Source organism: Girardinichthys multiradiatus, chromosome 13, assembly GCF_021462225.1.
Source record: "Girardinichthys multiradiatus isolate DD_20200921_A chromosome 13, DD_fGirMul_XY1, whole genome shotgun sequence".
Classification (NCBI taxonomy): Eukaryota; Metazoa; Chordata; class Actinopteri; order Cyprinodontiformes; family Goodeidae; genus Girardinichthys; species Girardinichthys multiradiatus.
Window position 1 is genome coordinate 35261966 of NC_061806.1, and position 129038 is coordinate 35391003.

The window sequence follows — 129038 nt, forward strand, 5'->3', positions numbered from 1 at the left end:
CTTTTCACTCTGTACACCTCAGACTTCCAGTACAAGACAGACTCCTGTCATCTGCAGAAATACTCGGATGATTCTGTAGTCGTGGGGTGGATCAGAGATGGACAAGAAGCTGAGTACAGGGAGCTGGTGGAGCGCTTTGTAGAATAGTGTAGAATGAAATCACCTCATCTTGAACGTGAATAAAACAAAGGAGATGATTGTAGATTTTAAGAGAAACAGGAATAAGTCAAACACCATTTCCATCATGGGAGAAGAAGTGGAGGTGGTAGAGGAGTATAAATACCTCGGTGTTCACCTGGACAACAGACTAGAGTGGAGATGCAACTGTGAAGCCGTCTACAAGAAGGGACAGAGCAAACTGTACTTGTTGAGGAGGCCTAGGACCTTCAGTGTTTGCAGCAAGATGCTGCAGATCTATAAGTCTGTTGTGGAGAGTGTGATCTCTTCTGCCATCATCTGCTGGGGTAGCAGCATCAGAGCCAGGGACTTAAAGAAGCTCAACAAGCTGATAAAGAAAGCTGGCTCTTCTCTGGAACCTCTGGAGGTCATTGTGCAAAGACGGATTCTTTGTAAAATGAAGAACATTATGGAGAACGCTGAGCATCCTCTTCATGAGACTGTTGTACAACAACAGAGTGAATTCAGTCAGAGGCTTCTTCAGATCTGCTGTAAGACAGACCTACAGGAGATCCTTCCTGCCCACAGCCATCAGCATCTACAACGATATTAACAGATCCAGTGTGATGACTGATAGATGGCTCCATGTCCAGTGCCTCAACACAAACAGCACAAAAAATGACAATGCAAAGAAAGGATGGAAATGTCCATCATGCAAGTAAGGTGCAAAGTGTGAAGTTTGTCCAATATTAGAAAGAAATTATATAAATTATATGTTGGAAATAAAACTGGTGATCTGTTAGATTGCTTTAAGACTCATCTGTCATGTTTAGTAGAACGATTTAACATTAGTTTTGTGAAAGGCATGTTACCTCAAAGCTATTGACAAAAAATAGAAAATGCAATTAAATCAGATTTAAAAAAATGTGTCTCATTTATTCAGTCTAATAGAATTATTAGAATTATTTAACAGTAGTTCTGTACCACCGGGTCACGTGACCTAAAAGCTATTGGGGAAAAAAAACATGATTTGTGATGAAATAAATTTATAAAAAATAGAAAATGCATTAAAATCAGATAAAAAAGAGTGTGCCTCATCTATGCAGTGTAGTAGAACAATTTCAGACAGATTTTGTGTCAGTGGGTCAAATGACCTGGAAGCTACTGAAGAAAAATGCTAATTTTGGACAAAAACAATATATATAAAAATGCTTAAAATGGAATAAACATGATTGTGCCTCATCTATCTAGTGTTGTAGAACAATTTCAGACATATTTTGTGTCAGTGGGTCACATGACCTGGAAGCTATTGAAGAAAAATGCTACATTTTGATCAAACAAAATTCCCAAAAAATATAAAAAGGCTTAAAATGGAATAAAAATGAGTGTCACTCATTGATGTAATCTAGTAGCATGATTTACCATTATTTTTGTTTCAATTGGTCACAAGACAAGGAATTTATTTATTTTTATTTCCCAAGAGTGTTTGGTTCGGAAACTTATTGAGTGAACCACCGCGTGTCAGAAGAGGGAGCAACAGAGAGCAGCTAGCCAAAATCTGAGTGCCTGAATCGGATAAACCGTGAGCTAGATGCCGCTAACTCCGCGGAGCTTGAATATCAAAATATCCAACTTCAAACCAACTTCACAGCGGTCCATAACCGTGTGGTTTTTTCAGCATATTGATTCCATCTTTCAAAGATGGCAATCTATTGAAATCTCTAAAATAGAGTGACACTTAAGCGTAATAACTTGAAACGAAACTAAATATGCCCTGTACTCCAAGCCCCTCCCGGATGGCCGAGCTCCTCACCCTATCTCTAAAGGAGTGCCCGGCCACCCTACGGAGGAAGCTCATTTCAGCCGTTTGTATCCGGGATCTCGTTCTTTCAGTCATGACCCAAAGTTCATGGCCATAGGTGAGGGTAGGAACGTAGACCGACCGGTAAATCGAGAGCTTCGCTTTTCGGCTCAGCTCTCTCTTCACCACAACGGACCGGCACAGCGCCCCCATTACTGTGGCAGCCGCACCGATCCGTCTGTCGATCTCCCGCTCCATTCTTCCCTCACTCGTGAACAAGACCCCGAGATACTTAAACTCCCCCACTTGAGGCAGGAACTCCTCTCCAATCTGAAGAGGACAAGCCACCCTTTTCCGGTCGAGAACCATGGCCTCGGACTTGGAGGAGCTGATCTTCATCCCAGCCGCTTCACACTCGGCTGCGAACCGCCCCAGTGCATGCTGTAGGTCTTGGCTAGAGGGGGCCAGCAGGACCATGTCATCTGCAAAAAGAAGAGACGAAATCCTCTGGTCCCCAAACCAGACCCCCTGCGCCCCTTGGCTGCGCCTAGAAATCCTGTCCATAAAAGTTATGAACAGGACCGGTGACAAAGGACAGCCCTGCCGGAGTCCAACATGCACCGGGAACAGGTCCGACTTAGTGCCGGCAATGCGAACCAAACTCCTGCTCCGCTTGTACAGAGACCGGATGGCCCCTAGTTAAGAGCCACCGATTCCATACTCCTGGAGCACCCCCCACAGGGCATCATGAGGGACACAGTCGAATGCTTTCTCCAGGTCCACAAAACACATGTGGAGCGGTTGGGCAAACTCCCATGAACCCTCGAGTACCCTGTAGACGGTATAGAGCTGGTCCAGTGTTCCACGGCTGGGAAGAAAACCACACTGCTCCCCCTGAAGCCTGGGTTCAACTATCGGCCGGACTCTCCTCTCCAATACCCTGGCGTAGGCCTTACCAGGGAGGCTGAGGAGTGTGATCCCCCTGTAGTTGGAACACACCCTCCGGTCACCCTTCTTATGTATGGGGACCACTACCCCAGTCTGCCAATCCAAAGGCACTGTCCCCGTCCGCCACGCAATGTTGAAGAGGCGTGTCAACCATGACAGCCCCACAACATCCAAAGACTTGAAGTACTCAGGGCGAATCTCATCCAACCCCGAAGCCTTGCCTTCACGGAGCTTTTTAAACACCTCGGTGACTTCAGCCTGGGTGATGAAAGAGTCCAACCCCGAGTCCCCAGCCTCTGTTTCCACCAGGGAATGCGTGATGGCAGGATTGAGGAGATCCTCGAAGTACTCCTTCCACCGGCCGATAATGTCCCCAGTCGAGGTCAGCAGCTCCCCACCCCCACTGTCAACAGTGTTGGCGAAGCAATGCTTCCCCCTCCTGAGGCGCCGGACGGTTTGCCAGAATCGCTTCGGGGCCAACCGGTAGTCCTTTTCCATGGCCTCACCGAACTCCTCCCAGGCCCGAGTTTTTGACTCTGCCACTGCCCGGGCCGCGGCACGCTTGGCCCCACGGTACCCGTCAGCCGCCTCAGGAGTCCCACAAGCCAACCACAGTCGATAGGACTCCTTCTTCAGCTTGACAGCGTCCCTTACTGCTGGTGTCCACCACTGGGTTCGGGGATTGCCGCCGCGACAGACCTTACGGCCGAAGCTACGGGCAGGAGGATCGACAATAGATGTGGAGTACATGGTCCATTCGGACTCTATGTCTCCAACATCCCCCAGAATCTGGTCAAAGCTCTCCCGGAGGTGAGAGTTGAATACATCTCTGGCCAAGGGGTCCGCCAGACACTCCCAGCAAACCCTCACTATGCGCCTGGGCCTGCCAAGTCTGACTGGCTTTCTCCTCCTCCAGCGGATCCAACTCACCACCAGGTGGTGATCAGTGGACAGCTCAGCCCCTCTCTTCACCCGAGTGTCCAAAACATGCGGCCGAAGGTCTGATGATACGACAACAAAGTCGATCATCGACCTCCTGCCTAGGTTGTCCTGGTGCCAAGTGCACTGATGGACACCCTTATGTTTGAACATGGTGTTCATTATGGACAATCCGTGACTAGCACAGAAGTCCAATAACAAAATACCGCTTGGATTCAGATCGGGGAGGCCATTCCTCCCAATCACGCCTCTCCAGGTGTCACTGTCGTTTCCCACGTGGGCGTTGAAGTCCCCAGGAGGGGCACTATCCAGCCCCCCCGACAGGGACGCCAAGATGGCCGGGTACTCCGCACTACCACTCGGCCCGTAGGCCGAAATGATAGTCAGAGACCACTCCCCAACCCGAAGGCGCAGGGATCCGACCCTCTCATCCACTGGGGTAAACCCCAACACGAGACGGCTGAGCTGGGGGGCAACAAGCAAACCCACCCCAGCCCGCCGCCTCTCCCCGCGGGCCACTCCAGAGTAGAAGAGAGTCCAGCCCCTCTCGACGAGATGGGTTCCAGAGCCCACACTGTGCGTGGAGGCGAGCCCGACTATTTCTAGTCAATATCTCTCGACCTCCCTCACAAGCTCAGGCTCCTTCCCCCCCAGCGAGGTGACATTCCACGTCCCTAGAGCCAGCCTAAGCATCCGGGGATCAGGCCGCCGAGGTCTCCACCTTCGTCTGCCACCCAATCCTCTTTGCACCGGTCCCTCACGGTTCCCCCTGCAGGTGGTGGGCCCACTGGGGGATAATTTTATTAATTCATGAAACTGAAACTTTAATTTTGAAGTTAAGACATTACCAGCTCTGAAGTTGTTACAGTTGTTCTGACATAGCAGCTGTTTTTGGTTGTGTTTCCATTTTGGACCGAGACACAGTTTTTATGTACATCGGTTTATAAGGGAAAACTTTAAAACAGTTGAGAACCTTATTTTCACAAAATAAACAAAATGTCAGTTTGTATTTAATAATAACATCAGAATAGAGTAGATAAACATATGTATTTATGATAGAAAGAAGGAGAATATAGAGGGAATAAAGTAAACACCACAAAATAAATGAATGTCACGTCTTTTATTCCATCAACGTAGGAAAATAGATTCACATTAATGTTCTGGCTTCTCTACTCCGTCACTCTTTGTCATTTCAAAACAGAAACAGGGCAAAGTAAAGGTGCTTTTCACTTAAAAGTATCCAAAACCGTCCCGCCTTCATAAAGGAACATTAAAAGTGCAAAAAAAAAAAAAAAACATAAAGCCAGCAGGTTAACAGGTAAACAAAAACCCAACATTTACAGGTGATGATAAAGAGAACCCAACAAACAGCCAAAGGGAAACCTGCACATCAACGAGCTGTACAACTGTATGAAACAGCAAAGACACACAGCAATAACCAGAACGAAAGACTGACAACAAAATAAAATATGGGATTCTTTTAAATACATTTGAAGAGCGATCACAAAAGAAGCTGCTCCATGTGTCAAATTCCCACTCAAGGACTACATTACCCAGAGCTCCAAAGGATGAGCAGTGACAGAACCAGTAACCCTCTTCTCAGGGTCAAGTGGTAAAAATGCTGAACTTTTTTTCCTAGAAATAAACGTTTTTTAACAAATGTTTACCTTGAGTGGGTTTTCAACAGGTGACAGCTTCCTTCACATCCGACAGAGTTCGCCATCATTACATTAACGGCAGGGTTGACCCCCAGGTCAGCTGACTCTAACCAACATCTCGTCATCTTGTCACCTTCAGCCTCAAACTGGCGTTTGGCTCCAATTTATTATCACTATAACATTTAACCTGTTGACATTTTCTTTCCAACAGATACTAGGTAATTTGTAACAACATTTTAATAAAGACAGTTATTGTCATATAATGTTTTTTAAATAAAAAAAAGCTAATTTTATAATTTTTCTTTTTTGGAGGTTCTTCAAATTTAGCCACAAATCACAGCCAATCCAGATGGCTGAACCCATTAGGCTCATACAACTGGGTTTTATAAATAAACACATTTTCATAAACATTTTGATTAGACGCTATTTTACAAGTATTACTTTCAGCAGATTGAGAATAATACTTTAAATAAATGAAGTTTATTTCACTTACTTTAATAGCTACGGTTTACATATTTTTGTTTTAGTTAAAATAGCAACAATACTTTGGAGTTAAAACCGACACCAGGTTGTGAACACAAAGTGCCATCAGAGACCCGGTCTGATCCTCCAGCACCAACGCACCAATACCCGAATCCCGATTTATTATCTTCGCTTAACTGACCCGTTTCTGGTTAGTTTGAGCAACGTGGCTCCACAGTGAAAGTTTCCTTCTACCACCTCATTGTACTTTCAAAGTTTGCTTCCTGCTACAGACCCCTAGCAAGGTCATGCTGGACCAAAAACAGCCAAACTGAAGCCCTCTACACATTAGAGACTATTTCTATCCTCCACGTCTTCGGTCAGTCCAGCAACTTTACCTTACTGATACCTATTTCACCTCTAAACTCCAAGTTCTGCATCAAACCAAAGTCCTTCTCTGCTCTTCTTTTAAGCTTCTTAAGCTTCAAACATTCAAGTTCCAAAAAATCTACCTCCAGCTCACAGAAAAGATCATGTCGGCTTCTGAATCGCCTGAAACCGAACTAGGAATTCACCATTTTTGATCACCTTACAGCAAGTCAGCTGACTAAACTCTGACTTTTCAGTCAACATGTTATCTGATAACTCTTTGTTACTAATTTCCCCTGAAGTAAAATCCCAGATCAGAATCCAAATGAACATAAGAAGCTCTTTTTGACCCCAAATCTTTGTTTTACTGCACATCTCTTCTTCCAAACATTCACACAGAGAGTACGTAAAAATAAATCTGTTCAGAAAAGTCAGTGAGAGCTCCAAAAACAAGCTACATTGGAGTTATAACTCCTATTATAAACATATTGTCTACAAGAAATGAAGACAACTCATTCATAGTGATTTTCTTTCCAATTATCTTCCAGTTTGACCTGTTTGGCCCAGCATGGTTCTGCAGGGGGGGGCGGGGGGTGTCAGGTTTTAACCTGACCCTTTTAAAACAACATCTCAGTCCCTGAAGCAACATTTCACTTCCAGATCAGATCTGAGATCAGCATCATCTCCCCATGGGCTTTGGTAACAATCTCACACATAACAGCATTCTTTCAGTAGAAACATCTAAACTTGTAGGGCTAACCAGAACAATGGGCAGCTCAGTTAGGAGACCAAGAGGATAACTCTTTTTTTTTTTTTTGCTGTTGCAGATCCAGACCTCTAAGTAAGTTCCTGAGCTAAAACAAGTCTCAATGCTTCGAGAAGATGCCGCTGATTTTGTCTGTTCGCCATTTTATACCAGAGTCTTTCTGAGGACAAAATTGAGCCATCCGTCCTGGACTGTTTTGTATTCACTTTGACAACAAGTCAATCACCTCAGTCTCCTCTAAAGAATGTGGTTATATGACTCTAATAGATAACATTTACCAGCAGGAGGTCCCTCAGTTTTTGTGGTTTAATCAGGAGTCATAACCTCCTATGTTTTATAAGAGACGACTGGCTCAACAGAAATCAGAACCACAATCAATGGAGCAAGGAGGTAATACAAAAATCTTCTGAAAATATAATGCAATTAAATTAAACATTATGCAAGATTTATGGTGGTTTATCTTCATAATTAAATCAAAATGCTAATTTTTGTCTGTACAAAAGACAAAAAATAATAAGCAACAGCTACAATGGACTGGCGATCTGTCCAGGTTGTACCCTGCCTCTCGCCCATAGACTGCTGGAGATAGGCACCAGCTCCCCCGTGACCCACTATGGAATAAGCGGTAGAAAATGACTGACTGACTGACTACGTACCAAAGGTTTGTTTGCAGGAAAGAAATTTAAGTGAGTTGGGAATGGTGGTATGAATTAGTCAGGGACCGAAGACACCATTATTTACCATCGATCAAGAAAATCAGAGTACAAATCAAGTCTAAGGTCCGAACTAATGCAGATCAACATCAAATTTGTCTCTGAAGAGAACAATCATGTTGTCAAGTACCAGAAGAGAACCTCTGGATGGTCATATGAAGGCATCTCCTAAACCTTGAGTTTTTATCTCTAAACATTCTGAGTCACCGACCGGCAACCATAACAGGCTGCATACTGAGACCTTTAAAGTGATACCTTTTTACTTTACTATTGTTCCAACCAAAGCCCACCAGTGAAATGTTGCTTTGAACCATCCAATACCCTCAAGTTACTTAAACCATTATATGAAAACAATTTATTTTTTGCATTATTGAACTCTTAACTGAGTAAAAGTTTAAATAAGGATTATTACTCTAGTGAAATAAAAGTCTGAGCCGGCAGATGTCGGCCTCTAGCAGAGTGCAAGCATTAAGCAGAATATTACATCACTCATAAATACTTGACAAAGGATTTTCTCAGTACACAAAACTCATAATATACATACAGAGTCCCTCTTTAAACCTTCAACAGTGCAATGTTTGTTTCAGTTCTGTTGGAGAAGCGGTGAACCGAGCAGTTTTCCCACCATGTGGAAGGATGCATTATATGGCACTTCACCAAACGCAGGTGATGGACTAATATTATCATTAGTGCTTCTTTTAAATCAGAAATTTAGGGCAGTGAGCATACAACCAAGCTTTCTCTTGCTTTACAACAGTGCTAAACGTCCTTCTGCCATAATGCAACGAGGTTGTATTTTATAACAGTCTTGACATTTTCAGGGTCCTTTGAACAAAACAAAAACCCATGTGAGGATAGAGGGAAACATGGGGACACACACCCGGGACACCACAAGTCTTTAGTCACACAAGTCCACAAATTGGATTTTTTTTTTTTACAAATCTGTACCCACAGGATGGGGAAACAGGAAGGGCCGACAAAGTTGTGGAGCCCTATGATGGTGTAGCACCAATGATGAAGAAGACGCCCTTTAGTGGAGCGACAGAATGTTTGGCAGAGGTGAAGAGCAGAGCGTCAGCAATGTGACATTTCCATGAAAACCACCAAAAATTAAAAGGTGAAAGAAGAAATAATTCTTTCCTGTTGTGTTGCATATGAACTGTGAGGAAAACTATCTAGATCTAGACCTTCTGAGAAATTTGACACGTTTCCATTGAAATTGTTCATCTGAAATAAGAGTAAGGTGTGGTACACAAAACTTCCAACATCCTGAGTTATTTGGTTTATTTCTAGAGATATTTGAAAGCAGTGAAACACTGTTCTTCAGCAGCCATGTTGAAGAAAGGACATAAGAAACATGGTGTTGTCACATTGCTGACTGAGATGTGGCTGCAAGCTGCAGGAGGTGGTTGAACTTGGTTCAAAGGGCACGATGGCAACACACAACAGCTAAGCAACTACCAGGTTAAACGTGAAATCTAAAACCTCACGGCTACAGAAAACCAACAACTGCACAAATATCACCCAGTAATTAATACATCTTACTGCATCTATACGGGTTAGTGCTACGTGGCAGGTTTCCTTGTGCTTTGCACTACTAGCGCCTGAGCTGGAGCTAATCTATTAGCATTTAAGGACAAACTTCACCGTATTCCTGCTGTTTCTGAGATCTAGTTTTTAGCTCACAGCCTGCATCACGTGATTTATTCTCCCAATTTAATCCTTTATTTGTGTCAATAGCCCCTTTCAGTTCATAAATTTCTATCTGTTGTTTGTTGTTATTGATGCCCTGCATATTAGTTTCATCCAGGGTGGGTGAAGTTGACCCAACACGGTTGATCCACCTCAGGAGGTAATCACTGAATCAAATGATAAGAAAGACATCAAGCTGAATCTGTTGCAGATTTCACGCTGAGCATGAACAACAGCTTTGGCTCCATCCGAAGCTTTCGGAGCATTTGAACAACCTGGATGATGATCATCTGTTATCTCTTGAAAATGCAGATTGCTAAAGTAAACGCAGCTGAGTTGTATGAGCTCACACCCTAGCTGGTATCCAAGTACGCCAAAGTTTTAGAGATACAGCTTCAAAACTGCTCACATTTTCCACCATACCTCCACTAGGTTTTAAAGTCCCTTTAATAAAAAAACAAACGTTAAACAGTTTTCTTAGGTGGTATAAAATATAAAATTGTGCAATGCCACCCCGCACCCTTCTGTTGCTGTGCACTGGTGTTTAGCTGGCTGATAGAAGACTTCTAGACTTTTTTTCTCTTCCTCATAGCAAAGACAAATTCAGTAGTTTGGAAAGACATGGAGTGGAAAGTAATGAAGCAGTTAGAAAGCGAGAAAGCTACAGGCATCATCGTTAGGCAACCCACTGCAGGCTGTACACCAGCAGATAACCTGACTAATTCACAAGCTGATATTTACTTGTCATACGCCCGGGGTTACTATATAAAGAGCAGAAAAAAAACAACAATAAGCACTTCTACTTGAAAGCTACATTACGCAAATTTTATAGATATCGTCACAGCAGCAATTAGAAGTTTATTATTCCACCAAGAGTTGGAAGTAATTGTTCTTTTCTCTTAAAAACAAAAGCAACAGGGTGATCTTTATGAATCTTTGTTGTACGGCTATATCATGGTTATCAAACCATGAAAACCTGGATCAAGTTGTGTGATGCCAAAAACAAATTGAGCTACAGAGTATGGCTTGTGTTTGCATGTTTATAATGGGATATGATCTGAAAGGGGCTAACGAAAACTGTTAAGGAAACTCTAATATTTGTTTTTATTCTGCATATAGGATTTTGATCCATATACCATCTCGATCCGGTTCTAAGCTAAGCAAACAGCTGAAGCATTTTTGGTTCTCGACTGAATTTATACGTCTAAAAGCAAAAAAAACCCTGTCAGTATCTGCAACTTTCCTCACTGTTCATGTTTTCATGTGTTTTAGATCATAGAAGATGGATTTCAGACCCAACCTAATATGTTTCAGAGTTTCACCAACAAACCTTCTGAAATCTACAGGAACGATTCTGAATCTGCGGCAGGTCAAGCTATGTTTTCTGGAATAATTCTGACATATTGAGGTTTATGTATAAAATTGTTGTTTTTAGATATAAAATGACTCATTTTACTTGATATATTATTCTGGGTAATGAACAACTTTATGCTTTCAAGCTTTCAAACTCAAACACACAATCAGAGACTTGTGCAAAGCCCACACAGATAAAATGACAAATCTGCTTAAAACAAAGTAACTCTTTAGAAGAGAAGAGCTGAACCCAGCTTTAACTCACATTCATCGAATTCTTAATATTACTATTATTATCAGAACTTCAACAATTTCCTCAGGAACACATTTTATGGCCTGAAGGTGAAACAAAGCTTGGTTCTGGTCCATTTACCACAGAGAACCTTTAGAAGGATAACCCGTATGTACCACCTGTATTATCAATATCTGAGGCATGTTTAAAAAACATGGCACCTTATCTTCTTCCTCTTAATTTTAACTTTGCACAGTTTTTCATTATTTAAAGTTAAGCAAAGAAGACAAACAGCGCAGGATTTTTTTTTTTTGGGGGGGGGGGGGGGTTAAAGATACAGCAAATAAGGCGAGGAAGGGAAGAGGGAAAAAGGTAAAGAGAGTGGTTCAGAGTTTAACCACAAGTCGCCCACGGACAGACATGCAGGTAAAGAAGCGCAGTTTACGAATGCACTGGAACAGAATGGTGGCATGTGGACTTTTTGGCTTCATTTATCCTGCTGGATTGGCTTCCTGCTCTAGCCAATCTGGGATTTTCCACCAATCAGGACAAGGATAGATGAAGGGGAGGAGACATTTAGCAGTTAAGGTCAAATCTGAGGGATGGAGTCAATGAGAGGAACATAATAAACAAGAAGGTGGCTGGTGCCAGTTAATGTCCTTCTCTCTGGGATGGGGAGCTGTTTTCTACTTCCTCCTCCTCAATCTTTACCACCATGGTGGAGGAGATTGAGAGGGAGGAGGCAGGAGCAGCAGAGGAGGTGGAGATGGAAGTGGGCGGCGGGTTGACGTGCACTTCCACTGGCGTCAGCGTTATCTCCACCTCGCTTTGCTCCTCGTGCAGCGTGGGCAGAGGGAGAGGAGGTGAATGGAGGTGTGCGGTCGGAGGGGGAGCCGTGCTGCAGCTGTTATTGCCTGGTCTTGGAGCTTTCTGGATGACTTCCACCATCGGGGTCCGCCCGGACGGGGACAACTCCCAGCTGGGGTTTCCAGGACTTTGAAAGAGCAGCACGGGCCTAACATGGCTGTCCAGGTCGGCTGCCCCACTCGGTTGGCACTGTACCACCATCCCGCGGGGATCCACCAATCGATGAGCCGGATCAGACATGGCCGGCAGCTGACCCAGAACCAGTCCAGGCGGTTCTTGGATCACCAGCTCCACCACCGTCTGTGTGGAGGATGACAAGGAGGAAGTAGCCTTCTGGATGACGCCGCCAGTTAATGGTGTGATGATTGGAGGCGCAGGAGGAGGAACAGCCACAGAAGGAGAAGGAACCAGGTCTTCTGGACGGGTTTTTCTTGGTCGTCCGCGTTTCCGTTTAACCGGAGAACTGCTGAGAGAAGAAACAGCCGAAACACCAACAGCACCAACACATGATGCTTCCCCTTCCAGGGGACGCTTGGTGGTGGTCCCTCGAGCTTTCTGGACCACAGAGGTTGGGGCTGCCCCGGTGTGCTGCTGGGCAGAAAGAGAAGGAGGCGGCGCTACCTTGTCCGTCTCAAAGGACAAACAGCCCTGAGGAAGAATCATCACCGGGAGAGGCCTGCCCTGCTGCTGGGACAGTGTTGTCATAGTAATAACCTTCACCCCACCGCTGTTGGCAGGAGCAGCAGCAGCAGGGCATCCGTGTGCAGACTGCACTCCAACAGCAGAGGCATCTGCCGGGGTCTGGGGGGGCACAGAGGAGCAGACGGAGAAGGTCTTATCCGGGATGGGGCTACGAGGCAGGATTCTGGGTAACTGCTTTATGAACGCCTCCACCTGCAGCACATCCAGAGATGGGGACTCATGTTACCAGTTGATCGGTCATTATAAAACTGCATTTTGTTTAATTAAATGCTTAGTTTGAGTGAACTCTTCATAAAAACCTCAGAAATAAAATATTTAATTCTGCCTACAAGCAAATTGTTATACGTAGCTTTGGAAAAGTATTCGTACCCTTTGAACTTTTTCCCACCTTGTCATGCTACAACCACAAATTATAATGTAATAATTGGGATTTAACGCAGCCAACACCATATAATGTCTAATTTTGAAATGGAAGAAAAATGACAGATGGTTTTCAAATTATTTGTAACAAATACAATTGAAATGTGGCACCTATTTGCACCCCTCCTCCCACACACCTACTTTGACACCCCTAAACAAATACAGTGCAAAACAAAATCACCTTGAAAAGTAACATATCTAACATGTGTTTAATTTTATCTCAGTATAATTTACAGCTGTCCATCAAAACTACCAGACCAGGAAAGGAGAGGATCATTTAGAGGAACTGCCAAGAAAGCAATAGTAACTCTGGGGGAGCTGCAGACATCCAAAGCTCAGGTGGGAGAAGCTGTTAACAGGAGACTTTTTAGTTGTCCGCCCTACAAAGCAAACCCATTGTTTAAAGAAAGTCCTGTTTAAAGTTTACCTCAAGCCATGTAGGAGACACAGCAAACGTGGTCAGATGAGACCAAAATTAAGCCTTCTGGCCAACCTCCAAAATGCTATGAGCAGCAGACGACACTGCATATCACCCTGAATACACTATCCCTATAGTAAACGTGGTAGTGGCTGCATCATGATGTGGCCATGCTTTTCCTCAGCAAGGGCGGAAAAACCTTTCAGCGCTGATAGGATGCCGCACAGAGGGCAATCTTGGAAGAAAGCTGCAGAGACCTAAGGGTGGCGCGGAGGTTCACCTTCCAGCCCCAAACATACAGCCAGAGCTACAATGGAGTGGTTTAAATTATAGCATATTTACTTGTTGGATTGGCCTACTCAAAGTTCAGACCTAAATCTAAACTAATGCCACACTTTATTGATTTCTGATTATTATCATGAATTATTTAGTATATTTACACTTCACAGTTATATGCAACTGTGCATTGGTCTGTTCCATAAAATCCAAATCAAATTCACTAAAGTTTGCAGTTTCAACCTGGCGAAATGGAAAAAAAGCTCAAAGGACATAAATGGTTTTTCACTTTGCCACCAGTTTTGCTGTGCATGTCCCTACATTTCTCTCATTAGCTGCATCTCAACTACATGAAGAAAATGAACTTATGTAGAATTGTTCACTTACTGCTGGTTGCAAAGAGGAAGAAGAGGGAGGAGGAGGAGGAGCAGGAGGGGGAACATCTGCTGAGGAAGGCTTGGGTACTGCTGATGTCGATTTGTCTCCAGAAGAAAGCTTCGGTGAGGATGAGGACACATCTCCCTGTTCCTTCTGTAAACGGACAAACCGGCAGCAGTGAGCAGCAGAAGGCACAGGTCAATAAGGCAAGGGATCAGCTGGCCACAAACCTTCTGGTCTGCAGCTCCATCTCCTTCAGCTTGAGAGATCACAGGAGTCTTCTTAATGACTTTGTGGGTTTTAGCTGGACCACCTGGAGAAAAAAAGAAAGCAAAAGCTGCGGATCATCTGATGACAAATAACACAAGAACAAGTGTCTTTATTATCGTTACAGTTCTTCTTTACACAGAAGGTAAAATTAATCATAAAATATCAACCAATAAAATGTCCAAATTCAAGGACCTCATAATGAATCAAATAAACTCGCCTCTATGTTAAAACACCTTACAGAGGTCATGGTAAATCATAGCAAACCCTTTGCTCCGCGGTCAGTCTGTGTTTTAATTTATTAATGCATAGCTCACAATAATACCTACAGCTAATATGAGCAATAGTTTCCGAGTGTTTGCACATTGGTTTTTTAGGTCTGATGAGAGAGTCTCCAGCAAATGTGGAAAAAATATGTTTAACTTTATATTTTTGGAGATGAAGACTTGTGAGGAGCAGCTAATCTATCATGGGTTGAACACAAGGTTAAGCAGCTGGAAAGTTTTTCAATTGAAAGCCACTTTAGATGCTGAAATATAAGCTCCAAAGTGTTATTTTCCCCCCAGTATAACATAATATGTAGTGCCATGATTCCTTCTACTTAAATGTTTCAAATCATCAGACTAGTTTTATTATCAGACAGAGACAACCGGAGTAAATACAAATGATAATTTTATTTATTAAGGGAAAAAAAGATATCCTAACCAACCGGTCATTATGTGAAAAAGTAATTGCCCCCTAAACCTAATTACAGCACCTTTGATGGAGGAATTTTGTCCCACTCTTTTTTGCAGAATTGTTTCAATTCGGCCGCACTGAAGGGACTGCAAGCATAAATGGCCAGTTTAAGGTCATGCCACAGAATTTCCATTGGATTTAATTTCAAACTTTAATTAGGCCACTCCTAAGTCTTCATGTGTTTTTTTTTTTATTTGTTTTTTTTTTTTATTTGTTTGTTGCTTTGAGCCATCTAGAGTTGGAGCTCCTTGTGTGCTATGGATCACATTCCTGCTGCATAACCCAATCTAGTTTTATCTTGAGGTCAAGAACTGATGTGCTGCTTTTTCTCCTTCAGGATTTTATACTACAGAGCTAAATTCAAGGTCCCATAAATAACAGCAAGTTCCCCGGGTCCTGAAGCAACAAAGCAGCCCCAGACCATTACGCTACCACCACCATGTATGGTTTCCTTTTGACCTCCATGGTCTACTTGGGTTCTTGACTTGGAACTCTCCAATGGATACCATTTTGCCCAGTTTGGATAACTTGTCCCTTTAAAATAATAATAATCATGATAATATCTTTGTCTGAAATCTTAATTTGTTTGATGATCTGAAACATTTAAGCTTAACTTGGTGTGGTAATGATTCTGCATCATTGGCAAAAAAAGCTGACCTAACGTTTCTCCATTTCACCAGAGAGGTTTCTAATGATGTAACGGGTCAAACCTGCGAGTGCTGCAGACGTGACAAGCTTAGCCTGGCTGCAGCGAGGGTTTACAATGTGCTCCTGGATCAGGTAGCGAGCTATCTCCACCACCGTGTCGAAGGAACGCTTCAAGATCTTCTGAGCCCAATCACAGATCAGCTCGCAGGCCGCCTCCGTCACTTCCTGTTTGTAGGTCTGGACCAGTTCAGTCAGTTCCGACTGGAGACCAGGAGCAACAAACATGAGCAGAAGCTCAGTTAAACAAAAGACTGGGATTCTTTATATATTTTCCCTTACTAAAAACCAGTATTTTTATAATGTTCCTGAACCTAAAACCTGAAAACATGAGATCTGAAGATTTTAAAATTTGACTTTTTAACATTTTACCAATCATTTTCTGAAGCCACTTGTGCCCATTGCCTCTCCAGGGATCAGAGACCTTTACAATCCAAAGAGACAATTTTGTGCTCGTAACACCTAAATAAAGTTTCTGAAGAGCCACAAAAATCTGCATGACCCCCAGAAGATAAAAAAAACTATCTGAAACATCATTAAATAAATAAATATTAGTTGCAGCCAAATGACTTGAACCAAAAAACTTAAAAACAGAAAGAAGCAAACTTTTCTTGTTATCTTTCTATACAAAAACATGGTCTTTTATATGTCGTCTATGACCATAGCTGTTGAGATTCTTGTACCAGCTCTAGTTTAAATAGTAAAGTAATGCATGTTAAGACAGGAATATGTGTTCCAGCAGGATGGGTAGTAGTGGGGGACAGATGTACTGCCTTAGCGTTAGTATGTGTGTACCGGGTCATTCTTTAGGTCCAGGTTGGGCAGCAGAGGCATGTTGAGAACCGTCTTTCTCCTGATGCCACTATAACAGTACGTATATCAGCCAAGCAGGTTAAGGAATTCAACCAGCAACCTCAGCTACCTGATTTACTCTAACAAGCTACACATTAGAAAAATACCATTTAGCTCTAAGCAACTAGTAAACTGGTCAACCTTAGTAAATAGACTGAATTTATTAGAACTTTCCTAATCATACTGACTACTCAAAGCACTCACATTAATCAGTTAAAGGTTCTAGGTTTCTTTGAACCCCTGTGCTATTCATTACAAGCGTCCCAGGTTTAAATTGTAGCAGCTGAAAACAATGAGAATAATCTGAACGGCCAGTTTTTAATATATCATAAACAGTATATAGTTCGGTCAACACATATTTCAATGTATTTAATGAAGGGATCTCAAACTCTGGTCCTCGAGGGTCCGTGCCCTGCAGCTTTCAGGCATGCCTCTACTTAAACACACCTGCATCAAATATTTAGGTTGTTGAATAGACTCCGCAGAACATGCCTGCATGCTGAGGAGGCAACTTAGCCACTTCATTCAGGTGTGTTGGACCAGGAACACGTCTAAAATATGCGGGACGCTCCTACTCGTGGGCCTAGGTTTGAGATTTAATGTTTTTTTGTGGAACCTTTTTTAAATATAATTAAACACAAACACATACTGAATAGTTTGAATAGTAAGAAGAGACATATATGTCAGATGAAGAATCCGTGCTCCTCAAACTTAAGTGAAAGATCTTCAGAAGAAACCAGAAAAATGCCAGATTAAAACGTAAGAGTCAGTAGGCGCACTTTCTATGCTGGTGATTCATGCAGCGGTTCAAAGGATATTTGGACTGTCCTCTGCCTCCGAGTCGTCTCGCCTTGATGTTGGGGAAAATGTCTCTGATGATCTTCCCAAAGTTGGCAGCGCTCAGAGGACGGTGCTGCAGGTTCTCACAGTACCTCCTGTAGCTCACAGATTACATCATCATAATCTCACTGTGTGGGTGTGTTTGTTTGTTGTTGTAATGTGTCTCAGGGTGTCTGTCTGGGTTTTCCCACCTGTACGTCTCGTAGACGTCCTGTTTGGGCAGACAGGTGTCTGAATGCTCCTCCAGGTGACTGCGGATCCAGTTACAGGTGTGAAGCTGGTCGGCTGTGTTGAATGAACTGGGGTCGCCACCGCTGTGTACAAACATAACAGTTATAAATCGACCCCGTTGTCAGGAAATACTAATATGCGTCATATATGTTATACTTAAGAAACGCTGAATCATAAGAAAACTGGACTTCTTAGCAAAACCTAAGGACAGCCTAAACCAGGGGTGACCAAAGTTCTCCCTGTGGCGACCCAGTTGCTTGAATGGCTAACATTGTTCACCAAATCCTGCATATTTTCCATCCCAAACTTTCAGACCTTTTCAGACTCAAATTCTCAAATATTTCAGTCAATTGTTAAAGCACAAGTAGAAACGTTTAATGCAATCATTCAGAATTACAAGAATTGCTTTGCTATTTTTATTTTGCTCCAAACTGTTTAACACAACATTTACACAATTAGCCTAAATTTTCCATAAACGTAACATGTTCTTGTTCACAGTAAGCAACTCTCACCCTTTGTCTCCGGAGCTGGGTCCAGAGGGCAGCTGGAGGTACAAATACAGCTTGTCATTGTCGGAGAAGCGCTGAACGTCTTGCTGTTAAACGAAACAAATCCTGCATGAGCAGACCTGAGCAAACAGCATTACATTCTGCAGATCTAACAGGTTTCTATTCACCGCACTTTAAACTTCCGTATAAAAGGTTCCTACCAAGATTTGATCCACTTTGGTCTGAACGTTCTTACTGCAAGACAGAAAACGCATCACGATAAAACTGTTATATTCTTTCGACCGCAGGTGCAATCATTCCCAGATATGTTCACAGTATTTAATATAACGTTGTCATCAAAACTTCACAGCAATAGTAGAACTTGTTTAAAAAAAACAGTACTGTTTGAGCACAGGAAGTTTATTAAAATGACCGCTAAACGTTGGATTTTCTTCAGTACATTGAAATAAGAAGTACAAATATAATATTTTTTACTAATATCAAATGTTTACAACTAATCTGACTTTTTTTTCAAATATGTCTGTATTTGTTTTATTTCCTGAGCTGAAATTACAGAATTTGTTTGTTTAGGACAATAGCTCCTCATGATTACTTACTCACTTCCAAGCTGACCAGTGGCAGATTAAACATACTTTAATTGGTGCAATCTAATCTGGTTTTCTTTATACTTTTATATACATTTTCTGCTAAACAGACATTATATCCACATTCAATTGGAAATGTCCTTTACTTTCTGTTGCATGTAAACTCAAAAACATGACAAAAACATGAAAGTGACATAAATACCCTTCAAAAAGTGTCAGATCATTTGTCGCGGTTTTTAGGTTGACTTACGAGATGTTGCTGTTTAGTTTCTGCAGCAACATGCTGGGCTCCGTGTCGCCCTCCCCAGTCTCCAGACCTCCCTTCGCCGTCTGGGAGGCATCGGCCCGCTGGTGCCGCTGGTCCTCCGACATCTGGACCAACTAACCTGTGCTGAGAACCACCATCTGAAAACACAAAGGCATGAACCTGAGATATAAAGCATTAACAGCTGGTTATTGACCAATAAAATGTAACTGATGGTCTCATACCATATCACCGATACCTAATTGGTTGTCTGAGTTAACCTTTACAGTTCCTGACTATATCTTGCATAGGAAGAAACCACATACCACGGTATATGGGAACACAGGATTCTAGTTGATTTGAAGGAATGAGAGAGAATATATAGCATTAAGTGGTTACTGAATTAACAACAAACTGATATACAGTTATATCCAATAAACTGGAATATGTGTTCTGAGGAGGCTCGTTTGTCAGGTTAAAAGCACCTTTGGAAAAAAAACAATCTTTAAGCAGGTGTTAAACATACTTTTTTTAAGCCCACATTTCTGTATTAAAAAGGTTTTTTATTATTCTGACGTAATATTCTAATCTGAAATGTTTTCATTAGCTGTAAGTGGAAAATTGTCATAATTAATAGAAACAAAGGCTTTAAAACATTAGTCTGTGTGTAATTAATTTATAGTGTGATTCACTCAGTGAATTAAGTTACTGAAATAAATGAACTTTTCATTCATCTAATTTATTAAATATAACTTTGTGTCATTATGTGTCGGGAACAGCATGGCACATTAAACAGACTTGTTTAAATATTTATATACACAGCCTGTCAAAATTTTAGAAGGCCTTTCTCATTTAATGGTTTTCTTTATGTCTATGACTATTTACATTGTATGTAGATTTTAAATGAAGACATCAAAACAGTGGATGAACACATATGCACTTATGTAGCAAACCAAAAATTGTAAAATAACTTTAAATACATTATATTTTAGAATCCTTAAGGTAGCCGCCCTTTGCTGTAATGACTGAAATATTAACCTCTGGCCGTCTCTCAATGAACGTCTGGGAAGGTCTTTCAAGACTCTTTGGAAACCATTTCAGGTGACCTCCTCATGAAGCTCATGGAGAAAATGTCAAGAGATCAAAGCAGTCATCAAACTAAAGTAGGGCTATTTTGAAGAATCTAAAATATAAAAAAGTTGAGTTATTTCATACTTTTTGTTTACTACATAATTCTATGTGTGTTCATTCACAGGTTTGTTGTCTCTGGTGAGAATCTACAATATAAATAGTCGTGAAAATAAAGAAACCCATTAGGTGAGAAAGGCGTTCTTCCGTCATTGTTCGGCACGTCTCACAACAATAAATACGAATGCAATAAGAATTAAGAAGGAAATAAAACAACATTCTTCAATATTCCAGAACCCTCTGTTAATTTATAGCAGGAATAAATGCTATTTACAGAGCAAGACCAAAGAAAAGGAAAACTGGCTTATTTTCTGGTTAAAAATGTGAAGTGATGTGGATTCATTTGAGAGACGATCTTTAGGTCTTTAGGACAAACTGCAGCATCCTCTTAAATCTGTAACTGCCGCTTTAACATGCATTCAAAGCCACAAATTGTCCTACATGATGGTGTTATTTTTATCTCCAATGCACGATTATAGCAGTTCATTTAAAATATGTATTTATATTGTTTTTGAATCTGATGACAAATCATTTTCTCACCAGGACTGAATCTGATTACTTTTTTGACCCAAAGAAGCTGTTTATTCATGATCAACAAATTTGTCTGTGTAAAAAAAACCAGCTTCCATTGTAGTTGAAGCACCGGACTGAATGACTTGTCAAAACCCCAGATCTGCGAAGAACTATTTTATGATCAATTAACTCTGTTATGGACTCTGTAAGATTGCTTGTATCTTTATTTTTAAAAGATCTGTTAACTTTGCTTTTTTCTTTCTGCTCTCGGTGGAGGAGGACGCTTTTTCTCTGTCTCCCCCACCCTACCTTATCTGCCCTGCTTCAGCTCTGTGTCGTCTTTCTTTTTGGAGCCTCTTCTTGCATATCTTCCAAATTCTTAGTTATGGACTTGGTCAGCTGGTCTCTCGATGCAATTGATCATATTTTCTCGACGAGAAGACAGGGTGAAGGAGAGCCCTCTTGTCCAGACGGGGCATTTTTCTCCGGATACACGATGGACTCCTGGCAGAAGTGGAGGATTGTGCGTCTGTCGATATTGTCAGTCGAGGATGTTGAAAATGTGTACACAATTGGATGTTTGATATCAGGATTTCTGCTTTTTGGAGTTGGCGGTTACCTGGCATATCGAGAAATTCGAAAAACGTCGCCAGCTGTTCTGGCCATTGTAAGGCTGCTTGGCATGTATGATGGGATCTGCAGAGCAATCAGCACTCCGACTGAGATGTTACGTGAGCTGAATCACAGACTGGATGTGATCCTTACACAGGATCGCAGGCAGGTTGCGGTTCCTGGACTCAGGGGTGAAATGGGATAAATCTTGGAGTAAGTTGTTCGCTCGGATCTGGCTGAAAAGACCTGTATTTTGGCTGTTTGGATTCGCCACTGAGAAGCACCAGCGAGACTCTCAAAGCTGACGGAAAATTAAGAGTCAGCCTAACCTAAATAATTATTGTTTTTCTGAATCTGGCTCTCCTGCACGGCCTTGATAGCTGGCTATCTTCAACTTCTCCCGGAAGTTATGTAAACTGTGGACCGGCTCAGAACTGTGTGGTCGGTTGATGAACCTTCCATCGTACCATCAAGGACAATGGCCTCTGTGACACTGCTTCACGGACTTACTTTGCACACAGTCACATGCTCAAAATAAACATATGCACCCCTTCACCAGATCCCCGGCATGATGTTGTTTCATCTATATGTTGTTTCTTTGTGCTGAGGTTTTTTTGGCAATCTCAAACTGTATCTTGCTAAGGATAAAGTGTGAAATATGATTTTTTTCCCTCTTCTTACCTAATGTTGTCTCTTTTCTGATCTACCTAAATGTGTGATTTCATTACTTTTCATAGATTTTTAGATTTCTCAGAAGGATTACCAGCGAAAGCCAAATATTATTAGTATTTGAAAATTTGGACTAAAGCTGTTGTTACACCAATGACCAGAGAATTTTAGATTTCTTAAAAGGATTGTATTACAACTATATCATACCAGTGACAGCCAAACATTATTAGTATTTTAAAAAGTTTGGACTAAAACTGTTTTATACCAGTGACCCAGCTTATTTGAATGATGGGACCACAACTGCCTCATACCAGCGACCTCAAGGATTAATATTATAATTTTTCTTCTAGCACCGGATGAATTCCTTACCACAGAAGACTTAATGAGCTAATTACCTCTATTAGAAAGATTGGATTAGAACCAGCTCTTACCAGTAAACTCCCAAGGATTATTAATGTCATTTGATTTGTTTTTCTGTATCATTGTAATGTTTTTCCTCATGAACAGCGCTTTGAGTGCCTTGTTGCTGAAAAGCGCTTTATAAATAAACTTGACTTGACTTGCTTTTGCACATTTCCTGGAACTGACTTTTTCTTTTCTTTTTTATTTAGTCAAATATATTATTTGTATTCATTTTAGAAATATTTACAATATCATTTTGGATTTTTATTGCCTTTGTTTTTGTTTGTTTTTTTTCCCCCATAAATGAATTTACTTTTCATCCTTTTTTTATTGTTTTATTTGTTGGTTGGTTTTGGGTGGAGGTCCGTTTCTAATTCTCAATTTATTGATTCATTGATTGATAGATAAGTAAAGAGAACTGAAAGTAGGAGACTGCAAGTAGGGGGAAAAATACAGTTTTGTCAAAAGACCACTGAGACTTCCCTGTGAAAGTAAGGGGATTTCTGTGGACTTCAAGAATAAAATTAACTTTGCAGCAACAAGGAACATTTCCATATTGGTAAATAATATCTTGGTCTTCATGTAAATTAAAACGGATTATCTAAATTTTCGATTGATATATAAATTTAAGTTGAAGGAAAGCTAAACGCTGTGCACAATTTCAAGTGTGAGACTTCTTAAAAGATATATGAATCTTGTGATTACCGAGTTTACAGGAACTTCCAACTTAAAACTCAAAAATAAAAATAACACAACTCAGGAGGTGACAACATAATACCCATGACTATTACTCCATAGATTGTGTGTGTCAGAGGTAAATCTGGGCCGAACTTTTTTTTTATGACAAACAAAGATTACAGAATAAATCTGCCGGATCCAGGAACAGAAGAGAATCGGTTCTGAGACAATACAGTTGTCATCCTGCTCGTATATAATACCAAAATCCAAACCGGTTCCGCTCTGACCGGCCCGCTGGTTGCCGGGTAAACGCACTTGCTGGCTGACAGGGTGTTAGTGAACTAAACTACTACAACAATAGCGGGAGGAATATTCACTAGAAGTGAAAAGCAGCCCGTCCTCGGCCACGGTTCCCCCTTCCTCCCGCTGCCTTTTACTGGAAATGCTGGCGCACCGGCAGAGCTCTCATGTCAGCTCTGACTGCCGTGTTTACAACGGGCGCAGCGCCGGTAGTCATGTGCCTGCCATTTACTACAGAACACACACAGACGCAAGTGTACATGCTACTGCGGAGCTAACTGGCTCGCAAGCAACACTCAGATCCATCGCAGTTGCTGGCAAAAGCAAAGACATTTAAAAGCCGAGTTTATCAAGAACACATTTAACAAACATCCGAAAGCTACAGATAGTGTAAACATGCGTTTGAAGCAAAGGATACAAATATTATGGCGACTAACGAGGTTAGTTATTCAGCTAGCTGTGAGAAGCTACATAGTGTCATTAGCATTAGCTAGCAAGCAATAAAAGCCCTACCAAACACATTTTTGAGCGTTATTTATGACTTAAAAATAATTCAAGGTAAAAGGTAATTAATTATGCTATAAGTGTATGGTAGACTGGGTGACTCACATTGTAGAATTTATTTTAAAAAAGAAAAAGAAAGTACCTGAGCCAAGATACAGCAAAAATCCCCTTTCAGATTTTTTTGTGATTGGACGACTTCGCTATGTCTGCCTGACTACAAAGGCAACGTCTATTGCGATTGGTCCGGTGTCAAAAATTCCCTTGGATACCAAAAGTAGACACAATTTCATTGGCTGAGCAGAAACATTTTTTCGTCAGAGATTATTCTGATTGGACAACGTGTCCTGGTCTGCCCAGTTACAAAAAAGATAAATTTATCTTATGAAATCTACCTAGTTACAGCCCCCTGATCAGGGATATTGAAAGTACATAAAAAAATAAGTGAGTATTGCGGTCATCATACCAATTGCTTAACGTTCCTTTATTATCTTGGAAATTATTCATTCTAAAATACTTAAATAGTTTAGGGAAAAAAATCCCAATTTAAGCAATAAACACTGAATAAAGTTACACAAACATTAAACAGATGCACTGATAGGGCTTTTCCAGGCCGACAGCGATTTTTAGTTCTTTTGGGTGTGACATTCCAATTTCAATTATGACCAATAAAGATTTTTTTAACGAACTAGAAGTAGAAAAAAACATTCTACCGTTTTTGTGGGTTTAATCTTTTCCGATAGACGCACTAGTTTTGAATCAAACAAAAATAAAAGATCAGAATCAGAAACACATTATGGCCTGGTATTGGGCAACTGTTCAGCAGACTAACTGCAGCAGGGAAAAAAGTGTTCCGGTGGTGTAAAATCCTGGTCCTGATGGACTGGCGTCTTTTGCCAGAGGGGAGGGACTGAAACAGACTGTGCCCAGGGTGAGAGGGGTCAGCTGGAATCCTGGTCCTGGAGACCTGCAGTCCCTAGAGAGATGGAAGGTTGCAGCCAATCACCCTCCCTGCTGAGCGGTTGATCAGCCTGGCTTGTCAATGGCTAAGGCTGCGGAAAAAACATATTGTCACAAATTATGTAAGGATGGGTGATGGTGGAGCCCAGGAAGCGGAAGGACTCAACAGAGTTCCCAGGGTGTCACAGACTACAGGGCGAAAGGGGTCTAGGTCTTTCCTGAAATCCACTATCATCTCCAGCATCTTGAGAGCGTTAAGGTCCAGGTTGTTGCTGCCGTCCTGGTGAGATAGGTTGCTGAGGGTGGTATCGTTGAGGTGCAAACACACCCTCCATTTCTGCTACCTGTATGAACCCTTCTCTTTTCCAATGGTTATAATAAGTCTGACAGAGAGAGGTATCCCAATCCTTGTGTTTTTTAGTATAACAATGACCATCAGCGGGACCCTTTGTGGGGTGCCTTGAGACGACATTGTTGTAAATAAGCGCCGTTTAACTAAATAATCTGAACTGAAACTGTGTAGTTATGCTGCTATAGGCTTAGGCTGCTGGAGGACATAACGACCACTTTCACCCTCTGCGCTACATTCTCACACTACTCTCCAATTTTGCATTATTTGCTGTTATTTCAGTTTTTAACTTTATGTTCTCTCTTTTCTCTTCCTTGAAGCTACACCTGGCCTGACTCTGTGTCTACCTGTGACACCTTTCTGGAGAGGGGCATCGTCCGAGCTTTTGCTGGCAACAACTTAATGCTCACCCTCTACCGATGATCCACATGGCCCTGTCTTTCAGTGTTTAACCCTTTCTCTCTCCTAGACATGGCGATTGACTGAGCTTTTGCTGTAACAAACTCTATGTGCTCTCTTTCAGACACTAACCTTGAAAACTGGCTCAGTTTATCTGTTCTTTCTTTCTAGGTGAAACGACTGAAGGAGCTACATCCATTAACATTTACTTTTCCTTCCCATAGAAAGTACTCCTGGATCAGTGCTTCTTTGTTCTCTTTGGGTCTCTGCTCTGTTCTTTCTCTCAAAAGGACACAGCGGGAGGTCCAGTTTTGATGATCCAAAGGTCAGAAACATGCTTCCCCGGCCTCACTAACTGCCGTCTATCCGTCAGGAAGTCTGTAATCCACCTGCACAAAGATTACACATTCAACTGGGAGAACTTGTCTCCAAGCAAAGCAGGGATGATGGTATTGAAGGCAGAGCTGAAGTCCACAAACAGTACCCTTACATAGGATCCTGGGGAGTCCACATGCTGGAGGATGAATTGCAGAGCTATAAGCTGTTGGGGATCCAAGAAAGAGTTGGTGATGGTTTTCAGTTGAGTCTAGACAAAGTGTTCAAAATACTTCATGACCCCAGATGTCAGGGCAACAGCTCTGTAATCATTAAGACCTGCCATCCTTGTCTTTTTGAGGACTGGGACAAATGTGGAGGTCTTGAAGCAGGCTGGCACATGACAGATCTCCAATGAGGTGTTAGAAAATGTCAGGAAACACTGGAAACAACTAATTGGCACAGTGCATCAGGGTGGTGGTGGTGGTGGGGGGGGGTACGAAGTCCAGGTCTGCAGCCTTGCGGGGGATCAATCTTTTAAATAATCTAATCTATTTACAACTTTCTCTCGTGGTAGTTTAGCTCATCTCTTTGCTAAATTTATATTTGGCCTCCTTGTATCCGTCACTATTCCCACATCTAAATGCATCTCACTCACCTCATTTTTATTAAATAAAAATGTGTATCTAACCGTTGCTGGTTGATGCATTTATCAAGTGAAAATGGTGGGAGTTCTTAGTTTATACATCTGAAATTTTTCCAAGTCTTTTTTTTCCATATTTGACCTGCTGATTACCCCTCAGCACAAATAAAGAAAAACTTTGCACTCATTGCTGCATCTCTAATGTAAAGCAATTAGTTTTTTGATTAGCTTGTATTAAACTCTAGCAATAATACAGTAGACACTGACATCTTTAAATGAAGGAAGCATTCATGTTCACATAAAGGAAATAGCTACATTAAAGGTAGAGCCGAAAGCAGTGTAAAACAAGTACAGTTTTATGAGCAAAATGCATTTATTTTACACATAGAAAAGAGCTAAAAACATCACATCCATGTTTTTTAGGGAACAGGCAATAAACAAAATGAGACACAAACTGTTTTTTTTATTTATTTATTGTATTTATTTTCCATTATACAAAAGTGACCATAAACAGAAAAAACTAAACTGGGATAGATAGAGGTTTAATGGTGGGATGTTATCCTTGATGTAGCAAGGAAATGGTTCCAGCTCATCTTCATTCAAACCCGCTGTAGGAAAACCAGACAAGCACAAATCAATGCAGACATAATGTTTCTCCCCCTGAAATTCAGTTATGTGATCCTAACAAGGTTTAATAACAGGAATGTATTTCAAGAAGAAACTCTGGACCCTACCTGACCAAATGAGCGATGTCCCAGTTGGTTTCCGACGACAGCGGACCAATGATTTCCACACCCTCCTCGGTCACGATAGCAATCTCATGCTGAAATAAAAGGACCACATTAAATCACCACCTTCATTAAAAGCAAGATCCATACATTTTGTAAAGTTTGCAAAGACCATTTGTTTTCCTTGTTGTTTGGTCGATTTACTCTGAAAGCAAAATACTACTCTGCTCATCAGGAAAGCCAGTCTACGTATTTTTATTGGCTTAGCTCTGGGACTGGGAAATGGGAGCTTAACTAGGGATGGGTACCGAATTCGGTACTTTTACAGGTAAAGTTTCTCTAAAGTTTATATATCGAGATATAAAAGTAAACTTGAAAAAATTTGAGATTTTATTATTAAACGAATTAACATTTATTACCACATAAACAAACAAAGTACTGTAAACTGGTACTGTTGAGTATCGATACCGATTCCCAGGTACCAGGCATCGGTATCATATCGGTTCAAATGTGAAAGGTACCCATCCCTAAGCTCGACTCACCCTGTTGTAGGAGCGAGCGTCTCTGTAGTACAGCACTTTGAGGCAGCGTTCCACCAGATCCCGAGCCTCCTGTTTGGTGATCTCCGCCTTGTTCTCCACCACCTCTCTCATCAGAGGCTGTAAGCACAAGCACACAAACCATAAGCTTCACTTTGAATCTAAAGCTTCCCTTTAAATTTACATCAGTTTCAGAGCCACCTTATTTACATGCAACACTTTAAGGACCAGAAATTAATGACTGGACATATTTCACTTCTCGATGCGGATCCACATAAAACCGTTATCTTCTTAGCAACGTAGCAGAGGATTCTTCTGACTCAACGTAATCCGCTGGACTTCCTTAGATAACGTTTTACCAACTGGATTTATTTCATCAACTGAATTTGACTGTATTGCATTACGATTATGATCAAAATGGAGTGCATGTAATTAAAACTAAATCTTTCTATATGACTGAATTGTATTTGTATGAACTGAATTGATTGAATTTGATCATATATTTTCATATTATTGGAAATGAACTGGACTTGTTTGCTCATAAAGTACTTAAGGTAACAATTGTTGAGACCTGGAGCTTTAAAAATGAACTAAATTAAACTGAACTGAATTCTGCCAGACCATTATAATCAGATGAAGCTGTGATAATGACATAAACCCAAAATATTATCTTCAATAGATTATTTAAATTAAAAAAAGGTCCAAAGTTGTTTCACTTTTAAAACAGGGACTCACCTGAGCCAGGTACGCCCCAAAACCAGTGGCCACTGTGGGAGCCTCATAAGCAACGCCCAGCTTGTCCACATAACCCAGGAAACTAGAGGATGAAACATTTAGGGGGTTAATTATGTTTTACAAAACAGCGGTAGGAAGAAAGAGCAGCAGCTCGTTCAATTACTGGGTTTATATTTACTCACTCTGACGCAAGGTAAACACTTGGCTAAATTATATCAATAAGTTTTATTATGCCTGCTGTGTATGAAAACACAAATGCTTACAAAGTAGAAATAAAGCATATTCATTTCTATTCAAAGAACAAAAAAATGACACTGACCCTTCTGTAAAGCACACAACCATTTCTTCTCCTAAAACCAGGAACTCTCACCTCTCCCCATTGTAGAAACCTCCGATGACCACAGTGTTCCACAGAGGATTCATCTTGCTGCGACGGTTGTACATCACTCTGGTCAGCCAGGAGTGGATGGCCTTTGGACTATAGCTGTGGCCATCTCCGAGCAGCTCCTCATCGATACTAATAGCAAAACAACATTTATAAACACACATTTACACAGAGTCAATGGGCTGTGCTTTTAAGCACTAATCAGGAACTTACACCATCTGTTCGATGACCTGTTTCAGGTACTGATAATCAGCATAGTCCCCTGATGCTCCCAGAATGGTGTTGTTGTTCACCTATGAAAAAACAGATGAAATACAGCTTTCAGTTATCAAAATGTCTGTGATATTTTTCTTGTTATTGACAGTGTTCGTCACCTTCATGAGACGGGAAATGTTCCTGAACCGAGCCAGGGAGCCATAAGAGCCCAACATGTCAGCAGCAATGATAACCCCACCTGTGAACTTCACACCAAGCACCGATGTACCAGTTACCATCGGGTTACTGGGGAGAGAAGAAACAGTTATTGTTGTCACCAATTATTAACAAATATTTAGAAACATTAAACTTGAATATTAAAGCCTGTATAATCCACATATAAGTCGAAGAATATAAACTTCACAGGGCGATTTTCTTTGGTAAAAATATCTCTAATGTGTGATGTAGCTAGAAGACGCAAAGATCACAGTTTCTCTACAGCAGAATCAAAAAGAGACAGATGTAATAGTTTTTTTATCATTCTGTTCAAAGTAAGCCAGAGTGAAGGTGCTTAAAGTAACTTGTTCATAAAGTAACAGAAAATAATGCAAAGATTACGGTTAGTAACGCAGGAAATGCATATAATCTTACAGTCTCCAACACTAGTAGGCACATCCTAAATTGTCCTCCTGATTACAGCAACATTATAGATGTATGGTGCATTCAATTGCTAATCGGAAGTAAGAGTTTTTAAGATCCAAGTCAGAGAAATTAACTACAATTCCCCCTCAAGTTCTACTTGAAAATTCTGATGCCTAAAGATTGAAGATGACTGCCATACTAATAAACTGTTAACTTGCCCTTTAGACAATAGGTTTCTCATTAAAGTGATAAACTCAGTACTATCAAATATCTATCCTTACTTTTTTTTAGTCATAGAAAGTACCTCTGTATCAGTGCTTCTGTGTTTCATTTTTGTGTGTTTGCTTTGTCTTCTCAAACCCCCTAGTCGGTTGTGGCAGATTGCTGCTCACACTGAGCCTGGTTCTGCTGGAGGTTTCTTCCAGTTAAAAGGAAGTTTTCCTTTCCTGCTAATTGCTCCACAGTCAATGACTCAATGCAAGCGACTGTCCATTGTCGCTACATGCTCGCCCAGGAGGAGTGAATGCTGCAAGTCAGTGACTCGACGCAATCGGCTGGGTTTCCTTAGATAGAAAACTTTATAACATATTTGAATAACAAACCGAACTTGACTGTATTGTTTGATAACTAAAACCAAATTGGAATGTATGTACTTGACTTTGAGTCTGTCTGTATGATTGAACTGATTTTACTTTTTACCTACAGTTCCTTGAGACGATATTTGTTGTGAATTGGCTCTATATAATTAACTGAATAGAATTATGAGCGTGCTTTTTTAGTCTTCAAAGACATAAAATGCAAATAAATACATAATTACTGACTGGTACTGGTGAAAACATTTGGTTTGATCACCGAGTATAAATAAATAAAAGTTAGCTACCATTTCTTTAATTTCCAGTAAAGAAATCAATTTTTACTCAAGTATTTTTGGAAATCTTGTGCTAAAACAAGACAGTCCTGGATAAAAAATAAGAGATGTTCCTCATTTTGTTTCTCACGCAGGTGCTAAATCATTTTAATAAATATACTAAAGAGTGCATTTCGCCTTTGTGTGAAATCTATACAAAAATTTTACATACATTTTTTTTTTGCTCCTTAAAAGGTTTTTATGCTTTAATTAGGCTATGCTGAACTATTTAACCGGATTTAAGCATTTTAATTTTATTACCTGGGATCAAAAACAAACTGCTGTCTAAGCTAGTTTAGCTAACAAGTTACATTTTATCAGAATAAAAAAATAGAATTAAATAGATTAACTATAGTGTGAGTATCTCTATTGTTTAATTAATTTAACAACTTCAAGTGTCTGTTTTATTTAATGAGCTTTTAAACTTTAATGTTGATATAAACTTATATGTTTTAGCTTCAGCTAGCAGCCGTTTCTCCATGATGATACAGCACAGCAGCGGAGCTCAAACCGAAACCAACACCGGTACAGAGTTCCGGTTCTGAAGGGGACGTTTACTCACAGTGTGTGTCTAACCGGACCACATGATGTAGCGGACCCGTGGCTGCTGGTACCAGGAAAGGAGAAAAACTGTCCAGGTTTTGGTCCGTTCTCCCAGAAATTTAGCTTCACACCGCTAGACTCCATGTTGAATATGACGGAAATGACGAAACAGTCGCCGAACGTCACTTTCCCCCCAACTTTATTTACATGACAAAGCATTTTGTCATGTAAATACATACATAAATAAATTCACACATCCATTATCAGAAGCAAAAAAATATTATGGCAAAATTTTAATGAACCTAAAATGTGTGCAAGTTCGATAAACACATATCACCATATCTATGCATATATGTTCATGGATAAAACATACTACATTTCTACCATAAAATACCTGTTTTACCAACCTTTTTGATGCAGAAGGTAGATAGTGTTTCAAAATATGCTTAAAATGTATTTCAATTTTAAAAGAGCAGAAAGATGGTTTGGATAAGAGCACCTTCCTTTTATGAATCCAAAATCTGTAAGCAGATTACATGAAAAACTGTATCATCCACCTCTTTTTTTGTATTCCGTAAACCCAAAATATATTCTGTGTTAAAAAATATATTTGTAAAACAAAATTCTGAATGGTTGCTAAATATCATCCAAAAACTAACATGCAGAAAACTTAATAAAAAGGCGGAGAAAACAAAAGAAAAGACTTAATTAATATACTTCAGGAAGTTATTTTTAGGTTTAAAATAAATACAAAAACTAATATCCAATCAATTTGTTTTTATCTTATTGTAATGCAAATGGTATACAGGAAAGCACTATATAGCTTATCTCTGGGATCGTTCAACAGGTTTGTGTAAAGAATGACTAACACAAGAAAACACAATCGATATTAAGCACAAAATAAGTGTAATACTACGTTATACTATTACTATGTAATACTATGCATAATCTTAACAGTAGTTTAACAGCTTGAGGCAGCAAGCTTTGTAGCATACTGGTGGTTCTGGTTTTAATGTGGTAGTACTTTCGGACTGACGGCAGCAATGCATAAAGTTCATGGAAATGCTGTGAGGCATCTCTGACATAGTTCAGTTCTCTGTAATACATACAAACCTTAGTGCAATTTTAATACAGGAATTTAAGTCAGTAGCAACACAATCGTGAGGAGAAATGGTTGCATCCTCACAGTATGGGAGTACTGCAATAGTTCCATACCATGATAATGTCACCATGCCACAGGACTACTCTGTTATAAAAAACAGACATATACTATGGTGAAAGCAATATGGTATGGGACTTAATTTTTAACAGTCAATCACCATGATGGCAGAATCGTGGCATGAGATTTGTTTTTTATTTAACAAAGCAGTTCCATACTATGGTGGTTACAATACAGTATGATACTACTTTTGCAAAAAACAGCTGGCAATAAAGTAAATAAAATTATTTGCAGAAACAGAAGCAGAAACCAAGCCATTTTCAAAGCAAATCTAGTTTAAAAAAGGTAATTCCAAGCAATCAGTGACTCAGTGAACACGTGCAGTTAAAAGTTTATTACTGCTGTTTTTGTTTCCTGAAATGTAAATGCCATTTAAACTTTCAGTCTGCTGCCAAATCCCAGTCCTATGAGACATAACTGTCAAACCGCAATAATATGAGTTGTACAATCACATTTTACCATGCAGACATATTCAGCAGGCAGCAACATGCACGCTGGTGTTTCCACCCAGTCACGCCTGCTTGTACAGTCAGGGTTACCACAGCAACAGGGCGGGACCCTTATTGCTGCAACACACCTCCGTTTTCTTTATATCTGGAAGTACAGACAGGCAGAGAGGTAAGACCCAAGTGGGAGGAGGGGAGAGGAGGTGTCAGAGTCCAGTCATAAACTGATCTGCTGAATTACCAGGTATAGAGCAGGTTCTCTCACAGATCTCCTGCTTTTGTACCGGAACCCGTCTCACCTTTCCTCACCTGTTTCCCCTCACCTGCCAGCTGACAGGACTGAGGGAGCTACTGTAAGTCTGCTCAGTTCTACTCTAAAGCAAACTTTTATGTTTTTTTTCTTTGGGGTGGGTCTTTCATTTTGTAGCTCAATCTTTCTCTATCATTGATTCTAGTCTGCCTATTGCCAAATAGGAGCGTTATCAATGCGGATTACAGTTATAAATGAGTGTGAATGAGTATGTAGGTTAGGTTTGTTTTCCTGGTTAAGCTCCAGTGAGCAAAAAATTTTTGCAGCAACATTTGTCCAGCGTTGTGTCAACAGTTCAGTTTGTTCTAGCTGTTTCTCATTTCAGCGCCAGGGCTTCTGAAATACCTATTATTAGTTAAGGTTATCTGAAAACACGTTTTAATTGTGTAAATAGGCTTGCTGTTTTTAATAATTATATCTAAGACCTACAGTTGTTATCAGAAGTTTCCATACTCTCATCTTCGGCATGGATGTCATAATAATTGAGTTATTTTTAACATTTGATCCATTAGTTTCTCATTGGTGATCATGATTAAGTGCAGTGGTAGTTTCTGTTTGTGACATAACAATTATTTATTTGCACTGATTGGATTGACCAAAACTCAGAAGAATCCAAAAGTCCAAGGAACTCGGTGAAGATTCAAGCAGAAGTATTAACTGTCCCAACCTGACACAAGTTGCGTCAAAGCTTATTTATTCATCTGTCCCCAGGTTTCTACTGAATATGAAAGGAAACTGATTAGGACAGGTGTCCCTACACCATACCAACCCCTTTGTGAAGTGCCTTGAGACAACATGTGTTGTGAATTGACACTATATAAATAAAACTGAATTGAAAACTGAATTGAATTGGGACAGTGGTTCTCAATCCTGCTCCTCAGGACCTACTGCTCTGCATGTTTTAGGTCTTTTCCTGCTACCCAACAACCTGACTACCTCTAAATTCCTTAATGTTACTAAAAATGAACATCAATATGGTTGAAACTTGGGTCCCATCAGGTGATCCAACAGGTAAATGATCCCAAACACATCAAAACTGCTTTTTGGAAAGAAACACAGATTTTTACAGTATGAATACAAGTTAAGTGAACTCTACACATTTGACAAGAATGGTGAAATATCCAGCCAGAATTATGATAGAAGCTTTAAATAATGTGTTCCTATTAACCAAATATTTGTAAAGCTGTTCGTACAGCCAGTATTTAAAATTTCTACCGCGTCTAGATTAAAAAATACATAAAACCGTCAACTGTGCACACAAATCTTGTTTTTAAAGTTAATTTCAGCTGCATTTGGTTCAGTCAGTCAAAATCCCAAAATTAACATGAAATTCATGCTCAAGATGCATGTATGTAAACCTCTGAGTGTAGCTGTGTATGAACTGGTTTGGATGTGATATGTTTTATTTACTGAAAACAGGTTTGAGAAGGTGACACAACGGCTGTCAGCACAACTGTTGTTATTTTTGAGTACCTGCTTCTGTCGGCTAAATCAGGCTGCATTAGTGGTGTCTGAATCAAAAATTAAACAGAAACTGCCTTTATTCTTTGTACCATGAAGTTGTTTGTCCCACTCAACAGGAGCAACATGGAGTCTACAGGAGAAGAACAAGACAAAGAAACATCAAAGTAAGAGTTGACCCTCAAGACTTTTGATTTCTTTTATCTGGAACATAAAATTCCTATTGTTTAATCTCTAAAAATCTCAAAAAATACTACATCTACTGTATGTTTTTGCAGGATAATTCTGGGAGATCAAAACATTGAAACCACCCATCAACATACTGCAGATGAAACCACTTCTAATACAGCAACCACAACAGGTACAACCTGGACTCTCAAAGAGACATTCAATGATCCAACAGCTGCTAAACTGTCTTAAAGGACCCAGTCTTTCACTTTAGCTGATCTCCTCATAAAATCACAATAGTAGGCATGTTGATGTAACCTCTCCCAGAGGATAAATTGTCATGTTTGACTGATTAAATTGCCGTAGCATGAATGAACATTGCAGCTAAAAGGTGTGTTTAGCAGTTTGTAGAGTTTCTCACAGCTGTCATGTTTTCCCAAGTGAAGGAGAAACAACATTGTAAAAAACACTTGGGCTAAAAACTGATGTTCAATCTTGTTGTGCACGTATAGACTTACATACATTCTTCTTTAATTGCAGGAAAAAAATCCGGGATAATTTACAAGAATCCAAATTTTCGCTTTGAGTGCATTTTTTCAGTGGGGCAAAAGTCTTACATTAAGAAATAATTATTTTAAAGAAAATTACCAGTCACACTTTTTTCACGCCTAACAATTTATCTAAAATAAAAACATTTTTATTTTATTTATGCTTTTTTAAGTTAATCAGAGATATTAAAAAAAGTTTAATTGGTTATCCATGACTTCCTGGTTCCTTAGTTTTAAATATGGCTTGAAAAAGGATGATCCGCACCTGTTTATGTTTCCACCCTTTTTTCCATGTGGTTCCATTCACCTCAGTTGTATTTAAGTTCCTGTTTTCTGTCCCTTCGTTGTTGGGTCGTCATCGCTGTTTTAGCTGCTGTCTCCCTGGTTCCTGTCTTTGCTTAGTGTCCTGTAAGTTCATCATCCTTTTATTAAAACATATCCATCCACCATGTGCATGCCGATCTCCTGTTGCCTCTTTGGTCCTTCACCACCGTAAACCATGACAGAAAAAAGCCAATTTCTTTCAATCACTCCTCAAAATGGGAAAAACAAGACAACATGCCCTTTTAGTAAGGCAGAAATGTGTTGAATTTAATAAATAAATAATCAAAGCAGTGGGGAAGAGAGAGCTGAGCTGAAAAGCGAAGCTCTCTATTTACCGGTCGGTCTACGTTCCTACCCTCACCTATGGCCATGAACTTTGGGTCATGACCGAAAGAACGAGATCCTGGATACAAGCGGCTGAAATGAGCTTCCTCTGTAGGGTGGCCGGGCACTCCCTTAGAGATAGGGTGAGGAGCTCGGCCATCCGGGAGGGGCTCGGAGTAGAGCCGCTGCTCCTCCACATCGAGAGGAGCCAGTTGAGGTGGCTCAGGCATCTATACCGGATGCCTCCTAGACGCCTTCCTCGGGAGGTGTTCCAGGCACGTCCCACCGGGAGGAGGTCCAGGGGACGGCCCAGGACACGCTGGAGGGACTACGTCTCTCGGCTGGCCTGGGAACACCTTGGGCTCCCACCGGAGGAGCTGGAGGAGGTGTCTGGGGAGAGGGATGTCTGGGTGCCTCGACTGATTCAGCTGCCCCCACGACCCGGTCCCGAAACAAGTACGAAATAATCAGAGCAATGATTAGGAATTATAAGCCAACCGCAATTTTGCAAAAATAATGGATGAGGAACCAATAAAAGCTTTTCTGTAACACCATCACAAATTAAAATGTGTGGAGATAACTAAACTCTACCAGAACTTGGGCCAGACGTTCGAAAGGGCTCACAGGACCCAGGGCCCCTCATTTTGGGGCCCTAAAGTTTTTTGTTTTCTTTTTTTATTTAATGCACATTTAGCAGATATTGTATTTTATATGAAATTCATAGGGCCAAATTAGGTAAGGTGTTTTAATTTGTTGGATTTTTGTCAAGATAAACAAGTATTTTGAAATGATGACATCATCTGACCAAACCCAAGACTTTGGTTTATACTCCACAACTCCTTGGCTATTAGTGCTGGATGAGGACATTTCAAGTGAAGGTGCTGGTTAGTTTCTTCTTCGCCATTTTGGGGTACATCTTTTCAGGGACAACAAGGAGTTGTCTGCCAGCAGATGTTTTAAACCAACCGTGCATTAATTCATACCTACTGATGTGTAGGTCTACCTATCTATCAATCTACTGTAATTTACATGCGTAAAATAAATTTGTGTGGGTTAAGGGACGAATTCTGGTTCTAGTACAGGGGCCCACATCCTTCTAAATCCACGTCCTCCCTGATCAGAATCATATTTTGGTCAGACAGGACTAAAGCGGAGTTTTTTACCTACAAACAACCCAAACGGGAGGAACATGTTCCAGAAGAATCAAATATAAGAAGAATCAAACTTTATCCTTTATCTGAACTAAAAATTCAACCTGTCGCTTGTTTGCACGTGTCCCAACAGAAGACGAGGAAACTGGGGGCGACAGAGCTGCTATGGCAGTCCCAGATGGGGATTCAGCAGGTAAGATGGACAGACATACAGTACACACCAAATGTTTGGACACACCTTCTCATTCAAAGTTTTCTTTATTTTCATGACTATGAATATTGTAGCTTCACACTGAAGGCATCAAAACTATGAATTAACACATGTGGAATTATATACTGAACAAAAACATGTGAAACAACTGAAAATATGTCTTATATTCTAGGTTCTTCAAAGTAGGCACCTTCTGCTTTGATTACTGCTCCGCACACGTTTGGCATTCTGTTGATGAGCTTCAAGAGGTAGTCACCTGAAATGGTTTTCACTTCACAGGTGTGCCCTGTCAGGTTTAATAAGTGGGATTTCAAGCCTTATAAATAGGGTTGGGACCATCGGTTGTGTTGTGCAGGAGGTGGATACAGTACACAGCTGATAATCCTACTGAATAGACTGTTAGAATTTGTATTATGGCAAGAAAAAAGCAGCTAAGTAAAGAAAAACGAGTGGCCATCATTAGTTTAAGAAATGAAGGTCAGTCAGTCCGTACAATTGGGAAAACTTTGAAAGTGTCCCCAAGTCCAGTCGCAAAAACCATCAAGCGCTAAAAACGAAACTGGCTCACATGAGGACCGCCCCAGGAAAGGAAGACCAAGAGTAACCTCTGCTGCGGACGATAAGTTCATCCGAGTCACCAGCCTCAGAAATCGCAGGTTAACAGCAGCTCAGATTAGAGAACAGGTCAATGCCACACAGAGTTCTAGCAGCAGACACATCTCTAGAACAACTGTTAAGAGGAGACTGTGTGAATCAGGCATTCATGGTAAAATAGTTGCTAGGAAACCACTGCTGAGGACAGGCAACAAGCAGAAGAGACTTGTTTGGGCTAAAGAACACAAGGAATGGACATTAGACCAGTGGAAATCTGTGCTTTGGTCTGATGAGTCCAAGTTTGAGATCTTTGGTTCCAACCACCGTGTCTTGGTGCGGCGCAGAAGAGGTGAACGGATGGACTCTACATGCCTGGTTCCCACCGTGAAGCATGGAGGAGGAGGTGTGATGGTGTGGGGGTGTTTTGCTGGTGACACTGTTGGGGATTTATTCAAAATTGAAGGCATACTGAACCAGCATGGCTACCACAGCATCTTGCAGCGGCATGCTATTCCATCCGGTTTGCATTTAGTTGGACCATAATTTATTTTTCAACAGGACAATGACCCCATACACACCTCCAGGCTGTGTAAGGGCTATTTGATCAAGAAGGAGAGTGATGGGGTGCTGCGCCAGATGACCTGGCCTCCACAGTCACCAGACCTGAACCCAATCGAGATGGTTTGGGGTGAGCTGGACCACAGAGTGAAGGCAAAAGGACCAACAAGAGCTAAGCATCTCTGGGAACTCCTTCAAGACTGTTGGAAAACCATTTCAGGTGACTACCTCTTGAAGCTCATCAACAGAATGCCAAGAATGTGCAAAGCAGTAATCAAAGCAGAAGGTGGCTACTTTGAAGAACCTAGAATATAAGACATATTTTCAGTTGTTTCACACTTTTTTGTTCAGTATATAATACCACATGTGTTAATTAATAGTTTTGATGCCTTCAGTGTGAAGCTACAATATTCATAGTCATGAAAATAAAGAAAACTCTTTGAATGAGAAGGTGTGTCCAAACCTTTGGTCTGTACTGTAGGTCCTAGTGTCATATTCATTTTAAAGACAGGAGGACCATCTGTAGAACCTTCAGATTTCTTTTGTTTTAAGGTGAGGAAGAAGAAGTGGAGGTGGTAGGAAGAGAAGAAACACCTGCTGTAGATGAAGACGGTGAGGAACCCGGTGCAAGATTCTTTATAATCCCAACTTCAGAAATATGTCTGTTCTCATCAGTTTTATTCTTTTTACTGTCAGGAGGGCACACCAAGCAGGTGTCTGGATTTCAAACAGGTGAGTGTCCTGCCTACCTCTTTCTTGTTCTTCTTCCTCCTCAGTTTCCTGACTTACTTCCTGTGTTTCTCTTGTCGATTAGCAGCAGAGGAGTCTGAGGAATCACAGCAGAAGTCATTAACATCCAGCAGAGCCAGACCAGGTACACAGGAAAAGTTTTCTGCCATCCTGCAGTTTGTCTCTCATTTTCTTTGTGTGTTTTTTAAAGTTTTAGGAGTCTTGATCAATAGTTCAGGTTTTTTATGGTCTTTAAGATTTTCTTACTTGGCTCCTTTTACATTTTGAGTCCAGTTCTTCTACTTGAAATACTGTTTAATATGTTTATAAAAAAAAAAAAGGAAAGTGGATAAGTTGAGGACAAAAAAGAGGCTTAAATAAAGCATTTACAGCTTTACTTTAAAGGCGTGGGTTTAATAAATATAACAAAAAAAAATTTATATGTAATGAGGGACTTGAGAGATACATCCTCCTTTAGTTGACCATCCACTGTATGGCATGTTTTTAGATATTTGCTGTTTGGGAATCACCTTGTTGGTGTTGAAGTATTGTTTTCTGTCTATGAAACTAAATTATTTTGGTATTTTTATTGCTTCACCCACATAAATTGTAGATGTTCATGTTAGCATCAATGGTGTATCAAAACATCTCAAACTCATTTTATATATAATTTATCCCCTGGGGAACATGTCAGGGCCAGATTTTCTATTTTGGAGTTAATAATTAATTCAGATAATATCTGCTCTCAAAAAAACAAGTCTTCACATAAACGTGCTTCTTGTGACATCACAGAAGGCATCTGATTCGAGTTCTTTTGAATGCATCCATTTGTGTTTTTTTCTTATTTCCCTTTATATTTACTTGCTTTTCGTCAAATTTGTCCTTCAGAGGTGTTAAATTGTATTCTGTACAGCTGCAGTGAAAACCTTCTCCAAACATTTTGCAACAATAAAACACATGGAAGCAGATTATGAAGAAGACCAGCGGGGACTGGAAGGGAATTCAAAATGCTTCAGATCCTATGTCAAAATGTCAACTATCACTTGTCCACCATAATGCTGACTAATGCCAGCTGATCTATTGTTGTGCCTCGTGTGATGTCATTGACCCACATTCACACAAAGCAGAAACAGCAGGATCTCTTTTTGCATGATTTTCCCTTTTAAAACTTTGTATTTTGTGAAAGTTTCATAATCCACTACCCTGCTTGGTTTTTATTGACAGTAAACATTTGTTAGTGAAAAGCTGGATAGATTCTTTAATCTGTGCTTACATTTAACGCACAATAAATTATATAGAGGGATGCTCAATGTCAAGTAGAACAGAAATATAGACATGCACATATTTATTCCTGATTTTAGTTACTGTATGCAAACTGTAAGTATATACCTTCTGAAAACATCCTGATTGGTCAACTATGTGTCTATCATTTCTGCTTGTAGCTCCCCCCAGCAGTCTGCCTCTGACAGAGAAACGACAAATGAAGAAGAAAGTGTTGGCAGCACCAGCTTTGAGTCTGTCATTAGGTGACAAAGACATGATTTTATCATTTTTTTAATTGTTTTTATTTATTGACATCTCTCTGCATCAGTTGTCACAGTGTCACAATTTCGTTCTGTTGTTTGATACTTTAAGATGATGGTATTTCTTCTTCAGGTGGCAACGCATCGATAACGTCTGACGACCTACAGTCAGTCTTCCTCTCCCCCTCACCCGAGGATTTAGAGGACACAGGACTCGATTTTGATTTGGACGCCATTGAGACGCCGTCCGACAGCGAATCCCTGCACTTCCCCATCTATGACCTGGATCTTGAAGGTGCCTTTATGGAACAAAATCATGAGCAAATAACACAAAATACATGTTTCACATATGGGAATCCCTCTCCACATATGAAACATTTTCCCACATCCATTTCACATGTGGAAATTAAAACTTTCTGCATGTGAAGCATTTTTCAACATTTTAAATTACATATGGAAAATGTGAAATCATGTTTAACATGTTTGAAAACCTTTTTCATATGAAACATTTCCCAATATGAGTTTCGCATCTGTAAATTATTTCGCAAAGTAACGTGCGAAAATGTGAAATTTTTTTCCATATACAGGTCTTCTCAAAATATTAGCATATTGTGATAAAGTTCATTATTTTCCATAATGTCATGATGAAAATTTAACATTCATATATTTTAGATTCATTGCACACTAACTGAAATATTTCAGGTCTTTTATTGTCTTAATACGGATGATTGTGGCATACAGCTCATGAAAACCCAAAATTCCTATCTCACAAAATTAGCATATTTCATCCGACCAATAAAAGAAAAGTGTTTTTAATACAAAAAACGTCAACCTTCAAATAATCATGTACAGTTATGCACTCAATACTTGGTCGGGAATCCTTTTGCAGAAATGACTGCTTCAATGCGGCGTGGCATGGAGGCAATCAGCCTGTGGCACTGCTGAGGTCTTATGGAGGCCCAGGATGCTTCGATAGCGGCCTTTAGCTCATCCAGAGTGTTGGGTCTTGAGTCTCTCAACGTTCTCTTCACAATATCCCACAGATTCTCTATGGGGTTCAGGTCAGGAGAGTTGGCAGGCCAATTGAGCACAGTGATACCATGGTCAGTAAACCATTTACCAGTGGTTTTGGCACTGTGAGCAGGTGCCAGGTCGTGCTGAAAAATGAAATCTTCATCTCCATTAAGATTTTCAGCAGATGGAAGCATGAAGTGCTCCAAAATCTCCTGATAGCTAGCTGCATTGACCCTGCCCTTGATAAAACACAGTGGACCAACACCAGCAGCTGACACGGCACCCCAGACCATCACTGACTGTGGGTACTTGACACTGGACTTCTGGCATTTTGGCATTTCCTTCTCTCCAGTCTTCCTCCAGACTCTGGCACCTTGATTTCTGAATGACATGCAGAATTTGCTTTCATCCGAAAAAAGTACTTTGGACCACTGAGCAACAGTCCAGTGCTGCTTCTCTGTAGCCCAGGTCTGGGGAATGCGGCACCTGTAGCCCATTTCCTGCACACGCCTGTGCACGGTGGCTCTGGATGTTTCTACTCCAGACTCAGTCCACTGCTTCCGCAGGTCCCCCAAGGTCTGGAATCGGCCCTTCTCCACAATCTTCCTCAGGGTCCGGTCACCTCTTCTCGTTGTGCAGCGTTTTCTGCCACACGTTTTCCTTCCCACAGACTTCCCACTGAGGTGCCTTGATACAGCACTCTGGGAACAGCCTATTCGTTCAGAAATTTCTTTCTGTGTCTTACCCTCTTGCTTGAGGGTGTCAATAGTGGCCTTCTGGACAGCAGTCAGATCGGCAGTCTTACCCATGATTGGGGTTTTGAGTGATGAACCAGGCTGGGAGTTTTAAAGGCCTCAGGAATCTTTTGCAGGTGTTTAGAGTTAACCTGTTGATTCAGATGATTAGGTTCATAGCTCGTTTAGAGACCCTTTTAATGATATGCTAATTTTGTGAGATAGGAATTTGGGGTTTTCATGAGCTGTATGCCAAAATCATCCGTATTAAGACAATAAAAGACCTGAAATATTTCAGTTAGTGTGCAATGAATCTAAAATATATGAATGTTAAATTTTCATCATGACATTATGGAAAATAATGAACTTTAACACAATATGCTAATATTTTGAGAAGGACCAGTATGTTCTGTGCAGAAATTTACCCAAATGTAAAACAAAGATTTTTCAAGTCACTCATTCTTCTATAATCATTATCACTGTTTCTTTTTGTTTCAAACACATATGAACATGTGTTTTGTCCACAAGGCTGACATGTCAGAGAGATGATACATCTTTTCATATTCAAGTGAGAGCCTGTCTGGTTTCAGCTCTGTTTTCTTCTTCAGATGACCTGCAGCGACTCGGTGTGGCCTCCTGTCACCACAAAGCGTCTGGGTCCAGCTCCAGGTCGGACTCTGGACCTGGTTCTTTACCAGGGCCTGACCAGTTTGGACTGGGAGCTTTGGAAAGAGAGGATGTGGTGGACAGTGAAGGAACCAGGTGGCGTTGCTTCACAACAGGTGACCCTCCTCAAGAGTCGAAGGTCAACATGAGCGTCCTAGAACCTTATCTCAGGGTGCTGTCACACGGAGGTTCGACCTGCTGCCTGCATACTGGTTTACCTGTTTAACCCTTACCCATAGCTTTTAACTATACCAGCTGCTGTCATCTCTCAGGTTACTATGGAGACGTTCAGAATGACATCATTGTGTTTTCCTCCTGTTACCTTCCTGAGAACAGTCTAGAAAACTACCAGTATGTGATGGACAACCTCTTCAGGTCAGACGCTGAAGCTGATCAAGTAGCAGACTGATTTAAAGGATGACTTTGATCATGTTTCTTAGATATTTCTGTTTTTTTTCTGTCTGTCAGGTTTGTCACCGGGACCCTGGAGCTGATGGTGGCAGACAACTATGTGATCATTTATCTTTGTGCTGGAGGTCAGAAGGAAAAACTCCCAGGAATCGCCTGGCTTAAGGAGTGCTACACCACCATTGACCGGAGGTAACGGCAACACAGAACAACACAGAAAAGATCCTAACATTTTGTGAATCTGATTCTCTCAGTCAGAAGATGACATTTTCAAAAGTTTTGCTAGGTTTCTCTCTTTTCTTTTACACCATTTCATAATTGCTAATGGATGATCATAAAATCCTACTGCTCCTTAAGATATGGAAATAATTCTGCTCTTTTCTTTATCTGGTTAAAATCTGGAATTGGGATAATCAATAATTTAGAAATAATTTAATATCACAATATTAATTTGAATGTGTGAACAACTTTAAATGATTAAAATATAAATCAGATATTTTAAGAGTTACACATGAACCATCTGTTCGTCTTGGCCTTTATTTCGGCTGTTGTGTTATTTCAGTAACATACCAGTAGAGGGAGAACTTTCTCCACAGAGAAAAATAGCAAATTTAACTAAACAAAACAGATCCCACAGAAGATCATTTACATAGCTCAAATTACAAATCATGTTCACTAAAATTTGAGTTTTTTTCAGTTCATGTCATAGATTTGGCTCTGTTTTCTCTTATATTTTTGTTTTGAGTGATATACAATTAAATCATATACAGTATTCCCTCTGTACTATTTTCTTCCAAGTTCATCAGGTCTGCTTTTTCTGACAGGCATTTAAATCCGCACTGAAAATAATTGTTTTAGGCTTCAAATCAGCTGCATTTAGCTGTTTGGAGAACAGTCAACTCTAATATCAGAGATCTAATATCTAAAATGTTTTTCATCCTTCTGGATTCACATCAATTTATAGGTTGAGGAAGAACCTGAAGGGACTCTATGTGGTTCATCCCACCTGGTACATTAAATTTATCATGACCATCATCAAACCCTTCATCAGGTTTGCTGCCTCTTCTTCTTAACAAATCAGAAAAACTTCAAAATAAAATATTAAAGCTTAAAGCATTGCAGTAAAACATAGACCTTTCTCTCTTTCTGTTTCACCTGTTTAGCTCTAAGTTCAGCAGAAAGCTTCAGTTTGTCAGCACGCTTCAGGAGCTTTCTCACTTCATCCCTATTGAGCATGTGCAGATCCCAGACTGTGTCAGACAGTGAGTTATGGATTATTTAACTAACAGAGCATATTAAATCCTATGAAGACTAACAACAAACTGTGTTTAAGATGAAATATTTAATTAATGATTGCTCTGATTTTATTGCAGGTACGACCAGAACCAGTCCAGGTGAAGGTCAAGAACAGCCTGAATGGATCAAAAATATTCCTCTCTGTCGTATTTATTTTATCTCACCCTGCAGGAGGAGCTTCTGCATCTCCAGGACACCTTCAGTGTGTGTTTCAGGATGAGGATTACACAAATCTTACAGTTTTTATCTTGTAAATTCTGTTGAAAGAGGTGGCTTTGGTTCTTAATATATCAAATAACTCACTTTTTTTCTATTCCAAAAGGGAAGAAGAGCATAATGCAAATTAACAATGAACACAAGCTACTGGATTTTAAGATTTTATCAAATATTTAACTTATTTTCTTGTCCGAATTTCAACGGAAAAGTAATTTCAGTTGTCAGTTCTTCTGGCCTGAAGCGCAGTAGATTAAAATTGTGATATTACTGCTGTAACAACTATTTGTTAAACACACAACACAGTTGTATATTTGTCCTTGGATGTTATTAACTTTATGTGAATCATCATTTTGTATTACTAACAGAGCTTTTACTAAAATCCTTTTAGATTTTGCACATTTTTAGTCATTTGCTCCATAATCTGGTGACGGTTTATAAAACTTGATATGTCTGCACTTTCAGTGTTATGAACACAAGTTTATTCATCAGACCCATCGGAATATGCGGTTGCTTATTTTTTCAGATTAATAAAAATAAAAGTGGTTGAATATTTTATAGCTTGACAGAGCCCCATGTGTTACATTTAAAGTTTATTTTTTATTAGGTAAAATTTTGTCTTCAAGGCTGATGTTTCTGTTTACATAGAGCCTTTTTTTTTTACTTTAATACATCTAAATAAAATCTGCCCCAGCCAACGCAGGATGTCTACCTGAACACATTATCCCCCAGTGTGAAACATGGTGGTGGCAGTATACCATGGGGATGTTTTTCTTCAGCATTTACAAGGAAGCAGGTCAGAGTTGATGTATAAAGCTTAATACAAGGAAGAAACCCTGTTAGAAGATGAAAAGTCTTGAGACTGTGGTGGAGAGGTTCAACTTTAAGCAGGAGATTGGCACTCACCAAAGAGCCAGAGGTATAATGGGAAGATTTAGCAAAATGTTTGCAAAGAGGAGTAGGCAAAATGTTTAGTTTGAAGAATGATATGGTTCACCCGTTGTGTCAGATAGGTTCAATTTCCCCTGTTTCACCTAGAGGTCATGTAATCCAGAGGGTGAAGCAGAGGAACACCCACCATGAGGAGATTTTCTTTTGTTTCCAGGTGTACATTGAATCTGCTTTTAAATATTAGTCAAAACCCTGGATGCACATGGCAATATGTGACCCCCAGCTCCACCAACCACATACCGCTGCAGTCGGACAGAAAACTTGTATCTCCAAAAATGTCACTTTTCAAGAAATAAAACAATACATCTTACTTTCTGTTTGGTCAAAGCTACATAATCTGTTTGATACTTTTCATAGGAAATGTTTCAATAAAACCGCAGACAGATGTGAAGGGTGATCAGCAGTAGGAGACGTAGAAGGAGTTGATTTTCACAAGAAAATAAAACTGACTAAAAATGGGGATAAAAGGTTTTTTTCCCCAACAACAAAGATTTAATACTGTGGATGTTATCTGCCTTGGGGCCTCCCAGCAGGTTGATCTGGCTCTGACCACAAGTCTCTGCGAGCAGTTATCTGGCACAGCAGGTCTGGTCCAGATCGTTAAGGAAAACATCAGAGTGTGCTGCCTGTGAACACCTTCAGTCTGAGCAGGAAAAGGAAAACTCTGGTCATTTATAAAAAAAAAAACGGGAAAGCATGTAACTGTGAATGCAAGCTTTACATATGCTGGAATAGGAACACTTTAAGACCATAACCACCTTCTGGAGTTCTTCACTAGTTAAATCATGACATAAATCTGAAAAGACTTGTTCAAATGAAGGTTACGTCAGAGCTGGAGTGAGGTTACAGTAATGTCAGGATGTATACGAGATCCTGTGTGTCTGAGTGGTCTGTATGGACCGCTTGTCAGGATGTGGAACTTGACAGGAAGGAGGTGAGGTAGCTGCTGAGGAAACTCCACAAACAGGAACACAGAGCAGATCATGTGTGAGTCCCAGTTCACTTTAGCTGATGGTTTCTGCTGGCTTTCAAAGCCATCACAGTTTATACGTATGAAGAAACTGCGTCATGTTTACTGGTTTTGTTCCTCTTTCTCCAGGGTTCTATGTTCCTCCATGTATATAAAGCACATAAGAGGAACCTGAAAATGGGGAAGTAACTAAAGCACACTGGGAGCACTGGAATGGCTGTTACATGTGATAGCTTACGTCTATTGTTGTTTAAATCTTGCAGTTGGTGTTTCTGTCGTATTAGATTTTTTTTTTCTTAACAGTAGAGAGATTAGTTAAAAATATAGTTTTATATTTAAAACCCAGCTTAGAAAAAGAGAGATGGCATAAGTGCAATTTTCAAACCTAGCCCAAATTATTCTAGACAAGTTATAAAACACATAGATTCTTAGTTTGCTCAAAAATATGGATAAAGTCTGTTGTCTTGTAGAATATGGTGGAATATTTCCAGTCTCCAGAGCCTAATAATGCATGCGAAGATGAAGATATGATGTCAAATCCAGCAGGATGAGCAGAAAAGGTGTCAGAAAGCGTCACTCCATTTAAAGGTTGCTACGGTTACCTTGCTGTTCCATCATCAAAAAAGTAAAGACAATAGGAGCATTGTGATATTTTAGGCTAGGGGTCCATAATCCTGGTCCTCAGGACCAAAGGTTCTGCATGTTTTAGATGTTTCCCTGTTGCCACACACCTTAATTATAACGCTTAAATGAGTGGGTGATTAACAGGTTTCTGCAGCATGCTGAAGAGGTCATAACACATGAAGAACAGTGGTCCCTGAGGAGCAGGATTGAGAACCGCTGTTTTAAGCAAATTTCACACAGCATGATTAAGTTTTGTTATTTGAAGAAACAGATGCTGATGTCCTTGTCAGGAGATCAATGCACCTTATAATACCTAAGAAATGACACTCCTAAACCTTATTTTTCAACAACTGTCAAACCAGCAAACTGATTTAAAATTGTAACACAACATTAATGCTTTTACCTCAGTTTCTATGCATCCATGCAACAAATAAATGTGTTAATTTCCTAATTTCCTTAATGATGGTTTATTCTGCAATAAACTCTAGCTGCTGGAGCACAGAGATCTTGTAAGATCTTGGACGTTTAGTGTGTGCATGTGTTTCCACACACTCAGCTCCAAACAAGCCAGCAGCAACCACATCTTTCATTTTTCCGCCCGTGTTGTTCCCCCGTCCTGGACTCAGGTTGCCGTGGAAACGCAGAGTTTAACCATCATTATTTCAGTCCTGTGGTCTCCGCGCAGCTGCTTGTAATAAAACGTGATCCTGAAGTGTGACGCAGTGTTTGAACTGGGTCAGAACATGTAGTAGTAGGACCGACTGCGCTCATGTAAATATACAGAACAAAACAAGGAGGTTCTTTTAAAAACCGCTTGTTATACTTAATAGTATTTCTGTTTGAAGAAGTATTCCTAACTATATTTGCTACCTTAGCTCCACCATCCTTCCAAGATTTGAAGTTTTACTTTGCAGTGTATCATTTGTAAATATTTTTTTCAAAAGGACAGAGAAGTTAGAAAAAAACAACTTTATGCCCTTATTCTTTAAATTGTACTGAGATGCTCATATATGCACACTCTGCTGACCAAGACAGTTGAAAAGGCCTTCATCAGGACATTAGATGGAGCTGAATTAATGTTCTATCCTGTAAGGGATGATCTTGCAGTTGTTAAACTCTGCTGTTTACAATGTTTACGACTCTAAGGCTGTTATGATTAACTGTTTATTTAGCAGCATGCAGCATTTCCAAAACTCCCAATGCCAATTTATTGTCTAATTTGGAAAAGCTCAGCCATGAAATGTTTTATTTAGTTTGGAAAAAAGGTTTAGTTGCATCTAAAGAATTTAAAACTGGCACATTATCTTTTTTGTCTTGAAGATCATCTCTGTTATTGCCTAAACTCCCTGTTATGTTCATTTTTATAATAAAATGCTCTTAACACACACACAGAGAAATGCGGAGGGACTCAAGAAGAAAACAGCAGATTTATTCAGCCGCCATGAGACACTTATTACATAAGAAAAATAAAGTCTGTTCTGTTCCTGCTAAGGAGGAACAGGTTACATAACAAAACCCAAACTGCAAATACAAAAAAATACCATCAAACACAATTCCCCTGTTCATAACACAATTTATATATATTCACTGCATATGAAGGTAAAGACCTTTTAAGTAATCAGGGGAAAATTTTATTTATCTTTAATGATAAACACAGCTGGCAGTTAAGATTTGATTCTTAAATTGAAAACCAAATTCATATTAAATTCTAATAATTTTGCCTTGAAGCTAAAGATAAAAAAACAGAATTTTTTTAAAACATTCTCCATCTTCTGTTTGAAATTTGAGTTCAGATAAAACAGTCAGTCCAGTTAAAGTTTATCACGTTCCAGACCTAATTGTGTTGTAATATTAAAAATACACCTATTTCAGATATCAGGTTTTATTCTACTTCTATGTCATCTGCAAATAACCCAAGGATGATTCAGGTGTGTTTTAATTTGTTCCTCAAATCTTACTAAATTAGCAGACTGTCATTAGAACAACTTAAAATAGATTGTGAACTAAAAGCACCACAAAGCTGAGCTTTCAGATGAAGCCAACAAAAGGTTCTTTCTCAATTCTTTTAATACATTTAACACCCATAGATTGATTCTTCAGCATGTAAACATGTTCATCTCTGGTTTGGACTGCAGGACCAATAGATGTTCTGAGCTTTGTGATGAATACTTTACAGATTATACACGCATAGAGCACTGATATGTGACATATTCAGACAATAATACAACAGTCCTATTTTACAAAACAATGAAACGCACATGGATAGTTTAATAATAATGACTTAAGAGATAAGAATCATATTTCTGCTCCTGCTTTAAGGTGAGTCTGAGGAGAAAAGTGTTTTCCAGTGTTGTTGGACTGTAAGTGTAGATGGGAATCAAACAGGAAGAGGAAGAGGAAGGGAGAAACAGTGGTCAAGATAAACAAAAGGAACTACATTTCAGCACCAAGAGAACAGGTTTGAGTTTCCACGAATTAGAGGAGGAGTAATAAAGATGGGGACAGAAGGTCGACATAAATGTGAAAGCTTTTCATCTTTTTGAACTCCAAACTCGAAGAGGATGGGAAGTCTTCAAACAAACATGTGGTGTCCAAATGGAACCAGAGCCATTCATAAAGGGTCTGTTGAAACCAAAACTATTTCCTGCATCACTTCAAGCATCTGAACTGTGAACTATGTTTAAATGTTCACAGCTCAAATGTAAATTGTAAGACTTTCCGCTGGAGATTTCAAGGTCTGTTTGAAACATAGTTTAGGCAAAAACTTAAAGTTTAAAAGTTATTGGGGGAGCCATAAAAGGAGCATAAGAAGCCATTTCTAAACTCACACATTGAGAGGAGATTTCTGAACATATCATGACCAGAAGCTGCAGCTCAGAATTTCCCTTAAAACAGAAATTCACCATCTTTACTGTCAATTGCAGGGAAGAAGTGGACGGTCACTATGACAGCAGCAGAGCGGAGGAGGAACACCGTGACTCATCAGTTTCCATGCAGACCTGGGATTTCCCTAGGTAAGTCACCAATGTCAAGCAAAGTTCAGTTCAAGTGTTCTTAACTTTAGGGTACTCCTGCATTTGTTTTTGCTTTGGTTCTTGATTTAACTTGAAAAAAAAAAAAAAAGAAAAAATGTTTTTCCACCATGCTTAGCAAAAAAAAGAAAATGGACCGGGAGACTGCTGCTTTTCTAACCTTCGGTCCAACATTTCAGAAATGCATCTAATGCTGTCTAATAATTTAACTTGGTGGAAACATTTTAAAGAGTATTGGCCCGAGCACCGAGCCCTGGAGCATCCCGTAACAAATGATGTAGAGTGACAAAACTTTCTCATTAACATAAATAAATTGGAACCTATCAGACACATTATCTAAACCGAATCAAATCAAACAAGACAAGTATAGGCGTATCTGAGGCTATAAGAATATCTTTAATTACTTTCAGCAGCTCAGTTTCTGTGCTATGATGAACTCTGAAACCTGACTGAAACTCTTCAAATTAACTGTGGCAGTGTAAATGCTCACATAATTGATATCTTTCAAGTAATTTACATAAGAAATGGGGTTCACATATAGCTCTGTAATTGGTTAGGGTATTTGAATTTATAGCAAGTGTCTTGAGTAAAGATTTGCTGCAACCTTAAAAACCTGTGGTAAGCAGCGGTTCAAAAAGTATAGGTCAACAATATCTAAAATGAGTGGTAATCAAAGGAAAACCTAAAGGTAAAAGTAATTTGATTGGAAATTGGTCTTAACATACAAGTTGAAGGTTTAGATTAAGATATTTTATCAATTCAGGGATCTTCACTGGATCAAAACAGTCTGAATAGATCAGGTATTGCATTAGCTGCAGCTCTGAATTAAATCAAGGAACCTACCTCAACTGACTGATTATCTTCCTCCCCAGGGGAGCAACATTTTTTGTTTTATAAATGTAACATTTATTTAGAACATATGAGCTAAACCTTTAGCTATTATAAAAACAAGGATGATCAATAGGAACTCTGTTTCAGAAGAGTTATGTTTCATTTCCTCCCCCCCTGTATGATAACGTGACACCAAACAATGATCTGTCATGTGTAGCCCACCACTTTTAAAGCAGTGATTAACAAGGCTTTTGAACTACAACTTTTCCAACTTCCTTCAATAGCTAGGTGAGGTGTAGTGAAGCATCAAAATTAGCTAAACACCCTCCAATTGTCTGCTCAAATGTTTACAAACAACAAACACATTAAATAAACAGTTTTGAGTTTTAAACCAGACATTTTCTTTCCCTTAGAGCAGCTAGCTGTGCTGCAGTGCTAATGCTAGCTTCTGCACATTGAGGAATGACAATGGAAGAATTGTGTGTAGCAGTGTTTTTCTTTCATTTCTGTCTTCCTCTACAGCAATGATACACCTGACATATTTCATGAGCATTTTTACCATTAAAAGTTGTTTAAATTACTGTTTCATGCACTTTGTAAACCAATTGTTCAGCTTCCTGTAGCAGTTAGCTGTGCCTCGATGCAAAGGCTAAAGATAAAGATTCAATTTCAGCAGTTACTTTTTATTTCTGTCTACCTTTATAAACAGTTAAATACATTTTTCACAAGAATTTTAACAATTCCACCACTTTTAAAGCAGGAGTTTTAAACCACCAATTTTCTGTAACACCTAGCTGTGCGACATTGCTAACTCTAGCTTCAACAAACATTCATGTTTGAAACTCAGTTCAGTATTTCGCTGTATTATTGCAAAAAGAAAAATAGGATTAGCTTTATACCAGTATTTTTTCAACTCCCAAATGGAAATCTTCCACATGTATTTTGTCATCTCTGTCTGGTTTGATTGAGACATTTTTGGACCAGAAAAAGAAAATTGTCCAGATATTTGAATTACAACGAGTCTGGGCTTTCACTTCCATTAAAGATGTGAATGTATAATACTTTAAAACTATAAGATACTGAGTGAGATGACACTGAGCTGACTTTTTCTTCCTCTTCTCAGTGTCTTTATGGTGTGTTACATAGCGAACTGACACATTTGAACCATGATGTGGGTACAAAATTCAAAGTATAAAATAAAGTATTTACAATAAAAATGTATTTCTATTTTGAATTCTTTAAAGGGACTATACATTTTTATTTGGTACTGCACAAGATTTATTTCTTACAAAGTGCTAGAATTAATCTTTCTGATTAACCATAAAGCAAAAAACCTGAACAGATTTTATATAAAAAAATCATCTAATGTAAATATTGTAGTTCAAAGTGTCTCAGATTATTTTTCAGTTCCACAATATCTCAAAGTGTTTTTTTTTTCTCTCAAAAACATGAAAAACAGAACCTTTGACTCCATCCACATATACACTTAATGTCTAAAATAAAAAAAAATAAAAAAATCTGAATAAGCAAAACTAGATAATTAGGATTGGGAGAAATGCCAAAGAAAACGAGCAGAATAAATTTTACAAATATCACACAATAAATCCCAAAACACAGCATGAAATTACAAATAACAGATTTTCTTTTAAGTCAAGCACTCACAAGATAAAGCAGTCAAACTGTATGTCCTCTACCAAATGCAGCATTAAATGTATTAAAATAATAGAAATATCTTAAACAGTGAGGGCAGAAAACCATTTTCATTTCCCGAGCCAATACTGGGATGGGCTGGACAACCTCTTAGAGTAAAACAAAGAAAAAAACTGAAATTGGGTTGTTTATATTTAAACTGGGAACACTATGACACACACATTTACATGTCTGTGCTTCTTTTCTATCATTTTTAGGACTGTTGCTGACATAATGCAGTCCCATGACCCTAAACCTGGTTCTCTAAAAAGAGAGGCCAAGGACTTGCCCTAAATGTCTACAAATAAAATCACTGACGTTCCCCACAAAGTTCAGATATAGAAAACACAAACACACACACACACTCCTCCAATTCAACACATACACACTTCAGTCCAGTGTAGCAAAGATTCGTGGGACTTTCCTGTCTCCTTAAAACAAGAGTCTGTTGTCATAGAGCCCCAGAAGCAGGGGATGGCCAAACTGAAGCATTCTGGGAAATGATGTCTAGTGATGTCCATGGCACACCTATTGAAACTAAATGGTTGGGAAACAATAAGCCAACACAGATTCTGAATACAAAGAGTTTAGCAGAATAAAACACCTTGGAAATTAAGATCCATCTGGGAAGTTTCCAAGATCAGAAAACAGTTAAAAGCTGTTCTTATATTCCTGATTTGATTTTTATTATATAGTAACTCAGTTTTCTGTATTTCAGTAAAAGATGCTAGGCCCAGTGGTGGTAGCTCTTTGTTTAATTTAATACTGATGGGAGACACCTCAAAAGATGAACATCCTGTATAATTTCCAACTAAAGTGTAAGAATGAAGTCTTTTGAGGGATTTTTTTCCAGTGAAATATAACAGTTGGGGCAGCTTTAAGAGTCTGAGTTCCTAGCTTTATTATACAGGATGAATTCTGGAGCTGGTGCCAAATTTAACCCCCCAAAAAGAAAATCTCTATAATTCTTGTTTGGCTACCAATTTTCAGACCTGACCAGGGAGAAAAAAATAAAACATTTTTTACACTTGCTCAAACATTCTGAAATGAAGGTCGCAAGGGGGCAACTGTTGCTCAATGACACATCAGTAGGGCTGCTGGGTGGTTAAAGCCATCAGCTGGATGTTGGAGGACAGGTTCAGAGTGCGGAGGAGGTCAGTCAGCTGGTCTGAGTCAATTTAATACAATCCTGAAACATATGAAACAAAAAGTCATGGAGTGGAAATTTTAAATAAAAATGTTCATAACTCCCTCAGCATTATAATTTAAGGCTACATTTCTCGTCAAAACTATGTAGCAGTTAATAAACAAATGCACATTTTTCTCATTTAAAATCATTCAGCTAGCGAGTCAGTTTAAGCTTTAATATTTCACATTTTACCAAAACAAATGTAAATTTCCTGCCTGTAAATCAAAAACAGGGTGATGTTTCGGCTTTTCACAGATTTCACCATCCTACAAAGATTAGTCAGAGGGAGCTTTTATCATGATGGCTTTCATGGTGGACACTAATAATAAAGCAACATCGTGAGCAATACTAATATCAAAACATGTGGCACCCCATAAATCTTATTATATTTCTTAATGACTTTGCTAAAAACAGTAAACAAATAAAAAAAATCAGCTCCACAACATTTGAAAAAGTGGTTTATGAGAGTTTTGAGCTGCTAATTTTTCAACCCCATGTAGCAGCTAGCTGTCCAGCAGTGCTAACACTAACTTTTACACGGTAATGACACATGAAATGTAGGTGTTTGCCATATTGTTCTTTTATTTCTGTCCTTTTCTACAGCAGGGCTACAAATAATTTTTTGTGAGAATTTGAAAAGTCCCACAACCTTTAAAACAGTGGTTTATGAGTTTTAAACCTCTGTTTATAAAACCTTTATGTTTAGTCAAGTTGTTTTATCTTGCAGCCACCACAAGGGTCACAGAGGCCCACCATACCTATTAATAATTAATGGTTAATAGAGTGATAACTCTTCTAATTTTTTTATTTGTGCCTGAATAGTTAAGACAGTTGTTATTCTACAAAAAGGAACATCACTGTTAAAACTGTGTCCTGGGTAGACAGATGAGTTGACAAAAAACTACCTAAATTACATTCTAGTTCAATTGTCCCTTTAGTTTAAGGTGACCACATTTCCATAATCAAATCCGGTGACATTTTAAGCTTGGACATTAAAAGACTGAAATGTTATCAAGATATTATGAAAATATTTGTACAGTTACAGTTGGGATTATTTTAAAAATATTTATTCATTATTAAACAATAAATACCAAGTGTAGTAGCAGCACAATGTCTATCCACACTTGTTAGCATTCCCTAAGAGTAATACAATGAATAGTAGAAGTAATGTCAGTCTATTTTCCTACTCTCTTTAACTCTTCCCATTTTCCTCTGCTATTTCACTATTTTCTTCTAACAGTCTATCTATTTTCCTCCTGAAAAATTACAGTTTAACAAATAAAATAAGATTTTTGTTTCAGATACCCTTTAGAAGTGGGTTTTTTAGATGAGAAACTAGGGTAATTCGATTCTCTCCCTCCTCATCATTCTCAGTTCATGCAGTTCTTGCCTCATTCAGTTTCCCTGTCACTAAAAAAAGTTTTTTTTTTTTTTCAATATTTCTTTTAGGATCTCTCCCACTCTCCCTCACTCATTTGGGCCATCATTTTTTGTAAAACAAAAACAAATCACAGCCTTATATTTTTATCTGGGCACGGCCACAGAGCAAAGCTTTATCACAGCAAGGATCAACCCAGTCGCGGTCAGCTCTTCTTCCTTCATAGTAACGTTAACAGCAGTGTGACCAGCTACCGTAACAGATGTTGTTGCATGCAACATGCACACTCACGATTTCAACCCCCAGCTACCGTAATACCAGTCTACACGCAACATTTGTTTTCTCATTCACAAAATGCTAAAATGAGGGACATTTCCGGGCACAGCTTTATCCAGGGACAGGTCATCTGAAACACGGACCGTCAGGGATGTCTGGTCACCCAACTTTAGTTACCAAGTAAGTACTTGTAACTTGGTCATATTTAACTTTTGGTTCAGTGAAAGGCCATACAAAGTCAGAACAACAGCAGCAATTAAGAAAATAAAATGTTTGGTGTTTAAAGCTGTACATTTTTAGAAACATCAAGGCACCAGCTCCCCAATGGCCCTACAAGGATAAGCGCATAAGAACAATGGATGGATGGTTAAAAGTTCTTATAAACTGATGATTTAGAGTCAATTATTTGCTGATAAATGTTTTTGTGTTGGGGCGAGGGGGTGAGGGAATCTGATTGTCGAGCTGTTGTGGCTTTGTCCTGAAAGCCAGAGTAGTTTAGTTTAGGTGTTGTTGTTTGTTTACCGGCTATAACAGGCTGTTCCTGCCATTCATGTTGGGGCCTTTAGACCTCATCTGCTCCTGAACAGACCCTGACTGTAAAACAAAACAAAAAAGACTTTTGTTATACACTACAAGGAAAAACACAGCACATAAAAACAGATGTAAATTAGCCATTTAGAAATATTACTCTACATCATATTAAATAAATTAAGATGTTTTATAATAAAATTATATAATATTATATAATCATATAAAATTATAAAAATATTATTTATTCTAAAGACATTTTGGCAGAGATACTTATATTTTGATTATTTTTATAAAATGATTAATCCGAATAGTTACTGATTCATTAATTATTTAAAGCTTATGGACTTATTTCTGTATGTCACTTTAATTCAAACAGGTGAAGTCATTCTCACAGTAAACATTCTTCAACACACATGCGGAAATAAAATGCATATGATCTGGGTCGTTTTAGATGCTCATCAGACTCAAAAGAAAGAGAAAAAACGAAGCAAGCATGAGCAGAGACATATTTAACCTCTGATCTCACTATGAAGGAAGAACACCAGCTGACTCAGGCCAAACTAGGAAACTGATGTCATGTGTTGATGTCACAGCTCTTAGTGCATTATACTGTCAAATGTGACTAGCTTTATTTACCTTTTCATTGATTATTATTTCCATTTATGACATGTTGAATGTCTTTTTTTAATTTGCAGATGAAATGTAAAGTATGTTTTTTTATATCTGTAGTCATTTTTTATTACTTTGATGGACTGACCCTCACCTAACCAGAAATTTGAAAGTATGGTGTTACTCAAAGATGCACATTTATCAGCCTGATGTTGAATTTTATTCTTATGAGCCAAAACCTCAATGAACTTTTTTGTTGGACTCTGCTCAGCCTGAAATACATGTAGGAAAAGTGCAACTTCTAAACCTACATAGGCTCTGAGTATTTTATGACCTTAGCACTTGTTTGATATATAAACTTTATACCTAAAGGCAGCCCAAAGACAGAGACACCCAAGCAGGATTTCTGGGCTGGTCAAGAAAGACCTCAGTGACTGACAGAGTGGATGCAGATTTTCCAAACACAGAGCCCCTCTGTCCTCATGTTGGACTGAAGGTCATCTCTGTTTGCTAGGAAGCTGCAAACCTACACTTTCACTTTCTCTCCTGATTTACAGTCACATAACTGACTAACACAAGGTCACACTTCAGGTAAAGATTAAACTTGTGTGTCGTCTTACCGGCTGCAGACCGTCTCCCATCTCCCCAGAGCCGATGTGCGTGAGGTGGATAAAGTTTGTCGGTTCCCCGATCATGCTGCGGTCGATCTTTCTCCTTTTCTTCTTCTACACAGAAACCGACAGAGATTAATCACTTTGGAGAAGTTGTCATTCTCTTCTTATTAATACATTTGGAGGAGAAAGCATGCTGGTAAAAGCAGTAGGGTAACAGGACATAGACAACATGGACAGATGATGCACCTTGGTCATATCCTGTTTCTCTAGCCCTCTTTTCTCCCCTCACTTATCAAAATAAATGTGAACAAGGCCAGAAATGCTTCATCATGAGCCCATAATGTGACTCTTCAGGTTTGAAATAGTTAAACATTTTCTCATACGTCTCTTTTGTTGCTCTGATGATCTGTCTCTGATGGGCCTCCACACGTCCACATACTCTTAGTCTCAAATCACCATACAGACTCATGTAGGAACAAAAAAAATGACGCAATAGAAGGAGAAATGGGAAAAACACCAGAGTAACCTGCAGCCTCCATAATAAAAGAGGAATAACACATGCTTCAAAAACAATCATTACACTGTATTCAGAAACTACATCCAACACCTGAAACTAGGTTTTCATTTGAGATTTCTTCAGAAGTCAGCTCCTTCTGGTGCATTCAAGGACACTCAGAGTTCTGGTAATCAGCCAATGAAACCCCTCATTAAAACCTCATTCCGTTCCCAAAATCCAGTAAACCCTGCTGTGTGGAAACACATCCAAGCCACAATCAAAACCATTTAGATGTGATTTAAGAAGCTTATGCTCGGGATTATTAAGAGCCCTTATGTAACACAGCAGAACTAAAAGTGACGGTTGAACACCACCAAGATCACAACCTGGAGTGTAAGAGTGAGAGGAGTAAATAAGTTTAAAGGCACTGATCATAAACTGCTTTATTATTATTATTATTATTATTAAAGAAGAGAATCAAGAGGGAAAAACCCCACATACAAAAATTTATAAGAACATGCAAAAAGCAACCAAATAAAGAGATTAAAAAATTCATACTTTTTTTTTACGTGTCCTACAGATTTCCTGTCACAAGTGGACCGTTACGACTTTTGCTCCACATTTATACATATATAAAGAACTTTATTAAAAATTGCTTTGGGATTATTTCAAATGCAATGGACATGGAGACTGAAACAAAAGTGAAAAAAGAAGAAAGAAAGGGAGAGAGGTGGGGCAAAACTTAAAAGGGAGCGAAGGAGTTAAGAGTAGAGGAGAGGCAGAAGAATAAAGAGAATACAAGATAACACCCTAGAAGAAGACTTGTACACCTGCAGAAACGTACATATGACAACAACAATGTTACTGAAAAGTACACTGTACTAATTAATACAGGACGTATTTATTGGCAAAAGCAATTCAATTTAAAGTATATCTGTGTATCTTTGTGTCTGTAAACACCTTAATCCTAACGCCTGAAAGTGCACTCACACACCCACCTGAGGGTGTGTATGTGAGTGCACTTGTGTATTTAAGATTTCTCCATAAGAAGATTCAATAGTGGGCGTGAGGAGCCACCGACCTGCCCCCCAGGACCCGAGGCACACAGAAGCGATGTAGGACATAGACATTCAAAGGCCCCCAGAGTCCAGGAGCCCCAGGAGAACCACGAATGCACTGGAGGGCAGAGACACCACCCACCGACAAGGAGGGAACAAAGTAAATGCTTGAAAAAGCATGAAAAAGAGAGAATCCTGTTTGTCCTGTTTTAAATGCCCTGGGTATTATTTTTAATGCCCTAAGCCCGCCGATTCAGTGTGGTAATGAGTGCAAGAGGTGGGCATGGCTTGAGCGCAACATGCATGGGCAGTTTTAGAAATATGAGAGATTAAGAGATGTCATGTGTTTTAAAACTTGGGAACTTTAGATATGCCCATCATCTTGACATTGTATGCATTTCTTTATCAGGTAAATTAAAAGGCTGTTTACAAAGCTCAGTGAGGGTTAACCACTGTAGAGACCTAACAACAGCAGAAACGAATACATTTGTGAAATATCTTTTTAAAGCAAGATGAAACTTGATGAATTGGGCAATGAAAAACTTCCACCCTATAAGCATCTTTCTAAAGTAACCCTTAATCATTCTTGATCAGCACAGAACATTTCCTTATAGTCAAAATGAGTCTAAACATCTTACAGCACTATTCCACTCTATTCCCCTTGCCAAGGCCTAACTTTAGCAAGGCCTTTTGAATGTTTTGGTGTATTATATCATTACCAGCAGGCCTGGCACAGTTACAGTACCATTTTGGGTCATCTCTTTTGTGTGGATGAACATATTTCTAAACATTATGCCTTATTTTTGAAGAACGTTTGAGAAAATATCGTTTTATGTGAAAAATTCCTACAAACATTATGTGTACCTGACCCCCAGCCTCTTGTAATTTCCATGTGTAAAAGAAACCCCAATTTTCTGGGCACCACACTTTAACCTAGAGGCCCATATGCTCCTGCATCTGGCTCTGACTGAGATACATGTGGAGGAAAGTGGGTTTGCAGAGACACCGGGACAGCTAAGAGGGGGCTTGAATCCCTATTATAATGTTCTTAATTGTAATTTTTACAATTATGTAAAACAAATGCATCTACATTTGATAATTTCTGTGAGATGAAAACTTGAGTCAGACCACACTGCTGCAGCACGATGGCATCCTATGTTCAGCCAGCTGGGAGTGACTCATCGCTCAGCCTACATGCATCCTCCTCCATGGCTATGGCTGCCGTCATGGCAACAACAATAAAAAAAAAGCAACCGGGCAGCGCTGATGGAAGAACTGGAAGGAGTTTGGACCTTAATTTCAGAAGGACATGTGAGCAAGGCTGGGATGTTGTGAAAGCACAGCAGTTACAAATTCTGCTGACAATGTTTGACTCATTGGCAACAATTGCACACACACTCTCCTTACTTTGTTGTGCATCTTTTGTGTAGCTTTCTGTTTTAGATTTACTTGTGGTGATTTAGCAAAACTTTGGGTTTGCTAACACCGCTAAACTTGCCAGAATTTGATGGCAGCAGTATGATTTAAGATACAAGAAATTGACGTCTAAACTAATCCTAAAGCAATTTATGTTACGGAAAGCTGGATATGCTGCAATTACTGAATGAAGTGGAGGGGGAAAAAAGACTCTCCTGGCAACCTTTGAGCTGGGACCCAAAATATCATCATCATGTAATCTGAGTCACCAACATCAAAGGAACAGGCAAGTATGTCACTGACATATGCAGCTGGTCCTGGTTGTATGTTATGTTTTAACACCATCAGCTGCTCCCAGACCTCCATCACAAGAACAATGTCGACTACAAGCCCCTTTATTACAAGCAAAGAAAAGAAATAGCTTACAGTGCATTACTATAATGATAAAAATGTACGAGTGCGGCCATTTTTACTCAGACACTTCAAAAAGGTAAAAAAGTCCCTACAAAATATGTGGTGCAGATTACAGAAAATAATTCGGAAACAAAAACAAAACATTATTACAAGGAGAAAATACATATAAGAGACACAAATAACTTGGAAAGCAACACAAAACAAAATAAAACACGAAAATTAAAATCAATGGAGAGAAAACATTATTATAGACACTAAAAATAAGGATAGAAAAAGAAAAGAGGTAGGAAAAGACAACCAATATACGAACTGAAACACAAAGACACAAATAGACAAAAAAGGGACATAGAATGACTTTGCTATATTGTTTAAGAGCTTAAAGTATTCAGAGGCAATTAAAAATCCCTAAAAATAATTACAAGGACAGACCAAAAGAAGGTTTGCCCTGTTTTTCTCATGTCTGATAATGTATTCATCGCTTTTACATTATTTTCTACAGCTGGACCCTTTGCTGCAATTTTACAGTCCAGATCCTCAAAGAGAAACTCCTTCCAGAGTGAAGTCACTGCTGGCACTGCTGTGTATCTGAGAGTGTTTGTTAAAGGTGTATTGTTGCAGCGGTACAATGGAACAAACAGAAAACTCTAAAAATACAGGCGGAGGAAGGAGGGAGGAGGTCTCTGGAGAGAAGCACCACAGAGCAGAACTTCCTCCCAGGAGCGAGAAAGTACACTGTGTCTGTCGGCTGCAGTAAACCTGCACATCAAGTCACATGTGGTGGGAGGTGCCAGGGACTTGCTCTGACTGTGTTAATTAAAACCTATTTAGTATGTTAAATATAACAGCTCAGGTGGGACATTTATGGGTATAGTTGTCATATTATGTTTGGGTTTGAAATGATTTATTCAAAAAGACATTTTTCAGGATTGAATAACTGTACAAAATACAACTTAATTGATGCAAAACAAGAATTGGGTGGACACATCTGAATCTATTGTGGATTTGTTTGTGTCGGCGGCACGGTGCTACAGTTCTTGGCAGTGTTGGCACTTGGCACTGGGATCTTTCTGTACAGAGTTTGCTTGTTCAACCCATGTGCTACTACTAGGTACTACGGCTTCCTCCAACAATCCAAAAACATAACTGTTAGGTTGACTTGTTACTCTAAATTCTCCTTAGATATGAGTATTTGCAGACATGGTTGTTTGTCCTGTCTCTCTGTTGCCCTGTTATAATAGACTGGCGATCTGTCTAGCGTATACCCAGCCTCTCAACCAATAGCGAGATTGGCCCCCACGACCCTGCACAGAAAAGCGAGTAAAGACGATGAGTAGATGGACTTATATGTGCCATCACTGTAAAGAAACCTAAAGTTTGAATCTCTGATGAAAGAAAATTTGTTCAGGGACAACCCAAAGAAAACAGTAACCACAAAAGCTCAAGTCTGCCATAAGCTAGAAACTGCGGGATCTGTGTCCACAGTGAAGCAACTTTTACATCACCAAGAACCTAGAAGGTGCTGAAGAAAGAAGCTCCAGCTCCAGAATTGATGGTAGAATCATGCTGTGTGACTTTCTTAAATTTAACTTAAAATCAACAGCTAGATTGTTGAAAATTGGACACAACTGGGTTTTCCAACGGAACCATGATGCAAAAACAATAATAAATTGATGCCCATAATGTATGTAAATTTCTGACTGGAACTGTACGTCCACACTTTCCCTAAGCTTTTGAAGGTCTTGCTTTGTTTCAGCAGCAACTGGATCATAACCAAAACACAAAATCAATAAACGGCATTAAATAGATGCTGAATGTGTCCAAATGTGTACTGACTTGAATGTGGCTGTGGTATAACAGCATTGCTTTGTAAGCAGCACTGTATGCTGTGGCATTTTTGCATGAGGCATAAAAAGGGAACCGAGAGGCTGCTGCAGGAGAAGGTCAGAGGTCAAGGTAAAACCGGAAGTTCTGAAACCTGTTTACTGCATTTGTGTCTTTTCTTGTTTTTCTCATTTGCAAGGAGCAATGTGACTTTTAGACATCTTGAGGACATGTCCGTAATATAAGGACATCGTGTCTTGGCCTCACTTTGGAACAAATCTAGTCACTATGGTTTAGGTTTAAAACTTGTTTAGAGTGCAACAGTTTCATAAGATGTGCAACACCAAGCCCCTTAAAACAACTTTGTTATTGGTTACCAAATAAAAAAATTTTTTTATTCACTTCAGTGAGTAAAAAGAAAAAAAAAAAAAAAGTATTTATTCACACTTTCTGATCCGATCACCGAAGAGTTACACATCACTGATCAAGCCCGGTTAAGCATATAATCAGCCTATTACAGTCACCAGACCATTTCTGGTTGCATCTCCAATGATAAAACATCTAATAATGATAATGATGATGTTTCAGTCTCAGATAAAAATCCAACTTTAACCAATACACAAAATGTATCAACAATCCAATTGGTAAATGGTCAGTTACATTAGTCAATCATTTAATTGATAAAATATCTAGGTCTTCCACTGTATTTGTTTGATCTGACTTCATTGTAATAAGTCAAAAATGATTTATCCACTATTTGATGATAGCTAACTTTTACTTTTTAATATTTTATGCAATTGTTGAGTTTACCTTTACATTATCTTACTATTAATCATCAAGCTTGCACGTTCTCTTAATCAAATCATTTACAGCGCAAACTGATGCACATACTTTTAATGCATCTTTTAACCATTTCAACCATTATAATTTTCTTTCTGTCCTCATAATTATCGTTTCAGGATGTGGGGTTAAGGGTTTGGACTTGATTAACAGGACAAAGATCTTTACATAGAGATTAATAGTGTTGGTATCGGTGTCTCACCGGAGGGGGTTTGGCTACCACACAGCAGCCCATCTTGTGCCAGAAGTCACTCATGCCGATGGTCTGCCTGTCCAGCGGCCGGCCGTTGATCTCTGCTGCCGCCCTGCAGGCCCGAGAAGGAACAGCAGCCTGTGGATAATCCTGGGGCATCCAGACAAAAAGCCACACAAATATAGGCAGTCAGAGGGTAAAACCCTGAGAAAACCCCACCTCAGACAAACGACAATCTATAGGTGGACTCCAGCTGATTCAGATGGGAAAAATAAGGATATCCACAAATTTCCTCTGTTAGATGATCCTCAGTCGAAAAAGTTAAAATAAAAAAAACTTTACTCCTCAAAAAAAAAATAAAGCGTTTTCGATTCAAACTTTAAAATCCAAACTCGCACGTTTAGAGTTGCGACTTTTATCTGTGGAGAGAGACAGGAAAAAAACTTGTTACAAACATATTTCTCAAATTCAGATCTATACTGTAAAATCAGTAAATATCTTGTCTTAGAATAAAAACATGATCGTTTTATTTTAGTCTACCCTTTATTTATCTTCCCAAGAAGGAAGTTTATGCATGCATCATCCATCCCCTGGCTGTGTAAGTTTATCTTTTGCAATCAGGCTGAGAGTTGTTCCTTTCACTTATCATTTTATTAGCCTTTCAATGCCTCAGCGAGCAGCAATTATTTTAATGTCTCTGTGATCGTCCATCTCAAAGACTTAAACTGCCTAAAGTCTTTAAATTATCACAATCAATCTGCAATCTTTACATTCCTCCATATTAGATGTGCTTTATCTGGTTATGGGGCGACGCACCAACAGCTTGACTTGGACTTTGGTTTTTTTAAGCCAGCTAGACCTTTATCTAACCTTCACTTAGTTTCTTTACGCAACGTATCAAAGCCATAACAGTGAGCAGAGCAGCAGTTACAGACAAATCTACCAACATCAGCCACTATAAGCTACCAAATAAGGCTAGGTGAGTTAAACTCTGTAAGCTGCCTAAAACACAATGTAATGGAATATGTGATCACATTTTTCAGATGCCTAAATAGCACTTATGGTCCAAAAATCCCCACATTTCTAGAAGAAATCTTTAAACATGACCAAGGTCCTGACAAAAAAGAAGAAAAAATGTTGACACAGTCTATCATTGAGCTGCATGGGAACCAAACCCTCTGAGACGTCAACACAGCAAGCACATTAAGCATGACTAAACATTAGGTGTGGTCCAAACACGAAGGAGCAGGAAGTAACAGAAGAACACACACACACTGCAAGCTGTAACGCTGAACTTTGAAAAGGACCTTTCTGGTGTTTTACTCTTGTTGTTTTCAGGTTAGATAAACTGAACCAGATTTAAATGATCCCGATGTGTGAAGCTACAGTCAAACATCCAATTAAATATATACATAACATTTAATAATATGGGTATTTTTCTGCCTTTGTGGACATCGGCGTGAGTTTAAGACCTCATTAGGATACATCAATAGTGTAAGGATATAGTGTCTAACCTTCAAAAACCTTCTGATTACTGCTGGGAAAATAGTCCAAAGGGATTACATTGTTTAAATACAAATTTTCTTTGTTCTTTATCGGCAGACTTAGAGAAATTACTTTCTTAACAGTCTGGTCCCAAATGATGACTGGATGGAGAGGTCTACCTCACAACCAGTATGCCGGCTTTGGGTGCCCGTGAATGGCGGTCTCTGTTTATAATGGTTTATAAGGACATATAGGGTGGTTGGTGATGGCATTGTTCTTAAATTGTGTCATTATTAATTTGGTCTGCCAGGGAGCCTAAGACTCTGATGCTGATATGTCATTTAAGAAACCTTGTGTTTGTTCAAGTCTAGTTTTAAAATGGTCCAGATTTCAGATCTTTAGAGAAGGACAGGCCATTATAAAGTCCAAAAGATTTGGGTCCTGGTCCCTAATGAGATACTTGGCTTCTTCCAGAAGAAACATCAAAGGGAAGCCAAAATTACAGCCCTTAACAGTTTTTTCCCCACCAAGCAGTGGATAACTACTGTTGAAGAAACGTTCTCCTCACAAATAAGCCGAGATCTTTGAATCTCTCAGACCTCTTCTGTTCAAAAGTCCTCAAGATGTACAGCAGCCGGCCAACCATCCATTCTAGGACCTTTGATTTGCACTGAAAACATGAGATAGGTCACAAACTGATTTGCATGAAGTTGTTTACATCTTCAGACTCTGAATGCCTTTTGCAAGAAGGTGGGTTAAATTAATATTCCCTATTTTCTTCACAAAGACACCTTTAAAAAAAATCAATTGCCAGATTTATGATTTGTTGATGAGAAATGAGTTATAGCTGCGAAATATTGAGAAACAAAACATGTATATACCTATAAGCAGGCACCGAAGTACAACTACAGGCATCAAATGCAAAACGTATTCATAAACCAAAGCTGGAGAACAGAGCACCTAAATCAAAGCCAACTCAACACCTGAAGGGGTACATTTTATGAGCCTTTAGGGCACAGCTTGTATATGGAAGCTTGTTAAGTGTTTTATGCTGGTTGAAATTTGTAAGGTCTGTTGCTCTAATTATCTTCATCTGGTGCCATAACTGTTTGATGTGGGTCAATTAAGGATAATTAAATCAGTTTTTTTCTGGATTTCAAACAATCTTTGGGTAAATTCAAGGAATGACTAACCTTTACTTTTTGAGCAACTTGAAATTTGTTGCAGATCACCTCGACTGGATGGCAGGAGGCATTTGAGGTATTCTGATTACATGCATGCTTTAACTGTGTTTCTATTCTCAGTCTGTCTTAGCCCTGTTAGAATATCTGGAGTCCCTCCAACACATTTCAGCAGATGATAAGGAAGGAATGTGGAGGCCAGAAACATGTAGTTTCATGCTTGACATCCACAAAGATCAGCAGAAAGGAATTCAGCCTAAGGGGTCTGCTTCACCAAGGAGAGGACTTCCTGTTTGGGAATCAAACAATTTACAGTTTATGAAACTGTGAATTGAAAAGTCTGAAGGTCTCCACAAAATGCTGGGGATTTTTCCCTCAACTGCTAAAACAGACTTTCTATTTTGATTATTTGGTTTCCTTCGGCAGTTAGTTTCAGCTGAGTTCAGGCACACACTCAGATCTAATGTTGTCTTAATGAGCAATCACTCGAAGAAAATTCCACATGTCTGAGCTTAATCTTACATAAATTTCACAAACCTTCATTTCAACATATCAGGAATGATTGGAAAAAATCTGAGATGAGAATCAGAACAAAAAACGTCTTTGTCTGCTGCTTTTATCTCTGTTTAAAATGCTACTTATAGTCTTATAGGGTGTGGTAAGAAATGTATTTTCTGCTGGATTAAAGAAGATTTGTGTAAATGGGAGAAGAAGAACAGATCCGAAGGGGTTTGGGCGGACAGAGAGCAATAAAGACCATGACACAGACAAAAAAAACTGTATTTGGTTATATAAAATCAAAATGTCATTTACAAAAACTATAGCAATCTTTGTTCAATTTACACAGTTTACTGTAAGCTGACAGCAGAAAAAATCTGCTGCATATTAAATATGAACAATAGAAAACAATGATTAGATTAGAGAAAAGGGAAGTAAAACTGTTAAATTCAGTATCAGAATTCAAACTGATGTGAATGTTCAGAATTTTGGATTTAAGGAACAGTGTTTTAGCTGTCTGCAGTGGATGGATAGGTTTATGGACAGACAGACAAATATGTGGCCAAATGTTCAGCAGTGCAATGGTGCAAACTCAGTCTAAACGTCTTGGCCTACAGACTGTTTGTGTGTCCTCTAGAATACATTTTGTCCCATTACGTCATTGGGAGGAGGTAAAACATCTTCCTCTCACTCCTGTTGTATTGTTTGCAGATGGAAGAATCCACAGTCTTTGCAGAAGTCTTGATTAATTTCCGTTTATTCATTTGTTTGCTTCTGCATCATCAGAACCTTGCAACCAACAAACAGTTCTCCAGGCTTTCTAAATATCTAAAGTTTTTTTCTTTGTAGTTTGGCTCCTAAACTCAAAGAACTAACCCCTATTTTGTTAACTTTTGACAATGAACGTACACCTTTCATAATTTTGATTTTAGCAGTTTTTCACAAAGACATAATTTGCTCCCATTTCATGTGATTCTACAGGTGCATTTAAATAAAAAAAGAATATCAATGAAAAGTTTTTATTTCAGTAACTAATTTCATTAGTTTAAACTCATCATGTAGACTCATTACATGTAATTTCTGTTAATTCTGATGATAATGGCTTATAGATAATGCAAACCCAAACTTTTGTTTCTCAGAAACTTTGAATATTATATAAGACGAATGAAAAATGAATTTTAATACAGGAATGTCAGCTTACTGAAAAGTATTTCCGGTAGATGCATACAGTAACTGGCTGGAGGAATTACTGCATCAATGCGGCGTAGCATGGAGGTGATAAGCCTGTGGCTCTGCTGAGATATTAAAGAAGCCCAGGTTGCTTGACAATACTCCATTGATTCTCTGTGTGGCTCAGGTCATGCTAGTTTGCCGGCCAATGAACCACAATGACACAATGGTTAACAGAGCAGGTATTGGCAGTTTTGTCAGTGTGTACGTGTACCATGTCCTCTTGGAGAAAGAAATCATAATCTTCATAAAGCTTGTCAGTAGAAAGATGCACAAAGTGCTCTAAAATTGATAGCAGCACTGACTTTAGAGTTTATTAAACACAGTGGACCAACACCACGATATAGCACGGGTCTCCAAATCATCACTGACTTGAACCTCAATCGACTTTAATTGTGTGCCAGTCCACACCTTGTGAATCTCCACCAAATTCTTGAATGGACTTTGCTTCACAATCATCTCTAAACTGCCATTATCACTTTTTTTCTCTCACAGTTTTGCCTTTCACCAAACTTTCCATTTATATGTAAGAACAGAACCTTCTGTGAATAAACAGCTTCTTTAGCTATAGCCTTTTGTGGCTTGTTGATTGTCTACTGGACAAAGGTAAAGTCAGCAGTCTTGTCAATCTGAAGGCAGTAACATGGATCTAACATAAAATTTCTGTATTACAAATCCCAATGTGATGCTCTAAATTTTCTATAGCCCGAATTGTGGGTTTACGTTAGCTGGAAGCCATAATCATCAAAATTAACATAATAACACACTTGAATTATATCAGCCTGTGTGTAATGTGTCTACAAGATGTTTAACTTTCTGAATTGAGGTTCTGGCAAAACTTTACCGAGGAGACACACATTTATGTAAGAAAACCAAAGAAGCCAATTTTTGACAGACATAAAACATTATTTCAACACCAACAAGATGTTTCTCAAAGAGCTATTAGTTGCAGACTCAACATAGAGAAGATAAATCGTTGCCAAACTTAACAGAGTTGAATGAATTTTAGGGCAACACCTCAAACACAGCCATTGATTGTTTGACATCATCAGCAAATTTAAATCAGCCAAGAATAGAATTATGGACCTCCACAAGTCTGATTTATCTAATCGTAGAAGGTTGAAATGTCACATTCATCTGTTCAAACAGTTATATACTAGTCTAAACACTATGGGAATGTCCAGCCATCATACGGTGCAGGAAAGTAACTGGTTTTGTGTCAGAGAGACAAACATGTTTTGATGCAAAACCCCAGAGGAAAAGCAGAAGACCTTGTGAAGATGCTGGCTGAAGCTGGCAAGACGGTGTCAATATCTACAGTGAAACGAGTCCCGTACCAACATGGGCTGAAAGACCACTCACAGAAGGAGAAGCCATTCCTCCAGAAAAAATTAAAGCCAGATTATAGTTTGCAAATGTACTCAGAGACAAAGACCTTAGAGACCGAAGCTAAAACTGAAGTGTTTGGCCATAATGACCATTATTGCATTTGGAGGAAAAGCATTGAACCTTGAAAGCCTGTTAACATCATCCCAACTGTGAAGTATACAGGTCCTTCTCAAAATATTAGCATATTGTGATAAAGTTCATTATTTTCCATAATGTCATGATGAAAATTTAACATTCATATATTTTAGATTCATTGCACACTAACTGAAATATTTCAGGTCTTTTATTGTCTTAATACGGATGATTTTGGCATACAGCTCATGAAAACCCAAAATTCCTATCTCACAAAATTAGCATATTTCATCCGACCAATAAAAGAAAAGTGTTTTTAATACAAAAAACGTCAACCTTCAAATAATCATGTACAGTTATGCACTCAATACTTGGTCGGGAATCCTTTTGCAGAAATGACTGCTTCAATGCGGCGTGGCATGGAGGCAATCAGCCTGTGGCACTGCTGAGGTCTTATGGAGGCCCAGGATGCTTCGATAGCGGCCTTTAGCTCATCCAGAGTGTTGGGTCTTGAGTCTCTCAACGTTCTCTTCACAATATCCCACAGATTCTCTATGGGGTTCAGGTCAGGAGAGTTGGCAGGCCAATTGAGCACAGTGATACCATGGTCAGTAAACCATTTACCAGTGGTTTTGACACTGTGAGCAGGTGCCAGGTCGTGCTGAAAAATGAAATCTTCATCTCCATAAAGCTTTTCAGCAGATGGAAGCATGAAGTGCTCCAAAATCTCCTGATAGCTAGCTGCATTGACCCTGCCCTTGATAAAACACAGTGGACCAACACCAGCAGTTGACACGGCACCCCAGACCATCACTGACTGTGGGTACTTGACACTGGACTTCTGGCATTTTGGCATTTCCTTCTCCCCAGTCTTCCTCCAGACTCTGGCACCTTGATTTCCGAATGACATGCAGAATTTGCTTTCATCCGAAAAAAGTACTTTGGACCACTGAGTAACAGTCCAGTGCTGCTTCTCTGTAGCCCAGGTCAGGCGCTTCTGCCGCTGTTTCTGGTTCAAAAGTGGCTTGACTTGGGGAATGCGGCACCTGTAGCCCATTTCCTGCACACGCCTGTGCACGGTGGCTCTGGATGTTTCTACTCCAGACTCAGTCCACTGCTTCCGCAGGTCCCCCAAGGTCTGGAATCGGCCCTTCTCCACAATCTTCCTCAGAGTCCGGTCACCTCTTCTCGTTGTGCAGCGTTTTCTGCCACACTTTTTCCTTCCCACAGACTTCCCACTGAGGTGCCTTGATACAGCACTCTGGGAACAGCCTATTCGTTCAGAAATTTATTTCTGTCTTACCCTCTTGCTTGAGGGTGTCAATAGTGGCCTTCTGGACAGCAGTCAGGTCGGCAGTCTTACCCATGATTGGGGTTTTGAGTGATGAACCAGGCTGGGAGTTTTAAAGGCCTCAGGAATCTTTTGCAGGTGTTTAGAGTTAACTCGTTGATTCAGATGATTAGGTTCATAGCTCGTTTGAGACGCATTTAATGATATGCTAATTTTGTGAGATAGGAATTTGGGGTTTTCATGAGCTGTATGCCAAAATCATCCGTATTAAGACAATAAAAGACCTGAAATATTTCAGTTAGTGTGCCATAAATCTAAAATATATGAATGTTAAATTGTCATCATTACATTATGGAAAATAATGAACTTTATCACAATATGCTAATATTTTGAGAAGGACCTGTAGTTGTGGCGGCATGTTGACTGGGTGCTTTGTGGCAGAAAGGCCTGGTGCTCCTTACAAAATATGAGGATGCTCTCAAATTACTGGTTGCCTGTTGTAGATACTTTGTTTAGGCCAGACACTATGTAGATCTTTACTCAACAGTGAGAAAACAGAAATTCTCAGAAAAAAAATTGAAATTGTCTTCATTGGAACCAAATCCATCCTCCCAAATCCTTCCACTTTTACCCTCACCATCGACAACTCATCTGTCTCTCCATCCACTAAAGTTAAGAGTCTGGATGTTTTGATGGTACTCTTATCTTTTCAAAGCCACATCAACAACATCGCCCGCTCCGCTCCACTTGTGTAACATTAGTCGTCTCCACCCATCCCTCACTCCTGACCCGCTGTAATCCTGGTCCGCTCTCTGGTCACATCTCGCCTGGACTACTGTAACTCTCTTCTGTTTGGTCTCCCCCATAAGTCCACTCATAAACTCCAGCAGGTCCAGAACGCTGCTGCCTGGGTCATCTCCAAAACATCACCCACCAGTCACATTTCACCTGTATTTCAACAGCTTCACGGGCCCAGATACCGCCTGGAATTCAAAATCTTGCTTTATGCATTTAAAGCCATCCATTCCATCGCTCCTTCATATCTGTTGGACCTCCACATTAATACTCGCTCCCGGTCTCTTAGGTCAGCCTCCTGCATCAGCCTCATGGTGCGTCCTGCTCGTCTGACCACCAAGGGATTCAGGTCCCCCCCGACTCTGCAACGCCCTCCCTCCTAACATCAGAAACACTGGCACTCTCTCTCTTTTCAAATCTTAGCTTACAAGCCATCTGTTCAAACAAGCATTTTTACCCATGGTCATTTTTATTTTGTCTTCTAAATTCTTTTTACTCTCATTTTTTTATGCTAATATATTGGTTTTTACTGTGTAATGTGACCTTGGGAGCCCTGAAAGGTGCCTTAAATAAAATTTATTATTATTGTTATTATACCATGGTCACAGGAAGGGTTAAAATGAAAGAAAGGGGAATAAAAATGAAAGAAATTGAATGTCCTAAAGTACCGAAAGAGTCCATTTAAAACCATTTTTTTGTTAAATTTTCCCTTGTTGTGCAAAGACAACAATGGTTCATCCTTTCAGTTTAGGAGCCTTTTGTTACCTTAATGATTCCCATCATCAGACTAAGTTCTTTAAACCAATAAACCAAATAATATCTTATTAATAATCCAACAAAAAAAACATTAAAAGGACCTTCTGAAAGACTGCTACATCTGATCAAAATAATTTAAACAAAATATGAGAAAGTCTGGCTGCTTGAAAAGATAATAAAAGTAAATGAGAGATGGTTTAAAACTATTGAACTTGGTGCTGTATGACTATAAATATTTTTTTAATCAAGTCTACAGTGCTCAAAAACAATTAAAGGAACACTTTAAAAATGCATCATGATTAATTACTTTAATCTTGGGCATATCCCAGTTTTTGACACACATGAATTTGCCGATTCCTTCTGTAATGTTTCATGTTCTTGATCATTCAAAAATATTCAAACAAAGAAGCAAAAAGCCATCATTAAAACCGATCTCCTGATCTGAGGGCAGCTGAGCATTAATCAGCTCCAGTGGAGAATCAGCTGAAACGCCACAAAACAAAAACAACAGTCTGTGTGTTTGAGACGACAGGCTGCAAGTCACACGATCACATTTCAAGCAGACGAGAGGGAGGCGGAGAAACCCTTATATACACGTGTCTGCTGAGACGTCTGACCTCTGAAAGTTTCACAACGACCCCGCTGAACTTGATGACTAACATCCGAAAAACCTGCAGACAGCGACAGCTGCCTTGAGCAGACCGAGGCCAGATTTTTTCTGTTTGTGAGAATTAGTCACAACTATACTGAAGAATGAAAACCTTTTAATGAATAAGTGAATAAAAAGTTAACATCTAATAATTTAATTTGTTGGTGGTCAGTTTTAATGCTAAAACTAAAATTAAAACACAAAGCAAATCCATACCTGTTCATAACTTCTGTTTGTAGGCAATTTTCTTCAGTTTCAGTATTGGTTTTTAACAAATCCTTGATTAATAGATTGGCTTGTAATGTTTAGATATTTGTGCAGAAGAATCTAAGAAATTCCATATTCAGATGACAAAATAAAGGTCAGTTGACATCTGATAAACGTTGAAACCCCCTGCTAGTAAAATATTAAACATTTCAATAACAGAGGGACTAAACTGTTGTTCTGCTCCACTTCCTGCTTTATAAACATGCCCACACTTCCTGCTACAGCTTATCTCACTTCATAAGCAGCCTGTGAGATAAAAACAAGGGCATCAATTAAATAATGAAATAAAAAGAAATTAGTTCAGATGTAAAGAAGAAAAAAGGATGGAAAGAGAAAAAATGGATTTTAGATTTCATAAAATCTGCTTATCTTTGCTTTTCAAAGAACGTAAAATCCCCTCCTATTTCAGGCTGATTTATAATTTCTGTGTTATGATGTACAAACTAAATAAATGTAGTGTGAAAAGATTAACAAGAGGAATGCAGTCATTTGGTTCACTTCTATCCTTTTTTTTTTTTAACAGGTAATTTCTTGGCATTTCAGACATACCGTATAGAGGCTGCTTGCCTACAGGTGCCAGGGCAGCTTGCTCTACAAAAAGGTAAGAAATATCAAGACAAAAATCCTAATTGTTGGATTGACTTTATTAACTGCATTTGGTTTACTTGAACGATTTTTAGTAACCTTCATGTTTACTTCAAAACTATAATTAGATTTAGTGGGTGTTTAGATTTTTTCTTAAGTATGTTGATAAAATTATAAACAACAATAATTAAATGTTATAGAACGCAATAATGTACCTGTAATAGTTAATATAATTTACTGTTGTATAATTGATGTTATTATTTATTATTAATATATGACCACTGGAGTCAACTCCTTGCGACCCTGCATGGATAAGCAAGTACAGACAATAAACCGTGGAACTTTTTCTGGAGGCTATGATAACGTGAGAATCTCTTACTGGCCTACGCCAAGAAAGCTTATATAATGAAAGGAAATTACTCATGTCCCCTGTCCCTATTTAGCACTATTTAGCGAACATTTTTGATTTTTTGAAAAAAAATTTTCAAAGAGTTTTCTTTATTTTCATGACTATCAATATTGTAACTTCTCACTGAAGGCATCAAAACTATGAATTAACACATGTGGAATTATATACTGAACAAAAAAGTGTGAAACAACTGAAAATATGTCTTATATTCTAGGTTCTTCAAAGTAGCCACCTTTTGCTTTGATTACTGCTCCGTACACTCTTGGCATTCTGTTGATGAGCTTCAAGAGGTAGTCACCTGAAATGGTTTTCCAACAGTCTTGAAGGAGTTCCCAGAGATGCTTAGCACTTGTTGGCCCTTTTGCTTTCACTCTGCAGTCCAGCTCACCCCAAACCATCTCGATTGGGTTCAGGTCTGGTGACTGTGGAGGCCAGGTCATCTGGCGCAACACTCCATCACTCTCCTTCTTGGTCAAATAGCCCTTACACAGCCTGGAGGTGTGTTTGGGGTCATTGTCCTGTTGAAAAATAAATGATGGTCCAACTAAACGCAAACCGGATGGAATAGCATGCCGCTGCAAGATGCTGTGGTAGCCATGCTGGTTCAGTATGCCTTCAATTTTTAATAAATCCCCAACAGTGTCACCAGCAAAGCAACCCCACACCATCACACCTCCTCCTCCATGCTTCACGGTGGGAACCAGGCATGTAGAGTCCATCCGTTCACCTCTTCTGCGCCGCGCAAAGACACGGTGGTTGGAACCAAAGATCTCAAACTTGGACTCATCAGACCAAAGCACAGATTTCCACTGGTCTAATGTCCATTCCTTGTGTTCTTTAGCCCAAACAAGTCTCTTCTGCTTGTTGCTTGTCCTCAGCAGTGGTTTCCTAGCAGCTATTTTACCATGAATGCCTGATTCACACAGTCTCCTCTTAACAGTTGTTCTAGAGATCTGTCTGCTGCTAGAACTCTATGTGGCATTGACCTGTTCTCTAATCTGAGCTGCTGTTAACCTGCGATTTCTGAGGCTGGTGACTTGGATGAACTTATCGTCCGCAGCAAAGGTGACTCTTGGTCTTCCTTTCCTGGGGCGGTCCTCATGTGAGCCAGTTTCGTTTTTAGCGCTTGATGGTTTTTGCGACTGGACTTGGGGACACTTTCAAAGTTTTCCCAATTGTTCGGACTGACTGACCTTCATTTCTTAAACTAATGATGGCCACTCGTTTTCTTTATCTAGCTTCTTTTTTCTTGCCATAATACAAATTCTAACAGTCTATTCAGTAGGACTATCAGCTGTGTACTGTATCCACCTCCTGCACAACACAACTGATGGTCCCAACCCTATTTATAAGGCTTGAAATCCCACTTATTAAATCTGACAGGGCACACCTGTGAAGTGAAAACCATTTCAGGTGACTACCTCTTGAAGCTCATCAACAGAATGCCAAGAGTGTGCGGAGCAGTAATCAAAGCAAAAGGTGGCTACTTTGAAGAAACTAGAATATAAGACATATTTTCAGTTGTTTCACACTTTTTTGGCTCAGTATATAATTCCACATGTGTTAATTCATAGTTTTGATGCCTTCAGTGTGAAGCTACAATATTCATAGTCATGAAAATAAAGAAAAGTCTTTGAATGAGGTGTGTCCAAACTTTTGGTCTGTACTGTGTATATACATGTGTGTATATATATATATATATATATATATATATATATAAATATATTTGTTTTTTGTTTTTTTAAGTAGGCAGACAGGAAGTGGGGTGAAGAGAGGGGGAAGACATGCAGCTCAGGTCTCCAGTGTTGGGACTCGAATCGGGGACATTCTATATGGGTCACTCTTCTAGGCAGAAAATAAGTATTTTCTACATATTTTCATTAATACTGAGGTGAAGACTTTGAAGAAGCTACTCTGGCAACCTACAGTCCCTATTTAAAGGGCTTCAATGTAAAATTTGTTTATATGTGCTCAACACATCCTGCAAAAGTAGAAGTTGGAAGGACTGACTATATATCTAAAAAAAATCCTTCTCTTCTTTGATTAATCAGCATCAGACTTTCAAATGGATTCTGGTTAAATTACAGGGACCTAATGGTATACAAAGTTAATATACACACTGCTAAGTACAGGATTACTCATGAAGATGTTTGGACCCAGCCATGACCCAACAAAGATTTCTGTAATTCTCCAGGAAATAACACAGACAATCATTAAGAAATACCTTTGAAACTAATTTCTTATTGTAGTTGGGCAACATATGACTGTTAATACGCAACACAATGGAAGAAAAATCTTATTAAGTAGTTATAGTACTTTATACATTCTTTAACCAACCTTGGGTTAACTAAAGTACTCGAACACCTTTTTTTTGTCACACTTCAGTTTAGTTCTTGCAAAACATTGGTTTATGTTTATATTTTCATCCATCACTCCCTGTTAAGGAAATTGCAAGTTTCCACTGAAACAAAACTGCACCAGAGCCTCAAGCTACTTTCACTATTAGGTACTATGTCCTTGGCTGCTGGAGTATATACTGACCACTTTTCATCACTCTGCTACATTTTCCTACAACTCTCCAGTTATGCACAACTTGCAGGTTTTTCTGCCATCAACTTTATGTTCTTTATATGTGTTTTTATTTCTTCTCAAAGAACATACACATCACTTGGTGCTTCTGAAGTTACCAGCATCATCTTCCTGAGGGTGCTATCAGATGAGCTGTCATTGCCAATAACTCGATGTCCTCTTTCAATTGATGCTGCATTTTGCCCTGGCACTGAAGGAGCTACTGCTGCAACTTGCTATTCAAACTCTCTTCTTTCATCCCATAGATTGAATAACATGCTTAGACCTTATGTTTAGCTGTTCTTCTCTTAGAAAAAAAACAAAACAGCAATTTAGCTACTGCTGTCTTCATTCTGTGTACTTTTTCTTTAACACAGACAATACCCCAGTGCTTCTATCTTTTTGTTTGTCTGTCTTCACAACCTTCAGTCAGCTGCAGCAGCCAGCCGCTCAAAATGAGCCAGGTTTTGCTCAAGGTTTCTTTGAGTTAAAAGAGGGTAATTCCTTTCCATTGTCACCACATGCTTGCTGAGTATAAGATGTTACCATTAGGGGTTACTGCAAAATCTGTGACTCGATGCATCTGGCTGAAATTGACTGCATTGTATTAATACAATGATAATGGAATTTATGTAATAAACATGAATCTTTCAATGTGATTGAATCCAGTTTATATATATTTCAGTTCATGCATTGGGTCCATTTGTCTTTTAGAGTGGCTTAAGTGGACAGTTACTCCATAAGTGATCTACATTCAGTCAGAACTACCTTTTTTAAAGACAAAGTATTGAATTCACTGTAAGGACATATCTGCAAACTGCTTAAGTTCCCTGCTAAATTTATAGTGTCATAAAATAATCTGCTAATTGGAAACAAAATATGAAGAATTGGTGGATGGGTGAAAATTTTTTGCCCTGTATTCTTGTTTATCCTTTGTCTCATTTGACAAAATGACACCTGTTTTTTCCTGTACCTGCAAGTTTAATTTCAATTCATGCTGATTTGAGCTTGTAACAAGTGGATGATGGTAATGCTGGATGTTATTTGGCACTTTTTGAAAGAGGAAGCGTTTTAATAATCCTATTTACACTATTTACAGTGTACTTATATTGTTTAGGTGTGGTTACAAAGCAATTTTTAATATGAGTGAAAGGTCCCAAGCACCTTATCAGATTCTCTGCGAGCCCCTTGGACTTTTTAATTGTGCTGTAGGAGTTGTAAAATAAAACCGTTTCATGTTAGTGCACACTAAATACCAACTGCAGATAATCCTGAGCACTAAGCGAAAGTCTCACTAAGCTTTCCCTTTTTAAAAAATGCATATTTTTCATTTATCCATTCCCATTCAACAAGAGCTCAAAGCCTAACTTCAGCATGGGAAAATTTTGACCTCTGAATGTAAAGACAGAACAGTTAAAGTGGTAAAAAGCAGACTGACTGCAGCTGGAGCGCAGGGAGGGAGAAGGAGCAGGCAGCTTCACAATGAAGCCTTTTCATTCAGACATTTGAAGGAAAAGCCTTCCAACTGGTTAACGGTCGACCCTCCTGTTTTAACACAACGAGCAGCTTTCACGGCCCCCCCCCCAGGGAAAAAAGTTAACACACCTTAAAGTGACGTAAGTCTTCAGCTTCAGCTGCTCAGACACAAAATTAGTGACTGCAGAACACCAATGTTTTGAGCTGATTCAAAAACGGAGTGAAAGTGAAATAAAAAACTCCTTTTGGGAAGCTCAAACGACCTGCTCTCATCAGATACTATCATTTATTGTTCAGTCATCAGTTATAAAACAGTCCTATAGATGAATGGAGAGATTTTTCCTCAATTTCCAAACGTGATCCAAATAAAATGACAGAGTTACAATCCCCTAAACGCTGACCAATTACTGCAGAAAAACCCTACTGGACTTTTAAATATTCCATCATTTCAGAAACAGAGATTAAATCTCACAAAGAACACACAAAGGCAAAACTATTGAACCAGAACCCCTTCAGTTGGTGAGGAAATCCTGAAAAACTCCTGCAATGATTTAACTAGATGCAGGTTGTTGAAAGGATGAGCTCAGCAGAGCGTTTAGCTCTCGCTAAGATTAAGATCAATGATACATATCCGCTGCTGGTCCTGAGACATTTGTTTCGCAGAAATTGAAATTGGGCCAATTTGCCTTTTACAAGTCAGTGACTCGGGGTGACTGAGGGAACCAAAGACGCACAACGAATTTACAAAAACAATAAAATATTCAAGATAAAAAATTTGCCAGAAACGTCTAAAAAAAGTTAAATCACATAATCAATCAAGGATTTTGCGTGAAGAGTATTTTTTGCATCAGGGATAGACGCTTAAAGATGGCAATCAACACAGTAGACCACGCTACTATTTTGGAAGAACGTTTTGTGCAATGCTGTTCAATGTCAAGGGCCAGTGTCGTCATCTTTCAGATGTTGCATTGACTCAACACACCTAGCATAACGCTACCGCAACATTTTTCATGACTGCACTTTTCTCCGTGACCTTAGTGAGATCGGAAGAAGATTTCTGGGCCCCAACCATCAGTTTCAGCTTCGATGCAGAGGATGGAAAATACCATCAGTGTTTTCATACCTGACCAGGTCACTGAGAAGGGAAGTGTGTCAAACCTCAACCAGATTCACCATTCTTCCTTTCTTGTCTCTGACCATTTTGACCGCTCTTGCTTTTTTTTTTTTTTTTTTTTTTAAAGGACAACTAAGCGTTGGCACACTAGGTGCGTGGATCCATCACAGCAGGCTTGCCACCGCGAGCAATACAATAACTTATATGGATTGCTGCCAGCTCAATGTGATCATGGTAGAGTTGTACCTTGGGCATGAGGCAAAAGTGTCCAGTTCTACTTCAAACAAATATCCCAATACACTGCTACCCAAACCTGTCATGGTCCTTAGGACCTTTCATATTTTTTGTAAATTTTTGGGGTTTATGTTTATGTTCATTGCTATGCTTAAACTAGTTCTGGTTAGTCTTTGTTTCTCTGTTCCACGTGCTTCCCCTTTTTCGATAATTTGGACACCCTCTATAGGCAGCTTCCCTCAGTTGCGTCCAGCCTGCTGGTTTGCTAGTAGTTAATCACTCTCACCTGTCCCTTGCTCAATAGTCAGCCTTCCAGTAAATATACCTCCTAATTCCTCAGTCCAGTGTCAGACCCTCCTGCTATGCTCTATGTTCTATGGCAGCCATTGTTCCTGTTGCCACCCTGTTAGCCCCAGAGATGCAGCCAAATCCTTTCCCTTTGTAAGTTTTCAGTCTTTTTTATTATGAAACCTATTTCACCTATGTCCTGCGTGCATGAGGGTCCTCCACACAGACATAAAGACATAAACCACAATCCCAGCAAAGAAAATGCTCGAAACCCTCCAAAACATCTTACACTGTAAAACTCAAAAAGCCCCTAAAGCTTTCGACAAGACAATGTAAAGACCACCCATGTTTTGAATTAATATATATGCCCCTATGTGATATTTTCAGTGGTTTGCATATTTTCTAGTGATCACAAAACTTTTCTAGGTCAAAATAACTAAATACATAAACCGGTTTACTTAAAAGAGAAGTAGCTCTGTTATCTTTAGAAATGGAGGTATCTCATTATATTGAAACTGACATGAAAACAGATTTTAGGCCAATCTCTGCTTTTGTGGGACACTAACAAGAAGTAACGCGATTCAGGGACTCCAGTATTACAGAAATTACTGTATGAAGCTAATTCTGAACAATTTTGGAACAAAGTCTAAAAACATACCAGCCAATAGTCTCGAAGTAAGATAGGAACTCTCTTGAATGTATCCAGAAACAATTTTGAGAAAAGTTTATTTGAAGTAAAATGAACATGTTTCTGAAAATATGCAGCCATTAGCCCCAACAAAGTCTTTTTTCATGATTTTGATTGTTTGCATGACACGCACACACTAAGTTATCTGCGAGGAGGTCAAACCTAACTTAGTCACTCGCTTTCACCAACTACTTCCTCAACTTCTTCACATGTAACTAGATATCACTTGTAACATCATTTAAAAAGCTGTGTTTGCACTTGGTGCAGCAAAAGCTGGTTGAAAAGTTCTACATGATGAGAAATATCTTGTGGGTCAGAGGTTTTTTTTTTTTTTTTTTTTTGGTTTATCCAGAAATTTTTGCCTGGAGAAATGTGATTCCCGGTGAGAACTCAGGGCTTTCCAAAATGACTAAACTTGTTCCTAACCACTCTTGAACACAGCCTAATGCTCTGAATACATCCCACAAACACTGGGAACAGCAGTGTTTCCCTCTTTTCCTTTCACCACACTCCTTTAAACTGACTCGAGACCTGTAATTTGGCTCCAGATCTGGATCTTCACACCGCAGACCCAGAAAACAAGAACTTACTCCTCCACAGCCAGCATAGGACAGGAGTGTTATTTTTGGCTTTCCGGAAGCATCTCTCCAGGTTCATCCTAAGCCTGACAGATGGTTCCTCTGACCTCCGATTTTAACCTCCAAATCTGCAGGCTTGAACTGATTGTCTGATTTTTTCAGCTGTTTTGCTCAAAAATTATAAAATTGTTATATTTTATGAGGCTATTTTATTTTATTTGAAAAAACTCCTCGTTTGCAGACTTTGCTATGTTCCCAGGAACTTGTTTGCTGCGTTGAGGTAAAGATTCGTTTAAATATTTAGATTTTAAAGACCTAAAAGAGCAACTTCCTCCTTATTTCTATATATTATAGTTCACCACTCTAAACACAAATCAGATGGCACATTTCTCTACAGGAGGGAAAGAAGAAAAAATTATTAACTGCGATAATTTCACCTCGTACAGACAGGAAATCCAAACCAGAGAGCAGATGATAATAAAGCCCGGGGGGTTTGCCTGCGACACATTAGATTCTCTGACCTGATTGGGAGCTCTACTCTAGTCTCATAAACCTTGAAAACGACGTGAATCGTCCTTTTAGGAGGGAAACAGGCTTTAAAACTGGACATAAAGCAACCAATCAGGGGGTTACACTACAACACCACTTAGAAATGTTCCACAGATGTTCCAAAAGCACATTAAAAGCCCTAAATTCTAACATGCTTTCAGCTGAAAGTGAATGAGAGCAAAGGGCCATATAAAAATCTTTAAAAAGCCACAATCTTGTCGCTGTCCACATGTCAGGGTCATCTAAATTTTGTGAAGTGGCTCTTGTGTACAGTAGATTAATGATTCACAGATTAATCAGTCCTACAGGGGTGGTTGGACTGGTAACTTCAGCTAACACAAGACGATTTGACATTTTAAAATAGTTTAAATCTGTCTTCAATCAATTAACATAAAATAATTATTCTTGTAGCTCAGTTTAATAAGAAAAATGTGCAGCAGACTCACCAGAGATGAGCAGAGAGCGGCTGAAGCAGTGAGATCATGAACCAGCTGCAGTTCTCTGACAGTCTGCCTCTTTCTGTGTGTGAGGTGTGGCTCCAACCAGGAAATGCATCCTCTTTTTTTTCCGCTAAAGAGCTTCGTTTTTCTCTTTTCCCCCGTTCCCTTTTAGTGTTTCTAAACAGCCAAAGAGCGCCTCCTTCTGGTAAAGACATCATACAGTCATATTTATACAGCACACTATTAATTTAAACCATTGAAAGAGAAACCCTGCACTTTAAGAGATCAACCCACTCTAAAACACAGGTTGGAAGTGAATCCAGCTTCTCTCTTCTTTGTCGAGCTTAAACCAAGTAATATCAGACTTTAATCATCGAAAAATTACTGTTTAACATCAAAATTTAGACTAAGGCTTCACAATGTTTGGAAATCAATATAACAAATTGAATAGTATTATTCATTGGACTCTTTCATCACCCAGGCTGAAGTCACCGAGGTGTTTAAAAAGCTCCGCGGTGGCAAGGCTTCGGGGGTGGATGAGATCTGCCCTGAGTACCTCAAATCTCTGGATGTTGTTGGGCTGTCATGGTTGACACGCCTCTTCAACATTGTGTGGCGGGGACAGTGCCTCTGGACTGGCAGACTGGGGTGGTGGTCCCCTTACATAAGAAGGGGGACCGGAGGGTGTGTTCCAACTACAGGGGGATCACACTCCTCAGCCTCCCTGGTAAGGCCTACACCAGGGTATTGGAGAGGAGAGTCCGACCGATAGTCGAACCTCGGCTTCAGGAGGAACAGTGTGGTTTTCGTCCCGGCCGTGGAACACTGGACCAGCTCTATACCCTCTACAGGGTGGTCGAGGGTTCATGGGAGTTTGCCCAACCGGTTCACATGTGTTTTGTGGACCTGGAGAAGGCATTCGACTGTGTCCCTCGTGATGCCCTGTGGGGGGTGCTCCAGGAGTATGGAATTGGGGGCCCTTTATTAGGGGCCATCCGGTCCCTGTATGAGCGGAGCAGGAGTTTGGTCCGCATTGCCGGCACTAAGTTGGACCTGTTCCCGGTGCATGTTGGACTCCGGCAGGGCTGCCCTTTGTCACCGGTCCTGTTCATAACTTTTATGGACAGGATTTCTAGACGCAGCCAAGGGCCGGAGGGGGTCTGGTTTGGGGACCAGTGGATTTCGTCTCTTTTTTTTGCGGATGACGTGGTCCTGCTGGCCCCCTCTAGCCAAGAGGGGGCCAGCATGCGCTGTGGCGGTTCGCAGCCGAGTGTGAAGCGGCTGGGATGAGGATCAGCTCCTCCAAGTCCGAGGCCATGGTACTCGACCGGAAAAGGGTGGCTTGTCCTCTTCAGGTTGGAGGGGAGGAGTTCCTGCCTCAAGTGGAGGAGTTTAAGTATCTCGGGGTCTTGTTCACAAGTGAGGGAAGAATGGAGCGGGAGATCGACAGCCGGTCCGTTGTGGTGAAGAGAGAGCTGAGCGGACAAGCAAAGCTCTCTATTTACTGGTCGGTCTACGTTCCTACCCTCACCTATGGCCATGAACTTTGGGTCATGACCGAAAGAATGAGATCCCGGATACAAGCAGCTGAAATGAGTTTCCTCCGTAGGGTGGCCGGGCACTCCCTTAGAGATAGGGTGAGGAGCTCGGCCATTCGGGAGGGGCTCGGAGTAGAGCGGCTGCTCCTCCACATCGAGAGGAGCCAGTTGAGGTGGCTCCGGCATCTATACCGGATGCCTCCTGGACGCCTTCCTCGGGAGGTGTTCCAGGCACGTCCCACCGGGAGGAGGCCCAGGGGACGGCCCAGGACACGCTGGAGGGACTATGTCTCTCGGCTGGCCTGGGAACGCCTTGGGCTCCCCCTGGAGGAACTGGAGGAGGTGTCTGGGGAGAGGGACGTCTGGGCGTCTCTGCTGAGTCTGCTGCCCCCGCGACCCGGTCCCGGATAAGCGGAAGACGACGAGTACGAGTACGAATAGTATTAAAGCTGCATGTTCTTTATTCCTCTCTTTCTCCACTTGAGTACTTCCATCCGAATCAGGGACCTATTGCATTAAGACTCCATCTGTCACTCAAAACTGCTTGTCCAAAATGATGTTTATCATTTGAAATGATATCCAAACTAACAAACTAAGAAGGTTAGAGTCAAACAAGAACTAAGGATGGGTATTTTTGTTTCGTATTTCCTCTCATGTCGACGGTTATAATGTAGAGTACATATGTCAAAGTCAAGGCCCGTGGGCCGACTCCGGCCCGCGAATTAATTATCTATGGCCCCCTGGATGATATTTAATTACTATTAGAACCGGCCCGCAGGCCACAGCCGCCCGCTGACGTTTTGCACACACCAACACTACATTCCCCACAATGCAACGGTAGTCCGCGAAGTCACTGTAGCGCGCACAAGCGGCTTCATTGTTCATCAGCAATCACAGCAGAGATCAACTTTCAGGTACCCCCCTCCTCAAACATGGCTAAACGTAAGGTGGACGCTGAGAACAGGGGGTTTCAAGCCAGGTGGGAGGCAGAGTACATGTTCACGGAGGCAAAAGGCAAACCTGTGTGTCTTCTGTGTAGAAAGTGTGGCTGTAATGAAAGAATATAATGCAATATAAAGTTTATAATGCACGCACTTTTATTTATGTATTCATCTTGATATTAAGAAACATACTTTGTTTTTCAAACCAATTAATTGTTTTGCTGTTTGCCTGTTGAAAATGTTTCCCCTTGAGGTTACTGACAGAGCCATAACAAAATATTGCTTTATTCATTTAATTATTAAATAATGTACTCTGTGTTAGGTCTTGGTTCAATAGGCTATGTGCAATCATTTCAATATGTTTTAATAAACATTGAACCAGTCTGGCCCTTGGCTTGTAGCAAATTTGTTTTTTTGGCTCTCGGTGTATTTGACTTTGATATCCCTGATGTAGAGGTATCAACAAAAGAGTCATTGATCACCATCAACTGGCCCAAAACTCTGCAAGACTCCTAACTGGAACAGAGGAACTCACATATCTCCAGTTTTGTCTTTGCACTGGTTACCTGTCCATTTTAAAATGTCTTTTAAGATGCTTACTTTAACTTGTAAGGCCCTGCATGGTTAACCTCCTTCCCATATTAATGAAGGAGCTACATAATTAACATTTACTTACCTACTTCACTTTCTATGCTGTGTTTTTGATATAGTGGAGCCCTGCTTTAAACTTGATTTACTCAAATGTCTTCTCCTCTTTTTATTTTATGAGGGTCGAGATGAATTATCTTATATATATATATATTTTTTTTTTTTTACATTTTCATACATTATTTCTGCATTATTTATCCCTGTTGTGTAATTTTTAAAGAATTTTAGGGCTTCTATAACTAAAAGGCTTGTTTCTTTTATCATTTCTTTGCACACACACTCACACCTAGTGGTAATTTATACTGTAGAATAGAATAGAATAGAATAGAATAGAATAGAATGCCACAACTGAGTCAAAAAACATTTTCAAGAGCGCCCCCTGAGGTCCAAATAAGCTCAGTCTTCTCAGCAGGTACAGTCTTCTCCAATCCTTGTGAAAAGTTCATCAGTGTTGGGTCTCCAGTCCAATTTATTGTTAAGGTGAACACTCAAGTATTTCTAATAATCCATAATCTCAATGTCAACACTCTGATTGCTCACCTGTACCTCCACCATTTCACAGCTCCAGTTTGTCCATCAGAATCCCAGCTGGATGCACTGAACAAATCAGAAAAAATGATCCTCATACTGCTTCCAGGCTCCTCCAAGTGGGTCAGAGTGCAGCACAAGAGGTAGATGATGGCATCATCCACGCTGATACCAAGCTTGTAGGTGAATTGCAGTGAATCTAATGAAAACCGTACCAGGAGGCACAGCCAATGAGGTCTTCAGTGGATCCATTATCAGAACCACTACTGAATCCAAAGAGTTGGTGTTAATGTTGGAGTTAAAGAACATCATTGCTGTGAGGCAAAAGAACCAACTGAACCGTTCTTCTTCTTCTTCTTTTTCTTCTTCTTCTTGCTATTATTATTACTATTATTATTATTATTATTGTCACATTTTACATCCGCTTCTCCCACATAAATAAATAAATATAAATAAATAAATAAATAAATTATGTGAACACATGGTACATTCGTAAATAGGTTAATGTGTTTCAGTGTGCGCACATAAAGCCCAGATGAAACGTAATCAAGCATACCGGAAATCTTATCTTCTTTCAAAATAAAGCATATTTTCTACGTTGCAAGAATGCACGGAAGTGTCAGTGATTAGATTTGCAAGAAGCTAGTTTGTCTAAAGAAGGTACCAGGGAGCAAGTGGTGGCATTTTGAGTCAAGTGATATTGCAGTTGCAGGAGCGTGCAAGACTCAGTCACAACAGAGAGCTGAGCCAACAAATCATTAAAAGCCTTATATGAGGAGTATTTTAAACTGTTTTCTGAATTTAACAGGGAGCCAATAAAGGGAAGCTAGAATAGAAGAAATATGATTACATGTCCTGGTCAAAATAACAACTTAATGCCATCCAGATTAAATTACTGACTAAGCAGTTACTTTTTGGAAGACTCTGGTTCAAAGATGACAACTTCTGCCTTGTCTGCAAGGCAGAAGTTGCAAATTCAAGTAGAAAATGTAAAGTGATCCATGTTTTATGTCTTCAAGACATGGCTGTAGTCTATCTGACTGATTTAGTTAATCAGGATTTATGGATACATACAGCAGAGTATCATCAGCATAACGGTGGAAATGTTTCCCATGCTGTGTTTATAGATATTTTTATAGATATTTTTTCCAGCACTAGTGGCCTTATTTAAGTCCGCTGCATTAGATGACGCATAGTTTTTGTTGCGTTAGATTTTTCAAATGATCTATCTATAAAATTACCCTTCTTTTATTTTGAAGTGCATAGCCGGAAGTGTTGCTGTATAAGACTGAATTTGACGCACTGAGCTCATTAAAGCTGCGGCAGAACATCAGTGGTACCCACCGGTAACAAAAAGAAACCAGGGGAACAAAAGGAGACAATTTTTAGCAGATACATCCTGATATAAACAGGTAAAAATAATGTTTTTCTCCTCTGCTGATTTAGAATTTTATCTAATGAATTTTTGACGTTTCCTTTTGGTTTTACGCCGCATCGGAGGTTATTCTAAATTAAAATGACAGCCCTAAAATAAAGAGCTTTAAGATCTAGTAAGTCTAGTTTTTATTATTTTTTTATCAAAACCTATTTGAATTAATTGTGTTATATGTTATTTTATGGAGTGAGTCGTGATTTCTTCCCCGGGGCTCTGCCGGCCAACGCCTCAAACTGGTACCGATCCGCCGCTGCCCCCAAAAATCAATAATCGATAGCTACAACAGCGGGATAGGCGACAGATTTTAACCCACATCTATATTGCTGTCTAGCTTTCAGATTTTTGTTGGTCCTGGTCCGTATGAGCCGGGCTGACGCATGCAGGACGCGTTTCCAAGAATAAAATCTGCTTAAAATAAAACCTGCAGAAATCTGAGCGTTATTTCTGTCTGCTGAGACACGGTGACCCGGTTTTTTGTTTCAGTGTCAGGAATAATCCATATCTGTTTGATGAAATACGACTGACTGATGCAGACCAGGATGCAGAACCGCACCCGTTGAGACACAGGTTGGGATCCCCAAAACAATAATTACCTCCATCATCTTCTAATGTAACTCTTCTGATTTAAAACGTTCGTTTTAGTCTCACTGGGTGACTTCATGTACTATCAACTGGTGTATTGTTTTAACTAATAAATGTAAAAAGACAATAAAACCACAGCTGGGTGATGAAGAATTGGTTTCTATGGCAAAATTTAAAAAAATACAGCAACTTTAAAGTTGCAAATTCTGCTTTGTGTGCAGTTGAGTTGATGACATCACAAGAGGCACAAGATCAAGCTGTTTAGCTCAATGTAGAAAATATTACGGCAGGCAAACAGCTTTTGAAAGATTTCCACATGGATGCTGAAGCGTTCTTGTTGCATTTGAGTTACACAGGGGTTCATATTGCTTCAGCTTACCTGACGCATTTAGTTTTTTATTTCTTACTTTTCCCCTCTCTGTTCTGTCCCTTCACAAACTGCTTTCATGTGTTTTACTGATGCCAGGTGTTGCCTAAAATTCATGCAGAATTCTCAAATATGCCAACGTTTGGCTGCAGCAGCTCAAAATCCAAGTAAAAACCCTTTGAAAGAGGAATTTGATTGAAAACATAAAAAGAAAAAAACGAATGGATGTACTGAAAATAATTTGGATTTCTTGCCTTAGACCTTCTGTGATGTTACCAGAAGTATGTGCATGTGAAAGCTTGTATTTTGGAGGGTAGATTTTATCCCGATAAATAAATATTAACAAAGTTACAAAGAAAACACAATTGTCCCAAATTGTTTTATAGCTGACAAAATACATCTAATGTAAGTTTGATGAATTTACTATCAAAAGTCTAGTTTTTCTAACATATACTTCATATTTGTTTTAAAATACAAAAACAATAATAAATTGGGACACTCCTTTCTTTATTGCCTCCTTCCTTTATTGCCACTTAAACTGGCTAAATTTACAGTATCAGCAGTATCACACAATGCACACAACTAGAACGTTGTTACTCATTGGTAACACCATGGTGAGATCTAGAGATCTAAAGAGCTGTCCGGGGCCTTATGAGAAAAGATTGTTGGTACTTTTTATGGGTAAGGAATTTATAGATTTCTCAACAGAATTTGAAATCTGTAAAACGGTGTACAAGTGGATAACATTCAGGACAACTTCCAACATGCCCAAGTCCAACCATCCAAGTTAGTTTACCTTGAAAGCAGACCACAAGATGCTCAATGAAGTCTCCAATAACTCTAGTTTGTCATCACGGGACCTAAAGCAGGTCCCTGGAATGAAAGCGCATACCTCTGCACGTTTGACTTTGTTGAAGAGTTTGAAAAGAGGAAAACTTCGCTCTCAAAGAAAAACATAAATCTCAGACTTAGGTTTGTCCTAGGGAGTGTAGACAAACACTAGGACAACAGGACAGAGGACATATTTGGCTCCAACCAAATACTGCATTCAAAGCAAAGAACCTCATAGCAACTGTAAAGCACAGAGGAGGAAGTGTCATGGTTTTGGATGTTTTTGCTGCAGCAGGACCTGGCCAGCTCACCTTCACAGAATCCACTATTAATTGTACTGTATATCAGAAGATGCTTGAAGAATAGTGGAAGTAGAACTGGACCCGGCCCATGTTTACATGACACATTTTTTGTTCGATTGGCCGTTTTATTCCGATTACTTATGTGCACGTAAACATAGCTACTGATATATGAACATTTCCTAATGAAGGACTACATGTTTATTCGTAATTAACTGTCCTTGTTTTTTACAAGACTTTATTTAGTACAATTTCTCGAAAACAGAAATAAATTAATATTTATGCTAATGAAACAGTCCTCCACAAAATAAATACAACACATAAGCTGTGTCTGTCCCATATTTTTCTGTTGAGTTTCTCATGTCAAAAAGAGGTCAGACTGCAACATTATGCAGGTCTGTCCATATTTTTATGTTTGTCATTTACAGATTGTTAAACGATGGAGAAATCAAACAGTCAGTATGACTCATTCCTCTTCTGGAGGCAGCCGATCCTGTCCCTTGACCTGTCAGAGCTGGAAGACCTGGGATTTACCGCTAGCGGGCCGATCAGTAGCAGCAAAGCAAAAGACAAGCTGCGAGGACAGGACGGCGAGGCGAGCCGATTTATTTCATTAGGTAATATCCCTCCCTGAAAGTACAGCACATTTACTGTTGTTTTTATGCTGTTTACCCTGCAGGAGGAGTTCTCTGAATTTTCCTCCTTTAATTACTGGAGGGCTCCCATCGCTGCTGTGGACACTCTACTGGCTGATCTGAACCTGCTGCCCTGAACCCACCAGAATCTGAACCCAGATCATCCCAACTTCATCCAAACCCCAGAACCTACAATAATCAGTTTGACTAGGCCTCTAATCCTGCAACCAGACTAAAGTTCACCTGAAGTCATGGTGATTATCTAAGTTTCTTTATTTACAGTTTAGGTACTGCTACTGCTTTTAAGCTGGATCTCACAAAGTGCAACACTTTATAAACACCTTATAATAGATAGCTTTGGTTTAGTCTAAAATGAAGACAGGCATGTTGTTAAACCCTGAGTTTATTTTACTCTATCTGCATGTTTTGCTAGGAAGGATAAAAGGACGTCGTGTCTCATTAGTCTGATTCATCTGGTATGAAATAAGACTTCAGTCGTTAATTTTCTGCAGTTTACATGTCTATATGTTTTTTTTTTATCTGTGCCTTTTTTTATTAATTTAGAGCGGCTTTATTAACAGTAAACTCCCCATATTTCTACTTATTTATTTATTTATGCATGTTGTTGAGCAAGACTGGGACTTTAGACCCGACCCAGAACACCAGAAATAAATTGCTTCTTAAAAAAAAAAAAAAAAAAAATGACTCCAGTGTGATTTTTCTGTTTTTATTTGTTTTGACAATTTGAAGAAAGATTTGTCTCAATAATTACATTTTACTCAAAACACAAATAACTAGAATTTGAGTAATAACAATAAGGAATAATAATAATAAGTAATAACAAAGACAGCCTAAGTGAATACATGAAGAAGTGTTCATTAAGATTAAAAACCTATCCACACCAACTGAGCCCTAAACCTTATAACTGGTTATGCCATTATGAAAACAGACAATGAGTCCTTCCCATCAGTGTTGAGGAATTTGGACCCGCTCCTTTTAGCAGAATAGTTTTAATTCAGCCTTTATTGTTGAATCATGATCAGTGGTTCATGATTAGGGTCACAATCACGGTAAGTGATCTGCAGTGATTTAGATGATGTTCTGGGTTTGTTGGTGAACTCATGAATGACTCATTGGGGTCATTTTAACTTACCACTCCTGGGAAGGTCCACTTTTGTTATATATTTCTCAATTTGTCCATAACGGCTCTCAATGTGGTTCACTAGAGTAGCAAATCTTTATCAATGTCTTTGCAATCCTTAATGTTTTTTTTTTTTTTGTATTTATTCAGATGATCTTTTTCTGATATTAAAATATATTTGTCATTCTGAAACATTTAAGTGTGACATTTAAGGGGGAAAATACAAAAAAATGTCTATGCCCCAACCCACACCTGCTGTTTCTGCAGAGGGTCAGTGCACACAGGGGGAGACCTGGGATAAGCTGATGTAAACGCACTGAGGTAAAAACCATATAATGAAAAGAGAGAGCTGAAATGACCTTTTTGACACTTTTAACGTGTAATTAAATTATCCACTTTTGTGATGTTGTGATAATTTGCAGAAATATAGCTTAACATAACATTTGTTTCTATATAAATTAAGTACATTAATCTGTAAATTATACGTTTTATTCATTTTGTAAATGTATAGGGTTTTGGGGGGTTCAATTTTCCAATGGAAATGAAAAACAAAATCTGAAAAACAAGAGGCAAATCATACAGATGTATGTAGTAAGCAGAGGTGAAATCTGTTTGAAGGACTGAGGAAACTCAACTGTGTAAATGATGAGAAGCTAGAGGTCGAAATAACTATATTCTGACAAAGAGTAAATTATAAAATCCTGAAAATATTTTTATTAGGTTTTATTATTTCTATACAAACATTTGTGTCTATTAAATGTTGTTTCACTCTTTAACTTTGCCAGTATATTCAAGGTAAACTGACCAGTTTTTAATTTAGCTCATTATTAACATTTTTATGCTCAATAGCCATTTGTAACACGATTAAAATATATTTAATAAAAGAAAAAAATCTCGAAACATTTGCCTTTCATGTGTAAATACTGATAATACTAAAACTCGCAGCGTATACTGGATTCCAGATTTAAAACTGTGTTTTTTGGGGGGAGCGTTAATTTAAACTTAAATTAAATTCTCCTCTGAGGTGAATTCAACTGTATGACTATTTTCTAACAGCAAGCAAGCAGGGCAGGAATGCGTTGGTTTTTGGCCCTTTTCTGGGATCAGCATGTTCTCTGACATCACATCAGAGTGACCTATAACTGTGCTGCAGTAAACTGACCTCAGGTCTGGTCCCCGTCGCTCTGACTAAGCCCGCCCACAGGGAGGTTAACGCACATTATGTCTTCCACCTCCGGTGTCGCGCAGCCGCCATATTTTTGACAGAAAAAACACAATAATAAAGACTTTCTACGTGCCAGACTACGACTAACCCCCGGCGACGTGCGGTTACAGGATTTTCCTGGTAGGAGGAGAGGTAAAACCAGCCTAAATTCAACTTGTTAACCCTTTGCATGCATGCAGGCTAACAGCTAACTAGCTGGTAAACAGCAGAGTAAAAAAAGTATGCACTTCCTGTCATGACTTTCAAACTAAAAGAAGTGCCGTAGTAAACTAATTTTGGTGAAATATTTGTTTTATTAATGCGTATTTTGATTTGCAGAAAATTGTCTACACTGTTAATAGTGAGGTTCTAATTTAATTGTACTGTATCTATATATACTACAAAGATGTTTACTTGAAAACCGACTAAATATTTGCAGCCTAATTTTTATTTACTTTGGATGCAATCCTGTTTTACTCTATCAAATTGAAATAGTACCCAACATAATACCTAACCTTTGTGTGTGTGATTCCATGTGACTTAGGACATTTAACTTGAGCTTTAAAAGAATTATTAAATTGTCTGTAGTATTATTGTGATTTAAAATACTTAATACACTCATCTTTGGTAAAATGGAAAAAAGCCAACAGCCACTTACATTTTTTTGTAATTTTTACTTTTGACAGGAATTCCCTTTTTACTACTGTCTCATGCTGTAACTTTTTCTTTTTTAGGCTGTCTGGCCTATCTTTAATTTAGTTTGCCTTTAAAACTGTTAACATAACATTAAACATATTGTAAAATGCCTTTTTCTGTCAAATAAAATACACAAAGAACTGGTATTAATATTTTAATGGCAAGTATAATACTTAGTCATCAGTTCACTATTATAAATCATCCTGAAAATATTATCCTCAACATAATATTGCAATTTAATGTTGTTGCAGCTTTGAATGTAATACATGATCCATCTTAAACTATAAAATTGAGATTACAAGCTATTTTTGTAAATACTTTTTTAATTTATGTTAATTAGTTTGGCAAGATTAGTCCAACTGTGAAAGAAATATATAATTGCCAATGAAATATAAGTAAGTGCTAACAGGTACAAATACATTGGAGGACGACATTAAAACATAATGCAAACTGAAATTTCATTAAAATCAATTTTATTATTGCGAAACTTATTTTGAAGGCTGAATCGTAAACATCCGGCTGCGTAACAGCTACCTATCGCTTACTTTCCACAGCATTCAAGCTCTTAGGACTACGACAAGCTACAGTGGTCCCAAATGCCCGTGTTTTGCGAATTCTGAAATAAGATTCTGCGCACAACTGGCCCATTCTACATGTCGAATAACTACAGAACCGCATAAATCCTGTTCAAACAGCGGGGATTGCGCTTCTTAGCCGGCTAGCTTGCTAACATTAGCAGAGAGGAGCAGCCTGGTTGGACCCGAACAAACCTGAACGCGGTAAGTAGCCGCTCTGTCGTCCTACACCAGGAGAAGACTCATATTTTCCGAGCTTTATCATCTTGAAAGATTACCAAAATAACCATAAGCGGTAGAACATTTTCTTCATACACTCCCTGGTAAGCGCTTTGACGGTGCACGCTGGCAGAATGCAACTTAACCGGATGTGGAAGTAGTTTTTTCTCCGTGTGTAAAATAGGAAATTTCTGTGTGACTTCCCCCGGAAAACCAACAACTTAATATCAAACAGTTTCCTGTCGGTGCTACTGTTTATTTCTCGTTGGCATGGATGGAGAGGTTTATATGTTTAATGCGGTAGAAAAGCAGCTTATATGGGGGAAAGGGGGGTACGTGGCACATGGCGGTCTATTTTCTGGCCGTGAAGGCGCGTAAAATGGCTCCTCGGCCGCGGAGAGAGAAGTCTCGTCCCGCTCCGCTGTTTCGCAATAACAAATGCTGTTTGTCTACACGGGTTCCATTATCGGACGGAACTTTTAACAGTTCCAAAAATATTGAATTTTCATTGTAAACCCACAGAGCCACCTTAAACCCATATCGCTTTTTACAAAATTGTCACACTTTGTTTCTTATGACGTTATATCTTTAAAGTTTTAACCAAATGAAGGTATTAGCGGGCCAGACGCTTGAATGTGAGCGATTCCATTATCGGACATGCATTATTTTACGCGTTTGGCACTTTTATAGGACCATTAGGGGAGGTTATGAATTAGTTCATATACCGGAAAAGTTTCCACATTTTCAACCTAAAGTAGAAAACAAATGCACAATTCCGAATTGATGAATATCGTTTGTTTTAAATGCAGTTTATTACCGTAAGGCGGGCCATATGTCCGATAATGGACACACTTTTCGCTTTACAACATAGCTACAATGACTTGAAGGGTGTTGCTAACAGCCTCTTGATTAAAGACAATGTTTACCTTGTGTGGAGAACTTTAGTTAAATAAAATTACACTAATTCCGTTCTGGTGTTTAATAACTCGTCAGTGGAAAACATGGGTAATCTTCACACAGTAAAACTGAACTCAAGAAATGCATCATAAAACGATTTTTGTTACATTTTATGTAAGTAAGCTTTTATCAGCCTTAAAGGAATATTTTCAGGGTGAAGTAAATTCGTACTGTGGATACTTTGGATCTATTTTTCATACCATTTGAGAAATCATCACACCCTGACAGAGGTCCAGACAGGTGTAATAACTGTTCAAATATTTAGTTCATTATAGATTAAAAAAGGTTAAAATAGGGTTTATGTTTAGGAAAAAAGCAACTGTTTTTGCTGTGATACAGTTTTACATTTGCTGACTATTTTTTCCCACCTTTAAAACTCCATAAATAATTTATTGAATTGTGTAAGATGCTACAGCTTGGATTTATTTTACATGTCTCTACATGCTCATCCAGGAGGAGTGAATGCCGCAAGTCACTGACTCGATGCAATCTGCTGGGTTTCCTTAGATAGAAAAACCTTTAACCAATTTGAATAAATAGCTGAATCTGACTGCACTGTTTGATAGTTAGGATTAATTGGAATTTATGAACCTGACTTGAAATCTGTGTGATTCAACTGAATTGACTTTGTAAAGTGCTTTGAGACGCCGTGTTGGCGCTATATAAATAAAACTGAATTAGATTGAATTTTTTGTTGATTTTTTTCCTTCCAAAGCTACTAGCCCTGCCGGTGTCTCGTGTATTTTTTAAATTTTTTTAACCCCAAAACAAATATAAATGAACTATATAAAGTCATATTCAATAAATTAGAATATTATTGAAATGTTGATGTATTTCAGTAATTCAATTCACTAAGTGAAAACATTTAAACTAAAAGGTTTAGATTTAAAAAGACTTTCATTGAAAGAATAAGTGAAAAATATAAATCAGATTGTTGCCAGTTGTACTTGAAACGCTTGCAAATACAAAAAGTATCTCACCACCAAGACATAATGGGACCTGATCTCCTGCATTGATCTGTTATAGATGTCGCTTGTGGATCTGGGAAAGAGGCTGCTGGAGGCAGCCCGGAAAGGTCAGGACGACGAGGTCCGAAACCTGATGGCCAATGGAGCGCCGTTCACCACCGACTGGGTGAGAGGCCTGTTTCCAGCAGTGTTGCATATTTCCTTAGAATAATTTAGTTTTTATCCCTAAATTATACACTGCTTTGAAAAAATAATCACAACTCTCGAGTTTTTTCTCGATTTGTCAATTTACAAACACAGACTTCAATGTATTTTATTGGGATTTTATGGTGGTAGTCCATTACAAAGTAGCGCATAATTGTGGAGGGAATTTTTTTATTATTTATTTTTACATTGTGGCATAATCTACACGTTTAGCCCCTTTTGTTCTGATACCCCTGCATAAAACATAATGCAGCTAATTGCCCTCAGAGGTGACCTGATTACTAAGTAGAGTTCATTTGTACACAATTTAATCTATGTATAAATAAAACTGCCTGGGTAAGAAAAGTATTAATTGGAGAATCAGCCAAGAGGGCCAGTGTATCTCTGGAGGAGCTGCAGAGATCTACAGCTCAGGTGGGGTGATCAGTTGACAGGACAGCTTTTACTCTTGCATCTCAGAAATGCTTTTCTTCAGCAAAGACATGGAAGCAGGTCAGAGTTGATGGGAAGATGGATGGAGGTAAATGCAGGGCAGCACTAGAAGGAAACCTGTCCGAGGCTGCAGAAGACCGCAATCTGGGGCCGAGGTTCGCTCTTCCTCAGAACTATCACGACTGTCTAATACATAACATCTAAAGAAGTCTGTGTTTCTGATGTGACAAAATGCAGAAAAGAGGTGGCGAAGACTTCTAAATGTTTAGAAATGTAATAAGAGTTCAAGTGGGAAAAAACAAAAACGTCTTAAATGCATTCAGCTCTTTTATAATTGTGATCTATTTTAATGTCATGTGTGCCTTTTTGTGCTTTTGACCTCATTTTTGCACATCAACTGTCTAACTGAAACGCCTGTATCAGGTCTTCTAAAGCAGCCTGTTTATTTACTGCAGTGGCGTCACACTTGTTTTGTCTTCTATGTTTCACACAGTTGGGGACATCCCCCCTCCACCTGGCAGCTCAGCACGGCCACTACTCCACCGCAGACGTCCTGCTGAGAGCTGGCGTCAGCAGAGACGCCCGTACAAAAGTGGACAGGACCCCTCTGCATATGGCAGCTGCCGAGGGACACACAGTCATCGTAGAGCTGCTGATCAGGGTGGGACTGACTGGTTACAGTTTGGTTTACGGTTAATGGTTATAATCTACCATCCTGTCTTTACCTTTATTGTTACATCATTAGGGAACTTGATATATTCAGAGACCAGATAACTGAATGACCATTTCAGATTTCAACTGAATTTATTTTCATTCTTCAACAGAAAGGAGAGAAGTAGTTGGATGACATTGTGTTTTGGACAGTCAGGGTGCAAGTGACTCATTACACAGAATAGTGTAAAAACAGTGAACTGGACAGCAAATTATACACATATATTAGTAAATAATGAACAATAGAGGCTGCATGGTGGCACAGTTGGTAGCACTGTTGCCATACAGCAAGAAGCTCCTGGGTTTGACTCCCGGCCGGGTGTCTTTCTGCATGGAGTTTGCATGTTCTCCCCGTGCATTTGTGGGTTCTCTCCGGGTACTCCTGCTTCCTCCCACAGTCCAAAAACATGACTGTTAGGTTAATTGGTCTCTCTAAATTGCCCTGTGTGTGTGCATGATTGTTTGTCCTGTCTGTCTCTGTGTTGCCCTGCGATGGACTGGCGACCTGTCCAGGATGAACCCCGCCTCTCGCCTGTAGAGCGCTGGAGATAGAGCCCAGCCCCCCCCCCCCCGCGACCCTGTGTGGAAGAAGCGGGTATAGAAAATGGATGGATGAAAAATAGTGAAAATAGACCAGTAACCAAGAAATTCCCAATCTGACCAGAAAACATTCAAATATACAAAAATAATGCCTTTATTTAGATCAGCAACATCTTGTGTAAACACGATAAACTTCACATTCGAGGTCAGACAGAGTAAGCTTCCTGTCAGTCACTCTTTCACCAGTTCATACCACGCTCTGCCGTTTTATCTCTTCCTACATCCTTTTCTCACCTGTCTGAAATTATTTCATACCTGTGTACTTAACCGTTGGGGATCAGTTGAAGTATTTTTGATTACTTATGGAGAATGATAATAATATACTCAAATCTCATATATAATTTGATTTAATTTCTTTAAATATTTAGCATATTTTGGGCACACAATAAATACTAAAATAAATACATTTTACTGCAACTACATTGCTATTTCTATTATAATTCTAATAATATGAAATATGGTTTAATTATTTTATGTTGTGCCACATATGAACATTTTAAGCTTGTATATTGCTCCCTATTTGCACTGACTCTGGTTCTGTTCTCTTTTTGGGCCAATCGGGTTATCACGAATGAGATTCTAGGTCCCCTGATCAAACCAGAATACCTCAGTGACTTCTTGCTGGTAGATGAGATTTACTGGAGCCACATCACCACATTTCAATGCTGAAAACTATGAGCACATTACAAAGAAATCATTACTTGAAATCAGCAGTTGTCTGCTTGAAAGGAAGATAGAAAGAAGTAAAAGATTAAACTAGGACTTTCATTCTGTGCTGTAAACCCAGACTGTCAGATACATTCATGTGAATTAAGTGCAGCTTTGATTTCCTCTTTGGGAAATCTGCTTTCAGAGCGGTGCAGACATCAATGCCAAAGACATGCTGAAGATGACGGCTCTTCATTGGGCTGCGCAGCACGGACACCACAGCGTGTGCGAGACCCTCATCAAACACGGTGCTGACGTACATGCGCGCAGTAAATTTGACAAGACACCATTTGACATCGCAGCGGACATCCAGAACACTGAGCTGATGCTGCTGCTGCAGGTGAGAGGAGCTGGAACATCCAGCCAGCTTTTGGCTTTAACTTTTTTCTCCAGCTTGTGCTAACTAAGGATCTGCACACTCAAGATAGTAGAAAAACTAAAGTTTCAGCTGGAAGTGAGGCATGAATTCCCTAAAAATATCTTTTAATAGCTTATAAACTAGCATCTTTCCATTTAAACTGTTGTTTGTTGGTCTTTGTTTACAGGAGGGCATGCAGAACCAGGTTAACATGAACCAGGTGAGCATGAATGTTGAGACAACCAGTACCACCAACCATCCACAGTTCATCATCCAGGGAATACCTGCTATCCAAGGAGGGGTGGTGAACCTGGCGGAGCTGCTCAATAAGGCAAACGCAGGTATGAACATAAAACATTTACATAATTTCTGTGCTGTTTAAAAAGCAGCAATCTGTTGATGGAACAGTGTGTTTAAACACAACCTCCTCACACCCTGTGATCTTCACACATTTTGTCACAACCACAAACTTCAGTGTGTTTTATTAGGATTCTATCTAATGGATCAACACAAAGTAGCACATAGTTCAAATCTTAAAAGTGTGGCCTGAACACATCATCCTCACCTTGACACATGGTGGTGGCAGCGTCACAGACAGGGAAGTGGGTCGGGGTTAACGGGAGCTAAATACAGGTCAAGTTCTGGAGCAGAACTTCTTAGAGGCTGCAGAAACTTTGAGTCATCTTCCGGCAGGACAGCAACTCTAAACATGCAGCCGGAGCCAAATCCAAGCACATTCATGTGTTAGAACCGCCCAGAATAAGAATCTGAGGAACTAGTTGAAAATTGATATTTACAGACGCTCTCCGTGCAATCTGACTGAACTTGAGAATTTCAGCCTCTAGATGAGCAAAGCTTTTATAAACATAGATAAAGAGTTGCAGCATTGATTGCAGTGAAAGGTGGTTCTACATATTATTCACAGGGTGGCTGAACAAGACAAATTTTCAGGTCTTCATTTGTAAAAAATAAAACATTTAAAACAAAAATAAGTCTCCTTCCACTTCACAATTTTGCATTGCGTCCTTTTTGTCTACTACATAAAATACATTGAAGTTTCTAGTTGTAAGATGACAAAATGTGAAAAGTTTAAGGTGTGTGAATACTTTTTCAGCGCACTAGTTTCTGTAGAAAGCCTACTATGAAGTTAAACAGTTGAAGTGATGTCTCATATGTATTTGCTCTGGAGGAGAATCGGAAGAGGCGATGGCTGCCAGTGCTCTGGACTCCAACATCCAGCATGCCACAGTGGTCAATGAGAGCGGCCAGAGGGTCATCACCATTGTAACGGACCAGCACGGCAACCTTCAGACTACAGGAGGGATGTCCCAGCCGTTTTTTGTCACGATGCAACACGGACAGCAGAGTACGTTGCAAACTGCTTCTCATCAGAGGGTTAGAGGCTGCAGGAGGGTTTATTTGCTGACCATTTGTTTGTTTCTTCTCAGTGCTTGCAGTGCCAGCCAACACGGTGACAGAGGAGGTGGTAACAGAGGAGCCTCAGCCTCCACCTTCCAGGAAGAGGAAGCTGGAGGTGACCAACAACCACAATGACACAGGAGAAACTGTGAGTAGTTCATGTTGATGTACAGTAAACTATGACTTCTGCATTTTCTGTTAAAACAGCCTTATGACAAAGTAAAAGACAGTTATGGTCACTGTTGTCTGTTTGTAGTGATTTTATACAATATATTTCATTTGTTGCTAATTATGTTCAAATTTAAAAACATAAACCTGTGCACATTCATTACAGTATGAACTATTTACAAAATATCTAAAACAAATCTATTAAATCAAATGTTAATTCCCTTCTGGTCAGAATGTCCATCCAGTTTTTTATTATTTATATACAATAAATAAAATCTTTTAAAACCTGCTAGAATGTTATGTCTAATTTATTATTTTCAACTTGCTGCATAAGTCACTTCATGCACTTTTCAAAGTACTGAACAAAACAAAATATGGGTGTAAAGCTGACACTAATTGGAAAAAAAACAAAACAAGTCAGTTAGGATTAAAAGGTTAATTTAAAGGAAAATAGGAAGAAGATAAAAAAAAGGATTAAATCATGTAAATGACATTTATAATTTAAGCTAATGCATTTCTATTATGAAGAAATAAAAAATTGGAGCGTGTAACTGGAAAATAAAACTTGCCCAAGCACATAACCAAGTGGAACACCTAAACTGAGCCTGTGAACACAAGGGAGCGCAAGGCATGATAACATTAAAAAACAAACTGAAAGTAAACTTTGGCTGATCTGGAATTATAAGATCTTGGCTGATCTAATAATTTTTGTCAGTTCTACTTTATTTACACCTTTTCCTTTTCTTCAGGAGTTGCTCCAGAGACAACTGCTGGAAGCTAATAGGAAGGCTCAGGAGTATCGCCAGCAGCTCCTACGTAAGGAGCAGGAAGCCGAGGAGTACCGCATAAAGCTGGAAGCCATGGCTCAAAGTCAGGCCAACACCAGCAATGGCAACACCGTTGTCAGCGCTGGCGCTAATGCCGCCAGCCCAGAGGAGGTGGTGGGAGGGGAGGATGAGGAGGAGGGGGCTGCCGGCGTGGTGGAAGAGGAGGGAGAGATGGTGGTGCTGCAGGAGGGAGGCATCATCATGGAAGGGGAGGAAGGTCAGGTGACGCTGGTGGAGACGGGCGGAGAGGCGACACAGGTCAGCTCCTAACATAGAAGGAGGATGAAGAGCGGGGAGACGCATCATAACAGGAGGTGGCTGATTAGACTCATACGTTTAACTGAGACAGAAGGGGAGGAGCTGACTCACTGCAAGGATACAGTGTTCTGATTAACCTCAAACATATGAGGCAAAATGGATTCCTTACAGAGAAACTCAGAGAAGAAAGACAGACCGACTACGACGTGCTCCAGCTCTGCATCATTTTAAATCCCAGAATGATCTGAGGCTAACAGATCAGATCGATGTGTGCGGACATGATGGACAACTTCAGTCAACTCGCTTGTTCCTTTTTCCTGAACGCCTCCTTCAGCGGGCTTTGATGTGGTCCAAAGGAAAGGGAACGGTGCATGAACTGTGAAGGACCTTCGTATAATGGTTTGCTTTAGTTTGTCATCCGCCTGCGAACAATAATCTAGACAGTAATGTGAGGAGATGTCGGGACGATCCTGCATGAAGACAAAATTTCTGTTACCTGAAGATTGCTATAGCAACATTCTGCTCCTTATTTGAAATGTGACACAGCAGAAACCTAGATTTATAGTTTGTCCTAATGACAGATTGTCCTTACTTCCTGTTTGAAGGCCAATAACTGCCCATTTATGTTTTTTACACATATTATGTTCAGTTTTTGTGTGAGTCGTTTAATTTAGTGAAGTCAGTTTATCTTGTGTAATGGCGCCATAACTGAACGAGTTGTTAGTCTGGGACGTCCTCTCTAGAAAACACACATAGTTCCTTTTTTAGTATTGGGACACTACAGTGATTCCTTCTGAACTGAGTTCCATTATTGTATTTCATTTCAGTGATGTTTATAACTAGCTCTGTTTTTTCCATCCCTTCCGAGGTGATTTTGTCATATTTAATAGCCGTGTCTCATGATCCTTTAGGGATTGATTACGATTCGGGCAGCATTTCCCTCCTGCTTCACAACCTCTATTCTAATATCAAGCAGAAAGGCGGAATAGCCCCGGTTTAATTCTGTAACAAGCGGTGGGAATGATTTCTGGGACACAGCACTTCTCCTTCTGGTTCATTTCCAACTCGTGTGTTTTAATCAGTCCCACAGTCCTGGTTTCACCAAATCCAGATCTATCATTCAATCCATAATTCTCTTTTGCGATGTTATTATTTAGAGCCAAATTTGTTTGCACCATCAAGTAGCTATAAATTCATTTCATCTAATGGTGCCAAGATGTAGAACTTAGCAGTTATACAGTTATTCTATTACATGTTTTGGCTAGTAAAGAAATCTGTTCATTTTAAGTCCAAGATGACCAATTAAAATATTTTATCAAACCTAAAGTTATTCAGCTTATAAAAAATTCCTCTCTGCAGTAGACCAACAAATTGTCTCTTTAATGGTCTACACATCATTTTCTAAAAGCGGACCATTCACAAAATAACTCCAAGGTCGAGGTGTATGTTAAAGGTGATACCATATCAGTTGTTTCGCAGAAAAGGTTATGTTTATCCCTGGAAAGCTGAAAAATACTTGATGTTGTCCCTTTGTCCGTGCATTCTCCATCTTATCTTGGATCTGTATGCAGTTTTGCGATGTTGTCTGCAGTTCTTCAGGTTTGGAACCAACTCTTTGATAAATAGCGGCACAGTGTTTCTGTTGGCTTGTTAGGACCTCCACACAAGATGCATGACTTTTTGAGGCTTCAGAGGGACTGGATGGGAGAGGAAACATTTATAGGTGGTGTTAACTTGATTAATTTGACGTTGTTGGAGCGGTTTGTGGGAAACTCCTTTCAGCAGACCGATCAATTTGTTGTGATTTGCACTGACATTGTTTTTTATTAGAGATGCACCAATCAGGCTTTTCCTGGCCTGTATTGTATTCCATTTTTCTTTGAGGTGTGACTAGATTCCTCCCCTTAATGACTTTGACCAATAGAAATGTTACTGAACTTATACAAAATTGATCCAATTACCTGCTCTTGGTTCTATACCAAACATTTAAACTTTTCAGTATTTGATCTGCTGATTATACCAATTAGGGAAAAATTGGCCATTGCCGATCTTTATCCCATTGATTGGTGCATCTCTATGTGAAATCTGTCCAAAACCGAACTCTGTCAGTTCATCAGCTTTCTCTCAGCTCATTTGAGAGTTACATCTACAGATGTTTCCTGCCAAAAACTGAAGCAGAACCACCCGTTTATGACCGTCCGGTTTGTAAGAAAAAAACGCTGATGTGAAACAATCCTGCAGAAAAATGCTAATATTCTCATTCTGACCTGTCTTGACGTTTTGTGGCAAAAAAACAAACAATCTTACTCTGAATCCAATCACAATAGAGAAATACATTTATTGTAAGCAGTAAAAACTGACAGCAGGTTCCAGGAGTTAAACACGGACGTAAAATTTGAGAGCAGTCTACAGTTTACTGTTATGTTGGAGGTGAATCCCCTGAAGTCAAACACATGCTCCTCTGAGGACATCTTGTTGGTCCATTTTGTGTTACTGAACTTCACCGTGCTCAGATCGATCACACGTATTCTCTCAGCTGTCCCTCACCACCTCTTCCTTCTTTCTCCTGAAACTAGCTGTTGTTTGTGTTATAGTTATTTTTATAAGCTTTGCAAAACCAACCCTTTTCTATGTACATACAAAGTTGTATTTTTTTAACTTTACCTAATGGCTTCTCTGTGACGATGATGATGATGATGGCTGCCTCAATCTAAATATAAACTTCTTTTTCTTAAAGAACTTCTTTGTTGTATCTTTGAGCTTTCAAACAAAAGCCACCTTTAGCGTTATGAACATACTTTGGATCATTTATTTATGAGCTCTCTATGGTTTTTGAAGCACAGCATAGCTCTGCAGTTTAGTTTTGATCATATTTTTGTAAAAATGTATTTGTAAATAATTAAAGTTGTGATTTTTTTCTTTTTTAACTAATCTTCATTTTATTATGTTTTCCAATAGACTTTGTGGCATTTAAAGCAACTCAATATATGGTAATATAAATTTGTTGGAAAAAATATAATCCCCATACAGATACATTGAAATAAAATGTAAATACATTTTATATGGCAATATGTTTTGGATTCTCATCCAAGTGAAAGACCTAATGATGATCAATTTTAAATCTATTGGTAAAGACTGTCAGGTTTCTATTTAAAATATAGTATTTCAAAGATGATAGACACTCTAACAAGGTTGCCAGTGCCTTTGGAAGAAAAACAGGCCCCACAGCATCACAGATCCTCTGCCATACCCAACAGTGTGCATGTTTTAAGCCAAACCCACTTGAGTTTTTTTTGTGCCTCAAATCTAACTATTGTCTCATCTGAGAAAAGGTCATAATTCAAATAAAAGGCCTAGGTGTATATCAAAATCCTTGTGTTTACATTTGTGATAGAGAGAAAAGGCTTTTTTCAGGCATCAATCCCAAACCAGTATTTGACATGTAAATGGGTTCTAATGGAGACTGGTCCTGAAAAGTCACTCTTTGCAGTTCTCTAACAGTAATCTTAGACGTTTTTTTTACTTGTCACCATCGTCACTGGGAGTGGTGGCAAGATAAAAATAGGTCCTTATCCAGCCTAGTGGCCAGTAGTTTGTGAGTATGGGTCTCTGTCATGTCACAGTTATACTACAGGGAATTATTAGAAGTTCCTAGAAACTCAGATTAACTTAAAAACAAAAGTGTATTTCAGAAAAAAAAGCTTCAGATACATTACTTCTAAAGGAATTGTTAGGGGCACCAACAATTGTGCATCCAATGAAATTGATAAAATACATTTCCCTTACACAAGTACACAAGTCTACTCAAATTAAAGGTTGGGTTTTTCCTCAATTTGCAATATATATATATTATTGTCATACCAGGTCACAATTACATGTTAAGGTACGAAAAGGTTAAAAAGTTTAATACTTAAGTAAAAAGTAAACTAAGTATAAAATACAAAGTTAAATCTAACAATAAATAGCAATCAGTAAAAAATATATGCAGTAAAGAGCAAAAAAAAAAAAAAATGTGCACAGTTAAATAGTGAAGCTGAAATTAACTTTGCAAAGTAGTAAATACACATGTAAAGCATGAAGTAGTACTTGATATTGCACCTATAAGTGAGTGAAATGTTGCACTTTTGGTGGGGAAGTGTTTAGTGCAGCTTCAGTGTGTAGTAAGAGTCTAGAGTGTGGCTCGAGGTCTGATATATAACAAAAAAACAAATACAGCATATTTGTTGGTAGAAAATGAAATTATTCTTTAAATTGATCAGGAGATGAACATTTAAAATGCTACCCGCAAACAATACTACAACTCCTATGCCTTTTAAGCCGTCCAGATAGAGGATTATTATGCGATGATCGTGATTGACATGTCTATCGTCCAATCCAAGGCGAGAAAAACAGAGGCGGCCAACCCCGTTCATTCTCTGGGCGGGGCTGTAGTGGAGGGGGCAGGGCGCAAGTTATCATGGAGGATCAGTAGGCAACTTGCGGCCAGCAGAGAAGGGCAACTACCCCTCTGATCCCCGGGACTTTTCTCAACTGTTCGGCGCTCAGTTCTAAACACCCACACGTCACAGTCAAACATGGATATGAAGAAGAGGATTACTTTAGAGCTGCGGAACCGGAGCCCAGCAGAGGTAAGCGACTTAGAATGTAATAAGATGGTAATTGTTGTCCGTGATGCGCGTCCGGAGCCCGGACCCTGCTGCTCGCCTTTCAGCACTTTCTTACGTAAACTATTGAGTTCTGAAGGGCTCGTCGCCTGCTTAACTCTCTATTTATTGACGCGCTGATAGTGTGAGTTAGAGCTAAGCTCCGTACGGTTGTTTGAGGTATATGTGGAGCATCTTACGGGTTGCTCTGTCGTACCGCCCCCCTGCTCTCCGACAAAATTCCGTCTATCACTCGGGCTCAACGGTCGAAACACGTTGCTAATTCCTTAAACTTGTTCGGCTTTAACTTTGTCTTCCCATCTGCTGCTCTGGGCCACTTCTCTTTGAAATAATAATTTTATTTGTGTTAAACCCGCTTTTTTAGAGTACAGTAGGGATAAACAACAACTCATCAGATGCCCGTTACAGACTCGCTGTCCTTTATGAGCCGACATTTTTAAGTCTCCGCCGCTTTAAACTTCGACGACATTGTCTTGCAGCGGACTTTCTTTCAACAGGTCCGGTCACGCCACGCTGTGTCCACTTTAATCCACTGTCAAATGATCGTGTTTTCGTGTCTTTTTTTTTTTCGCGGTGGTTTCGGTTCGACTCAGCTCGCGCGCAAAGGTCGGTCACAGGCTGCGCGGCGTAGCGGCAACGCGTTACCGACCTGCCGCTACAAGAAAGCGGATTAGCTTTCCTGTCGAGCGGAATTTTCGACGACGACGGCGAAAAGGTCGACACCGTGACTTACAGAAACCGGTTTAAACAAGGCGGCGTTACACCACGGCCCCGTCACAGTAACGTGGTTACCAGGTAACTGGGATTCGGCGACGGAAGAAGGACGAAGTAACGGAACAAGATGGCGTTACTGCTGAGCTTTTAAAGTACAAGAAATTAGATTACTGTGGGGTCTCGACGAGCTATGTGAAAGCTGTGAGTGCAGATCTTGGTGTATCCGGTTGTGTTGCCTGTTTCCATAAACCAGGTCTTTAAAGCTGTGTGTGTGTGTCTCTATTATATAACCAACAGCTCAGGTTAAATAATACTCCGAGTTAATTTACTTGAACAGATGAAACGCTGCGGTCATGTTTTATAAATTGGGGGAAGCCGGCAGATGGTTAATGCAGAGAAACCTCCACCTCCTCCACCTCCTCCTCCTGCAGCACTCTGCATGCAGATTACAGTGGGTTAAACCCTGCACTGTGCAGCGCACACTCACAGCGATGATGGAGCTGCAGGCTGATGCTCTGCTCAGGCTCTTACGTTATATAAGCTTGGAAGACCAAAGGACTCTGGGAAATAAAAGCAGCTACCAGTCAGAGCAAAACCCCCCCTACCAGTAATCCTACCAATACACAATCTATTCAACAGTGAACTGTTTTTAATAATTGATTTCTTTGTATAGTCATATTTTATAATTCATATTTTTTAAATTGAAGGCGTCGATATCAGGGGTGTTGGTAAACTGGGGAACAGCACCAGCTATGAAATAGCTGCTATTACATGCTATTATAGTATGGATTGCTCTTTTATTTATTTCCACTGCAAAAGCACAGAAATAAGTAACAATACAACATTTCATGAATGTACAGTATAAATACACCTTAAGTGGTGTATGTTGTATACGTTGACAAAGTATAATCTTCTGTGTAACACTTTCCTGACATTTGGGCACCAAGGAGATGTTTTGTACATGGACATCTGGTGTAGCATTAAATCATCTTGCATCAGAGTGACTTCATCTCGGATAAACCAAACACTTTTGACATGTTTTCAACCATGCTGGATTATTGACCTGCTTAATACTGCAATAATATTGAACTACTGCAATATCACTAAAATTGCACAAGTTAGACGTTTTAGGTTTTTCTTCATTAGATACGTACTAAGTAAGTTTATGCTTAACTAAACAAAAAATCTGAAATACAAAAAAGAAATCTTCTTTTTTTACTTATACACAGTAGGGGGCGCCATAATAGATCACCTCCCTCCATCTCACCTTATCCTCCTACTCTGTTACACTAACGAGCTGCATCCATAAACTCTCTCATTTGTCTGCCTTTTTTCTTTCCCTGGCTTCTTTCTCTCTACACCTTCAAAATATGTGGTTCCGCATATTCACTGCCTCTCATCTGCACACATCAGAGTCTCACCTCCATAATTTTATACATACTTTCATTCAGGTACTCTTATGTTTTTGTCAATGCCGCCATCTTTAAACCACACATCCTTGCAGTAAACCTTGCCTTTCACTCTTTGCAGCTATCCTTCTGTTGCAAACCACCGCTGAAACTCATCTTCAGCCTTTCCCCGCAGCATGTTTCCATTCTTCACCTATTATTTGCTCTGCTTTTTGTTCTGGGGCGATTGACCCCAGTTACTTAAACTCATCCACCGTCAGTACCTTTAATCCTTGAAATGTAACAGTACCACCAGTCTCCCTCTCATTCACACATGTGTGTTCTGTCTTGCTTCTGCTGATGTTCTCTCCCCTACTCCCCAGAACATACCTCCACCTTCCAGGCTCTCTTCCACCTCCTCCCTGCTCTCAATACAAATCACACTGTCATCTGCAAACAATATAATCTGTCTGACCTCATCTGTCAACCTTTCTATTACCATTGAAATTTTTTTTTAAAATACACATGTATTTACCTAAAGTATAACAAAACACATAACTAATAATAGTAATTATTAATATTACACCAAATTCAATGCAGAATAAAGTAGTTTTAGATGTGCATACAGCATAAACAAACTAATGTAGTTATAGAAAAAAATACCTAACTTATTTATTTGTATAAATCTAGGTGAGGCCCACTGTCTTTTTGTTATTTTAGGTATTTTCTGATCAATTAATTAATTTTATTGATTGATTTATTATTGATTAATGTCATTAATAAACTTTCACCCATTTCTGGTGTAATCATTTATAAATTAATTCACAAATTATTGTTTGTTCTGTTCTGACCTCTTCATTTATTCTATTTTATATGATAATTTTTGCTAAATCCAAAACAAATTGTATAAAAGGAATTCTGTTTATTAATCCATTTACAGCCATAAATAAGTGACAGATTTCAGTTTTTGGTGTGTTTAGTGACCAAAAAAGACAATCACTAATTGATGTATTGATCCTCGTTGTTTCAGATTGTGGAGTTGGTGGTGGACAACAGTCGGTCTGCTGATGGAGAGGTAGAGGGTCTGACAGACGAGTTCACACAGCTCGAGTTTCTCAGCGTGGTCAACGTGGGTCTGAGCTCACTGGCGAAGCTGCCTTCACTGCCCAAACTACGTAAGGTAAGCCCTCCTTGCCTGTCACGTGAACTTTAAAATAAAACTTTTTTTTTTGCAGTACTTTGATGTTGAAATCTAAATAATTTTAGAGTTTAAAAATCAAATGTTCTTTTAGACTAGGCTTCAATATGCTAAAACGAATACAGACGCAGCATGCGAGAATGAATTTAACATGTTATTATGTTGTTGTTATTGCATTATTGTGGTGATTTTAAATTGATTAATGTTGGATTAGTTTGAGCATGACAATAATGCAAAGAATGGTCAAACCTTTCAGGTCAGTTAAATTGGTTTTGTGTCTGCTAATACTGCATGTAGTTCACCTGTGAATCCACTAGGTGTCATCCTTGTGCTTGTCTCAGAGCCAGACCAAGGAGAGCAGCCAGGACTGCTGAAGGCTGCATTAAACACAATAACACATTATCAGTAAACTTTCAGATTACAGACATCAGCAAAGATAAAAACCTTTCATAGTTTTCCTTTAGTTTTACCTATTTAATTTCACCTATTTTTGCAACTCAAGAAGAATTTAATGGATGCTGTGATCACAATGGCAGTTTTGATGCTTCCTGTTTGATCTCAGCGCTGGCTTCAAATCCAAAAATTTCCATATCTTACTGGGAAGCTTTTAAAATACCTTTTGAATTAGGAGCCTTGATTTGGATTGGTTTAAGCCATATGCAACTTTTCACATAATGGTGTTAGCTATGGTGTTCCACAAGGTTCTGGACTCGGACCATTTCCGTTCTCTATGTACATCTTTTACCCAGAGCATTGACTTGCATTGACAGAAAAGCTAGGAACACAGGATAGGAAAAAAAAACAGCTACCTAATTTCAAGGGCCTGCCTAAGGACATACTGTTCTTAATGACTTGGATTTCTGCTTTAAAGTTAAATTAACATTTACCAGGCAAGTCCTTAATCCAAATGATTTTAGCTATAGCTTTAGTGCTATTATGGTTAAAGCTGGATTGATTTTTCTAGTTTCAATTTACACATGAAATGAGTTTATGCTGGCACGGCGCTGATGGTGTAGGTGTTAAGCGCGCGACCATGTACGGAGGCTACAGTCCTCGAAGCAGCCGTCCCGGGTTCGAGTCCCGGACCTGTCAAAATAAATAAATAAAGGCCACTAGTGCTGAAAAAATATAATAAAAAAAAAGAGTTTATGCAGACCTTGTGTCCTTGCAGACTGAACTGCTGTTATGCCGCTTTAGCTAAATGCCCAAACTGTTCCCTGCTTCTTTGGTAATTTCTAGCTCTGTAAAGCTGTTTCTGCATGTGTGCTGATAAAGGAATGTCTACATAAAGCTGAAGTTATTTTGTTCTTCTAAATGTGATGAACTTTTTTGTTTACCTGAAGTCTCTCTCTTCTCCCTCAGTTGGAGCTGAGTGACAACAACCTATCAGGGTCTTTGGAGAGCCTTGCACAGAAATGTCCCAACCTGACCTACCTCAACCTGAGTGGGAACAAGATCAAAGAGCTGAGCACGTTGGAGGCGCTGGTCGGTTGCTTCATTTAGTTCAATTTATTTAAGGTTTAAATGATGTCATTGTTATTGTTTGGAGTTACTTAGTGTATCTGATGTTTCATGCTGCAGCAAAACCTGAAGAGCCTGCAGAGTCTAGACCTGTTTAACTGTGAGATCACGTCTCTGGAGGACTACAGGGAGAGCGTGTTCGAGCTGCTCCCTCAGGTGACTTACCTGGACGGGTTCGACCAGGAGGACAACGAGGCTCCAGACTCCGAGGCCGATGATGAAGGTGAGATATTAGCCTCAGTGTAAGCTTGGTTTATTGGACATAAATAACTCAATAGTGTTCGTCCACTTAGTAGGACCCGTTTCTGTCTGCATGTGACCAAAGGTCACTGTCTCGGCTTGGTCCAAGTTTAGTGGTGATCTCTGTTTATAGATGAGGATGGCGAGGACCGGGCGGGGCCAACTGGTGATTATGGGGAGGAGGATGACGAAGAGGAAGATGAGGATGGCTCAGAGGGAAGAGAGGTGGGACTGAGCTTTCAGGTGAACCAGGCCAATCAGGTGGGCAACTCACCATAGAAACTGCAGGATTCATAGCATTCCCAACCCCCTCCCTCCTATCCCATCATGCAGCAGTGCTGGATCCAGCAGAGAACAGAGTCCTGTATCAGATTTCTGAAGAGCTGCTGATGTTTTGGTTATACTAAGTACCGTTCTCTGGCTGGTTAAATAAACTCACCTCAGAGGTAGTCTTGGACCAGATTTACCACTAAAATGACCACCTCTGAAAGCACATTTTGATCATTTCCCTGAAGGACTTTTCATGAAAGGGGGCCTGAAGGTTGTTAATGAATGACCACCATGCCTGTTGCATCGCAGCTCGTCAGAGTTGGTCTGATGGATGTTGTCTTGGTCACCCTGTTGTCCTAACGAGTAGACAAAGAGCCTCATTAGTGCCCTCCAATCAGAAACATCTAAAGGTTTTCGAGTTTTAAATGCACACCTTCGAATGTTTTCAAACTGCTCTCCATCTCTTTGTGTGTCTGTTCTTCATTTTAGGAAGATTACGAGGATGAGGATGACTATGCAGAGGAGGAAGGTGAGGATGTTGCAGCAGGAACCGAGACAGTTCCTGGCAAAACTATTAATAACCCTGAACCTTTTCCACATATTGTCTTATTACAATCACAAGTTTCAATTTATTTTAGTAGGATTGTATGCGAGAGAGACAGACCAACATGAAGGGAAAATGGTGTTCAGTTTTCTTTTCCAAATAAAGGTCTGGAAAGTGTGGGATGCGTTTGAATTCAGCCTCCAGACTCAATACTTTGTTCTGTAGTCATAATGAATCTGTGGACATAAATTTTTAAGTTTTTCCACAATTTTACACTTGAGTAGTATTTGATCTAAACCTTTCCATCCCCATAGCATGACACTCCCACCACCATGTTTCACTCTGGGGATGGTTTGTTTAGGCTGATGTGCAGTGTTGGTTTTCTGCCACATATAGAGGTCAGCATGTCGGTGAAAAATTGTTCGTCTCATCTGACCAGAGCACCTTCTTCAACACTTCCTCTGTGTTCCCCACATGGCCTCTGGCAAGCTACAAGCTGAAATTCGTCTGGGCTTTCTTTGAGCAATGGCTCTCCTCTGCCATTCCTCCATCAATTCCTGATTTGTAGAGAGTACAACTGATCGTCGTATTGACAGATTCTCCTGAGCTGTGGATGTCCGCAGCTCCTCCAGAGTTACCATCAACCTCTTGCGTGCTTCTCTGATTAATGTTCTCCTTGCCCGGCCTTGCTACTTAGGTGAGCCGCCATGTTTTGGTAGGGTTGGAGTGGTGCCCTACAATCCTCTGTGAGATGTTCAAAGCTTAGGAACAACTGTTCTATGACGTAAACCTGCTTTAAATGTTCTCCCTGACCTGTCTGCTGTCTTCTTTGGTCTTCCTGATGCTGTTTGTTCACTAATGAGCTCCTATAAAACCTCAGAACTTCAGAGAAAAACTGGATTTATACTGAGATTAATTTACACACAGCGGGCCTCTTCTTACCAATTTGGTGATTTCTGAAGGTAAATAGCTTTACTGGATTTTATTTGAGGTTTCAGAGTAAAGGGGGGCTGAATATAAATGTATACCACACTTTTTTTTATAACATGCGGTGAAAAAATGCATCTTTTCCCTTCTACTTTGATCTTTTTCTACAGTTTTGTTGGTCTATTCCATAAGATCCCGATTAAACATACTGACGTTTGTGTTTGTAATGTGGCAAAGTGTGAACACATCTGAGAGGTGTAAATAGTTTTAAAAACCCCATATGTCCTGTTCACGCAGAGGAGCAGCAGGGCGCTCAGGGACAGAAGAGGAAGAGAGACGTAGATGACGAAGGCGAGGAAGACGATGACGATGAGGACAACTAGTCCTCCCTCTGGCCGTCGTCTGTGTGTCGTCCTGCCCCATCTCAGTCCGTTTGGACCCAACCTCCACCAAACAGCAGCCGCGGTGCTGCGTCCCGAGATAGTTGGTTTCAGTTTGTTAGAGAGTCACTTGTTTTTTAGATAAAATTATATTTACAGAGAAAGAGATGTGATGTGAACTTTACCTGTTGGTCCCAGCTGAAGACTCCACACGTTTCCCTTTAAAAATCAGCTTCAGGGTCAAACTTGTGTTCGGTAAGCCCACAACCCGAACCCTGGTTCTTCACCCGAAGGCGTCGCTGGACAGCTGAAGTTCTGCTTCCACAGGCTGCCGCAGCTCGTGCAAATATCGCACTGCTCGTCACAGCTTCAAGCACAGAAAATCATCTAAAAATGTTTCTCTCAGATCTTCAGGGAAAACCTTTTGAACCCAGTGCAGACTCAAGAGCTGTTCAGTCCCAAATTCAGACAAAAAGTGAGAGCTGGCCCAGATTTCTCTGTTCCCGTCTAAAACTCCAGGTTGTCTCACGACAGATGACCACAACAAATATCAGTACACATGCTTTTAAAAGTGCGGTAAAGTTTTATCCATGTAGTTTATTGGAGGATGTACTAAACTTGAGCAGTTATTTATATTTGCAGTTCAATCTGCTTCTGAGGAAAATCATGTTTTTCTGTTGAATCATCTTAAAGTCCTCACAGTTTAATTTGACTGCAGTCTGGGACTAAACAGGTCTTCACCTGCACTGTTTTCTATTGGATTCATTTGTTATTTAATTCTAAATCCACCGAGTTATTCATCTGTCCAGTAGACTGGAAACCTGCCATTGCACATTTATTTTCCCCCTCGAGATTGTGTAGATCCTTTGAGGTTTTCCTGTTTCAGGTGAACGTGCAGAAATTCCTGAGCTACAAACGTTAACAACATTTAAAAAATAAGACTAAGAGCTGATTGTTACTGCAGCTGGTATCGGTGTGTTTCCTCTGGTTCCCCCGTCAGAACCTCGGAGCCCTTCAGGGAAGTCATCAGTCATTTTTTCCCATTTAGAACCACATAGATAAAACTAAATCCTCTCCTTCACAGGTAGTAAAAGATAGACCTGCTGTTCCTCAGGTCCACAGAAGCAGATCCTGTTGTTCCAGTGTGTTTGACTTGTTTTTGTGATAGCAAGAGAGTGGAAGGAAATTTAGATTTGTGGATTTTACTTTGATTTGTGTGTTTTATGGTTTTGTTAATGTGTTGTTTTTTTTTCTCGTTTTGGTTTATGTGATTATAAATCAGCAGCTGTTAAGATTTTTAAAACGAGTGGCTTGTTTTTTAATCTATCAGATCATGTTGTCATAGCTCAGGCTCCGCCCACTTCTGCTTCTCATGCTCAGATTTAAACATCCTTGGTTCCTTTCCTCTCCTCCTCAGGCTCTCAGTGTTGTAATCAGGAGGGGAGCCATGAAGGAACACGGACCAAGAGTCAAACCAACACATATTTACTAGTTTCCAGCTCAGCCTGGAAATGATGGAATATTGTTGAAGTTTATTCCAGGTCTGGATAAGTTTAAGAAATAAATATATGTATTTCCAGACTTTATTCTGTATTTCATTTTTTAAATGTTCCTTCCTTATCTCCTTCGTTGTCTCCTTCCGTACATATTCCTTATTTTATTTCTACTCTTCTTGTTTCCTTCCCTTGTCCTTTTGTCTTTCCTGATTCTTTTTCTTCCGTATTCTCCTCAATGATTTCTTTCATACTTTTTTGCTTCTTTCCTTTCTTTTTTCTCTTCCTTCCTGTCTTTAATCCAACGTTGTTTATATCCCTCCTTCCTTTCTTGCTTGCTTCATCCCTTCTTTCTTTCCTTCCTTCCCCTTATTCTTTTTTCCTCCCTTCTCTGCTTACTTTTTTACGTCCTTATTTGTTTTGTCCCTCCTTCCTCCCTCCCTTTCTTGCCTTTTTCTGTCATTTGTTTCTTTCTTTCTTTGCTCTCTTCTTTGTTCTTTATTTTCTTTTGTTCATTATTCTTTCCATTGTTCCTTCCTTGTTCCCACCCCACCTCCTTACCTTGCTTACTTCCTTTCTATCTGTCCTTGTCTCTATTTTCCTTCCTTCCTTCCGGTTTTCTTGCAAGTTTTGTATTTAACCTGCAATAAACGCAAAGCAAATTTTTATTCTTTGGAAACAGGCCAGAAACATATGGAGAGCTCAGCTTAATTATGTCTGGAAAAGTCGAGTTTGGATGTGAAAGATGTGTAGGAAGCCTGGATTTAACAAAGGGAGACAGCTTTGTTTTTTTAAACCAGTATAAGTTCAACCTGCTGTTTGGCTTTCTGTCTGTCATTTTGTTATTTTTATGATCTCTGACAGATCAGCATTAACAGTGTTCATTAAAATCTATTTATTATGACTTCGGTTTACAACGTGGGATTTGTTTTCCTTCTCTTTTACACGTCCTCTACGTTTTCACCTCCTTTAATGGGGTTGATTTCTGAGTCAGGATCCGACAGAGAGGAGATGATGAGACTGTAAATGGTAAATGGCCTTAACTTGTATATCGCTCTATCAAGTCCCCAGAGACCCCAAAGTGCTTTAGACTACAATCAGTCATCCACACATTCACACACTGACAGTGGTGAGCTACATTGTAGCCACAGCTGCCTTGGGGCAGACTGACAGCAGTGAGGCTGCCATACAATCGGCGCCACCGGGCCCCTCTGACCACAATCAGTAAGGAGGCGAAGAGAGCAGAGTTAAATTATGAAACAAACGTCCACTCTCCTGGACCTGCTGTGGTAGAAACAAGGTTTTAATGCAATGTTGTAACTGATTTTCTGACTTAGGTTCAGATTGCTCTGAGTGCAAAGATGTATTTAGTTGGTCATTACGAGATGTTTGGTCGTTCAGATGCCATGTGTTATCTTCTGTTGAGGAAAAAAAAAGTGGACAATTTCTAGATTAATAGAATCTGTTCAGGGGTTTTAAATAGAAGTACTAGATGAGGCATATCCATACATACATCCCTTCATTGTCTTCTGCTTATCTGAGATTAAGAGATGAGGTAACGGGTCCAGCAGAGAAGCCCATAAATCCCTCTCTCAACGACGCTGCAGCTCATTCTGAGGGAACCCAGAACCACAATGGAAACATATTTCCTCCACTGGGTTCTGGGTCCTCCCAGTGGACAGGCCAAGAAGGCCTCCAGGAGGCCACTAGGTCAGATGAAAGAAACAACTCTTGAAATGCTCCAGAGCATCAGCACCTCTTCTCTGATCTTCTCTGTGATGTTCCTCCCCGTGTCTCTAAGCCTGAATCTGACCACCTTAGTGAGGAAGCTCATTTCAACCATTCGAATCCAGGATCTCGTTCTTTTGGTCATCATTGATGTCAGAAGACCATAGGTGAAGACTGGAATATAGACAGACCTGGTAAATGATGAGTTTTGCTTGATGACTCAGTTTGCTTCACGATGACAGACTGGAGCAGCACCAGCACTAGTGCAGCCGAGACCCCAGTTGATCTGTCCATGTCCTGCTGGAGCTCCAGGTGTAGAGTTTCCTTTACTTTCAGCATTTTGGTATTTACTTTTCTGTCCCTTATAGTTCCCCTTTTGGGTGTCTGTCATGTCCTCCTGGTCCTGCAGAATGTCATATCTGGATCTCAAGTTAGGAGGTACAGTTTTATAAGATTTTGCTGGGTTTAAAAAACATAACATATCAAACCAGCTGATTTTTGGTATGAAGGTGCTTGAAACATGATTTGCAGACAATTATTTAAAAAATCCTAATTTGAATAAAAAAAATATTTTCCAGGCCTAAATTTAAAGTTCTGCCATGCCAGCATAGCTAAATAAAACTACTCAAAGTCTTTCTTGACTTTCGGTTCTGGAATACCATTCCGGGACTAGTAACGGCCCACATTTGACCACCACTTACTAAACACTCCAGAGGAGCTCCTGGAGCTACAGCTGTGGTATTACTCGTGTTAAGATGCTCCCAGACATATCAGAAACGTCTTACCTGGGATAAGAACAGAAAGGACTGGATCTGTTGGTCAGTCGTCCAAAGTCCTCTTTTCAGTTTACAGTAAAATGTTCCATTTCTGTTGTAAATGAAGGTCCCAGAATCCAGAGGAAGACTGGAAAAGCACAGAATCCAGGCTGCTTGAGGTCAGATGGAGAGTTTCCACCATCGGTGATGATTTGTGGTGCAATGTCATCTGCTGGTGTTGGTCCACTGAGTTTTATCAAGCCCACAGTCAACTCAGGAAATTTTGGAGCACTTTCATTTTTCAGCAGGACGTGGTGCCTGCCCACAATGCTAAATGTACCAGTCCCTGCTTCAATGACCATGGTGTCACTGGGCTGGAATGGTCAGCAAAGTGACCTGAACTGAAGCCCACAGAGAATCTTTGGAGTATGAGGATGAGGAGACACCAGAGCCTGCAATGCAGACGAACTGAAAGCCACTTTTAGAGCAAGCTGGACTTCTGCAACACCTCAGCAGGTTCAGGCTGATCACCTTCATGCCACACATGCGTTGATCCAGTAATTCATGCATAATGAGCCTGAATCATGTAATGTTTAGACAAGTTGAGTTTGGGTTTAGCTATAACACATGATCATGAACATTTACAGAAGAAAATCTTAAAATATATAAATCTGGCTGTAATGAATGTATATTATACACTAGTTTCACTTTTTGAATCAAACTGTTAATATGAATAAACTTCCATGATTTCTTGAAATTCTCCAGAATGTTCATAATTTATCCTGCAGGGGGCACTCTTGTCTCCCTTCTGGTGTCTTCTGAGCTTTAATTTTTAGATAAATTCAGCATTTTAGAAACAATCTTTTAGTTGAGTGTTAGACCTAAGTTAAAGGATCATTTTACAGCTTTGTTTCTGTTAGCCTATTAGATCAAGACTAAATATTTTTGTTCTTCCCTGATTGGTACTCTCGCTCTGTTTTAAGATGTTTGATTAGCTGTTTGATTCTCCCCTGATAATAGACCCCTGACACAACTGTTCAGGAACCAGAGGAGGAACATTTGATCTGCAGATGCTTCAAAGTCTGTTTGATACCAGTCAGATTAAAGCAGGAGTGAATGAAGTAAGTAAAGGAAACGAGGAGGTGAGTTGAGGGGGCTCCCCTTCATGACCTCCTATGCCCAACCCCCTTTTTTTTTCTCCTCTTGATCCACTTTGTGGAGTTTAAACAGCTTAAATAGATAAATTGTCCTTTGATGGAGACAACAGCTGCGACCACACACACATGTCTCCTCCATCCTCCCCTGGGAGCTTCCTGTCTGACTGCCTCCCTGGAGAAAACACTTCAAACTGCTAATAATTAATTCAGCTGTCAGTCACAGGCTGCAGATTGGCGACTAAGAGGTCAGCTGATCACAGAAGATGTGTCATCATGTTGGATTCAGTGATAGGATTTGTTACAAAGCAGGAGGTTTATGCATGCTAACATCCAGGAACACTCATCATGGAGCTGCATCTGAAATCAAACAGTTTCTGTTTATGAGGTGCTGTGGGGCGGCAAGACATAGAGCACCAGTAACCAATTTAAAGAATCAATGATCAATCAAGGGTGATCAATTTTCTGTGAAAAGAGGGGGTCATTCACGCTGTTTCATGAAGTAGGAAGAGGAATAATTTATTGTGTGTCCCCACGTGGTAGAATGGCCTTATTTAAGGGCTGTTATTAAATGTGTTTATATTGTCCTGATCAGCTTGCACGTTTTTAAAGGGATAGTTCAAATTTTTGGAAGTAGGGTTCTGCAAATTTAAGGAGCTGTTGGCATCCAACCTGTAGAAGATTAAAAAAAAAAAAAACTCCACAGTTTTGACCCTAACTGGGGTAATACCAAAAATGTCTTGTGTTTTAAAACAACTGCAGTTTCTACGGTTTTACACTGAGTCGTGTATATGTGCCCCCGTTTAAACACCTCTCACAACCATCACATTTAGTTTTGTACATGCCGATCAGGATGGTGGGTGGGATATTTTAAGAACCAAGTGAATTGAGTCCTTAAAGATGAATTATTAGAAGCAGGAAAAGAGGCAAAGTTAATTGAGAAACTTCGACTGGGTCAGGGTATCTCCAGAACTGTAGCTATGGTGTGGTGTTCCCGGTCAGCATCAAGCAAAACGGGTCCAAGCTGATGACACTCCTGTCACTTTTTCCATATTTTCTTTTCTTTCAGACTTATTGTAAAGCCATTATGGTTAAAAAATTCACAATGCCAAAGTGAAAACATGTTTTCAGACATTTTAGTAAATATATAACAAAACGTAACCTATTATGAACATAAGTATTTGCACTCCTTGCTATGAAACTCAAAACCGAACTCAGGTGCATCTGATTTCCAATGACCATCCTTAAGATGCTTCTGCACCTTCATTTGGAACACACCTGTTGACTGAACATGATTTAAAATGCAACACACTTATCTATTTAAAGTATCACAGTGGATATCAGAGCAAAAACGAAAGAAGTCAAAGGAATTGTCTGTAGACCTCTGAGAACAAATCATGTTAAGATGAAAATCTGGGGAAAGATCTAAAAAAATGTGGCTACATTTCTCTGGTCTCCATTATTCAGAAATGAAGAACACCAGGACTCTGCCTAGATCTGGCCACCTAACTGAACTGAGTAATCAGGAAGGACCAAGAGCCCAGTGATCCCTATAGTAGAGCTCCAAGGTTGCCTTGTGGACATAGAAGAACCATCCAGAAGGTGGATTGTTCTTCAACTTACAAAATCCCTATCTATCCTGCTTTCTGATCCCTGCTCCACCAGATTAGCTAGTAACGTTAAAATTATACCATATATAATGAAGGAAAGGGGCCTTCTTTCTTTCTTGCCCTGGAAAACCTTGGGCAGGTACCAGCTATCTAAGCACTGTGGCAGACTAAATACACACTAAAAGGAAAACAGATTTGCCTAATATCTGTAGCCCCTTTTAGCAGAATAATGCATCCTGCCACAAGACAAAATGGTGCAGGGAGGGTTTTAGGACAACATTACTGAGTTTGAGGTGTTGAATTGGGCTCAATATGCCTCAGGTGTCAATCCAATCAAGCATCTGTGGCATGTGCTGGAAAACCTGTTCTGGTTGGTTGGTTGGTTGGTTGGTTAGTTATTTAGTTAGTTAGTTGGTTGACTGACTGACTGGTTGGTTGGTTGATTTTTGACTTTTTTGGCAGATTAGTTGATTCACTGATAGAATCAACTAATCTAAGCTGATTGGTTGGTTAGTCAGTTGGTTGGTTGGCTGACTGGTTGCTTGACTGGTTAGTTATGTTGTTGGTTGGTTGACTGCCTGGATTTGGGCAGTATTGTAGTGAATTAAATATTTACCTCATCCAAAGACATATTTTTTGGTTGGCATTCTGTCTCTTTGCATTAAAATGAAACTATGATAAGATTAGAGGCTGTTTATTTCTTTGTAAGTGAGAAGGATATTTTCCTCACAGTGTATCCATGCAGTACACAGGAACTTTCAGCCAACAGAATGCATTTTATACTGCGTGTATCTGGGTGCCAAAATGCTTCCTTATCACAATACTGAGTTAAATATTAACTACTATAATCCAGTAAAGACACACTTCCACCTCCAAAACATAGTTTTTATATTTTTTAACATCCCAACCAGGACCAAAACCCCACTGGTTCCATTGAATGATAATCACTGGCAGATATTCCACATTTAAATCTCAGTGCATGTTTGAATAAATACAAAACAATTTTTGCTATGCTTGCAATAAGCAAGACAGAGAGGTCATAACATAATAAATTTCTGTTTCCCGGAAAGTATTCCCACAGATCAATATGAAGCACATTTATTGGCTTCAGCTTGCATTTCCTCAGAGGAGTCGGTCAGTCTGTGGAGCAGCTTCAGTCATGAAATATGAATCAGTCTTTACTGGTAACTGCAAGGTTCATGTTCAGACGATTGCGTGGTAGCGGGGGCTTATGGGCCACCCCAGATAGAAGATAAATCAAGTCGTGTTTCGGATTGGCTCTGTGTGAAAAGGCTTTAGACTTTAGCCCTGACTGAGAAAAGTTATGATTTAAAAATGACTATTTACATTTATAGTAAGAAGCCAAATTCTGAATAGTTAAGCTTTGTTGAATTGTGGCTTGTAAGTGTTAGTGTGTGACATCCTAATACATTTTAGCTCTCCTGAAATATTTTGGCTTTTTGACCTAAAAGTCTTTTGGTTGTTATGGTCTTTTTATGAGACATGGATACATGCAGATGTGACACAAATTCACATTTGATGATCAGCTCACCTTGCTTAATTTGCATGCCTAGTGTGTGTATAGTTGTATAATTACTGTTGTGGGGGACTGAAATGTTTTTTCATTACATCCTGGGGACAATAGTGATTATCACATCATAAAACAACATATTAGGTCAAAGTTACTGTCCAGAGATGGCGTATAAGTCAAAGTAATGCCATCCGTGTGTGTGTGTGTGTGTGTGTGTTCCTGTCTTAGCATCACAGTGAGAACCATTTTCCCGATTTCACCATCAAATTGAGGACTGTTTGTACCAAAGTGAGGACATTTTGCCGGTCCTCACGACCTATTTTGCTAACGGTTAGGTTTAGGACTAAGGTGTGAATTGACTTTAGGTTAAGGTTAGGGTTAGGCATGCACTGGTAATAGTTAGGTTTAGGGTTATTGTCAGGGTTAGGGCATAGAAAGGGTTGAAAATGACTGAAAATCAATGGAAGTCAATGGGAGTCAACAGATGGTCCTCACTACATATAGCAAAACAAGAGTGTGTGTGTGTGTGTGTGTGTGTGTGTGTGTGTGTGTGTGTGTGTGTGTGTGTGTGTGTGTGTGTGTGTGTGTGTGTGTGTGTATAATAAACAGGAAGTATTTTTTGTTCTGTTGCTATGAGAGCAGCCGGATAACAAACTGCATCTGAACCTCTGCCTCTAGCTCCTAATGAAGTTAGCCTTCCAGTCATAGCCCAGGGCCTACAAGCTCCACAACATCACCCGATCATGTTGATGCTGCAGATCAGGATCAAGTGTTGCACCAAATCCCACCCTGAAGACACAGATTGATTGTAATAGAAAGAAAGATGTTTTTTTGCCTGAGAAGTTGTCACAAAGCAACGTGAGCCAGTTTAATTACCCGGGCCTCATGTTTGAATAAAAGCGGAGGGAGAAATGTGCTGTAACTTTTGAGGGATCATGCTTCTTTTCTTGGGTGTTGGACAGGAGGCTGCAACCAACTGGCAAATCTTGGATTAAGGAGAAGCAGTGTGGCTTTCATTGTGGCAGTGGAAGTGTGGACCATATCTTTACCCTTGCAAAGTTGCTAAGTCTCCAAATGAGGATACGGAGAAGGGTCAAGGTATCCTGTAAATTAGGGGATGCTGCCAGGGTACAGGGTGCCTGTGGTGCTTTAAGGGCTTTCCAGTCCTTGTGTACCCAAAGCAAGCGCTGTGTCTGCATTGTTAACACAAAGCTGAGCTTGTTCCCAGGGTGGGTTGTTCTAGGGCTGCTCCTTGTCTTAGATCCTGCTTGTGAGGTTTGTGAACAGGATGGTCTGGAGGAGTGATCATGGAAAGGAGGCTGTGTGGTATGGGAACATTAGAGTCATGACCTTTAACATGCACTACTAGTGTGAAGGGGCTGGGATGAATCAGTTCTTCTAGCTATGAGGCCTTGGTGGATTGCTCCCTTCAGGTTGGGAATATCTTGAAGCCCTGGTCCCAGGTGATAGGTGGTAGGACGAAGCAGTAATGTGGGCACTGTTCCTAACTTAATGGCCCCTATAGGTTCTGCCCCTTACCTGTGGCCATGAGTTGTAGATCGACAGAAGAATTTCTTGGATGAAAGCAGCTGAAATGAGCTTCCTCCATAGGGTGATTAGACTGAGCCTCAGTGATAAGGTGAGGAACTCCATCATCCAGGGGGAGCTCTGAGTAGAGCTGCTGCTCATTCAGGTCAAAGAGAGCCAGTCATCTGATCAGGATGCAACCTTGGACATCCCCTTTTTGGGAGTTTTGGTCTTTTCTAGTCTAGCAACACCTTTGGTTCCCCCAGAATGAGCTAGAGAGTGTCGCTGGGCAGAGGGATGTCTAGGTCTACCTGCTGTACCTGTTTCCTTGGTAACACAATCTTGGATAGCCAGAATCCAGTGCATGGATGAATGGATGGATGTTTGTTGAGGCTTTTGTCACTAGATCTAAGGATTCGTACTGCTTTACCTTCACCAATCTTGATTGCATCATTGCTCGTCTTTTGTCCTCTGTTGGTTTCTGTCTCAAACAGAGAAGCTTGGGTATCTCAGTTCCTTGTTAAGGAGTAATGCCAGGATGGAATGAGAGATGGCTAAAAGGACGAGGATCTGTCCACGGTAATGAGTCACTGGGTCACTCCGAAGGTTGGAGAAGGAGTTGACCTGATTGGTAAAGCTTGTTTTACTGCTCCATCTCCATTCCAACCCTGACTGAAGTTCATGCAGTTTGGTTCTTGACTGAAAGAGTGAGACCACGGATACAAGCAGCTGAAATACAATTCCTTCCAAGGGTAACTAGGTTCTGCTGCAGAGATGGGGTAGAAAGGTTGTTGCAAAACTGTCGCTTCTATAAATATTTTTATGGAATCTGATAAAGGTGTCCTCAGGACAGCAGGATTGACAGATGGAGGCTGCTGGTCTTTGTCTTTGATGTTAACGCCCAGCATCAGCCTCCATACTAACTAGCTCCATGGTAATCTCATTATTCTGTCACAGTTATAAAGCTGTGGGACAAGGACTGAAGCACCATGAAATGGATGTGAGGAGCCGCTGCTGCTGCTTCATTCAGTGGTGCAAGGAGAAGCACCGGCATCAGCATCAGAATATGCTCTTCTGACAAGGGGCAACGAGTGCAATATGTCCCTTAAAACAGGAAAGGTTACTAAAGGTAAGGCAATAGGGATAATACAAATAAATGGAGCTGGGGATTAAAAAGAGGAAAGGAAATGGGGAAAAAGGGTGAGACTGAGAGGAATAAATGAGGTCGAGGCTTTGAACAGACGCTGCAGGGCTCTGAGTCACACACCTCCCATCCCCCACCGCCCCTGTAATCCCGCTTTAACGGGGAACAAACTGTAACACTGACCCGGCACACCGGGCCTCGGAGTGTGTGTTAATGTGGGCATGTGTTAATAAAACATGTAATAACACCGCCGTACCCCTCCCCCTCCCACTGCCAGAAAAACTAAACCGAAGCATCAGACAGTGAGTGGGAATCACACAGAGAGAGAGAATCAGTGTAAATAATTTACTGAGCTCTGATGTGAACATGAATGAGCCTCCATGTCTCTCAGTAAATAACACTGTAGAAGAACATATGCAATAACCAAGTGGCTGCACAAAGTATTAGCACCTGTTCGATCTGCACACTAAACATCTCACTATATTCAGACACTGATGAAGTTCTAACTAAACATTATTCGGTTCACCTGCACCATGTTAATCCGTTTTGTTTTCCACCTGTACCATGCTCCATTTATACACACCTGTTCAGTTAGTCGTGGCGGAAACATTTCTCATGCCTTGTTCGCAACCCTAGGCTTGTCTTTTTGATCATGCCATGCCTGTCTTGCCTGCCCGTTTGTTTTGTTCCTGCCTCCTGCTGAGTGTGAGTTTTCGTAATTAAACCTTTTTTCACTTACCATCACTATGCCTGCTCGTCTGCATTCTGGGGTCCAATATCTCGCAAACCCTGATATCACCTGCTCCTTCAACTGGTTCTGCAAACATAACCTCATAATTTACAGTGAGTGGTCCAGTAGTTTTAAGGTTGTAAACTCTAACTCTATCTCTAACTAGTGACTCCATGAATCCTGTATAAGAGAACCAGACACAACCCCTAAACAACTATTATTTATCATGCATCCAATTCCTTTATTTTGCACAAACCAAATGGAGGATCGACACATCAAATTCCTAACTGCAATGTTTAACTTTAAGTTGTTCTGTGAAGGTCTCAGTGGTCTGTTAGAGTACATTAGTGAACAAAGCATCATAAAGACCAAGAAACAAAGGTCAGGTCAGCTGCTAAGATCCACATCTCTGGTGGAAGAACGTGTCAACAGGACAGTAATCATTCATGCATTTTATAAATCTGGTCCCCACAGAGTGGCAGGAAGAAAGCTATAGGAGATTCTGATTGCAGTGTACCATGAGCCATGTAGAGAACACATCTGGTCAACGTTTGGAAGAAAGTGCTCTGGTCAAATGAGACCAAGACTGAACTTTTTGGCCTGCAGCATCATGTTGTCAGGATACTTCTCTTCGGTAGCTACATGAAAGCAGTTAGAGTTAATGGGAGGATGACTGCAGCTAACTATGGGGCAATCCTGGAACAAACCCTGTTAGTGGCTCCAAATTGGAACAAGGGTTCACCTTCCAGCAGGATAACAACCCTAAACATGCAGCCAAAGCTAAAATTAAATGCTATATTTGTGGTATTTATAGTATAGTGAATGGCCTAGTTAATGTCTATAGCTAAATTCAACTGAGAATCTGTGGCAAGACTTCAAACATGGATTTTCACAGATGTTTCCATTCCAACCTGACTGAACTTGATCAGTCTTGCTAATAAAAATGGGCAGAAACGTCAGTGTCTAAATGTGCAGAGTTGGTAGAGCCATAACTCAAAAGACCTGCAGCTGTAACTGTAGTGAAAGGGGATTCAACAAAGTAATGATTCAGGGGGGCCGAATAGACATGCATCCCACACTTTTCAGACATTCCTTCGCAAAACAAAATGTTGAAAACTATGCATCCTCACAGAAAATCCCCCAAAGACACTGAAGTAAAGTTCAAAATGTATAAATACCTACTTTTCACCGTACTATAGCCTCTGTTCTGCATGTTGTTTCTCAGTTATTCTTTGTTTTCATTCGTTTTATTCATTCATTTCATTTCATTAATTCAAGGTTGCCCATTCTGACATCTGCACAGAGGTCTATAAAAACTTCAACGCATACGTTTTAAATATTTACAACCTCTGAGAGCCGCAATGCTGTGCAGTTTGTGGAGGCTAGCTTTAGCATGCAGGAAGAACATCATGGTGTGCTGGGAGGTATCAGGATGATTATCTCAGCCTCTTTTCCATCATTGTGAGTCCTTCTTACAGTCATTGACATAGAAGAGGTTGCTCCTGTAGGGGAAGCGGTCCTGCTGTGGGGGGCTGTAATGGATTTTTAGTAACGATTTGGTGGGCGGTACCTGTCAAATCAACAGGGATGTTAATGTCATGTTACACCTCGTCCCTGCAGAAAAAAACATTGATTACCTATATTGTAATTTTAACATAAGCTAAAAAAAGTCCTGTTTTCATCAGGAATAAAATATCTCCTCAAACAATGAAACACCCCTCCTCCTGCTGCCGAACTGGGTTAAATCCAAATGAAGTGCTGTGAATCTGTTTAAAAAGCCCACTAAGCATTTTATTTACAGTTCATTGATCCTGTAAATTTTGTCCCACGCAGATGAGGCAGTGGCACAGGCAGGGAAGATGTTTCCTGAGAGCTGGCAGACTGTTTCTTTAAGATGGGCCTGGTTTTCTTGTTCTCAGCATTTCCTGCGGCGACACACAAATACAGCGCCCATAATGGCAGCAGATTAGTCATCAAGAAATGCTCATGCATGCATACATGATCACGCACACACACAGTGATGCATCAGAGGGGAGGGTTGTTGTGTGTTAGAGAGAGATGGATCTGCGTAATGGAGCAATGCTCTTTGTCCTGCCCTACATCTGCTCATCTCTTCAGCACAGCTCACTGACCCATTCTGGGTCTCCCTGTGAGTGTTTGTGTTGATGATGAGATGAGAAGTCACATAATTAGGATTCAACATCCTCATGGGTACAGAAAAGATGAGCATTTCATGCAGGACCACTTACAAGATGATTGTTAGAAGAAAAGGCACTGTCAGTGTTTTTCTTATGTTAATCTTTTTTGACAATCTGTGACACAATCATGCCCTTAAATTCTTCCTTGTCACATTTATATCATTCAGTTCTGTAACAAATGTTACTGCCACAAAGTCCCATTTAATACACCAAATGTCTGTTTATTAAAACACACTTATCTCGGCTCTTTTCTAGAAAAATTCATGTAAAAAAAATCTCTTTCTCACTTTTAGAGACATTTTTTTACAAGTTCTTTCACTACCTTGATTGTTGTAATTATCCTATCTATATATTTATATGAAAGCTGCCAACATATGTTAAAAGGACCTGCTAAGATGAGACGGATTCACGATTTTATTAACATTAAAAGTCTGGCATAGTGTACCTTAGACATCTTAATTGACTGTACATTTCAATGTTGACTGCTTATTTGTAAGACTTTAAAGATGAACCTGTCTTTGTTTCTTAGTGAATTGCATATTTGAGATAGTTGAATGTGAAAACAGCCTCAGCCATGACATAGTTATCATGGATAAATTGATAGATTGTTAACATTCTCTCTCTCTGATGTTCCATATAAATATTTTAGAAAAAGACACCAAGTATGAACTTCATTTCTGATTGGTTGATTAGTTTTTTGTGATGCCTCCTCCCCTTGAAGCACATCCTATAGTAGAGGTGAATTTGGAGACTCAAAAAAAGTAAAGACTTGCCTGACAGTCAGCAAGTCTTCAACCTTTCTAAGTTCAATTGGATACAATTTATCAGTTTATTTATTTGCATTGTACACTGAGATACATTCAGACAGTTTTGTGTAAAGTTCCTGCCAGATTTTGCTTTGGGTTTTTTTTTCCCATACACACTGCTTAACTTTGTAAAATATATCTAGGTGAACTTTCCTGTAAAACTGCTTTAGAGTGGGCTTTGGCACTGTTGGAGGAGAAACCCAACTATTTCTTAAACCGAGAGAAACTGAGAGGGTTACATTTATTCAGATAAGCTGACGTCCAGTCAATCAGTTAGCTTAACATAGTAGCTGTTTGCTAACCTTACAAAAAACATAAAATATTCACGTGTAAAAATTTTATATAGAATTTTAAATATTTTGATTTAGGTTTTTTTCCACACTTGCTGTTGTGCTCTTTCTTACCTTTAACACTTTCTTCCTATGACAGTCTTACATTTTTATAAACACATTCATGAAATAAAAAGTCACATTGTCTAATTAAATGAGCTGTTTAATATAGTAAGTCCAAAAGTAATTATATCCCTGGGAGATTTAAATTTGAAAAAGTTTGTCTCTAATAGTAACTGCAACAGGCATCTCTGCAACAATAATAAAACAATGTAAAAAGAGT

At 39.7% G+C, this 129038-nt stretch overlaps 7 protein-coding genes across 12 annotated transcripts; 4 read left to right on the forward strand and 3 right to left on the reverse strand.

Moving 5' to 3' along the window:
* Positions 1–4910: 4910 nt before the first annotated feature.
* Positions 4911–24147, reverse strand: rfx5 (regulatory factor X, 5). 2 transcript variants are annotated; one of them, XM_047384331.1, is made up of 11 exons: positions 24090–24147; positions 19088–19242; positions 18454–18487; positions 18257–18339; positions 17705–17827; positions 17492–17608; positions 16617–16695; positions 15827–16025; positions 14342–14424; positions 14121–14264; positions 4911–12811 (listed from the first exon to the last, which is right to left on the reverse strand). In XM_047384331.1, the coding sequence occupies exons 2-11, from the start codon at positions 19207–19209 to the stop codon at positions 11702–11704; spliced, it is 2094 nt and encodes a 697-aa protein (XP_047240287.1). In that variant the 5' UTR covers positions 19210–19242; positions 24090–24147; the 3' UTR covers positions 4911–11701. The 2 variants fall into 2 exon arrangements, with proteins under 2 accessions (XP_047240287.1, XP_047240288.1); XM_047384332.1 differs by lacking the exon at positions 24090–24147 and adding an exon at positions 19327–19464.
* A 2918-nt stretch (positions 24148–27065) lies between these two features.
* On the reverse strand, positions 27066–31461 carry psmb4 (proteasome 20S subunit beta 4). The gene is made up of 8 exons (XM_047384118.1): positions 31304–31461; positions 29372–29498; positions 29211–29290; positions 28983–29129; positions 28613–28694; positions 27881–27997; positions 27345–27433; positions 27066–27218 (listed from the first exon to the last, which is right to left on the reverse strand). Exons 1-8 carry the CDS (start codon positions 31426–31428, stop codon positions 27206–27208), a joined length of 780 nt encoding a protein of 259 aa, XP_047240074.1. The 5' UTR covers positions 31429–31461; the 3' UTR covers positions 27066–27205.
* A 1659-nt stretch (positions 31462–33120) lies between these two features.
* Positions 33121–45737, forward strand: LOC124879535 (bcl-2/adenovirus E1B 19 kDa-interacting protein 2-like protein). Of its 2 annotated transcripts, none has more exons than XM_047384156.1 (15): positions 33121–33302; positions 34840–34887; positions 34999–35081; positions 37369–37428; positions 39151–39210; positions 39295–39330; positions 39413–39472; positions 40770–40853; positions 40984–41145; positions 43207–43452; positions 43537–43639; positions 43733–43864; positions 44637–44723; positions 44836–44934; positions 45046–45737. In XM_047384156.1, the coding sequence occupies exons 2-15, from the start codon at positions 34847–34849 to the stop codon at positions 45068–45070; spliced, it is 1278 nt and encodes a 425-aa protein (XP_047240112.1). In that variant the 5' UTR covers positions 33121–33302; positions 34840–34846; the 3' UTR covers positions 45071–45737. The 2 variants fall into 2 exon arrangements, with proteins under 2 accessions (XP_047240112.1, XP_047240113.1); XM_047384157.1 differs by having other exon boundaries at positions 39416–39472.
* A 3397-nt stretch (positions 45738–49134) lies between these two features.
* On the reverse strand, positions 49135–82787 carry cdc42se1 (CDC42 small effector 1). The gene is made up of 5 exons (XM_047383743.1): positions 82662–82787; positions 64123–64532; positions 57882–57986; positions 56644–56715; positions 49135–54467 (listed from the first exon to the last, which is right to left on the reverse strand). Exons 2-4 carry the CDS (start codon positions 64270–64272, stop codon positions 56647–56649), a joined length of 324 nt encoding a protein of 107 aa, XP_047239699.1. The 5' UTR covers positions 64273–64532; positions 82662–82787; the 3' UTR covers positions 49135–54467; positions 56644–56646.
* A 4795-nt stretch (positions 82788–87582) lies between these two features.
* mllt11 (MLLT11 transcription factor 7 cofactor) lies at positions 87583–91161 on the forward strand. 2 transcript variants are annotated; one of them, XM_047382882.1, is made up of 4 exons: positions 87622–87722; positions 88229–88312; positions 90253–90419; positions 90504–91161. In XM_047382882.1, the coding sequence occupies exons 3-4, from the start codon at positions 90264–90266 to the stop codon at positions 90594–90596; spliced, it is 249 nt and encodes an 82-aa protein (XP_047238838.1). In that variant the 5' UTR covers positions 87622–87722; positions 88229–88312; positions 90253–90263; the 3' UTR covers positions 90597–91161. The 2 variants fall into 2 exon arrangements, with proteins under 2 accessions (XP_047238837.1, XP_047238838.1); XM_047382881.1 differs by lacking the exon at positions 88229–88312 and having other exon boundaries at positions 87583–87722.
* Positions 91162–96262: 5101 nt separating this feature from the next.
* Positions 96263–104643, forward strand: gabpb2a (GA binding protein transcription factor subunit beta 2a). 2 transcript variants are annotated; one of them, XM_047384299.1, is made up of 7 exons: positions 96263–96385; positions 97349–97516; positions 99020–99214; positions 99420–99573; positions 100422–100598; positions 100681–100799; positions 101569–104643. In XM_047384299.1, exons 1-7 carry the CDS (start codon positions 96278–96280, stop codon positions 101914–101916), a joined length of 1269 nt encoding a protein of 422 aa, XP_047240255.1. In that variant the 5' UTR covers positions 96263–96277; the 3' UTR covers positions 101917–104643. The 2 variants fall into 2 exon arrangements, with proteins under 2 accessions (XP_047240255.1, XP_047240256.1); XM_047384300.1 differs by having other exon boundaries at positions 100425–100598.
* A 1699-nt stretch (positions 104644–106342) lies between these two features.
* Positions 106343–116147, forward strand: anp32e (acidic (leucine-rich) nuclear phosphoprotein 32 family, member E). 2 transcript variants are annotated; one of them, XM_047383304.1, is made up of 7 exons: positions 106343–106532; positions 109701–109850; positions 111231–111353; positions 111450–111612; positions 111763–111890; positions 112389–112428; positions 113668–116147. In XM_047383304.1, exons 1-7 carry the CDS (start codon positions 106479–106481, stop codon positions 113751–113753), a joined length of 744 nt encoding a protein of 247 aa, XP_047239260.1. In that variant the 5' UTR covers positions 106343–106478; the 3' UTR covers positions 113754–116147. The 2 variants fall into 2 exon arrangements, with proteins under 2 accessions (XP_047239260.1, XP_047239261.1); XM_047383305.1 differs by having other exon boundaries at positions 106344–106532; positions 111763–111854.
* Positions 116148–129038: the final 12891 nt, after the last annotated feature.

What these genes read in the sequence shown, in the direction of transcription:
- mllt11 (XM_047382881.1), top strand. Translation starts at nt 90,264, where the DNA reads ATGGAGAAATCAAACAGTCAGTATGACTCATTCCTCTTCTGGAGGCAG. An exon ending in TGCGAGGACAGGACGGCGAG is followed by an intron (nt 90,420 to 90,503) that starts GCGAGCCGATTT and finishes TTTACCCTGCAG; the next exon opens with GAGGAGTTCTCTGAATTTTC.
- rfx5 (XM_047384331.1), bottom strand. Translation starts at nt 19,209, where the DNA reads ATGTCGGAGGACCAGCGGCACCAGCGGGCCGATGCCTCCCAGACGGCG. An exon ending in ATGGAGCTGCAGACCAGAAG is followed by an intron (nt 14,265 to 14,341) that starts GTTTGTGGCCAG and finishes GTCCGTTTACAG; the next exon opens with AAGGAACAGGGAGATGTGTC. An exon ending in CTTCCTCTTTGCAACCAGCA is followed by an intron (nt 12,812 to 14,120) that starts GTAAGTGAACAA and finishes GATGTGCTGCAG; the next exon opens with GTGGAGGCGTTCATAAAGCA.
- gabpb2a (XM_047384299.1), top strand. Translation starts at nt 96,278, where the DNA reads ATGTCGCTTGTGGATCTGGGAAAGAGGCTGCTGGAGGCAGCCCGGAAA. An exon ending in AGCTGATGCTGCTGCTGCAG is followed by an intron (nt 99,215 to 99,419) that starts GTGAGAGGAGCT and finishes CTTTGTTTACAG; the next exon opens with GAGGGCATGCAGAACCAGGT. An exon ending in ACAATGACACAGGAGAAACT is followed by an intron (nt 100,800 to 101,568) that starts GTGAGTAGTTCA and finishes CCTTTTCTTCAG; the next exon opens with GAGTTGCTCCAGAGACAACT.
- LOC124879535 (XM_047384156.1), top strand. Translation starts at nt 34,847, where the DNA reads ATGGAGTCTACAGGAGAAGAACAAGACAAAGAAACATCAAA. An exon ending in ACCTGCTGTAGATGAAGACG is followed by an intron (nt 39,211 to 39,294) that starts GTGAGGAACCCG and finishes TTTTACTGTCAG; the next exon opens with GAGGGCACACCAAGCAGGTG. An exon ending in CAGGGTGCTGTCACACGGAG is followed by an intron (nt 43,453 to 43,536) that starts GTTCGACCTGCT and finishes GTCATCTCTCAG; the next exon opens with GTTACTATGGAGACGTTCAG.
- psmb4 (XM_047384118.1), bottom strand. Translation starts at nt 31,428, where the DNA reads ATGGAGTCTAGCGGTGTGAAGCTAAATTTCTGGGAGAACGGACCAAAA. An exon ending in GGTTTCTACAATGGGGAGAG is followed by an intron (nt 28,695 to 28,982) that starts GTGAGAGTTCCT and finishes TTCATCCTCTAG; the next exon opens with TTTCCTGGGTTATGTGGACA. An exon ending in ACGCTCGCTCCTACAACAGG is followed by an intron (nt 27,434 to 27,880) that starts GTGAGTCGAGCT and finishes CTTTTATTTCAG; the next exon opens with CATGAGATTGCTATCGTGAC.
- anp32e (XM_047383304.1), top strand. Translation starts at nt 106,479, where the DNA reads ATGGATATGAAGAAGAGGATTACTTTAGAGCTGCGGAACCGGAGCCCA. An exon ending in TGAGCACGTTGGAGGCGCTG is followed by an intron (nt 111,354 to 111,449) that starts GTCGGTTGCTTC and finishes TTCATGCTGCAG; the next exon opens with CAAAACCTGAAGAGCCTGCA. An exon ending in TGACTATGCAGAGGAGGAAG is followed by an intron (nt 112,429 to 113,667) that starts GTGAGGATGTTG and finishes CTGTTCACGCAG; the next exon opens with AGGAGCAGCAGGGCGCTCAG.
- cdc42se1 (XM_047383743.1), bottom strand. Translation starts at nt 64,272, where the DNA reads ATGCCCCAGGATTATCCACAGGCTGCTGTTCCTTCTCGGGCCTGCAGG. An exon ending in TGGTAGCCAAACCCCCTCCG is followed by an intron (nt 57,987 to 64,122) that starts GTGAGACACCGA and finishes GTTTCTGTGTAG; the next exon opens with AAGAAGAAAAGGAGAAAGAT. An exon ending in TGGGAGACGGTCTGCAGCCG is followed by an intron (nt 56,716 to 57,881) that starts GTAAGACGACAC and finishes TTTGTTTTACAG; the next exon opens with TCAGGGTCTGTTCAGGAGCA.